The 144,179-nt window shown below is 38.4% G+C and overlaps 3 protein-coding genes across 6 annotated transcripts; all 3 read left to right on the top strand.

Moving 5' to 3' along the window:
• The first annotated feature begins 24,691 nt into the window (after window positions 1-24,691).
• On the top strand, window positions 24,692-84,765 carry ATP2B1 (ATPase plasma membrane Ca2+ transporting 1). 4 transcript variants are annotated; one of them, XM_054279178.1, is made up of 22 exons: window positions 24,692-24,795; window positions 50,651-51,062; window positions 55,836-56,033; window positions 56,860-57,114; window positions 57,195-57,320; window positions 57,688-57,831; window positions 60,148-60,186; window positions 60,532-60,693; window positions 62,036-62,250; window positions 63,434-63,676; window positions 66,018-66,259; window positions 68,932-69,169; window positions 70,056-70,235; window positions 70,324-70,411; window positions 70,709-70,815; window positions 72,323-72,514; window positions 72,716-72,929; window positions 73,061-73,272; window positions 75,139-75,246; window positions 77,083-77,265; window positions 77,569-77,722; window positions 81,854-81,962. In XM_054279178.1, the coding sequence occupies exons 2-22, from the start codon at window positions 50,858-50,860 to the stop codon at window positions 81,877-81,879; spliced, it is 3,531 nt and encodes a 1,176-aa protein (XP_054135153.1). In that variant the 5' UTR covers window positions 24,692-24,795; window positions 50,651-50,857; the 3' UTR covers window positions 81,880-81,962. The 4 variants fall into 4 exon arrangements, with proteins under 4 accessions (XP_054135153.1, XP_054135172.1, XP_054135183.1 ...); XM_054279197.1 differs by lacking the exon at window positions 24,692-24,795 and adding an exon at window positions 25,002-25,119 and having other exon boundaries at window positions 77,569-77,720; XM_054279208.1 differs by lacking the exon at window positions 24,692-24,795 and adding an exon at window positions 25,003-25,119 and having other exon boundaries at window positions 77,569-77,682; window positions 81,854-84,765.
• A 12,735-nt stretch (window positions 84,766-97,500) lies between these two features.
• Window positions 97,501-143,042, top strand: POC1B (POC1 centriolar protein B). Its single transcript, XM_054274207.1, has 12 exons — window positions 97,501-97,551; window positions 97,785-97,869; window positions 105,600-105,771; window positions 106,532-106,711; window positions 107,908-108,015; window positions 108,887-109,002; window positions 109,365-109,498; window positions 110,250-110,318; window positions 113,232-113,384; window positions 120,865-120,951; window positions 140,306-140,488; window positions 141,692-143,042. Exons 1-12 carry the CDS (start codon window positions 97,537-97,539, stop codon window positions 141,791-141,793), a joined length of 1,404 nt encoding a protein of 467 aa, XP_054130182.1. The 5' UTR covers window positions 97,501-97,536; the 3' UTR covers window positions 141,794-143,042.
• GALNT4 (polypeptide N-acetylgalactosaminyltransferase 4) lies at window positions 98,165-100,373 on the top strand. The gene has a single exon (XM_054274193.1). The coding sequence runs from the start codon at window positions 98,359-98,361 to the stop codon at window positions 100,108-100,110; it is 1,752 nt and encodes a 583-aa protein (XP_054130168.1). The 5' UTR covers window positions 98,165-98,358; the 3' UTR covers window positions 100,111-100,373.
• Window positions 143,043-144,179: the final 1,137 nt, after the last annotated feature.

Genomic DNA, 144,179 nt, shown 5'->3' with positions numbered 1-144,179 from the left:
AACCACAATTCCTCATTTATGTTTTCAGCTTTTTTTAGAAGACAGGAAAGGTGCGGTCAAAACTGATCAAACAGCATTTTGCAGAAAAGAGTTCACACATCTGCAAAATGAATTCTCAGTCAATGCATGTTTTCTCTATTCTTTCTAGCACAAGTGCTCAAGACTAAAAAAGCCATTAAAGCCTCTGAAGTCTTAGTAACTTGAATTTTTTTTGCTTATGATCATGCACTGTGGTCTTATTTTATACCCAGCTGCCTCTCCTCTCCTCCATGCTACCCTGCAGAGGCCACAAACTGTGCACTTTATGTCTGAGGGTAGACATCACAGAACTTATTGCAATCAAGAAATTATACTAATTTATATATGACTTACTGTGTACTCTTGTAGACAAAGCCATATTGAACATTCAGAGGTCACTCAAACTCACAATTCTTTGTCAGCTCAAGTCTCATTTCTTTCTTCATAGCCTTTATTATGATAGGTAAATCATGCCAGAAGAGAGGAGTGTTCCCCTTGGGCATTGAGCAATTACATAGCTTATGCCAGTCAAACATAGCTGCTATAAATATATTTTTCCTAATCTCTTGAATCTAGCACTGCTTCCTCACCACTCTTTTCTCTCAAGTCTAAACAAAATCGTGTGATCTCTTTCAGTAAAGCACACAGTAACTGAAATTCCCATTGCTATCATATGTCTTGGGATGTATTCCTAAGAGTAGGGAAACATGCAGACAATCAGATAATACATGAAAATGTGTCCTGTTATAAATTTTAAATTATTATCTTATGTGTTAGTTTTTATCAAATCTAGTTTTATTTTATTTGGCAATGTGAAGCAGTGTAAACTCAGATTAATCAACCAGTTTTGCATTGTTGAAGAGTAGTGGTCAAACTGGCTTTGTACATCAATTTCCATACCTACTTCTGTCAGGGTAGCAAAATTCTCATACACCTACAGAAATGTAGTTTAACTTACTGTTAAAAGTGACCAAAAACTTAGTCACCCAGCTGGTAAGAAACTAGAATTGTGTCTCTTATCAGGCTGATTCTGCCCTGTGATTGCACAGATCTGAATGTTGCTGTCTGATGTTTCAGGAAAGCATGAGAAGAAGAAAAGCTGAGCTGCTGAGTTTGCGTATTACATGCAGTCAGAGAGGATTCTCTCCCCACAAAGCATTCAAGTTAAGAAACAGATGCAAGATATCTCTCAGCAGTGTCAAACAAAATGGGGGAAAAAAGCTCAAACAAACAACTAATTAATGAACCTAGAGCTGAAAGGCTAGCATGCAAATAAACCAAGCAGATGGAATTGATGACAGACAAGCTAGATTTGTCTGCTCCGAATGATGCCCCAACTCTCACCCTACCCTTCCCTCTCCCCCTTTCAGACACATATCAAGTACCTTCAAAAAAATGGACACAAAGTGGAAGGGATGGTGGTTGTCTTCAGGGCATTAGCTATACCAGTTATTTTGTCCAGTGGAAAGACTGGCTCAACAACCCATTCCCTCTTTGTTCAGATGCCCAGATTTCTGTGACTCCTGTGCAAGATGGTTAATTTATTGCCATTTTTCCTAGTACAGAATACCCAGGCTTCACTTAGCCCTATTTCTCCTGCTTTTCTCAGATCTGCTGGCTCACACAATTGGCGTTCAAATGCTAGGCCTCTGTTAGCACTGTAAACAGATTTGATGCTAGTGATGGGTCCTAAGGTCCAGTCTGGAGCCCAGAGCAGGAGCAGTCCTGGGACAGCAAGGCATCCCTCCCTGCTGAGCTCAGCCCCAGGCAGCAGCAGGTACACACCTACCCCTGCCCTGAGCCTGCCAGCGGATGCAGCCTCAGAAACCATTTTACAACTCATTGCATCTTCGATTACTGCGTGTGGGCATAAAAGATACAATGGAAAAACTTACTCATGAGAAACTATCAAGTAATTTTTAACCTCCACGGCCAGTCATTGCTGTGATAAACAAAATGAGCTGGTAATAGTAACTCACCTTTACTCCTTGCTTTTGATATCAATATTCCATATAACTACTTTCATTTTGGAACAGTATTTATGACTTGCTTGTGATTCACTGCAAACCTGTGCCAGTTCACACCAGAATAGGTGTACTGACTTCAGGGATGATTTTTGCAGTTTGCATTTATGCTTAGATTTATTTTATTTAAATTACATTGATGCCGACCTATTCTTTGCAGCTAGATATAAGCAGATTATCGCGTGGACTCTGTTTACAAAACAAATATATTCACAGTGATAATCTAGGTCATCAATTTTAATCCAACTAATTTCTGGATAGAGCTTCTGATTGGACTACTTTCATGTCTATGAAATAGAAAAACAGTCTGTAAGAGCTGAACAGAAAATCCACTGTCTCCTTTGATAAATTATTCTAATAGTCCATCAAGTTTGCTTAACAGATATCTCTGTATCTTGGATGAGTTTTGCCCTCTTAGGGAAAGGTAGTGGATCCAGTCTAGTAGAGTGCAGAATGTGGATGATGTCAGGAGCAATTGGAATGCCTTCTGAAAGGAGGGTGTAGGAGGCTGTGGTTGAATAATCTGGGTGTTTCTCAGTTGTATAATCTGGGTGGTACTCAGTAACTTGAAACTGCAGCAGATTCAACCAGCTTCCTTTTAATAAGCGGATAACATCTGCCAGGATCCTCTGTATATAAGAAGTAGCTATATGTGATATGACACAGGGGTCCCTAGCTCTGCAGATGACAATAGGGTAAGCCAAAATTATTGTAGGCACAAGTGCAAGCAAGAAGAGCTCCAAGTGGGTGGCTATGGGAAGATATTAAATGGAGTTATACATGCCTATGCATTCTAACCTGCTTTTAGTGTTATATACCTTTGAAGTAGGTATTCATGAGCTCCACGCTCTCATCTCTGTGGCAGTCAGAACCACATAAATGTACACTGCCAAACTTCTTTGTTTGGCAGTGTACATTTATATGGTTCTGCAACATGTAAACTTTATCACCATGACACGTGCACCGCCATGCATGACACTTTGCAACATGCAAACTTTATCACCATGACATGTGCACTGCCTCTCGAATCGCTGAGTGCGGAGGTATCGTGAACTTTGTGTTCCCATGAACTCACAAGGTACTGATATCACTGAGAAGTGAAAAAGTGCTGATTTAATTGTCTCTCTTGTGATTTTATTAGAAGAAAAATGGAGAAGTAAAGTTGAGGTAGCTCTTCCCCTTTCCATTGCACCCCAAGTGAGATCTGCTTGCAGTCATGTTACAAGTGACTTTGGTTGTGCAGTTCCTGCATATCCATCCACAGGGAAGCAAAAGCCAACAGGAGCCAACTCAGTTGCTGCAACAGCCTCAAGGCAGGATCTGACCCTGATTTGGGAACCTAAACACACAAGCAGGACCTTGCTTGTCTTCACAATAGCTAAAAATGGTACCTCTAAACACCTTGAAATTGTTTCCTCTTAGCCTTCCTTCTGCCTTTCCCTAGGCCCTGATGCGAATACAAAGGCAAATTTATTAATTTATTGAAAACAGGAAAATCAAACCTAAGAACTATAGATACAAACAACTTTTTTCTTTCATTTAAACCACCAGAATATGTTTCACTGGAAAGCAAACACAATACAGACAACTAGAACAAGACTGCAGATTAAATCCATTTCAAATGTTGATGTCCTTAGTGATTGCACCCTAGTGCATTGATCACTCATAGCATGACATTTATGTAGATTATTTATTGGGCTATGATTTAATTAGAAGAATCTCTAAGGTGACTGAAGTCAGAAATCTGATATCAAGAACCCCGCTGCTTTGAAGCGTCATTAACAATACCAGAATATCTCCATATTGTTCAAAAGCCACTGACAAACTCCTATCACATATAAATAAGTTGCTATGAACTTCTGACTTCAACACTATCTGCAAAATTCCAACTTGTTTAATACCTAGAGGAAGCAGCACGCAGTGTAAACAAAGATGATGTTTGAATATCAATATTTAATGAAAATGTAAAACCTGCCAAGCCAAGTCTCAGATCAATGTATTTTTTTTCTCCCAGCTAAAAAGTAGTTGCTATTCAGATTCTGAGTCACAAGTCTCAGATCTCAACCTTGCTCATTTTGGCTTCATGAACAAACAGAAAAAAAATTGCTTTTACCTTCTCTTCCACTATCAGGATAGAGAAAAGAGGAATTAGAATAGGTAGTGCCTAGTGGCTTTAAACACAAATATATTGAAACTAATGTTTAGTACATAACTCATTTCAAAATGAATTCATTCTGGAGAAAGACACTGAAAAGCCAGATAACTGAAGAGATGGACATTCTGAAAGGGTAAAACCCCAGTAAGTGTAATAAATAATAAGTGTATTATTGAATTGAAGAACTGTAAAACTTCAAGTGACCCTTTGTGTCCCTACACCCAGCTTTGGTTTTTTCTTCATTTCTTTTATCTTTCTTCCTCTTTCAAATTTTACTTTCTTTAATGTTTCCTACCTCACTCAGCTAAGCATCTTTCTTTGCTTTCAAGCCATATCTAAAACTCAAACCTCACTGCAGCCTCACTGCCTTACCCAGTTTTTGTTCACACCTTCCTCTTCCTGAACTTCTTCCATCATCTGTACTGTCTAAAGCTTACCTTTGGAAGACCTGTATGTTTGGAACCATGCTTAGGGCTTTTTTTTTTATTCTTTATTTTTTGCAAAGCATGGGAGAACAAACCAATTTCTTAACCTTCTGGATGCTCGAGGCTTTTTGTGGAAACATTCTGCTACTCACAGCATCTTCCTGAGATAAGTTGCTGTGCCAGTAAAGGAGGAGGGGAAATCAACTGGTACATGTTTTTGCAGGTAAAATATTAATTCATCAGACCAGCTAGTGACCTTTTTTTCACACTTTTCCATTGCTTTCCAACATCTCTTTCAGGATGAGCAAATTGACAGCAGCTACCCTGTGGTCTCACAAAAATCTTTGCACAGCCTATAAAAGAGATATTATTTGCTCCTTCCATACCCTCATCTGTCTTCTACAACCATGTAAGGGAGAGCAAGATTGCATCTTTCTCATCTTCCTTCCTCCTACCCATATTAAGTATTTTTGAAACACAGCTGAGATAATACCTACACTATGTTGCCAGAAATTAAATGTTGCTTTAGTACCCCACAAAGCATGCTTAGAACTTTTCTGTTTTCAATCATTGCACTAAATCTAGTCAGAAAACAAAAGTACAAAGAATAAGTGAAACAATGGCACCAAATATGGTGGTGAGAACTTAGCAACAAGTTAAACTTGAAAAGAAAAAAAGGCAACTCTGTAATACTCTGAACTTGGCGGAGTAGCAATACAAAAGGTCGGTGACAAATAATTTCTGTGTAGACTAAATCTCCATTTTTAGCAATGTTATCCCAAACTTGAAAGAGAAATGCCAGTTGAAGTGAAATGAGAATTTCCCCAAGAATCTCTCTTAACAAGCTAGAAAAAATTCCAGTCAAGCCTTTAAAGTTTACATTCTGATAATATTATGACAAAATATAGTGTGAAAGATATACAAATAACATAAAGAAAACAAAAGCTTAAAATAAAATTATTAATATATTAATATTAAAAGATAATAAATAATCACTAAAAGTAGCATAAAAACCAGAGCAAACATAGCAAATCAGACAGCTAAGGTATTAACAAAATAGCCAAGGGCCTTCACCAAGCTTTGTGTCCTTATTATCCTGGGTTAAAATATATTTTTATGTCATGTAAGGCCCAGTAGAAGGCCCCATGCAGTTTTCCAGTTGCACTTTATAACATATTTTTATTTATCTCTGATTCTTAAAAATATTTTTTCTACTTTGCAGTACAAAGCATATTGAAAAAAACCCTGTGGTTTACAGTGCAAAGCACCATGTATGAGGATTTACAGATCAAAATATAATTTATGTCACAGAAGTTATGACTTTGACACAGGGAATACAAAGATTTTAATAGAGTTATTTATAATTTAAAAGTCTGCAAGTGTGTTCTGATACAACCTAAATCCACAAGACTATATGTATACAGTCTGGTTCATTATCTACCTTAAAGTTAGAAAGAACAGCTCATTTACTAATTTTTAATTGAAAAAAAATACATATAATCATTTTTATTCTGCTATAACAGAAGATTTGTGTTACATCATTGATGATGACTGGTGGCAATTCTCAAATAGTAGCCTCCTGCCTGGATAAAGATTATGATCAAGTTTTCTTCAGGGCCCACCACGTGACACCCCTTGCATCCCTTCCAAGCTTCCTGTGGTTCTCACCATCATCCCAGCTCTTAAGGAGTAGTTAAATGTATTACTACACTCTGTAAGCTGCAAAGGCTCTAAACCATGTCAAAACCTAAAGTCTTGACTGATTTGTCTCTTCAGTAAAGCTGGGAGCTGTAGTACAGAGCACAGAAGACCTTTAGCATTTTAAGCAATGTTGATTAGGTCTGCTCTAAGTAGATAACAGTGTTGAAAGTGCTGGCAGGTTTGTTTATCCCAAGGCTCTAAATGCTGCCAGCACCTGAGGACCAAAACAATTGTTAGCAGCACTGGGACCAGTTTGCAGCATTTCCTTGTGCTGAGCAGAGCTACATCTCTGGCACTGCTTGACCCGCTCCCTCAAGCAACACCTGCTACCACATTTGGAGGAGAGTTAATAGTGCCTGCAATCCTTTCATTTAGATTGGACTGTCTTCTCAGGTTTACTTGGGCTTTGAATGAAACACTGATCACTTATTTATATAAACACAAGGAAAACAACCAACCTATTCCAAATAATAGCAACATTCCATAATACTTTAAAAAAAATTTAAATCCTCTTGCCATTGCAAGAACAGAAGAAAACCACTTCTGGGAAACATAGGACAAAGAAAGTCTTATATCCTTTGTGAGAGAATTGATTAATTGAAAAAATGAAGCAGCCCATGTAGAAAGAGCTCTCCTTATCAGCCTGGGAGGAGAGTTCCAGCATGTGTTCAGGCACCCACCAGTGCTGCTGGATGTCCACCCTGGATATGGCCTCACTTAGATGAACACTGTGTTTCCACAGAATTACTTTTTTTCCTTATTTTTAATCAGAAGAGGCTACAAGAGCTGAATACCAAATACCTCAGGGGTTGATATTTCACCAGGAAGTAGAGGGTTGAAATCTCCTAAAAAAGGAAACCAGAGTCGTGCGCCCTATCTAACAGGTGAGAGGTTTAACCATCAGGTTAGCAGTTAAAGGAGACTCGTCATCACATTTGGGGTTTAGGGCAGGTTTTCTTCAGTCACGGTCTCTGAATATATGCAGTGGGTTAGATGATTTGGGAGTCAATTTCTAATTTATGTATTCTAGTGACCCTTTCAGTCTGTGAGTTTGTCAGTATCTCTGAGCACACTCAGGCCAGACCTACACCCACCTGCAGAATTCTGCTGGTTAGAGCAGGCAATATGGGTGGCAGGCAATGGCCATTTTGAATTTCCATGTTTTGGAATTAAGCACCTACATTTGCAGTCCATAAATAGCACTTCAGCATTGATCCACTTTCCAAACTCCACAGGAGCAAGGTTAACCCCTTGGAGAACATTCACGTCTTACAGAATGAAGCTAGACTCTGCTGGAGTAAACCTTAGGTACATGCAATGTAAATGGCCACTAGATCTTGGCCGGTAGTCACCAGTGGGGTCAAGTGAACAATCAGTGAAGACACACATTAAAATATGCTTTTCTGGATCTAGGCTCAGGCAACACAAAGAAAGGGATCTAGTTAAGATAATTATTGCATAAGATGCTCATTACTACAAGCCCCTTTCGAGTCTGTCATCCTACCTACTATTTAATATTTCATATAAGGTAACTGTCATGTAACAGTTTCTTTAATTGAAGGTTTCCAAGTTATGGTCTACACATTCTGCTTAAGCTGCTACCAGCGTCTTTAACAGCAGCAAACTGCTTATTGACAGTCAGCTTAAATCAACTGTGCAAAACCTACACTGCCAGTGGAGCCAAGAGCACAAACAAATAGAGGCTGAAAACCTTTCACATGGGTGACTGCTTTGGATCACAGGCAGGAGGGTATGTTCAATCTGACACTCCAAAATCCGTTTAAAAGGAGTTCTGACTGCAGATGCTGAAGATCATGGTATTTTTTATCCACTGTGCAGAGAAGATGGTCTACTCAAAGCAAGTCTTTTTAAGCATGATCACCAATGAGATTGCCACAAAACTTCAAAGCACAAAGAAATTAAAGCCATTTAATCAATGCATATATACCTAATTAGAACATATTTACATCAAACCAACCTGCATATTAAGACTATTTTTAAAAGGCATTGACTCTTACAGAAAAGGCCATTAGTAGACTAAAGGCATTTCAGACTGACAAGATGGATGAGTCCTGACCCTATCTATTTTGTCAGCCACGAAACCCTGTGCAGTATGGCTAACAAGGTTTTGGGCTGTCCTTACCTAACCTAAAAATTCCATTTAAAACTGGTTTAATTTTCTTTTCACCTCACTATTGGTCCTTTTCGATAATCTTAGCTCTTGTGTTCACTTCATTCCATCTGAAAGTTTTAAATAAGAGTATGTACTAAACCTCCAATCTGTTAATTCTGTCAAACTTTCATTTCAGAGTTCTGTCTCAATTTCTTCTTCAGGATACAAATTCTAAGTCTTTTCTTTCCCACCAGTACATGAATATGTCACAGATATTCAACTTTCAGTTGTACTGATCCAAAAGCAAGTGTTACTACATAGATGGACAAAATATTGCAGAAAAATACGTTGATCTTTAGAATAATTTTTTTATCAATATGACAAAGTAATCATTATTTCATTATTGTGTGTCCCATCTTACATCTCAAACTATTTTTTCCATAATTTAATTTTCAAAAGAACATTAAATTTGCTTTCCTATCATATGACTGAAGAAGACTATGTAGTCTTGGTCTATTAACCCTAACTTCCTAAAGGCTCTGTTTGTGCTGAAGTATTTACATATTTGAATTGTAAAAGGTTCCCTAATTTTCTGCAGGTCATTTCTTAAGGCCCTTAAGCTAGTAACATGCTTCTTCTTGGGAGTGGCTCATAAATAGCCGCAGAAGAGCAGGTCCTTGGCAGAGAAAATACCACAAGAACATAATTTGTATTGTTCTCCACCACAGCACCCAATAAAGTACCCAGTTGTAGACACTCTCATGTAACTGAGGAGATGCAGTTAGGGACTTCCGTTTTGAGACTTCCACCATCTGAGTGGAATCCAGTCTTTCCCAGTTAAGAACATAAACCAGCTATAACATTTCCTCCAAGAGCCAAAACCCAGATATCTCTATGTAAGAGACCCAGTTCCAACTACCACTATAAGCTTAAACACACATTTCTCAGAAAAACAAACAAGCAAACAGAAAATAATTATGGGCAATTGCCTTCTGCATGACCCTTACAAGCTCATAATTTTGCCTGCTCAAAGGAGAAAATAAACATAGCCAGAGGTTGCTATATAAGTAGCATGCCTACACACAGGCCATATATTCTAAGCCCATACATTCAAAAACCCTGAAGACCCAGCAGTCAGCAACAAGACAGGAACGTTTCCTCTTCCTTCAAACTGCTCTAGCACAAAATCTCTGTTTAAATAGGCTGAAAAAAAAAAAAAGAAAAGGTGTTTGTATTTACTATAGCTCCTTCTGTTCTAAGCCTTTCACTCTTTGTCAGACAGGACCCATCAGATGATCGCAAAGCCCTGCTGCACAAATCTGTTGACCAAGTTATCTTTACACTTCTACTTTATTCCATAGAAACTAACTCCTTCCTCTATGACTACAATGTTTCAGTTACCTACACAAACCACCTATACAGATAATTCCACTGAAATTTTACTTCACTGAAATAACGAAGCACCAGGGGAAAACAAGTACAACCATACTACCCTTACAGACAAAACAGAGTTGCAGACTGCAATCCAGTTGTGTACAACTTGCAATATTAGTGACACAAATCATCACAGATATATGCTTTTATATTTGTACTTGAAAATTAAATGCAGAAGAAAAAAAAAACAAAAACCAAGGGTGTACATGACTATTGGAGATATGAACATAAAACTGAGATCCCAAAGGGAATTTCATAAGCCCAATGATAGAAGAAGCAAAATATATGGTACAATGAGAGTTCTCACAAAGGACTGCTTATCCAATTTAACTGCTCTATTGTACCTTGTAGAGGAACTGTCAATCAACCTTTCCATAAAAAATGTAAGTAGGGTAAAAGAAGACATAGCTTCCTTGCAACAGTGAAGAATGTGCAGATACAAGCTGCTTGCTCTTTCCCAGGAAAATTGATCTTAAGATTGCTATGAAAGAGCCACAATGCAGAATTTGGGAAGTGGCAAGCAACCAAGAACACGTTGTAGCCCACTTTGCTTTGTAATCCCTCTGTCTAGATGAATAGAAATAACTAATATCAGAATAGACTTTAAAAAGCAGGTTGGGAAATGCAAAGTTATCCTATTAAAGAATTAGTGCTGCAGAACTCAGAATGCAGCATATTATCCTCCAGCTGAAAAGTACTATGGTTTTTCCTGCCATACTATCAATAAAAAAGTCCAATTTTATGAAGTTATTTGTGAAGTTATTTTTACCATGTTGTGGTGAGAAATATTTTTCATTGCTACTGAAATATTGTTTCCATGGAAATTTTCTCACTCAATGTCTCTTTTATTTGCCCTTACACAGAAGAACAATTCTATTAACATCTAGTTATATAGTTACAATCAGTTCAGAAATCTTACTGAATTCCTTAGTGGTTCTACAAATAAGGAAGAAGAGAAGGAAAAAAAAAGAGAGGAAGGGAGGAAAGGTGGAACAAAAGGGAGAAAGACGGGAGGAGGAGAAGAAGAAAGGAGAAAGGAGAAAGGAGAAAGGAGAAAGGAGAAGGGGAAGGAGGAAGGGCTGCTTTTAGACTGATTAAATTTCTACATCCTTCTTCAATCTCTACAAATGAAAAGAAAAAGAAAAAAAAAGCACAGGTGTAGCTACAACTAAACAGTCTTCTCTGTCTGTTGTAATGGTCTATTGCCGTGCCTGATGAATTCCCCAGCTGGAAATAAAAATGCAAGAAAATAGGTAGTAGCTTGAAGAAAACATTAAACCAAATAAGAAATAAGATCACAAGACCTAAAGAAATGCTGAAATTGAGAATGAGACCTGAATGATGGGAAAGTCACAGAACTTTCCTGTCACAGATAAGGCATATCTAGCAAAACTTTACATAAAACCTTGTACTCTTCCCTCCTTAATGCGGTTCTGTTTACTGAAACTATAAAATCCAGGTCAAGAAGTTCGTACAGGGTTCATATGGGGTGCTTGAAACTATGGGTTTTAAGTACCTGCTGTGCATTGATTGAAGTGCTGTAGAGAAAAGAATGATAGTAGCAGCATGGTTCAGCTGCCTCTGTACATGGTTAGGATTTGGTTTTCATGCTCCTTTCCAAAAGCTGGAAGAAGAAAACTCCTTATCACAGTCAGATCTGTACAGTAAGCATCCGAAACATGCATGGGCACCAGCCTACAAGGAGGGCTCAGTCTGTGACTTGCAAGCTGGGCAAGATTTGTGCCTGTTTGGTTGTGGTGGGTTGATCCCAGCTGGATAACATGTGCCCACCAAGTCACTCTATCATTCCCTTTCCTCAGCAAGGCAGGATGAGGAAAAAACAACAAAAAAAAAAATTAAAAAAAAATTAAAAAAAAAAAAAAACAAAAAAACCCCAGGAAAAACCTCACAAAACCTCACAGGTCAGAAAATGGCAGTTTATCACAGGATATTCTGAGTTGGAAGGGTCCCAAAAAGATAATTGAGTCCAGCTTTTAAGTAAATGGTCCATAGAGGGATCAAATCAACAACCTTAACATTTTTAGCACCATGCCCCAAACAACTGAGCTAATCTCAGGGTTGATGAAGTAAAGGCCATGAACAGAAGCAGGGGAAAAGAAAATATTTCTTCTCTACTTCCCATCAGCAGGAGATGTCCAGTCACTTTCTGGGAAGTATAAATGGATCCTCCAAAAGACCAAATCTCATAACAAATGCCTCCATCCCCTTTTCCTTAGCTTTCATTGCTGGGCAGATGCCACGTGTTATGGAATATCCCTTTAGACAGCTTGGTTCAGCTGCCCTGGCTGTGTCCCCTCCCAAGAACTGGCCCACCCTCAGCTGAGGTGAGGGGACAATGTTGGAGACACAGACTTGGTGCTGTGCCAGCACCGCCCAGCAGTACCCAAAACACCCAGGTGTCATCAACACCTTTCTAGCACCACCATGGCACCAGGGGAGCTACCATGAGGAAAACTAACTCCATGCCAGCCTGAGCCCATGGAACACTAAATCCCCTCGTACCTGCTGATCAGCCAGACTGAGTGCAACTGAAACACTGTAGGCAACACTGGGAGCACTTTTAATGCCTCAAAACACAGGAATGTTGCATAAAGAAAACAAATGTATCAGGCCAAGAATCCATAAGTACAGGTTAAAATTGCTACATTTCACTAGTTGTAAGTTCTTAACATTTCCTGCGTTAAAGTGTTTCAGTAGTTCAGATGTGCTTTCTGTATTTCTTTTTTCTCCTGAGTCCACCTATCACACAAGATATTTAATTTTAAAAGTCTAAAAGGGTCCTCAGCAAGATGCATTAGAACTTTGGCAATTCAGAAAAATTACCAAGCAAGTATGGATTTTGTTTTCCAAATTAGCAAGAAAATGAAACAAGAAGTTAAATGAACCAAAGACAATATATCGCAAGACAAATAACTTGGGATACACTATTTAAATCAAAAGTAGTATTTCACAGGTAAATAGTAACTATCCTAAACTGCATGGAATAAAAGTACAAAAAACTCATCAGTTACACTTCTTTTTTTCCTTTCTATTCTAAATATATGATGAAAAGTGACAGAGCCATTGTTTGTGTAGAAATTATGATATGTGCTGGTTAGCTAAGCATGTAACAAAGACGTTATGGTTCCCCAGCAAGCTGACAGAAATTTAGGTGTCTGAAAAATACATTGCAGAGTGTGGCTATGAGTTTTCATTTCAGTTTCTTCTTTCTTTTCTTTCCCCCATGATAACTGAACATATGGAGATTAATTTAAGTGTGGGAGTGACATTGCAGATGCCTAATTAATTACCCTTGAAAATAAAAAATGTTTCTGCCTTACCCATAGATGCAATTTGCCTAAAGTTGCACCTTAAATTATCAAAAATTGGATGTAATATGTAGTATTTGATGTAAAAATTGGGCAAAAGGCAGAAAAAGTAAGTTAAGAGCCCATCCTAGCCATTAGCAAACATTTGAAGTTGGAGTAGGTAGACTGTGCTGACATGTATGTGTTCTGGTTACTGCTTGTTGGCCACTGAAGAACTACAAAAGGAACAGGTACAAGTAAAATAGCTATGAATTTCTAAATAACCAAATGTTATGGTCAGATAGACATACAGGCAAGTTTTCTTCTCAGCTTTGGCAGAGGATGTTTTCAGGAGAGGTAAGGGCAAAATAGAGCTGAGGGTGGTTTGTTACCCTCATAGAGCACTGGTAGACATGGGATTTACACTTTCAAGATCTAGGTCTTTAGGCTTTGTCAGTGCTTGCCTTATTCTTTCCCTAGCATTTCTTTTCCCATAGCATAAACAATCTGGCAGATAATTTTTAGTTAAAGATTGTCTGAAAGCTCTTCAGTGCAATGTTACCTACACTATGTGTTTGTTGGGTTTTTTTCTGAAGAGGAGCTGATGGATGTTGTCATCGCACTGCACAAGTCCCCTCTCCTAAGGGGAATCCTCTAAAGATTTTTCAAGCTGCTAGGGTAGAAAAAGGTTTTTCATGGATAAAGCAGCTCTGACGACATACAAGGTGACAGTGTCTCTGAAAAACCCCAGAAATATGCAGTGGTCTCTGTCAGATGGGCTGTGCTGCTGATGTGACACAGCACTCCAAACCATTATACAAGTGGTGCTGATTACTGATTTGATGAGCAGACTACAGGCACTACAAACAGGACACTTGGATGACTATGTAAGTTAGTAGAGAGAGATTACAACACTGAGTGCTGAAAGAGCACATAACTTATAAAATAAGACAGGTAAAATTAAAGGAAGACAACGATCCATCATCAAAAATAGAAACTTGAATTATTGTCCTATAAAGATTCTAATCATTATCCTGCAGAGGCATACCCTCATATGTTTATACAGGCTATGAGAGACAACTTATATTTGATTCAATTCTTCAGAGACATGATTTTTTTTCTTATGTGTTTTTCATTTCCAAAGGGAAATGCCCAACAAATCAAGTGTTTTGAACCTTGCAAACCTGTCATCAAACATCCAAAGTTCAGGAGAACACTTAAGTGAGCATTAAATAAAAGGACAAGGGAGTGTGTTGGAAAAAGCAAATAGTTTCACCGAGAAATTGGCAGCAATTCAGTGGACTAAAAAAAAAAGACTGTATCACAGAAACCTTTTGTGGGTAAAGCAAATTGTTTAATTGCAAAGTTATACTATCATTGAATAGGGTGTAGCAATTATATCAAACTATATTAATAAAAGTACAACACCATTATTAACTTGTAAAATTAAATTTAATGAGTGAACAATACACGAAACAAAGTGTAACAAAAAATAACTAATATCTCTTTGTAGATTAGATTTTATCTTTAAAAATAAGGATTGTAAAGTTTATTAAGGACATTTGAATTTTGTAAATTAGAGAATGATCTTATATTAATGGTTGATACATATTTCCTTTCATTATATCTTCTCTTTGTCAAAGCAATATTAAGCCCATTGTTAGGATAAATATTAACTATGAAGAACAGCAAATATGAGAGGAGAAAATAATAAAATGTGGATATTTTTCCCCCAGCATTTATTTGGACTGTAAGAAGCTTGACTCTGCCATGCTCATTCTGGTGAATATTGCTTTATTTATTTACCACCTAAATCTGGCATTTAGAGAATTTGCTTTTTAAAAGTTCTTTCACTGAGAATCCAATAAAAGGCTCTTCCCCTTTTTAACCACACTAAAAGGTAAGAATATTTTCTTACCGATGTACACAAACATTATTTAAGCTAATCTCAATTCTCATAAAATTTTCATATGTCTTCCAGAATTTTCACAAATATCTCCTTTTACTCCTTTGTGCATTTAATTTTGACAAGATAAAGCTCCTCCTTCATCAGGGACACCTGATTATATTTTTTAATTTTTTTTTTTTTGCTTTGTAATCTGACTTATGCATAACAGATATCATAGTATAAGAATACTGTAGAATAATAAGATTAAAGCACCAAATACTAAAAGTTATTTCTCCTAAGACATTTAATATACAGCAAATATGACAACTTCTTAATTCTTAGTATTCTTTAATTTTTGGATTAATTAAACAGATCCTCCAGTCATCAGCCAAATGTACACAATTTAGAAATAACAATAGAAAAGCAAGCCAAAAGTAGAAAACAGATCGTCACTATCATGAAGGAAGATACATTATATAACCAGTGTGCAGAAGAAACTTCATGAGTCATGTTTAAAAACAAATCATCATCATCATCATCATCATCATCATCATTATAATACCCCAAAACTTGTGTCACTAAAGCCAAGTGGAAACATACCATACTATACAGATTATGGTATACAAATGAAATATTTGTCTTAAACACTAAGAAATTATTTTTAATATATAATTTAGATACATCTGCATGGATCACGCCTCTTATTTCACTGATGGTTCAAAATACAAACTAAAGTAATTGGAACACAGGTGAATGCATTTTATATGATTAATTATTTGTACTTTTTATTCGGTTAGTTTTTAATTCCTGCAGACTGATAAAGTTCCTCTAAAGGAAGCCCTGAAAAATAGGAGATGGCTGGATTGCACCAGTCCACTAATGAATATCTAAGATACAATGACTCAGGAACTGCTTGAGATCCATTACCTCTCTAATTTTCCCTTACTCTTAAAAATTAATAAATGTCTTTCTAAATCTTTATACTCCAATAGGTCAACATATTCAAAGTGCTAGCTGAGTAAGGGAGTGTGGAACAAGTACTTCATTATTTAATTTTCTTCCTTCCTCCCTCCCACCACTTCATTAAAGAGATGAGCACTCAGAAAAGTTCTTCATCCTTTCCACCCAGTGGGTCATAGGTAAAAAGTGGGGAAGATGAACAACAAAATAAGTTGGACTTGCCTGGTTTTTTCTATTTTTAAAAACACATGCTGATCCCTGTAACCCTGATGAAAATGCCATACATTATGAGGCTTCAGATCACCATGCTTCTTTGATGTATTTTGGGCCTGCAATGAAGTTGAAATATATTAAGAGAAAAACCCCAACAAACATTCCTTTTTCTTGTAAGGATGGTATATAAGTGCACTTCTTTAAATTTTCAAAGGAGTTTTGGAAATTACTTTTAAATCCTGCATATGGAAGACAATATCTATACTGAGAAAGATACAGAAACTCCCTGACACAACACAAGTAATATAATTTCGTGAGTTCCTTTAGGCAGTTTATGTCAAAAACCTGCAAAGGCATGCACAAGTTCAAGTAATCTACATACCTGTTCTGTCTGGAGCTTGCAACAGAATGTCAAGAAAAAAGCCCCATCTAATACAAGTATGAGATTTATATTATATAAATTTATTTTTCTCACATACCTGTATTTACTTTTGTCAATGATAAACCCAAAATTATTATAAGAATACATGCCAATGTGCAGAATGTATCGCAGGGGAAAACAGAAATGTTGCAGTAAACTAGTAAAAAACTACACTCCTACACCTCAAAACAAAAATTTTTGAGGGGAGGCAAAAAAATACATGATTTTTATTTATCTCAGTCAACAATGAGAAGCTCCACAGTCTAAAAGTACTGCAGTATGGGGTAAGAGTATTGTTATAGCTACATCTCTGAGTTTCCTGGCATTATGGGTTTAAGAGAGGTGCTTTATCTTAGCTTTACTTGCCTGCCAATTTAATGATTCATGGAGTTTTTTTATCTAATTTAGAAAAGAGGAATAGATCAGAGGAAAAGGGAAAAAAGCCAAACAAATCTTATCTGTACAACACTATTTTTTTTCTGGCTACAGAGGTCTTAATTAACTCTTGCTGATTTCATTTCTTATGCTTAACTTCCAAGGTTTACCATAAGAGTTCTGGTTCCTTTTTAAAACACAAAAAATAAACCATTAAACAAAAATAAACAAACAAACTCCCTCAACATTTTGTATTTCCCATTTAAAACCATCAGATCTCCTAACTTTTTTTCTAAAATGGTTATTTTTGCTCGTCTTCACAGCAAAACTCAAATGGATAGGGATATATGCATAGGGAAAGAAACAGTAATAAGGAAAGGAACAATTTTGGCTTAGGTAGCAAGGTGGATTTTCTAATATTGACAGAATTTATGGTCATTTTACTGTTGTCTTACAATTATTAAATTTTTGTTTTGCTAATTATAATACTGTCCTAGAGTTTTAGCTGGACAGCCCTTTAAATTAGAGTTTCCTTCTAAAGGAAGATCTCTATTTGTATATGTATGTTTTTATACTTATTTATACACACCACGCCTTTGAGAGGGATTCTTGAGCCTTTTCCAAGTGCTTGTATTTCCCTGTAATTTGACAGAGCATCATGAACTTCATCAGAACCACATAAAGCTGGGAGGAGGATAAACATGTAGTGCTTACAAAGATCAAAGTTTTTGACATTTTCAAAGCAGGTTGAGATAGTTCTGGTACTTTGACCCTGCAACTTGAACCTTATTCTTAAGAAACTCCATGAACCACATCTGTTAATGGACCCACGGTTGTTTTCTTCCTAGGGCCAGCTGGTCTTGCAGCATTTTTAAAGGCCACTATTTATGCTGTCAAGGACATTTCACAGAGAGCTGTGGGCCCTTTCTGCTGTCCTGGTGGACCATTCTGAGGGTATGGCTTCATAAAAAAGACACTGCCAGGGCTTGAGGGCTTGAACATGAAAGGCACTGAGAAGTGGTTGAACAGTGAATTAACATCAAGCTGAGTGTAGCACAATAAATGAACAAATTTAGGTTTTACTGTAGATCTAATATTGCATAGATCTAAAAGCCTTTTACATGTATTTATTTTAAAATACCTTCTAGTAATCCAAGATATTTTTACTAAAACAGACATCAGCTTTAGGAATTACTAAGCATGTGCAGCTCTCACTGAATCCAGTCAGAACTGAAGGTAACAAAATTGTCAATGTTTGGACTGCTGTCACAAACAAAATATTTTTCTGTCTTTTAATCCACTTCTCTTGTAAAACAAACTGCCTTTACTTCTGCCTAACACGTTGTAGCCTGAAGATAACCCACAGCAGTACTGTTACTAGAAGTACATATAACATGACATATTCAAGCTCTGCTGGCTCAAGACAAGGCTGCCATGTTGTCCAATTGGCAACAAGGAACTTAGAGGAAAACCCTATTGATCTTTTCTACTGGTACATAATAGAAATATCGTTTGTGTTACAAGAACTTAGCTAATTTTCCTAATTTTTATGAGTTGACAAGCAACATTTTTAATTATTTTTAAAACTTTGTTTCTACTTACCTAAATATATATCTTTTTATTATTACCTGACAATAAAACAACACTCAAGGCAAGACTTTCTTCTTTTGACTGCCTATAGTCTACATTTAAACATTGCAAATATACTTGATTTTATATATACGCAAATGTAAACATTTTTTAAAATACTTTTGCTATGATTTATACTACCATGGAGAGTGATTTCTTTTGAAGCTTTCATACCGGATATTTTATAGCCACACCTTTTCATAGATATCCCAATTTTGACCTTGATAATCTTCAGATCTGTATTTGTAATCTGCAAAAGATTATTCTTGAATAAGTCTTGCAAGGCTGAGCCCAGAGGTTTAAACTATTTAAAAATGCATGTGAAGTAGGTCATTAGTAATATTCTTCAAAAGCAATTTTAGGTAGGTGGGATAATTTCCTTAGTGTCTTGAAACCAGACAAAATGATTTAGAGCTGTATGTGATCAACAAAGTAAACAAATAATTTATTCGGCTATGTCCTGGTAGTCACTTATTATTTGAATGATAAATTCTTGACTAAGGTAGTATAAACAAGGTAGTGCATCTCTTCTGAAAGAAATGCAGAATGGGAACTGTTACCTCTAATGACTCTTAAATGCTTCAAACCCATCTTGAAAAATTGCCAGGGGGCAGAATTGCTAATGTTTGCTGAAGGAGCCTAAAACTTAACAGAACTATTTTCTTATCCAAAGGACTTGGAACTAGCATTGCTAAGAGACCTTTTTTTTTTTTTTCTTAAGAAAATTACCCAGCACTGATGAGATCAGGGAGGGTCTACTGTTATTCTTTGTAAGACAAATTTTTGTGAGTCAGGAGTGTGACTCAGACAGGTCAGTGATGTTGATCAGAGAGAGATAGTTTGGTTACTCCTTTTGCTTCTTATCTTGGGGAGAGGAAGAAAAAAATAAGTCCCTTGTCACTTGATCACAGGAAGGAGGAACACAACATTACAATTTACAAAAAAGATATTCAGTCAGGATGAACTGGAATAGGTCACAAAAAGGAGTGAAATCAATGAAGCCTCACAAACTATCATCAGCTGAAAAGAGGCTCTCAAAGATAAGGCCACAGCTTCATCAGAGAGTTAGAAGGTTTGAAAGCATCATATCTACAAATACCCACAGCATCATCAACCTAATGAAGTAACATTTTTATTTCAATCCAGAACTGTACATACCACAAACTCCCAAAAGGACTTTTGTAGTCTGGTAAATATAATGGGCACTCCTATAATTTTGAGTCTTGGGATGATGGATGAGCTGCAAGAGCAATGTGCGTCCATAACAAGGACAGGTACTGTGAGTTGATGCCCAAAAGCAGTTCCTGGGAAATAAAGACAGTAGCTTATTTTTAACAAACCCTTCTAGTAAACTGGACAAAACTGCTTCCAGTTTCTGCAAGGACAGCCTTGCTTGAAACTTTGGCCATCCTTTAGGAATTCAGGAATGAATTAGCCATGGGGGAGAAAGTATTAACTGCAAACTGGGGAAGTACTACATAGGAAAAGACACTTCTGTGGAGGTAGCTGGATGCTCACTGGATGCATTTTTAGTAGTTATTTTCTGAGTGATAGCATACATCCATTCACCTGTCATTTCTCACTTTCACATGGAGGCAGCTGTGGTCATACTATGTCATCACCATCCATACTTGGTTCTAATGATTTATGTCTTATCATGAAAGTCTTCACCAATGTTTCTTTTTTTTTTCCTGCTCTTCATAGATGTGTCATTTATTAATATCCCACCCAGCTCTATTTCCCCCTTCTCTCTCATGTCTGTTTGAATTCCTTTAATTGATCAAATTCTCCATCAATTACATTATTTATGCATTGTTGTTGTTTTGTTTGGTTGGTTTTTGGAGTTTTGTTGTGTTTTTTTTTTTTTGTGGTTTTATTTTGTTTGTTTGTTTGTTTGTTTGTTTTTTAATTTGCATGTAGACATCCTGCCCTTGCTCAGGAAATACCTTTCCACTCTTTCATCTGCTTTGGGACTGTAATGTTGCTGAGCTGCAGAGGTGCTTGAAAAGAACAGGTATTAACATATTAAGTCCAGTGTATCTTTTTCTGATATATTTAATATACAATATACCTGAAAACCGTTTTTTGTATTAACTCTTACTCCTCACATTTCTTTGTTCATTCTTTGAATCTTTCACCCTCCTGATCCTGCAGTATCACACTAAAACATAAAACTGAATGGGAAAAAAACCAAAAAACCAAAACCCAAACGATCCAACATTGCTGAGAAGAAAATTGAATAGAGAAAATAAAACCAACTATTTGAAATGATCATATGCATTCAGGAAGGGAAGCACATTATGCACAAATCCTGAGTTCCCGTGCAGTCAAGAGGAAGAATTTTGAGCTGATAAAAATGCAAATGTTTACAGATAGGCCTCTTTCCTAAGGGTGGGGTGGAGGATAGGCCTCTTTCCTAAGGGTGGGGTGGAGGATTTCAAGACGAAATGGAAATTGTGTTTTGACACAAGGTCATTGTTTGAGTGAATGACAGAGCGATTTGGTCATTGTGCCACCTAAAGATGAGTGAGTGGTCCATTGTTTGTCTATCAAGGTGGCTTTTTAGTGTTTAAGGCAACAGATGGATCTTTTAGCCAGCAGAATACTAGAACAATCACAAGATATAGCCTCCAGGGCCTGACAGGAACCAGCTCAGCCCATCAACCAGCAGCACGGAAAACAGGAATCTTCTCCGTGGTGGACTGAAGAGATTGGTCAACCAGTAGTACTGAACTAAGAATGTCAGCTGGGAGACCTGTACCTGGTACAGAAACATTTGGTTCTGCAAAACCCCTGGAAGCTTAAAACACTCATATCTCCTTGCTCACACAAATATTCCCCTAATTTCTCACGCTTTGTCTGTGCTCTCCACTTCCATCCAATCTAATGAACTGAGTTTGAACAGGACCTAGCACCAGCAAAACAGTCAAGAAAACAGTTTCAATAAAGTTAAGATCTATACACAAACTATGAAAAGCCTGTTTTTTCTCTTCTCAGATGAAGCCCATAATGGGATTTTACCAAAAGCCCCCCAGTTAATACAGGATGGCGAGGTGAACATTTAGATCTTGGTCACCTTAATAGTTTTTGACCAAATATTGTAATGATCCAAATACTCTAATTCTTACTCTTATGTTAAAAGTCTCATAGTAAGTAGATTAGATACAGGCACTCTATATTTGCTGTGACACATTTTCTGTGTCTATTAAAATGTTGGATGCTTGTGTTGTTAGCATGTTGGTCATAGAATGGGCTGAAGTACTGACACTGATTCATCACATCTGGCCTTTCCAAATGGTCTGCAAACCACTCTGAATTTTTCTGAAATGGTACTGCTTCTTCAAAAGTTAAATGAAAGATCTCCAGAAATATTCCTTTCTGCATCATGGTTTTGCTTGCTTTATACTGTTGGTGAGCTACATTATAGGGAATGTTTTCTGTTAGTCAATTATATGTCCTAACCTTTAGGAACAGAAGGAGAACCTCTTTTTCACAAAAAGAAAATAAAAATTAAAAAATCATGAAGCATGCAGAATACTGAGGATTAATTTGGAAATTTTTTTAAATCCTCAGGGAGAAGATTCTGAGGGGATATAAGAAATTTCTCCTTATTTTCAGGCAACGTGTTGCATGTTTTTACGCTATCCCTGTGTATCAATGAAGAGGAACATTAAATGACTATTGTGTGCCTTGAAAAATGTATCCACTTAGAGAATTCTATCATAAAAGATAATGGTGATATGTACCCCTCCCACCTTTGCTTCCTTCCTGTGAAGAAAATAGGACATTATTCCCATTTCATAGAAAAAGCACTGAAGCACAACCTACCCACCTTCCCTCAAGACAAGCGGAAGCAGGTACAGACATGTACCCAAACTGCAGTGCTTTATACACATCATCTCCTTCTTAGCTGTACCAAAGCTAATTTTATCTGCCCGAGAGCCAGGAGATATGACAGAACTGTGCAGAACACATCTGCCAGTCTTATAAAGCTGTATTGAGAAACGTAATTTCCAAGTGCCTGGGGAAGGAAGCCTCACTGAGCTACAGCCATAAGTGCAGAGGAGGGTGTTGAACTGGAAACAGAAAGCAAGAGAATTTGTTTTATGTATGTTCAGATAGTTTTACATTCTCCTTCTGGGAAGAGATGCAAGAAATCTCCTCAATAGAGCAGTCTGCAGGATTGCTTACCTCATTATTTTAATTTTTCAATTGACCTCTAGATATGGAGAGGTAAGGTAGTATTTTTAGCAACATTCAAAATGGGCAGGAGCCATTTACTGCTCACAGTCCCTTTTGATTGCTTCTCTTGAGCAAGGAGAAAAATGTAACAGACATTCAGGTAAAAGAGAAAGAGACAATGAACCTCAGTCAAGCCATAATAATAGTGTAGTTAGGATGATTTATTTATTTGCCAGTCCTTGTGGGCTGCTTTGTGCTGACTTCATCCTGTTGCTTTAACCCTCTAGGCTCTGCATCATCTCGGGTCTGCGACTGTAGAGCTGCATAAGCTTCTCCATTCATTTCCTTTGCAGCACTAGGATTTGAACGATAATGAAGGTGAAGCAGGGTATTTATGGCAGGCTCAAAGAACCTGACAGCCTGTGAAGCAGCTGGCCAGTCACTCGAGCGAGATGCCCAACAGAGGAGAGTGGAGGATGTCAAAACACAGCTCAAACCCTCACACAAATAGCTTATAGAATGACATAGTTTATGGATGGGTGTTTTTCGTTGGGGGGAGGGGGCGGTGGGAGGTCTACTGCATTGGAAGAGAACTGAAATCGGGGTTTTCATTTCCAGTGTAATCCCCAATCCTGTTATTCACTTCCAGCATCTCCCCGGACAGCTCACTCGGGCTCAAACCTTGATAACCCCATTTGTTTTCCTTTCTCCAATCAAAGAGCCTTCGGCTGGAGACTGGGAAGCGCCGAACACCTGCGGCCCCCACACGTTCCCCGTTCTCCCGAGGGAGCTGCCAGGGTTCCCCGAGAGGCGGACACGCCTGACGGGAGGCTGGATCCGGAGCTCCTCGATCCCCACCGTCGGCGGCACGCTGGTTCCTGCCCCTCCGGACCCGCCAGCGGCCCCGCGCAACAGGGACCGCCTGCCGCAGCGCGCCCGGCCGACACCGCGGAGCCTCGCCCAAGCTCCGCCGTGTTCCCCGCGCCAACGCGGCTGCCACCGGCTGCTCTCGGGAGGGGGAGGCCGTGGGGCGACACCGCCCCTGCCCCGGCGGGCACGGCACGGCACGGCACGGCGCCCCCGCGCCCCCTGGGGCAGGGGAGGACCGCGCCCCGGGCGCCCAGCGGTCCCTTAGGGCGCCTCCCCCGACGGCTCCGGCACCGGGCACGGCCCCCGCCCACCGGGGCAATAGATGCGCCCCGGCCCGGACGGTGGCCGCCCCTCCCTCGCGGGACCGCGGCCTCTCCCGCCGCCGGGGGATCCCCGCCCCATTGAGGCGGCCCGCGTCCCCGCTGGCTGGCGGCGGCCGCGACCCACGGGCGGAGGGACGCGACGCGACACCCGCCTGGCCCCGCCCCCGCCCCGCCCCGCGGGAGCCGCTCGTGGCAAAGTCACCGACCCCCGAAGCCCGCCGGGCTCCATCAAACGCGGCGGCCCCGCCCGCCGACGTCATGGAAACAAGCGCGTCAGCCTCCCGCCCGCCAGTGGCGGCGGCGGCGGCGGGCGGGCAGCGGTGCGGGGCTCCGCCTCCGCGGGCGCCGTGCCTACCGGGACCCCGCCTCCACCTCTCCCATTGAAGGCTCCGCACGTCGAGACCCCCCTTCCTGGGCCGAGAGAGGGGCCCCGTCACGTGGCCCGCACTCCGCAGGCGGCGAGGGAGGCGGCGGGGACCGGCGCCGGGAGAGGAGGGGGCGGCGGGCGCGGGCAAGTGAGTGACCGCGGCGGGCGGGCGGAGGCGGGAGGCGGGCGGATCGTTGCGCTCCGCCCCGCCCCGCCCTGCCCGGTGGCGCCCGGCTCCTGTAGCGGTTGCTCTGCGGCGCAGGGGCTCGGCGCCGCGTTCGGCGCTGCCCGGTGTGTGCGGGGGAAAGCAGGCGGGCGGGCCCCGGGGAGCGGCGGCGGCGGCGCCGGTGGGAGCGCCCGAGAGGAGGGCGAATCGCTGATTCCTGCCGGTGAGGCGACGGGGGCGGGGCGGGCTGTCCGCGCCCCCCTCCCTCCCTCCTTCCTTCTCCTCCCCCGGCTCTCCCCGAGCCGGTGCCCCCTCCCTCCCTCCTTCCCTCCCCAATTCGGTCGCCGCTTCACCCCCCCGCCCCCTCTCCCGCCCTCCTCGCGCGGCCGCAGGGCGGGGGCGGCGCGGCGGGGCCGGCCGGCCGTGGGCAGGGCGGGGAGCGCGGGGACCTTGTGCGCTCGGCGAGAGAACGAGCGGGCGGCGTCAGGTTTACGGGCGCCTCGTCCTGGCCCCCGACCGGCGGCTGTGTCGGCCCCACGGCGCAGAGGTAAGCGCGGCGTCGGCTCGGGGCGGCTCTCCTCCCGGCTGGCCGACCGGGGCGGGCAACAGCGCGGCGGCAGGTGCAGCGTCGGTCCGCTCCGGCCGCGGGGCTGCGAGCCGTCGCCGGGCTCGCTCGGGGGTCGGAGGGCCGGGTGCCGCGCTCCTGGGCTCTCGCCGGTTCTCCCCGCAGGTAACCGGAGCGTGTACCTGGCCGCCACCGTGCAGCCGGGGCACGGCGTGACCTTGAGGGCAGCGGATGCGGGGCTGAGCTGCCGCGGGAGCGCACCGCCGCGCCGTCGGGGACCCCGCGGCTGGACACGGCCGGCACGCCACGGCCCTGCAAGCTCCTGGCGGGCGGGCGCGCTCACGCCGTGGATTAAGGTGGTGCTCAGCCCCTGCCGCCCGCCGGGTTAAGTAGCCGGGATTAGCCCGCTGCGGCAGCACGACACCGACATCCCGGGCACTTCGCCGCCCCGCGGGGGCTGGGAGCCCGGCACCCGCGCAGCCTCGCCCGCCCGCCGCGCCCCCAGGGCTGTGTTTTTGGCCGCGGCTGAGTCGTACGCAGCTTTCCGTCGGAGCGGACGGGCTGGTTTGATTTATCGATGCCCAGCCGGGCTGCTCATCGACCGGCGCGCACGAGGAAGGGATGCGGCGCCGCTTCGGGTGCCGGGAGAGCGGAGCCCTCGCGGGCGTTTCGCCGCGGGTGACCCCGACCCCGCCGGGGCCGCTCCGCGGTGGGAAGCGCCTCTAACGGCGGTGTCATCCTCGTCCCGGCAGTGCGGGTAACCTTTGGCTGTTGCACCACGTGAGTTTGGGAGCGGGCTGGAGCCTCCGCCGGGGATGGCTGGCCGGTGGCGGGCGCGGGAGGCAGCGCTCGCAGTGGGGAGAGTGGGGTGCGTGTCCGCGCCGCCGTCTGCCCAGGCTTCCTGCCGAGCCCTTCGGTCAGTCGGTAAAGGCTGAAGTCGGAAGGACTTAGGATTTCGAGAGGAAGATCTCGTGAAAAGCGGTTTGTTGTCCCCGGGAGCGTTTCCTTTCGAGCGGCCGTGCGGGTGTTGTTCGCCAGGGGCAGGAAGGGGCTCAGCCTGAGCCCGAGGAAGCGTTTAGGAGCGGAGAGCTGTGGTTCAGTCTGTCCCCGGGCTCGCAGCCTCAGGGGCAGTGTATTAGTTCAGCTGTAACAGGCGGTTATGTAGTGCTGTGCAGGATCCGCAAAAATGTTTTTTACCTTTGACTTTTTAAACTGTAGGGGCTCGTGACGAGAACAGTAACAAAATTTCGGGAGCTTTTTTTTCTTGTCATTTTAAGATCCGCATTACAGAAATCCTTAAATACTTGTTATGTATGGCATTTGTGCATTTATAATTTAGTTGCTGAGGATTTCTTCTCAAGGTCTGTTCAGAAGGAGCTGGTGACACCTATGCTCTGTCTGAAACTGTCATTCTGAAAATGTTTGCTGGTATCTCACCTCACAGTGCTTGAGAGGTGACTGGCTAGGTGATTATTCAAATCATGTCCCTTCTTAGAAGTCAAGTTCCAAGCCCACAGTGCTGGTGAAATATCTTCATCATTAGTAGCTGGCAATCCTGACTTCCTGGGGAATGAAGTGGTGCCTTTGGAAAACTACCGCCTGTAGGAAAGCCTCTGCCTCCCTTAAACATTCTTGGCTCCTAATGAATTTGGGTTAAAATAATGTGTTTTGGTGCTTGGAAAGGTGTTGGTTGGATAACTTGCCAATTCCTTGGTTCATGATTCTGTGTGTTCAGAAGGTGGTAGCTGTAGCTATAGCCAGGACCATTTTTTTTTTCAGCTGTTTGTTGGTGCTTTTCAAGGATTTCTTCCAAACACCACAAATTGTGAATTCCAATAGAAGTAAACTTGTGTATCTTTAAACTGTTGGCTCTTCTGGCGGGAACAGCTTCCAGTGTACTAGGGCTTTAATACTTATGGCATAATGAATGGAAACTCTTGGTGTCAGTGGAAAAAGTGGTCACTGAATTCAGTGAGGAAAAAAAACTCCTACACTTCAATGTGAAATTTTGAGTCTGGAAGAGCATCATTGTGTGGTTCGGTTTATTGCTGCTCCTACTGATGATTATGGTGAGCGACCCAGGCTGAGTTAGCTGAAGGAAATGTGAATCCTGTGCTGTGTGCAGATACTTGCAGGTTTTCCGAATCAATGTTCCTATGTCAGTGCTGAATTGCAAAATTGTTACTCCTGTCCACTCATAGAAAAACGCATGGAAAGCCATGTGGATCACTCAAATGATACAAGCCAAAACTGATTTTAAAGGGAATTGTAGATGTACTATTTGTAAGTACACATACCGTTACTTATGTATATGTAGCAAATGTTTTTGGGAATTTAAAGCAGAAAACAAGACTTCTGTCACATTAGCATTGAGTAAACTGTATCGGTTTCCTACACGAAGTTGCATTACGTACAGATAAGGGTGCAAGGGAAGGATCCCCATTCCCCAGAGTATGTATGTAATACATATTCTGCTAATAACCTGGGGTTAATCCTGCAAATTGAAATCCACTGTACTCTAAAGGAAGAGTCTTGTTTAGAAAGTCACTCTTTTGTGGACCACAAAATATAGAGAACTTATGTCACCCGTTAAAATTACAAATATCTAAACTGTTTTGTAGAAAGCTTCAAAGGAAATTCAGGCTTGAAAGTGTCCTGTAGCAAAAGCACAAAGGTCTAGTAATTACTTCTATTCGCTTTAGTTTTAGCTGTTTGAATTTATTTGTAAAGAAGGATGTGATAAATGGGAGGTAATCATGAGGTGATACTAAGAAGGAAGATACATAGGCTGGATCTGCTAAAGCCACCGCAAAAACAGATGCTTTGGAAGAATTAGCTTCACCGAACATTTCAACATTTAAGATTTTAGAACTGGAAATTTACTATTAATTGGTAAGTTCAAAATGAATGTGGCAAAACAATCAATAACATGCCATAGCTGGAGAGTCTCCCTTGACATGAGGGTGGACACGATAACCTAAAGTATCTTCTAACTCGAATTTCTTCCATTAAGGTAGACTAAATATTAATGGCATTCTTTACCACTGAAATGTGACCTCACTAATGTCTTTCAGTGTTTGAACTCTTTATTTTTATATACGTTCTCTTCTGTTTTTAAAGAGAAAATAGTACTAGTGCAAGAAGGGATTCACATTTTATTTAAAGGTGAAGTCAGATGTCAGCCAAATTTAATGCAGAATAGCAAACAGCTATGATTAGTCCTGGGCATCTAAAAGTAAATATCTTCTGAGAAATAAGAAAGACTGCTTGAATCTATAAGAGATCTCTGTTATAGAAATACATGCTTACCTTATTACAAAAGGATCAATAAAATTGCAGTAATAGTCTTAAATTTGTATTCTCTAGTATTCTCTACTTGTCTTAAGTAATAATAAGAATAAGACTTGTTAAAAGTTGCAGTTCAGAAGATAAGGATCTTTCTCTATACAGTATTTTAATTAAAACTAGATAAAATCTAGGAGTTGCAGAATTGTGTCTAAAAAGCTCGGATTAGCTCTGCCTACTGGCTTTCTAGAGTGTGTGCAATGGTCTCAAGTAGGGTCTTTTGGCTTTTTTATTCAAACCTGTTAAATTTTCTCAGAAGACCTTTTTATTTCTTGCAAAGTGTAACAGGTCGAAGAACAACGGAGGCAGGAAAGATAAGGTGATACTGTTGCTGGCTTGAAAAAAAATAAACCTATGATACTTTGTGTAGAGGATGGGTATTTCTCACGAATATTAAGATTTATTAATTTATTCAAAGTAGCTTGCCTTTATAAAGACTGGATTCCTCCTCTTTTCAATACCTAATGTTAGTGTTCTCCTAACTTGAGTTCAGTTAGCTGAAAAGACCATGTTCATTAATTGAACAGCAGAGTGATAAAAAAGTAAGATTTTTTTTTTTTGTTCATGAAGCCTTCCAAACATATCTTAATGCATGTGAAAAATAAAAATGTGTTCAACAGTTTCACACAGAAGATGTAAGCAGTGATAATGAGCAGTATAGGAGGAGGATTTCCAGGAGGTGACATGTACAATGAAATCAACAGGCAAAACATCAGACTAACCCATCTTGAAACAGTTGCACTTACTCAGACAGAATGCCATTTCTAAACAGAAACTTGGTATTGTCCAGTTTGTCTTTTATTTTTAAATTATTAGGCTTTCAAATACTGTTAATTAAAATGAATTTCTAGTTTTCATGACAGATTTCACTTGATATGAGCAGTATCTTTGAAGGAGCTGTCTGTTCAAGCTATTGGTATTCAAGTAAACATTATGAAAATTATTTCTGCTGCCATTTATAAATCTTACTCTAACTGACAGATGACAGCAGGAGGTGTTATTAGTTTAATTTTGGTGAATTGCAAAGTAGGTATGAGGCTTTCTCCATTGGTATTTCAAAGGTCTTGTGGGAGAAGAAATCTAAGGAAAATGTAGGAGACATTTAAAAAAGAAATCAGAAATAGCTTTGAAAATAAATATAACTTATTTTTTCGTCCAGTAAGAGATAATATGTAATTGCTGTTACAAAGCAGACAAATAACATCTGCCCTGCCTTTGAAGGGTAATGGAATGAGAAGGAGAATATATTCCTCCTTTCTGGTGTTGGCAAGTGCACTGTGCATTTAAAGAGTGCATAGATCCATAGATCCAGCATGACATTTGATGGTCATCCTCCATAGTGCTGGCCATTAAGTCTGGCTGGTTTTGCCACTTAGAGCATGACCAGTCTCAGTACTAGGGGTAGGTAGCCCTGGCTTCTTGCTGGCTATAACCTGATGTTGCTTTGTAGATGAGAGTTAGGTAATTTTCTCCATGGCTTCCTATTTACAGTGGACTTCAGTGGTTTGCATGTCTTTTTTTTTTCTTCATATTGTGTTTGAGCTGGATGTTGCCTTCATTCCCAGTGAGCACAGGAAACACCATGTTCTTAAAACACACTTCTTGGAGCCTATCACTTGTAATCTGCTACCCTTACTTGTGCCCTTATATTCACAGAAAGATAAGGTAGCAGCAGGGAAAACAACACTATTGGTTTCTCACCACTTGGTGTACAGTGTCTGGTCCTGTAGAGAGGAGGCCCAGGATGTACCAAGCTCTGCACAGCTGATAGCAACAAACCCCAACTCAAGGCAGGAAAGATGATTCAGCCCACTCTGCTTTAAGCAGCTATCTGACTTCTGAGACCCACCCCTAGGGTTATAGTGGTGTTCTCTTTTCTTGCCTACATGGTCATTAAAAGTTAAACTTTCATATTAATTTTAAGACTTTGAATCAAAGATGAACTTAGTCACTTTTGCCTTACATACACCAGTGAAAGAAACCCAAGTGCTCTTCAGTGGTGTGTTACAGATGTGCCCTTATTTCTGCACTTGTTATTTGACCAGTGACTGGTGGCTTGTCTGCGTGGCTCTTTCAGGATTGCCCCTGTGTCTCTGCAAATACAAGGATGTGTTCTTGTGCTGTGTATTTTGGCTCCTGTCTAGATTTTAAATAAAACAACTGGTGACTCCATATGGGGATAGGAGGAAGAGTCACTAGCTGTGTTTGGTGGAGTTTTCCACTGTAGAAATAAAAAAACCATAGTGCTATGGTCTTTATTGAAATAAGGAACTTAGGCCCCTAGCAATAAAGAGGTCTTGTAGCTACAGCACACTTCTTAAAAGAATATCGTAGAGTGTTCTAAAAAGTTTAAGGTGATCACTGTGACTCTCCAAAAGGTTGGAAAATATTTGGTTTTGTATGGTAGGTGTTTCAAGAGATAGGAGTCTTTTAAGATTTATTAGTCACTTCTGTTAATATGTTGGATGCTTTTTTTATATTCCAAAGTTTTCTCAGACTTTTATGATGGCCTTCTGAAAGTGCTGGTTGATCAGTATAATCCAAGAGGCTGGGGACAGAGAGAGCTTAATTTGTAATTGTCTATTTGGCTTGTCACTGTGAGTGCAAAGTTTCTCTGGCTGGCTGAGGTGACCTTATGGCCACTTTCATTTCCATCTTAGCCTAACTGCAATAATTCCCCCCTCTTTTGTGCCATCTCTGCCACTTTGAGTCTACTCAAAGTGCACCACTAGATGGTTTGTCACAATCTTTGTGCACAAACTAGTCTCTCCAAGGTGAGAAGTGAGGCTCACATGAGGAAAGCAACACAAATCTTTGGATTGATGGTTGGGAATGTTCCTCCTTGTGCAGTAGTCATGTGAAACCATTCCCTGGAGAGTATTAACCTTTTCACATGGGAGAACTTGAACTTATTGTTTTGATGAGAGAGTCGTTTGAGTACCAGTTTTCAACTAATGGTGTTCCATAAACATATATTTGGGTTTAAACACAAGAACTATATGCCTAGGTGGTTTCTGATACTGCAGTGGAGTAAAAGAAATTTTGCTTGTGTTGAGCATCCAGACTTGCTTTCTGCTGTTTTTACATAGAGAAGACTGAGTAGATAGTAACAATAAATGGCTAGAAAAGGTGGCAGTTAGCCCTTAAACTATTAAGGGTGGTATTTTTGAGTCTCTTCTGGTTGTTTGGATCTAATAGATTAGGATCTTAATATGCATATTGAACAGGAGTTTTTTTGCTTCCATCTAGGTGCTACTGCTATCAGTATTGGTATTGCACTTTAAATGGCTTTATGTTGCTCGGATCTGCCAATTTTTCTTTACTTGGGAATGAAGCTGGTGCAGAACTTCATGAAGCCTATGGAACATAGTGCAAATCAATACTTAAATTAGAGCAGTGTCTACCAGCCTCACTCAGTTGAGGTTGTATGCAACATGAAATGATTTAAACTGGCTGTCAAGGTCTGTGCCAGATGGCTTCAAATATGCATAGTTGAGACTGACAGCTGGAGAGAGTAGGGAAGGTGCTTTACCACTGCTAGCACCACTGCTTTACTTCTGCTTTATTAATAACACAAATCATTACAGTTTGTGTTCACCTACTTCTGCTCTGCAATCCAAGTAGGTAATATTGACAGTGATTTTTCTTATTCTGCAAAGAGCTTGCTTTGCATAGTGAAACATCTTGACTTCTTCACAAAGTCTGCTTTCAGATGCATTTTGATAATAGGTAAATCTTCTTGTAGTGGCTGCACATCTAAGGATTTGTTTCTGAACTAGAGCTGTATTTCTCAAGTGAGTTAAAAGAGATTTGGAAATAAAGGACTAAATTCTCTGGGATTTGAGAAAGGCATGGTCTCTTTCTCTGGATTTGTGTGTATGTGTGTTGTTTACTGGTAGTGGAGGCACTTACAGTGGAGTTATCCTTCATGTAGAGTTATTCCTTCGGCAATGCATACCAGGTTATGGGAACCTTTTGAAAGAACTTTGGTGCAAACACACACATCCAAAATTAGATGCCAGCATATAAAGCAGTGAGTGAGTAATTTGTGTATGTGAGTGAGTAATTTGTGTATGGCTTTCTGTTTTTCTTATTGATCCTGGTGTTGCCGGGCACTGGACAGCAGCTCCTCAAACCATATTAGCAAAATGGTTTAGAAAAGTTGTCTTGGTTGTGAGAAGTCTGATACTCTAAAGCTGTGTTGTGCTACCTTCTAACACTGGAAATTGGTTTACCAGATGGAAAAATACAAGGGATGTATGCTTGAGGGGAGTACTTCATATTTTTTGGGAAGATAGTTAAACATTCTTGATAGATGAACCTCTCATTCCAAAACTGCAGCACTGAATTTGCATAAGCTCAAAGTTTTATATTAACCTTCTTCTGATAGTCAAATCTAAGGCTACAGAAATTGTTATGGAGAATAAGGTTGTATATATAACCCTGGGCAAAATGCTTTGAACTGGACAAAGTTAATGCATGTTACTTTGAGGCAGCCATTGTAAAACAGGCCAATTTCAAGCTCCTGATGGGGAGCTGCCCAAGGCCACTCCTGAGCATTACTGAGCTGACACAGTACAAACACATCTGACAGGCTTTCCTCTTCACTGTCACAGCTGGCAGTAGCTGAAAATGGTGACGTGGTTGTAGGGCTACTGCATGGCCTAGATTCCTGGAGCGAGAGTGAGCAGGAGAGCTGAGGCTTGCTGGCACCTGTACCTGCCATGGGGACGAGGATGCCTGTAGGAAAGGTCTTGGCCACCCTGCAGGACAGAGAGCCTGAGCCAGCGGCTGGGCTCTCCTGGGCGTGCAAGGACTGGCCCACGCTGGGCAGCAAGAGCGTGACCAGTGGGCTTTGCCTTCAGTCGTTCTTGTGAGGCCACGTCCAAAAACGGTGCCTTGTTTTGCACCTCTCCTGGCAGTCGATGAGGGCCTGTCCTGTGGTGTGTGGAGAGAATTAGAGTGAGGTGGCTTTGCTTGAGCTGGAAGGGGGAAGGCTAAAGAGGGACCCTGGTGATGGTCTGTAGTGGGGCCTTGCAGGAAGGGTGCAGCCAGGCCCGTCTTTTTCCCAGGATGACTGTGGGGGTGTGGAGAGGAGCTTCCATGATTGACTTGAGCTGGTGAGGCCTGTTCTGGCTGGAAAGGGCAGTCCCTGTCACCGTGTGACCTTCAGGAGTAACCGCTGGTGTTGCTGCTGTCCTGCTTGTCACCGGTTCTCATCTCGAGCTGTCCCCTGCCCTTGAGGTCAGGTGAGCGGCGTGCTGGCGCAGGGCTGTACCTTCTGGCAGTAGCACAGCCTTGGGTATTCCTGAACTAACTGTGAAGCCACATCCTTCCTCTTGCTGTGACATGGTAGTGCAGCTGCTTGATATGCGAGTTCAGCCAGCCGACTGTGCTTAACTTTGGCAGAGCAATCCTGGCCACTTACATAAGCGTCTTAAAAAACTGAAACCAGTCACTCTGGGCCGCTTCTGTTGCTGAAGCGACGCAAGCGCATCTACGATGAGATGCATGTGACTATTTTAGATCATGTCCCAGGTGGCTAAATATAATATTTTCATAGATATGTTTTAGTTTATCCATTGGCTGTTTACAAAAAGCACCTGAAGTGCCTACCTTAGAGGCAGGTGTTCCTGTTTGGGCAGGTGAATCTTGCATATGATTGAAGGAATGTGAAGTTTTAACCCACAAAATGCACACAGGCTTCAGAACTTGAGATAGACCCTTCAGGTGGTGAAAACAGGTGATGGGAAAGAGCACATTTTCAAGACTGACTTTTAAAAAAGCTCTTGCATCTGTTGCATGCTGTCTATTAGCGATTATTGAAGTACTAAATCATGGGGAGTGATTAATGCTAGAATCAGTAGTTGTTCAGCTGTGTACTAAATGTGAGGGTTTCAGGTTAAAAACTGAGATAACAAGCCTCTGTAGATCCTTAAAGGCAGCTGTAGTAATTCTAAAGTATAAAATTCTGTGGAATTTACTGTAGAAACTTCACCGAGAGGAAGGATGCTCATGTTTCAAGGGGCTTTTCAGCCCTTTCCCCCACACCCTACCTACTTTATATAAACGGATCATGTGTCTTAACGTGCTCATTAGAATCCTAATGTCAGCCTCTCAAATGTGAAGTGTGTTATAAACATAGTTAGTTGGGAGCTTAGCAAGGCTCTAGTTGCCGGATGAATTAGAATTTGTGGTCTATTTCCTGTGAGTATGGTGTCATATTTGCTTCACTCAAGCAGGTTCTGTGTAGTTCTGTGCCGTGTTTTGAGTTGGCACTGGCATTGGATTATCTGTGTGGTGAGTCTGGTTAATATAATATAACCATTCTGCCTGAAAAAAAAAAAAAGGCATTTTTATTATCTGTATACCACTCTGCGTACTTGCAGGAACTTCACTGTTGTCACAAGAGACTGCAATAACTTGGGGAAATAAGGGATGATCAGAGTGGTTGGTGTGCATCCTGACACTCTATCATCACCACGTTTGTGATGGAAGAAGCATGGCTTTCCTTGCTGTGGTTGCTCTGCATAAAACATATTGAGCAGCCTAGCTGGAGTCCTGGGAACCACCCAGGCACAGCACACAAATAGAGAACACTGCAGGAGCTCTGAGTTTCAACAGCAAAACTCTGAGGTGGCTTGGTTGCATGATAGGGGTAAAACTTTTTAGTCAGCTATAAAATATCGTGTAAGCTCTGTAAGATGGGAACCAGCTCTGCCCACACTGAATTACTAATTTTGTGAATCTGCCATGTGAAAACGAAGCTGAGAAGTGAATACCACTTTCTTGTAGATGGGGAGAAGAAACTAATTTGCTGAAGGGTGGTTATTCTATTTTTACAACCTGAAACAAGTGAAGGCTAAATTATGTAGCTACAGGCACATTCTTCTTTGGTAGGTAGTAATCAAAATCTAATGATTAAAGCTGTCAAAGCTTTTTAAAGTTCATGTGAAGTTTAAGATGATGGAAATTTATCTTTTCTTCAGGAGGAGGAGTGTTTTGCTGCTCTTCTAAAGGAAACTTTAAGACAAAGGCATTCATTGCACTTGTATGACTTTCTCATATACAGATTTCTAAATAGTGAAACTTAGAAATAGTCCCCCAAAAAATTATTTGTTGAATGCTTAAGAATTCATCAAATAATTGGAAAGAATTTTATATGAGCTTAGCCTTGTGCCTACAAGTTAAGAAATGTGAACTCTATTCAAGACAAAAAAAATCCAGTCGATTTTGTAGACTAAAAAACGTGGGTGTCTGTTTGTGGAGTTTTTGCCAGGAAGGTATGTTGTCTCATGTTGGCCTATGGTTTTGGGTTCACCTCCATGAGGTGATGGCAACAAGCTATCAATCTGTCTGCTCAAAGCCTATTTCTCTTTCCAAAACTGTTTCCACAGCCGCCACTGTGTCAACACCGTTCAGTCATAATTGTCAACTCCAAAGCAGGCTGATCAATGGAAATGCTAAATAAAGCAGCAGGGCTCTTGCCTCTGAGGCTATGTGAAACCAGATTTGCCAGGAGGTGTGCGCCTCTGAATATCAGCAGAAAGGCTCGCTGTTTGTTATCTCCTAGTCCAACACTGTTGTGTGCCTTCAGGGCTCCTTTGCTTGAGGTTGTCTTGAACTCTGAGTTTTTCACCTTGTCTTCCAAGTGAAGTTGTTTTCTAAGAAATGGACAACTAAAAGGGTTTAGTTTTTCAGAAACTGAGAGGCTGGAATCCATAGGACTAAAAACTTAAATTGCAGCTATGTGATGGTTTTAGTTGTTGAGGTTTTGGTTGGGTTTTTTTTTTTTTAATTTTTTAAAATGTATTTGAAGCATCAGACCTTATGGTACTTGTTAGTACTGTTAGAATTGCTCCTACTATTCATCAGATATGAGACTTTTAAGATGTGACAGCTGGTTGAGGATCAGAAACGAAATACCAACTCTACTGCCCATTGACATACATGTCTATGAAAAACCAAGGAAGTTCTTGGCATGCTTTAAACTAAGTGCATTAGATTTGCAGGCACAGCTCTTTTAGTGCTTTCTTACAAGGTATCTTTTTCACAGCTGATAAGTAAAATGATGTCTGTACTCCCTCTGCTGGCTCTGCAAAAGTAGCTTTCATGAGCTTAAATAGCTGAGTAGCACCTCTTACAAATATGCCTGCGTGTAATTCTGAGTTAAGAACAGTTTAATGAATAGAAGAGGGATTTTCCTGCAAAATGGGTCAACAAATAGTTCCTGAAAGCCAATCAGGTGTCTCAGATGCTATCTCCTGCTAAAATGGTAAACACTGGTGTTGTGTATACCTTTGTAATTGTAGTCTGATCTGTTTTTGTGTATCAACAATTGGATGGGGTTATCCATTAAAATACTTGTACATCTAGTTATACATCTAAGCTCTGCTCGTAAAGGTATTCTGTTCCATATGTATATGAAGAGCTATGATTAGAAGCCTCACATGGGGAAAGAAAACTTATCTACTTCCATAAATTCAAGTGCCATATACCTTTATTTGCTTATTCTGAGACTACTTGTTTTTTTCAATGTGAAGAGATGTTCAATATAAAAATTCTCAGCCAGAATGGAAAAAGTTTAGGCTTGAACAAAGTCTTGGTGTATAAATAGGTGTTATGAACATAATCAAAACAATTGCACTTGGAATTCAGTAGACATCTTTACATGCCAATGTAGCTCATTCCGTTATCTAGCTTTCTGGTATTATTATTCTATTATACTGCTGCTCTGGTTATTTTTAGTTTTTGGAATTCAGTGACAGTTTAACAGTTTCAGAGAACTAAAAGGGTAACCCACCCTAATATACTGGTCAGTAACCAGATAAGTGGAATAATAATCCAAACTGCCTTTTTACCATTTGCCAGTTCAAAACATCTCTGAACAAGAACGTTTGAGCCTTGTGACATGGAGTCTGGTTTCTGGTTGTGAAGTCTGAGGAGATTTTCTGGATTTTTGACCCTGCAAAGACCCTCCAGTCTTTGTCCAGACACTTTACTTTACTGTCAAATATTCCAGAGCAGTAAAAAATTGAGCAAACTCAATTAAGAATTCAGCGCGGCCACTGCAGTTCCTCCTGTTGAATTTCTCTTTGGTTGTACCTGTGGCTGTCTGCAGATGTCTTCAGGCATTGCTGTACTGAGAAGGGGCTTTTTGGCTGCAAAAAACCAGACAGTTGCCCAGGCCTTCATATTGAGGTTAGAACAAGTCATCTTCTCAAAACAAGTGAGTTCCTCTTACCAGATATGCTCTTCCTCCCCCTGCTATGGTGGATTAAGTTTCTGAAGTTTATCCCTGTGACTTGGTTTATGATCAGAATCCAGAGTGTTACTACCATGCTCAATATTTTTTTTTTAATGTTCAAAGTTCCATTTTAATAATCATGTAAATTGACAAGTAAACCAAAAATTGTGGACCTCCATAATATAGGCTATTAAATTTAGCTCAGCAATGTCTGCCTTCAACCCTGGTCTTGTCATACAAGAACAATGGAGGATTCTCTATGCATAGGAAAATGCATCAATTTTTTAGGAACCTAATAGTACATTTCAGAATCTCCAAATTAAAGAGTCAGAGAATCCTGATCTTAAAATATCTTAAAATAATAAAATAGCTTGGTTTAGGCTTCCTGTGGGCAATTTTGCCATGATGCAATTGTTTAAATACTTGAAAATATTTGCTCTGTGCAAATATGCTTGTGACAGCTGATGGCTTATTTTAATAATAATTGCTCAACAACAAGGTAAAGTTTTAGTAACTACCTACTTTTTCAGTTTTGAGAAAGCTGTCTTGAAAGCTGTTTAGCTTAATTATGTGCCTGAAGCATCACACGTCAAACTAGATTGTGACTTTGACTGACAGCCCTGTAACTGCCTAAAATTGTTCTTTTACACTTAGTTTGATTCTGGATTCTGACTGTATACTCTTTGATGACATTGCTGGCTTCCTTTATTAGATAACTGTTTAAACACCAACAAAATTAGCTATTCCATCAGGCCCCCAAACAAAACCCCAAACAAACCAACCTCTACCCGAATTTCATGCTGTATTGGTTAGAGCAGAAGATTTCAAAGGCAATGGATACATTTGCAAAAATTCGATTCCTTTGGCAGGGTTATGACACACTAAGTAGCAACTTGCTGTTAGTAACCTAGAGCAAGCTACTGGACACTGGTAACAAGTCTGAGTGCAACATACAAAACTGCTTATAAAGGTTCAGTATAATGCATGGCTTTTGTTTGAAAGTGAACTGGGAACATTTTTTATAAGCTGTGTTGCTGTGAATAGATATGAAGAGTCCATTGGTAGAAATTTTTGTCCTTCTTAGAGCATCCCTTTCCTTGAGAAAAGGAGGAAATGGAAAACAAATGTTGCAAAACCAAGCTAAAAAGTTAATATGTTAGAGACCATGGGCTGTGAATGTGCTTGTCATAGTGTACAGATTTGAATTTGTGTGTAACTTAAATGACCCAGATTCATAACAGCTTTGAAATTAGGTGTATGGTTGGTTTTCACTGTGTAGGACTTAGTCATTAACTTTCTCTTCATCTTCCTTACCAGTGTTTTCCTTACCTCAGGTCTGAAAGTATGAATAACAAGTCTGCTACTTGTTACTAGCGGATTACATACTTGCACCAGTTTTTTCTAACTCTTGTCTACATCAGGTAGGATTTTTTTTGAAAGGCTACTGAAATAATGCTTAATTGTAGAGGTTTTCGGATAGCTTCTTTCTATGTTTCCCTTGATAAACTAATGAAAATAAATCATCCTTAATGGAACTGAAAAGCAGGTTTTTGGACAACAGTCCTAGCACAGCTGCTTCCTAGTAGGCTGCTTTCTCTTCTCCAAATGCTACGTGTCCTTCAAGCTTAAGGGTCTATTGAAAGTGCTGAAAAACCAGCTGATGGCATCCTTTGAGGGAAACAGGGATACAGGAGTTTGCTTAGGAAAGTGGAGCAATAGAACCAGAGAAGGAATCTCCTAAAATTACCTTCAGAAAAACTGAGTCCCTAACTGTGAGAGTTTGGGTAACTTGTGCTATGTTTTACTTCATGGTGCCGTGTCATTTTTTATTTTTTTTTCATGATACTTTATCTTCTCAGTCACTTCTTTCCACTGGGGAAACATTTCACTGAGTATTACTAGCCTCAGGCTAGAGGAAGCTCTTGTGTTCCTTACTCTGCTCTACCTGCGTGTTGCATAAGATAAATTTGTGAGTTGCAGAGTTTAGATTAAAAATATAGTTGGCTTCTGACTTAACAAGGTCTGTGAGCCCCTACTCAGCTGTATAGTGAAATAATCTCATGCTGAGCTGAGGTGTGATACAATCAGATGTGCAATGGTGCTGGTCCTTTGAGGGAGTCTGTTGGAAGCCATGAGCTGAACATACAGATCTTGGTTATTTAAAGAGTTTGTGCCATCAGCAGTTATAACATGCACAATTTCAGCAGGATGCTCAGGGTTTGCCCCTTGAGAAGCTGATACTGCCTTTCCCAGTCCCTTTTCTTCAGAGATACTGTATGATTTTGGTATCACTAGAAACAACATGATTGTAACAGTGTACAACTTGAGCAATGTGCCACTGCAAAACAAAACACTTGCGGGGAGTAGCTTTCTGTAGAAGGAACAAAATAGGTCTGACCTTGCTGAAACAGAATGATGATCTGTAGTCTACATGGGTGGGTTGTCTCTTGGTCCTGAGGGTCAGCTGCAGCTGAGCTATGATCATTTAGCTGTGCTAAATGCATTAGGCTCTCAATCCAGATACCATCCTTTGGAAGGACAGGTATTAAGCTTGTTAAACTAGCAATTGCTGCTGAGGATTCAGAGCTACCTTATCAGAAGACTGACACCTGACTGTATATGCCTGAGGTGGTTATGCTGCAGGCATCTGAGTGCCTGCTGGTTTCCCACTTTAGTTCTGCCGGCCTTGTGCTTTGGTAGGGCAGGGGAGTGATGGAATCGGGGAGCTGATCCTCAGCACAGAGTAGGTTCAGCTGGTTGTGATGAAGTTCTTCAAGGCATGGCCTTTCTCCACCTAGGGGAGGTGTGCCAGAGCTAAATTAGACACCTAGCTCACCTCAGAATTTGAATGATTGCTGATTAGCCTGGAAGCAGAGCTGTGTGCAAAAAGTGCATTAGGATCCACTGATGCTAGTGAAGACTTAAGGCCTTTGGCTTATGGGAAGTGGGAGAAGGGATTTCCTTTGTTGTGTGGCATAGGACATATAAATATTATAATGGAGCATGGTTTTATTTGCACTTTTCCTGAGTTGCTTTCTTTTTTCTAATTAATTAACCAAGCACTGATGTCTTTGTAATCTCAGAAACCTAAGGAGTTATACACAATGAAGTACTTCACAACTGAAGACTTCAGAAATAAAGCTGTGATTATTAATTGCACATAGCCACTTTGTATAGCAATTTTATATAGTCTACCATGAGAAATTAATTAAATTTACTAAATCTGCTTGAGCCATTGTCTGACAGTCATGTCAATTTGCTGTTCAGTCCAAACAGTGATTGCCCTTCACTGAAAAGTTATGTACCATGCTATTTTTTTAGTGGCAAGCCAGTTGAATTGTGTCCTGGGTTTGCTCAACCCACTTTAACTTGAAATAACAGAGGGAAGAGAAACCTTCCCTTAAAGGGAGATTTAATGTTATCTTTAAGGTGGCAGCCATATAGTTCTGTGATAAAGATGCTTCTAGCATTAGCTGAATGTGTGTCTTGTCCCTTAAGCTGACATATTCACATTGCTTGTGTGACTTCTACAAATAAATCAGCCCCTCCTGGTGTGTTGTGGGAAAACTTGTTCAGAGAGTAGAAATGCTGCTATTTCAATTTTTTCACTGAGGTAGGGGAGATCTTTTTTGGATGACAGCTTTCTGCACCACCCAGCTACAAGTAGCCCACTCACAGGTATGGAACCATGAAATGCACGGCTACCACCACAGCTAGTGGGAGGGAAGGTGAAGGCTTGGGAAAGAGCACCATGGCGTGGTGCTTTCTTGCTCCTTGGATCCTGGAGGGGGGCAGATTTCATGGCTAGGAGAAAAAAATTATTTGTTTTTAAAGGTAATAGAAGTACATGGAGAAAGGAAGAAAAAAAAAAAGCATTAGTAAAGGAAGAAGTGCCAAAACCATTTGGAGTGCTGTATGTCCCATGAGAGAAGGACTTAGAGCAGGACCCAAAATGAAATACCTTCTCAGAGGCTGAGGTGCTGTAAAGAAGGGTAGGGAAGCACACAAGAAGTGTGTTCCAGGCCCGAGGTTGCCCGTGTGCCTGTTGCAACAGCAGAGCTCCCATACTCTGTTACTTCATTAATGCAGTTGGCAGAGCCCATGGCTTTTCCCAATGCAAAAGGATAAGGGTGGCAGGTGTAAGTTGCAGTGCTGTTAGTGTCAAATAATGAGAGCTGCTTCAGGACCTCTGTGAGTGGGAGTGTTACACCGTGTCACTGCAGCACAGCCATACCTTTGGTCACCTGAGGATGTGACAGACTTGCTGCTCTGTTAGTTACAAAGTGCTGCGATGGGAATCTCAGCTTTGTGCATTCTGTCTGCTAACACTGCTTGTATATTCCCTGTCTGTGTTAAAGAAACAAGCTCCTGAGAGAAGTATTTATTATCTTATATTGGATGGTGGAGATGGGATTGTCATGTGTGTACTGATCACAGAGCAGTTAATTTACCATCATTCTACACACAGTTGCCAATAGCTATATTGCAGTAATGCTTCAATGTGTGTAAAACTATCCCAGAGCAGCAACCAACCCTGCATAAATGAGAAACTTTGGAGTAGCTAGAAGTGTGTGACAATGCAGGGAGCATGACAACTTAGCCTTTAAGTGGGTGTCAGACATCAAAGAGATGGAAAAGTATTATCATGAGGAAAGACTAATTTTGAAACTGGATAGTCCCTGAAGGATAAAGCAATATGTAGGCTTAAAAAAATCATTAAATATGTCAGATAATACCATGAAGTGAAGCCTACTGAACATGCTTCTTACACTGTACCAGAAAGAGGAGGCCCAGTGGAATGGATCAGTGAGCTAAGCTCTCAAAACTTATCAAAGAGAGCTAAAGGAATGACCAGTATAATCATAATAAAGAATTTTGTGAGACATTTCACTCTTGTGTTTCTGCAAAGCCATACACTGGATTCTCAAATTCAAATATTGAGGTAAAAAAGCCCTTACAAACAAAAGAAAACACAAACCAAAAGGACCCCTGAACCTCTTTACAGAACCAGCAGGAGCAGCAAAGTTGTGAAGTATCTCTCAAAGTGCTGCTCAAGTGTGGACTAGTTATGATATTTGAATTTTAAAACCCTCTGTCTCCTTAGGAAGAGAAAATAGCAAACATAATTGCAGAGATTTTCTCAGAATGACTCTTTTAGCCAGATTATTTGGTGTATTTCTGGCAGGCAGGAATTAATGACCTTCAGGGGAAGCTAGCACAGCTTTCAAACTATAGGTTTCTGAAGAAATAAGGCTCTTAAGGGTTTGAGGATAAGGATAATGTGTAAGCGTATACTGTGGTATGATATTTCCAAAAGGCTTGCGAAAAATCTGAAGCTGAACGTTCTCAGACTGGCTTTTTACAGGCCAAAAGGGAAGCTTCTTAAACTTTAAACAGAAGAAGACAAGACGTACATCCAATTTAGCTTCATAGTGTGGGCTCACTGAGATGGGTGACCAGACCTAAGGTTTTTGTTTAATTTTTCTTACATTCCAGACACTTGGTTGGAATGGTGATTTTGAGGATCATGAATGGATCCTACCACATTAATATCACGATTTGTATATTACCTGTTTATGGCTCAATGAGCACATAGAGTATTTTGTAGTAGTCTTTGTACTTAGCAGTAAGCTAGTCCAAAGTAGCCAGAAAAGCCTTAAAACTTTGCATAAGTTACTTTTATTGCTCTAATAGAAAGGAATTGGTTATATGCATAGTGTCTTTATGAAAGTAATTTGGCTCAATCTCATAGGCATAAATATTTCCTAGTAGTTTTAAGACTAATTTTAAATCTCTTTTGAAGTTTTCTGGATACAGGAACAATCAGGTAAGAATGGACTTTTGCCTTTTGCTTGAAGGCTCATAAATCTAAAGAGCTTTTTGCATCTCTTTGATGTCATGAAGCATGACAGTCAAAAGCCTACTGCTCTGCCTAAGTGGATACTAGCATAAAAGAATACTTTCTGAAAGAAAAGATGGGGAGTGTTCAAATCAGGATGAAATGGTAAATATAAGTTCTGTGAAAAAGAGGTGAAAAAATTTTCTCAAGACAAGTCATACCTGTAGCTTGCTGACATTATTAGAAGTGACCAGCTGGATGTATTGCACTGAGCTCTAAATACAACAAGTAGCTGAAATCCAGGAATCCCAACTCCATCTCTGTGGGATGAAATTTGGTACCATCTCACTTCACCTTTACTTGAAACTTAGTTGCATATAGTGATATCATATGCCTCATTTAACACACATCTGTCAGGGTTTGTGACCTGAGCACATTTTGCGCTTTAGGAATGCCACTAAACTCTGTTGTAGTCTAATGATGCATAATTTTAGTGAGTTGGTTGCCATGTTACCACTCTATCTCTTTTGGGAAAAGTTCAGCTTTGTCTTGTCATTTTTGTCAATATGGTTTTGACAGATGTTGATGGGAAAAGTGTGGTAAGTTGTTCATGGACCTAGTAATGTGAATATTTATTAATGGATGACTTTACTACTTTTTTTTTTAAACCCACTTTTAGGTTTATATATTTAGCTATTAATATGTCAGATCTGTTAAAAGAACTTAGTTTACAGCATAATTATCCTAAACTGTGCAGGATTAAGAGACTTGAAATCCTCAGTCATCTTATTTTGAACTCAGTGGATCTGAAGGAAAGGAAAATATTGATGGGCTTTGGGCAAACTTTTTTTCTTGCATTTTAAACACCAGCAGGTCTGCCTTCAGTCATCAGCTGCCTTCATCCAAATTTTGACAGCTTCACTCACCTCAAGTTAGGTGAGGAAGCTGACACACACAGTAAATACATTTTAGGTGCTTGAACGCACTCAAAATGATTCTGGATGGGGCAGAGTCCCATCTAGAGGTTAAAACTTTTTTTCACTGGGATTACAGTCTTAAACTGGAGTAACCTTTCATTGCGAACAGTCCTCTTGTATGTAGCCTTTAGTTTATAGTGTCATCACAGAGCAGAAAGTAGATGAACCTAGGAAAAAGAAGTACAGAGAAGGAAGCTTCAGGGCCTGTGGGTGGAGAAGAGAGAAACTGCCTGAGTGTTGATCAGAGCTGTGGACTGCAGAAAAGTGGTTTAAAGTGGTTACAAACTTGACACTGTTGCATGTTTGTCTTAAGTGTTTGTCGTCTTGTGGATGGGCCAGCAATGTGATATGAAATAGGTGACTATGAAACCCTAGTACCTCAAACACACAGAACACTTGTTGCTTTCTTTCATGATGATCACATTGCTTTTGTCCTCTGGGATTTTCCGGTATGTCTCAAAGTGTGATGTTCCGTGAAAGTGGTCACAGATTTTCTGAAGCCCTTCTTGTCGCATCAGTCTGTCTATTTTTGGATCAGTAATATCTATTTGGTTACCTCGGAAAGCTAATGATTGGTTTAAACTCTTGAGAAAATAGTTTCCTACAGCACTTTCTGATCTTGTTTCTGAGTCACTGCAGCTGGAGCTGAGTTGTTTAGTGCGTGGGGAGAGGCCCTGGCTTGGACAAGGCAGGGCAATACAGGCCTGTGCAGATGGTGCATGGCAGAACAAAATGTCTGCTTGCTTGCTGGGCTCCTGGCAGAGGCTGTGGACCAAGCTGCTTTGTAAGAGAAGCTTATGTCCTTTGTGCCATAATAACTCACCTTCAAGACTTGTACAATTTTTCCTTTTTACTACCAAAACGAGGAAAATTTTGCAGAACCTGTGTGTGAACACTGCTGATTTGTATTACTACTAAACTGACTTCAGACTACTGAAATCCTAATTTGTTTGCTATAATTTCAATAAGAAATAAATTTAGGGTCTTAAAGGAAAGAAACCACCAATGGATGAAATGGTTTCTACAGGTGTCAATCACAGTAGGCAGCAGAAATCCCTTACATTAAGTGCCACAAATCACAGAATCACAGAATAATTTGAGTTGAAAAAGACCTTTAAATGTTATCTTGTCTAACCTCCCTGCAATGAGCAGGGACAATCCCGGTGTTTAGATCCAATGCAGAATCTAGGCCAGTTTTTATTTCAGATAGGTAAGTACATCTGCTTCCCAGGAGATTAGGCTTCAGAATTAAATCAGATTTCTCTTTGAAAACTAAGCAAAAGTCATGACCTTTGATGAGTTTACTGTTTATAGCACATAAGCTGTAAAATCTGAAACTTGTCATTGCAACACTGTTTGATATAGGCTGAAGATGGTATGCTAAAAAAATTGTGCCCTTTGCCTCTTAGTTCTTCAGTCTTCTTGTACATGTCTCTTCATAAACCAGGCTGTCTGAGATGTTTGCTCTGAAACAGTTAACTCCTGTTTGTTCAGTAATGACTTGTAAAAGGATACTGTTCTGTATTTATGTTTTACCTCGTTAGAATTCATTCATATTCCTTGTGAAACAGCTGGTGAGTTTCTGTGGCCTGTCAAGTAGGTGGGAGGATCTGTCTCTTACAGCAAGAAGTTTGACCCTTCAGAGCACAAAACCTCAGTCAATTTCAGTTTGATTTCCAGGTTACTTTCTCAGTTACACTTTGTAATAATATTCCATTATAATAACATTGCAGACAGCTTCCCTTCTTTCTTTCCCCCACCCCTGCAATGTTATGTGATGGCTTAAAGCTGTGGGTCACACCCAAATTTAAGTATACAAAAGCATATGATATGTTTTTAATATCTTTTAACCTGGCTTTGTAGGCAGGTTAAAAGGCATGACAACTGAAACATATGGGGATGGTTTTTATCACAACAGCTTCTTGATATGCAGATCTGTCTGGTATTCATTGTACTAATTAGATTAAACAAAGGCTTTCCTGAGATAATCACTTTGCAAGCCCTTTCCTATATTACAGGGCCCAGTTTTAGTGTGTTGCTGAAGGTCAAATGCTACCAGCTAATGCTCAATATCTGAATGCATACTGTTCAAGCAGATGTATAAATTAAATTGAATGACACAAGATTTATAATTGCTGGAGGTTTGACTCTTGAGGTATGCTTAAGTGTTTTAATATTAATTAAGAAAATTGTGTTTCCTTGTAGGTTAGTGAAGCAAGTATTAAATGTAAATGTAATCATAGGAAAAGCTTGGATAGGAGTCTAAGGCATGCTAGGTCCTGTGCATCTGGGCAATAGTAATTGTGCCACTACAGGAACACTTCAAAAAACATGTTGCAGCTTCTAATTTGGTCAGTGCAGAATGTTCTGGTAGCACTAAATAGATAAGTAATCTGTAATCTCTTCATGCTTTGGTGAGCATCTCTTCATGTAGACTTCTGTTTAGAGCTTTTCCTTTCTCCAGTCCAACTACAGAAGCTTATCATGATGAACTTCCAGCACTGGCAAAGTTGTCTAACCTTGGTTTAACGGGTTATGGGTTTGAATTAGTGTGTCTGGTAACAACACAGTCCTTTAGCAATAAATAGTGATTTGATTTGGGTAAGGAAGTTATTCCTCATAAGCAGCTACAATGATGTGTCAGTGAAGTTACTACAACCAAAGAGCAGCAAGGTCTTCTCAGAGGGATTTACATAAGTATCTGAATCCTACCTATGAGAGTATGTGCTGCTACTGAAATATGCCTCTGCAGTTCAAGTTTTTTAGTCTCAAGTTTTTCTCTGTCACACTTTTGTGTGACAGAGAATAACTTTTAAAGTTATTCCTAGTCTCAGTGATATAAAGGGATAAACCAAGTGTCAATAATAAAGTATTATTCAAAAGTTGATGGGTCCAATAAAAGGTAGACATCTTAATAATTTTGTATGCAGCTTGTTTAAGCTGGAAACTAACACAAAACTTTAACAGAATTAAACTTTAAATAGGCTGGAACTTCAGCATTGGGTATAAATGAGTTTTAGCTTGATAACTGTTTCCTGAATTTGAAGTTTGAGATCTTAACAGATTAGAAGTTTGAGGTGAGTTGCATTAAACTATAGTGCTTCAGAGCTCATGCTATTCAGTTATTTCAATGACTGATGCAATAACTGAGAACTGAAACACTGGTCAAAACAAACAAAATATTTATTAGTCAAGGAGATAAATACTATTAGATGATCTTTGTAGCTTTAAAATGCGCTTCCTTTTATGCTACAAAATTTCAGTCATAATAGTTTCATTATGCATCGCCACTGATGTTAAAAAAGTGGACTCTTGGAACTTGCTGTAACAGGAACTGATTGAATGTTGCAAGATTTTACATCAAAACTGCATTAAGGATATTTCGTAAAGAAAGTTTCTTTGCTGATTCTTACAGAAAAATCTGTGTTAGACGAAGTCTGTCCTGTACTCTTATGACAAGAAGGTATTGTTGAAGCTCCCTGTTGAAATGGCCGGTAAAAATGGACTACTGAAGCAGATACTGGTCTGATTTTGTGTAAAAATTGATAATGTTTAATCAATTTTTTATAATCTGGAGCAATACTGCACTTGTTCAGTATTCAGAATTTGAAGTCTTCATGCCGTCCCTTTCAATTTTCCACAGTTCTTTGCTAACAGGGATGTACCAAATAATTTGCATCACTACTAGAGCTGATCTGTAGAACTGCACTGTTTTTGTAGTTAATGAATGCTTATTGAATTTGCCTGTGAACCCTAGGGGTCTGTTGGTATGTTAGGATGGAATTTAGAGCATAGGAGGACCCCCTTCAGTATAAACTTATTAATGACTAATATAGATTATTATTTATTAGTAAAAATTGATATAGATGCATAGTTTGAACTGGACTGCAAAGCACACTGAGTTATGATTAAGTAGAGTTACTGCTCTTCACTTTAGTTGCATATGAAAGCAAGTTTGGCCCACTCTATGCATATATATGGAGAAAGTCCTAAAACTTTGATGACAAGTGAACAGTGACTAGAGCTATAGCTTTTTCTATCCTTTTCTCTTGGATTTGGGTGTATTTGGGCATCAAGAACAGGGCTCCTGCTAGAGGCTTGAACAGAGCTTTTCTTAATTAAAATTGAATCAAGTTTGATGTAATTGGTTGTGGGGCCTTCTGCTTGGTCTATTTTTGCTTAATTAGCAGCTGCAGCATCTTCACCATAGCTATACAAACTCATTTGCCTGATCTGCTTCTTGTTATACTGTCATAGCTTATGATCGGATGCCAGCTGATAAATCCTCCTAGGCTACCAGCTGGACAGCAACATCCAGCTTTTGGGCATTGGATAACAATGTGGCGTGTCTTTAACGAAAACTTTCATACATGGTTTGCATTAAATTCTTCACTTGCAGGATCACTTGTTCTCTAACAGAACTCATTAGAGTCTTAATCAAAACTATATCCTAGCATGCAGGTTAACACTATCATCATGGACTCTTCAACTGTTCCAACATTTTCTTGCAAGTAACAGAGAAAACAATGAAGATTTAAAATTATTTTAAAATTAAGATCTTTTTTGATGTTATAGAATGTTGGGAGTTTTATGCATGTGAATATTGATTGCTTTATGCTTTTTGTCACTCTCTGGAAAACAGCCATGGATAGTGGTTTTCTCAGAACCTCCTGTGACAGGAAGAGAAGAGCAGTTGCTGTAGAAGTTGTAGTTCTGCCAGAGATGGGTCTGTCACTTGTGGTCAGGTGGCATCAGTTCAGGGGTTTACAGTGTCAGTGGTTGCTCTTAGGGCAAACCAGGTACTGTGCCATGGTGCTTCTAATGGTAGATAGATTTAGTATAGCTGCAACTCAATATTTCCAGAGCAGAAATCTGAGTCTTTCCTGGAACCAAGACTGTAAACTTCTGGTAATTGGGTGCTTATACCTTTACTTCAGCATAGACTCAGCAGTTCAGCCAAACAGTCCTCTAATCTGGCAAGGAAGTAGCTATAGATCTTTTGTTTGCTGATGCTTTGCCTTTATTTTTTTGCCTTTGCTAGGCATATGACACCTCAGGGTCTTGTTGACCTGGAAGTGTCCAAGTTGTTGTTCATCTGAGCCTGGCAGTCATGTTTTGTGGGGGAATATGTTGTTACACATGCTCATTGCACTTCATTATGCCAATAAAGCTGATTTATGTGATCAGAAGTCTGCTTTTGGCACACAGCAAATCCTCACACAGGCATGAGGAGTTTGTGTGTGCATTGCACTGTTGTGTAGCTACATCTTGTGCAAGCTATGTCTGCTGAGTGGGAATTAGATATAGAATGCCTGTGCAAGTTCAGATCCTGTGGCTAGATGATAATTTCTCAACTACAATAAATACATTGATCATCAGACAGAAGAACTGCTCTCAGTCTGCTCATCCCTTCTGCAGAAAGGGGGTGTTGTGCAATTTTTCCCTCTCTTCAAAGAATTACGTGGAGATACTGTGCAAGGCTTAAGTTGTGATGAAGTGGGCTGGAGCAGGGCTAAAACTGTATGGACATAAAAATTTATTAAGAGCTAGGTCTGCGTGAAGATATAATCCTACTTAGAATACAAAAGTACTTCGTGTGTGGGCTAGCTTGTTGAAGTTTTTAATTGAGGTTTGCACAAATCAGTTAATGGGAACACAAAAAATCTTGCTCTTCCCAAACTCTGAGGTGAGGGCGTCATTGGAAAATGGGAATTTTTAACTTGAGCATGTTCTTTCCCCATGTGACATCACTTGTGGGTGCCACAAGCTCCATTTCCCTGGAAACAGATTTAATTTTAGGTATTTTTAAAGGTTGCTGCTTGATGATGAACCATATGGACATTTGAAGGAAAATGCCAGTGTTAAAGGCAACAGTTGTTACAAAGTTAATGATTTAAGGAAATCCAATAATGCAAGGTTGCTTTGGGGTGGGAAATACCCATTTTCTTCCTTGTCGCTCTTGTCCGCAGAATGCAAACTAAAAATATTATAGGAAATTAAAAAAGAAATTTGTTCTGTAACCTTAGTGCCAAGAGTAGGGACTGTCTTACAATGCATTTCAGTATAGCTGTTATGTAACTGAATGTGTATCTGTTCTCTCCCTAGACTGTACATGCCTTTTGGCTTTGGGGAACAGAACGCACCATGGGACAACCTCAAAGATATCTCTCCAGACGGGCTCTCTTGCTTGGGTGATGTGTCTGCTCTCCTGACTGTCTTCATACCCAAAGGATTTATTTTCCTTTTGGAACTACTTTGAGTTGAAATTTTGTTCCTTGCTGGAAACTGTCTACGCTAAAGACTGCATGCATCATGGGTGACATGGCAAACAACTCGGTTGCATATAGCAGCGTAAAAAACGCTGTAAAAGAATCTAATCATGGAGATTTTGGAGTTACTCTTGCAGAGCTCCGTTCTCTTATGGAACTTCGAGCTGCAGATGCACTGCATAAAATACAGGAATGCTATGGTGATGTACATGGCATCTGTACAAAGTTGAAAACTTCACCAAATGAAGGTAAGTAAATTCTAACACTTACTGAGGAAACTCCATTTAGGAAAAGGCTTAGTAAGCAAACTGCTTTCTTTAATAGAACAAAGTTTGTAAAAGCATTTTAGCTACCATAACAAAATATTGCTTCTTGTTCCTTTAAGACAGAAGTATTCCATGGTAAAATAAGTAAGCAAGAGTTTTTTTTCAGTTGGCCAAGCTGCATGTGAGATGTTATATTAATGAAGTTCCACTTGGAACAAAGTTTATTGATGTAGACATCCACATATGAAACAGCAATGCAACATAGCAGTGTTCAACTCACTGTGAAAGCACCAGTTTTCTGAATAGTTCATATGACCTATAGTTCCTAATTCAGATCATGATGTTGTAGAGCCTAGGGTTTTAATATTCTAATGCAGGGCTTATTAATGCTTCTGTGTGGCTACCTAGTTCTTGGATTTGCTAATGCAGCAATTTTTAAAACTGATTGTGTTTGTGATCTATTGGATTCTTAATAGCAGGATCTAGTTTTTAAATCTGCAGTATTTCCGTAGTATCAGAATTCTGTGGATTTCATTTGAACTGTCCAAAATAACTATCAATATAACTTGAAGCATTGATGTTTACTCTTAGTGGAAGGTTTGCCAAGTGATTACACAGTCTTATTCCCTAGAAATAAGCATCTCTGATGGAGTCTTTACCATGTTTGACTTAGTGGCATTCTGTAAAATGTGGCTACACCATGCTTTTGCTATCTAGAGTTATTACTCTGAGATAGACTGTACAAATGTGAAGAAATAAGTAAATAAATTTATTAAGTGTCCTTCTTGAGAACCTTCCAGAAGGCTTTCTTCCCATATCAATAAAAACTATTAAGTGTATTTGTGAAAGATGGAAGTCATACTGCATAAGGTACTGTATTATCTACATACTGTAGTACTTGCAGTAAACTGTACTTAAAATATGTCAAAACTTTAACTGAAACTTACTGTGAATTCCTGCTGTTGAGAATAATTGAAAATTACCAAAATCAGGATTTTGGCAACTTGTAGTGTCTCTGCATTTAAAGACTCACATAGATTTTAACCAATGTAGTGTCATGTTGGTAGCAGCAAAATACCTGCTGTCTTAATCCTGGAGAGCCGTTGCTTTCTGTTCTTCAGAAATGCTATGGAAAGATTTACCTCCTTGGACCAAGAGCAGCCTACTAATGCCGTAAGGTACCTCTGGGTACATCTGCATTTAGCATGTATTGGCTTGATCCACTTTTGAAGCCCGATTTCAGACTCCTGAAATCATCAGTAGATGAATTGGGTTCCTCTTACCAAACTGAAACTGTTCAGCCAGCTGACATGGCTGAACTGCCAGTGAATGGGAGTAGACCAATTTCAGGATGAAGAAGTTTGTAAAACACAAGGAGTACAAACTTCTGTTCCCTGGCAGTGTTAAAGTACAGTGCATGTGTGTGAAGCACTGTAGTGTATAAGCAGTGTAACACACCTCAGGAGCAACAGGCTCTCGTTACCCTGCTGACCTGCTGCATAGTATTGGAAGGCAGTTTCCTTTCTCTGTGAAAAGGGATATGGTTTTCTACAACTGGGAATTGAACTGAGAGTTGAATTCTGTTGCACAATGATCTGCAAGGCTAAAGGTCCATTATTACTGCAAGCTAGGTGGAAATACAATTTTACATAGCCACGAGGCACTAAGCACTAAATAAATACCTTGTGTACTGCAGTATTCACTTTGTCTCTTAATGTAACAAACATGCAGGTTATTAAACATGTCACATGTCAGCGAACTAAAACTCAAGGGTTGGATGCCCTTTCCTGCAGATTGATTGTGCTATACTGAGGGCTGTATCAAGGCCTTTCACTTTCAAAAGGATTTGACATTTAGATGTACACTGCCATCAGTGTACAGTCACTGACTTAATAAAAGGGTGCCATCCTTTTTCAAGTGTGAGAGAAGCTCATAAACACACCAAAGACTCAGCAGTTGAACATGTCAACAGGCTCAGAAAAGGTTAATTGAGTTAGAACAGCATCCAATAGAGGTGTCGTTTTGACTCTAAACCACAACATGAAATTTTAGAGAATCAGCCACCCTGCCAGGTAACCTGCTATAAACTTTCTGGAGGTAGGACTGGAGAGCTCTTGTAAAGGTAGCACTAGGTCTCTGCTTTTGTCAAATTCTGACCGTAGGTGTAGAAAGGGAGACAATACTAACAGAAAAAAGTCTAGGGAAGATCTTACAGAAAACTGTTACACATTACACTAATACTGGCTCTCTAAAACCTCCTGTGTGTACCTGCAAAGCCCTAGGACACTTTTTCCTAATCAGATGTTTTCTCTATGACATGACACTCTTACCACTATGTAATTGCCAGGGGCTTCACAGGAAAAGTACAGGTAGTTCTGACATGGTACACAGTGGATGAGTTCAGCTTGTTCTGTTTCTTGCTGTGAAGTTGTTGACAATGTAAGACAACATCTATTTTCAGGCAAAATTTGGATCAAACTTATCTGATTTGAAATGAGAAATTTGAACAATCCTTTACCAGTATTACTTAAAAAAAGGACACTGAGCAGACTTTACTGCTTACATATACGCAAATGTGCAAAATGAATGTTTGACGTATCTTTAGTAGCAAAAGTCTGTCTAATATTCTGTACAGATATAGCTATTTCTAATAAAATTTGAATATGAAGCATTAACTAGTCTCTTGGCTAATATTTTTCAAACTTAACCCCAAATAACATTAATTGCCCTTGTTAGGACACATAATTAAGAATACAATGGCAGTAGTTTTGATCTCAGGACTGTAGGTTGTGAAATTACCAGCTGTCTGGTAAATGTAGCAAGTTCAGTAATGATGCATGGTGTATTATAGTGTATACTAAAAATACAAATGCTTTTTATCTTTGCTAGGCTTATTTACTAATCTTCACTAAGTGGTTCTGATAGTAGCTTGACTTTATATAGCCTCATTTGGAAGCACTTTTCATTTTTCAAGGACCTTTGTTGTATACTTCTGATGTTCATCACTGTGGTACCCTGGAAAGGGAGGAAGAGGGTGATGTTGCTAATATTATGTAAATAAATTTCCAAACTGTGCCCATGTTAAAGGAATAGAGATGTAGTATCTTTTGCAAAATAGCAATATGGCCCAGCCTTTTGGAATGCCCACACTGTCCTGAGTTTCTGTAGATCCTGTAATGTATAGCTTGATTTTGAAAATAGTCTTGCAGTGCTCTTTGAGTTGGGAGTGAAAGTAAGCACCTTAAAGCTTGAGCTGCAAGAAATGTAATGTTATGGCTAATGAGTACAATTTCTCCTTTCTATTAAACCTTCAAAGACATGAATTCAGAGTGAATTGAAGACTGTTAAAATAAATATAATATATCATATACGCAGAGTATGTTTAATTAATTTCTCTTTGAAGAGATCTGCATATAGTTTGCTTTTCAGTTAAGTGGTTCCGTAGCAGTTGTTAGCATTCAGAATTGAGCTTTGCAGTTCAGTGACCTTTTCCAAAGTGTCTTGAAATATGTGATGATTCTCAGAAATGTCTGTTAGAGGTGTTAAAAACCCCCCCTTATTGTGAAAGCCAGCTGCAGTGGCTGCTGTTCTTATTTATTACCTAGCATGTTTGTAATGCATTTATCACTAAGCAGCTGGGTTAGCTACTAAAAAAATTCCTACTAAGAAAATAGTCTTTGAGCTGGCGCTAATCATAACCTTGGGGTCAATATGATTGAAGTACCCAGACCTTTGCTCTGAAGTTTGGCAATTTTTTTTTCAAAAATGAGCTAAATTTTGAATGGTGGGTTAGTCAGCTGGAAATTTTTAGAGGAGTAACCAGGAGATGCTCACAGAAGACCTTGAGTGCATGACCTTGCACTGAAAATACTTGGTATTCCTTTATTTTTAAGATCTTGGCAAGCTCTTGAAACATGCTGTAGCTTTCATGTAGGCCCCTCAGTCTTGTCTGCAAGTGTCCCTTAAGGATGGTACCAGAATTGAGACAGAGGAGGACTCAAATATGCCATGTAAGAAAGAAGATAGGTACAAAACTGAGGTGCTAGACCTGGCGTAGTGCTAAACGTGGGCTCTCTGTGTGAGAGGAGATAGAAAGTGAAGCTTCAGCAGAACAAATAACTACCACCATTCCAGGTGCAAGCACCATCATGAAAGTGATTGCATCTTTCCACATGGTGCCTGCAGACAGCTTCAACCATTTAAAATAGTATTTTATATAATAATTATTATGGAAATATAATAATAATAATAGTTACCTTTTTAATTATAATAAACATCTCATTATAAATGTTACGTTACTTTTAGGATCCTAGGATGTTGTGTCTGAATACAGAATCCCTACACTGGGAACCAGAGCTGCCTTCACGGGCTGTGGTCTTGCTAAAGCTTTATGGTGCTACTCAGTCTCAATAGTAGTAACTCTACTAATGAGCTTGTCTTGCAAACTTGTTTACTTTGAACAAAGGTATGTCTGTTATTATTACTCTGTTCCTATGTCATACTAAGTGACATATTAAGCAGGTAGACCATCAACTTAATTTTGGCAAGGTGAGAATTGTGAAATATAGCTGGCTTTCTATAGTGACTCTGATTTAATGGTATTACTTCCATAATTATGTTTGAGATGTGGCTTTTTTGGTTTTGTTACTGAAATGTGGAGTGGGACTTGATTCCATGAGTGGGAAACTTCAGTTACTTCTAATGTGAGGGTGAAATGTGTGTAAGTATCACTAACTTTGTCTTATTGTTAAATAGGTTTAAGTGGAAATCCAGCAGATATAGAAAGGAGAGAAGCAATTTTTGGGAAGAACTTTATACCTCCTAAAAAGCCAAAAACATTTCTTCAGTTAGTATGGGAAGCACTACAGGACGTTACACTAATTATATTAGAAATTGCAGCCGTAGTATCCTTGGGCCTTTCTTTTTACCAGCCTCCAGGAGGAAATGAATCATGTAAGTAAACTTCTTGAAAAGTAGGTATCTACTATTATTATACTACTGACTTTTCTGGTTCAACATGCCTGTACTGTAAATCTGATGGGAGACAGTAAGTCAGTGGAAAAGCAGCTTATTGTTCCTTATTGAGAGCACATTGCTAAAAGTCTAGCTTGCCTTAAAAGGGCAACATGAGATTTCCTTGGTCATGATCTGGTGTTATTCTGACCAAAGGTAAATTGCAAGCAGCACGAACAAGAAATAGTTTGAAATCCAGTCTCTGTGCAAGTGGGGTTTTTTTTAGCTTTGCCTCAAATATTTAAGCAGTTTATGATTTGCAGTCATGGGCTTTCTTTAGGGAGTCAGCAAGTCTAAAATTTTCTTTCATTTGTGATATGACACTGGTAACTTTATAATTTAAGAAATGAGGCTATATTTATACTTCTAAACAGAAAATAAAGGGATTGTGACTTCATTTAACTGAATTTTTGCTGTGATATCTGGTTTGTTTAGACAAATGTAAAGTTGGATATGTTGACAAAGCAGAATGTTGTTTACCAGTCTGGCATTCTTATGCCACCATTTAACAACATAAGGGCAGGAAGCTTTCTCTATATAGACTTCTCTTGTGTTCAGATAAGCAACGTGGTTTAACTTCCTCAAGTTGCTCTAGCTTTCGGGTTCTTTATCTTCTTTGTGTGTTACTCTTATGGAAATAAAGGTGAAATTGCAAAGAAGGCTAGCATGGAAAATATTTACCAGCTGTAAGTTTTTTGTTTGCCAAAAGTTTCATTGTTGAAATATCTTTGTGAACTTTCTTAAATCTAAAACCTGTTTTCTGCAGTATGTGGATCAGTAAATGTTGGTGAAGAAGAGGAGGAATCTGAAGCAGGTTGGATTGAAGGAGCAGCAATCCTCCTATCTGTAGTTTGTGTGGTATTAGTAACAGCTTTTAATGACTGGAGTAAAGAGAAACAGTTTCGGGGATTGCAGAGCCGTATTGAACAAGAACAGAAATTCACAGTCATCAGAGGTGGCCAAGTCATCCAAATACCAGTAGCTGACATAATTGTTGGAGATATTGCACAAGTGAAATATGGTAAACACATTTTTAAAGTTGAACTTTCTTTTATTTTTAAAAAAGGAACTGCAGTCAACAAACCCAGTGATCTCTCGTAGGTGACCTTTTACCGGCTGATGGTGTACTCATTCAAGGAAATGACCTCAAAATTGACGAAAGCTCGCTGACTGGGGAATCTGATCATGTTAAGAAATCTCTGGATAGAGATCCTATGCTGCTGTCAGGTGTGTAGCATTTGACAATTTTTGAATAAAGTAGGTTGTTGCTGCGGTAAGGTGGTTATTTAGAATTTTGCAGTTAGAACTAGCAAATTGGTTTTTTATCCAGGTTGTCTCCCTGAACTATCCCAAACCAGTCCACAAGGTACAGAAGTTTGTTGGAGTGATCAGACTTATAAAACTGACAAACATTTTGTGTTGCTGCTTATGGGTTTACTTTCCAGATATTTTTAGCAGCTAAAGCTTTAGGGGAGGACAGTGGTACATATACACAGCTCAGAGTTTTGTCAAAGTCAGGTTTGAAAGCTAATTTCCTCAAAGTACTTGTGTGCCCTGCTCACGTCTCAGTGGAAATCCTGATTCAATCTTTCAGGTACACATGTGATGGAAGGCTCTGGAAGAATGGTGGTTACTGCTGTAGGTGTGAACTCTCAGACTGGAATCATCTTTACTTTACTTGGGGCTGGAGGAGATGAAGAGGAGAAGGAGAAGGAAAAAGAAAAGAAGGAAAAGAAAAGTAGGCATAATAATCTTAAATGCCTTGGTGGGGGGAGTGGGGATGGTGGTGAACTTTTGAATATTACTGGATAAAAACATGTCATCCAAAGCCAGAAAGCTTTTAAAAAAATTCATACCTTCTGTAGGTTTCACAGAAAAAACAACTTGGGTCCAGTGACCTGAGAGTGCACCACTGCTACTAAATATTGTCACATGGAATTTAGTTAAACTTCAGATCCCATTGATCAGTCAGAGTTTGGGAAGTTTGCAATTGCTAACCAGCCATACATAACATGTATAAATAGTTAAACTCTCATCTTGTGTAACTTCAAGGTGCATTGATGTCTAATAGCAAATACGTGTTTATGGAAAACAAGTTATTATGAAGTTCAACTTCATAAGTATCTAGTCATACTTATAAGTGATCTTTTTATCAGAGGGATACAAGACAATAATGGAATATTCACACAGAAATGTGTTTAAGATACTCAGAGACTTTCCAACTCAATAGGCAATTGCTAAATGTGTGCTCTGTGCAGGAATTGAGATTGAAGGTTTTTTGTCTTGTCCTAACCCACAAATACTTTACAATTCTTACCCTACCCTTCTTGAAACTTGAAAAAAAAAACTAGTGAGTTCCTTTAAAAGTTAGAAAAATTATTACAAGAAGAATTGAAAGTTCTAAGTTAGCTTCAAGCTCAAGCATGACAGCAAAAAGTAAAAGCTGACCTGCAACACTTGCAGTCATTAGTGTGAAGCAGTTGCCATCCTGTGCTCTTCCCCTTACAGAGGAAGGAAAAGGAAACAAATAACAGTACCAGCTGCTACAGGAGATATGGAGTGGATTATAGCTTTTATTAATATTCTGCCAGTGTTTATTGTTCTAAAAGCAGAAGTCTCTTGACAAGCAGTGTTTTGGTGTATCCTGGGACCCAAACACTAGTGGGGTTTTTTTGTCTCCCAAGATAAATAGGTTCCTCCTTCCCTTAAGTTAGGTGCCTAATAAGATTCTCCTTGATAAAACTCAGGTTAAACTAAATTAACTTCTCTGTGAATGTTAAGGAGATTAAAGGGACTATATTTAGCTGGCTGTGTATGGCACAGTTCAGAGTGAAAGCAAATGTATGGACAAGCAGTTGCAAGTAATTCAAATGTAGAACTTCTCTCCTGAAAGAGGAAGAGAGGAACTAGGGGAGAAGTACAAAGTCAGGAAACAATGACGAGTTCTTAAGAAGTCTGAGGTGGCATCTTCCAGAGAAAGTGAACATGCCTTTTTTTTTTCCTGTTAAGCTGTTGTGAGAACGCAAGGAGAAACCTTATGTATAGAAATCAGAGTGTGTCTGCAATAATGGTGTAGTGGAGATATTAAATGTCATGCCAGACAGGCTGGTTGATAATTTGATTTTCTTCTACTTGAGTACTCTTGTAAATTTTGGTCTACATAACCTAAGGCCAAAGACTTGGTGAATTACCAGTAATTCTAAAAATGTTTGGGTTTTGTTCTAAATTGCTCAATTTTGTGCTTTCATTTCAGTTTATCACAAACAGTAATTATAACCCTTGCTTTCTCTACTTAGAAATAAAGCTTATCACTTTCTAAGCTCCCCCAAAACAACACATGATGTGTTAGTCTTCCAACCTTTAATATTTCACTTGTTAAATTCTTCCATTATTTCACTGTCCTTCTTTATGATCTCTTGTTGAGCCCCATTTCTGAACACAGGTAGGAGTGATATTTTATTATGAACTTGAACTATTCTCACCGTCATGTATGGTACATTGCCTGCAGATTTATGGTTATGTTTGTGTAAATAGTAATCCGGTGCTGTACCTCCACTAAGCTTTGCTATGGATTTATTAATATTTTATACCACAGTAGCTTCTGCAATGTTGTACAAAAGCACTGATTCTCAAAGTGAGACCCTGCAGTTTATTTACAGATGTAGTCAGATTCTGGTGACAAGTATTGGAAGAATACTGCAAGATGGAGGCCACCAGAATCACTGAATTGTCATAAATATCTTTCCTAGAAAAAGACATCAGGATGTCTTTTGTGAAGATTTCCTGACATCTTCCTCACAAGCCATAAGTGTCAGTATCAGTAATTTGTGCAAACTTAACCATGGTAGATGAACACTGCAGCAGTCTTGTATGTGAAAAGTAAAGTCCAAAAAGTGCCATGAGCTGTTTCTGTGAACTGACTTAGATGTTTTATTTTTTTTTTAATGCAGTTTCCTTTTTTAACAGAGTAATGTAGTTGTTATATAAAAACATAAATAAAATAATGAATTCTGCACAGCCAGCCTAAAACACAAGTTGTTTCCCTCTCTGACAGGTAAAAAGCAAGATGGAGCTGTTGAAAACCGTAACAAAGGTAAATGCAGGTTCTCTGATTCTTTCTTGCAAGTCTCTGTTTTCTAAGAGTATAGGTGAATACAGACTTCCCTATAAAAATGCATATTGAATACTTATATCCAAAGTGCTTATGGTAAGGATGGCATAAGTGAATCTGCCCAAAACAAATGTTTCGCTGAACCTGGTATTCTGTCAACTGTACACAATACACTTATTTAAACATTCATGTGTAGTATGGCCTCTCTGGATACAAGATAATCCTCAGTGCTAGTGTATTTAGTGGACCTGGGCATTAAGCTTTTTAGGTATCCTTGATTTGAGAGACTCACCAATGACTAAACTTTTTTTTCATCTTAACTTCTAGCTAAAGCTCAGGATGGTGCAGCCATGGAAATGCAGCCACTGAAAAGTGAGGATGGTGGAGATGGAGATGAGAAAGACAAGAAGAAAGCAAACTTGCCAAAGAAGGAAAAGTCAGTTCTCCAAGGCAAACTCACAAAGCTTGCAGTTCAGATTGGCAAAGCAGGTACAATGTCTCAGTACTCTCCTTATGTTGATGTCATGTTAAAAAAAGTTGGAACATGCATAGTTTGTGAGGAGATAAAATAATCAAACCACTCAAGGCTGACTACTTAAGTGCAAAATTCTAATGCATGTAGGTATGCTGCTGTGCCTGAGTATGCCTATGGCCTCTCAGGCTCTGTCACGTGGATGGCTTTTATTTTTCCTTAGTTTAAATAGAGTCAGGCTTTCAAGTGCCAGCTTCTAGGAGGGAAAATTCCAGCTTCATAACATTGGACAACTGTTATGAAAGATCTTTTTAGGTTAGATACAGCATTTAGCAATGTACCAAGAGAACTGTAAGTTGAGTGAAGCCTAGAAAATCTGCTACAGTCAACGAGATTCTCTAGTACTTTCAGGGGCTTAGAATATTCCACTTAACATATGCCTTGTTGATACATATATATGCCTTACTGACTTGCTACTTTTCTATCAGCTTATATTCAGCTGCCTTGTCAAAATCTTTGGTAGATTTTCTGCTTGAAAGTAGGCTAAAACAATAGTGACATTCAGTATAAAATTTAGGCTATGTTATCTAGTCTGTAGTGGTTTAATTAAAATATTTCAGTATATTCCATGTATAATTGTTGAAAGGTTTAGGCTCGAAGGAATTTCAAGACTTCTAGCTCAGCTCATGGCTTAAGAAGGGCTGACTTTATCATCTGGGTCATTAGACACTTACAGCTTGAAATGGAGCAATGAAACTTTTAGCTGTAGCACTCTGCAGTTGTGTATGGTGATATTAATATTTTAGTGAGATAAACAAATTCCATTATATGTGTACTGTAAACTACTGTCCTCATCAAAGATTTTTTTTTCATATCTTCAAGAGGTGTTGTGTTCCTTTATGTACCTTTTGACCCATTGTAGTTCCCCACACAGCCTTAATACTCATCTACTTCATGCATGGATTTGCCTGTCCTCCTGCTTTGAGACTGCACTGAAGCACTCTACTGAATCAGTCAGCTTAAAATTGGTGAAGGCCTCCTGAATTTTTTTCACTTCTTGTTCTGCTTACTCAATTGACTTTACATATTGGTCTGTCCTGTTACTAATTAGCTCCATGCTTTTCAATTAAATTGGAGAAAAGAAGATTTCTAGGTACTTCTAGGTGAAATGCATGAGGAAGTACTTGCATTGGAAGCGGGAACACCTCTGAGAACTGCCTCCATGTTTTGACTTGCCTGTTTGAAACCTTAGTTCTAATCCAGCTTGTATAAAGGCAGAAGTATTTGCATGCATCTACAGTCTGTATTGCCAAATATTTGAGATAATTTCTTAAAACTGTTTATTCTCTTTTTAACAAGGTTTGTTGATGTCTGCAATCACAGTCATTATCCTTGTGTTATATTTTGTAATTGATACCTTCTGGGTTCAGAAGAGACCTTGGCTTGCTGAATGTACCCCAATTTATATTCAATATTTTGTGAAGTTCTTCATTATTGGAGTTACAGTCTTGGTGGTGGCAGTACCAGAAGGTCTTCCACTTGCAGTCACTATATCTCTGGCTTACTCTGTTAAGGTAAGTAGGTAGAGGGCAAATAGATTTTTTTTTTTAAGGTAGGTGGGCATATTCATCAGCTGTTAAGTACAAACTGAGTTATGCTGCATCACAGATATATATATATATATATATATATATGTTAGACTGGGAAGAAGCTTTTCTTGTTTTCTAAACTGCATAAGAATTCTCCTGCAATACTTTTCTTCATCTCTGAATGAATACACACTGACAAGACCAGTAAGCATTGCCAGCCTGTTGTCACCAGCTAAAGATAAATGGATTCAGTATGTAGCATTGTAGCATTTGCTTATAATAAACAGATGTCTTAGAGTTTTCTGTAAATGTGAACTTCTGCCTAGCTGATGTGTTAAACAATTGCTATGAAAGCTTCTAGATTGACTTTTTTTTGAAGACTAAATAGTGTAAAGCATTTTGTTTTCTGCTTACTATACAGCATGTTTTTTAACTTAAGCTCTTTGTGTTCTTAATTTTCTTACTGCATCATCATGCTGAGACTGATTATTTATCTAAAATCGAATTGTAAAGATGATGGGTGCTTAGGCTGTGTTCTAAATTCATAACTTGCAGCACTTAGTAGTAGTGGCCTTATTGTATAATTTGAAATTCATCTGCTTAGCGGTGAAAACCCTTAAAGGCTGTCAAGGAAAGAATTTAAAGTGATATTTAATCTATGAAACTCATGTAGCCCTCACTATTTTAGTTGAAACATTAGGTTCCCACTTTGATTATAAGTCTGAATCCAGGATCTTTGAAATATATATTATCTGATCCTCAGATAGATCAAATAAGCTGTGTTAGACTTTTCTTGTAAGCAGAAACATTTTTTTAATCATTGTATCTGGTAAAGTTCAAACTTTACCTCTTCTCAATTTCTAAATATTGTTATAAACTGTTTTCTCCCAACAATCTGAATAGTATCAATAGTCAGTGTGACATGCAGGTACAGGAGATTAAGATTGTATTTATGTACTTTGTTCAAAATGAAGTTTACTGTGACATAATGGACTTGAGGGAATCTATACAAAAAGAGGCAGCTGCAAGTTCTTCCTCTGAAATATGCCAGATGACTTAATGACTGAGTGTTTTCTGAAAGTGCTGTGTAAGGCTGGATCCCATAAATGAGAATTTGTGAAGTCAAGTAATGGTCATGGATTGCTGTTAACTGCTTTTATTTCCTTAGAAAATGATGAAAGATAATAACTTGGTGAGACATCTGGATGCATGTGAAACTATGGGCAATGCCACAGCCATTTGCTCAGATAAAACGGGAACATTGACTATGAACAGAATGACAGTGGTCCAAGCCTACATCAATGAAAAACATTATAAAAAAATTCCAGAACCAGAGGCTATTCCAGAGAAAACTATGGCTTATCTTGTGACAGGAATTTCTGTTAATTGTGCTTATACTTCCAAAATACTGGTAAGTGGATTTCTTAATTCCAAGCAAGATAACTGAGTAATTCCCTCAAAAGATGCAAATTGTCTGATGGCCACAGGCAGTTTCGGTGTAAATGTGTGGCACAATGCAGGGTTATCTGTAAACTGCTCAACCATTCATTTGAAACTTAATGGAAAAAATAGCTTATTTCAGTTAGAACTGATTATTCAAAGATAACATCTTAAGATAATTTCCTTTCAAGTTCACAGTTGTTTGTTTTTATAAGTGGGGCTGTTTATGCCACTTGAAGAGCGTCGTGCCTGGATTTGAGCACTACTTGAAAATAAATATTAAACTATTAATATTTAAGAGTAGTACATTACATAAACTATAATGAAAAAATGTAACTACAGGTAAGGATTTTGATGGATTTTTATTCCAGCTACTGCTATATAAGTTCGTAAGCTTAGAAGTGTAACATATGCCAAAATCCTATTTGAAACTTGCAAAATGTTTTGAAATGAAAGACTAATTGGCTGTTACACATTTTACATAGTGGATTATTTTAACATTTTATATGCATTATTTTCTAAAACTCTAAACATAGCTTCCTTACTGTAGTTATTCCAACATGTTGTATACTTTACATTCTTCAGGCAGTAAAAATAATAAGTAAAATTTAGTAAATGCATTTCAAGATTTTGCAGAAGCCTCCCCTATGGATGCTTTGTACACAAATAGCAGTGAAAACTCTGTTCAAAAGCTACTTATCAACCAATAAAAATGGTATGTCTGCAAGAATTTCCACAATAGCAGTACTTGAGGCAGAACATAAAGTTTGACAGCACTGATTTCTCTAAAACAAGATGAAAATTCTATAATGAGTTACAGCACATGAGGAGTTTCACAGTGTTTTCTAAAGCTCTTTCTATACCAAGAACAAGGTAGCTATTTGTAAGCTGACCTAGTCCCTTATTACTACAATTTTAACTGAATTACATCCACTGCAGTAGAGTTAGGCTGCTTTGCAGAATCACAGAGGGCTGAAAGGGACCTCTTGAGAGAACCTCTGGTCCACTCCTCCTGATCAAAGTGAAGTCAGCTAGAGCACGTTGCTCAGGGCACTCACTCAGGGTTTAACAATCTCAAAGGATGGAGATGTTGCAACCTTTTGGGCAGCCTGATCAAGTATTTTATCACCTTTAGAGTAAAAGGTGTTTCCTTATCTTGAAATGGAGTTTAAAAATCTTCAGTTTGTATCCATTGCCTGTTCTTTCACTGGGCATCACTAGGAAGGTCTGGCTAGGCAGTCCTTAGTGTTGTTCCAGCCATGTGCCTTATTCAGGCATTCAATACACACCAAAAAGTTTCTCTCCCTGAGTGTTGTCTTCTCCTGACTGAACACCCTTTCAGCTCATCCTCATATATGTATTATCTCTGTATTATCTTTGTGTGCCATGCATGCACTTACTCCTGGATGTTGGTATCTCTCATACTGGGGCACCCAGAACTGGATGTCTTAAACTGCACATTAAAGTGAATGTTTTCAAAGTGTGAGTATTCAGTATAGCCAAATCCAAAATCTTGCAGCTCTGAACAATGAAAATGGACCACTGACATATGATTAATGTAGTTCAGCTCTAGCCACCTGAGATATGTCAGATGAAGTAAGTGCTTCTCCAAATTTTGCTTCAAAAATGCTGTGGTGTTATGCATATACAAAGTCAAATATTTTGAGATAAATACTTCTTTACTTATAGGACTAGCATGTGCAGAACCCACATTGCTGAGATAAGAAACTTTTTCTGGTATTAAAGGATTGGAAACTTGTTTCTGAACTCTTTCCAGTTAAATAGGCCATGGCCTGGAAAACAGAACTTGTAGTGAGACTTAAGAAGCTTAAAGACTTAGTTTGTTCAGAAGAAGGCTAACAGGTGATGTGGTCATAGTCTAAGTCATTGAAGAATTATTACAGGAGAGAATACTTTAATGTAGCAGAAATAATTCCATTTAGCTTGCTGAAGTCAGTATATGTGAACTTATCTGTACTTTTAAAATCCAAAACAATTGTTCAGGGTCTACACTCAATTGATCAGATAAATATTTAAAGTAATGGAAAATGTCCTTTAGAAAGGTCATGCTGGGATTGATACAAACTTAATGGGTGATTTCTGAAGAATTGAAAGACCCTAAATAGGTACAGAAGTTACTTTTAAAAAGCAGCATATGACTTTAGATTATGACTCATAGGAATTTATTAAGTAATTACTGAAAAAGAAAATCTCCCCATCCCAGAAGTAAGCTTGTCCTTCCTTGTGTTCTAAGTGCTGTGCTTCAGTGGTTTATAAGTTAACCTAATCAGTGATGGTTCTTGTTCTTGCAGCCTCCTGAAAAGGAAGGTGGCCTACCACGTCATGTTGGAAATAAAACTGAATGTGCCTTGCTGGGATTGCTCTTGGATTTAAAACGTGATTATCAGGATGTAAGAAATGAGATACCAGAAGAGGATTTGTACAAAGTGTACACCTTCAATTCTGTTAGAAAATCGATGAGTACCGTGTTGAAAAACTCTGATGGCAGTTTCCGGATATTCAGTAAAGGTGCCTCTGAGATAGTTCTTAAAAAGTAAGAACAACTATTACTGTGATTCAGCACTTAACTTTTGCTTTATGTTGTGATACCTGGAGAGACTGACATGCTAAACAACATAGTCCATGGAATACTTGTCTCTCCAGTCACAGATAAGGGCAGCAGTCCTGTACCCTTGTGACTACAGCTTCACAGCCTGTCTCCTCCTGTTCTCCTGTTGTTTGACTTTCTGCAGTAAGATGGGCCATTAGCACGTTCATTACTTTACTTCAAACACCCCAGCCCTACCCCTCAAAACAAAAGAAAAGAGAAAGAGATGGTGGTCATGCTTTAGTTAAACTATTTTTCTTTTAGGAGTGATTGATCAAAATGCTCACCTGCCTTATAGTAAAGTCCCAATAGTTGGTATGCCTAAATTCTAGGAAGAGCTTGTGCCTTTGAAAAGTGATTACTTTTAGCATATTATTGCTTAGACTTTACAACTTGCTGTTGATCATTGTAACAGGAGGTTGAACTTGAATGTTTGAGCAACTTGAGGGGTTTTAATGTGACAAAGCAATTGCTTCCTTATCCATCTGCCCACCTAGAAAGGATTTATTAGGATGAGATTAGACTTAGTGAGTGATTAGGTACCACTGGGACAAACCTTTGTAGGTGTGAAGTCAGCTGTGGTAACTCCTAACTAGGTGAGGAGAGATGTCACACGTGTATCTATCATGTTCTCTAGGAACAGCAATTGGTAGCCAGGCCTGTTTTGGTTCTGATGTCAAAGTGTTTCTAGTCTGAGTAGCATATAGACTATATTCATCAGTTACATTTACTTTTTTGCTGGTTAGAAGCTCCCCAAATCATTACCCAGGAAGGTACTAATATACTAAAGAAAAAATATGAGCTCTTCCTTCTCCTCAGCTTTTTGCTGAGAACAAAATGTTAATCTTTAAAGGACTCTTGTTCTTGATATGAAACTTTTTTTTGTGTAGCTTATCAAAACCTTATAAATGAATAGATGTGCCCATATTCACATTACTTCCACCTTCTGAAGTATTTTGTAACTTATAATATTGGACAACTGAACTGTAGAAGTTGCTAGAACTCAGTCATCCCAGACTCATGTGGTCCACTTGACTTAGTAACTGAAATAACAAAATAGATAATAAGAGCATTTGGCAAAGAACTAGAAAACCTAGACTGATTTGGATATTATAGGAATAGTGTTCAAATAGAAAACTACTTCAGAGTATGCACTGGATTGGACAAAGATTTAGCCATCATAATCTGCTTCCTATGCAGTACCTGTAATCTGGTTTGTCAGTTATGCTGCTCTTTCTTTATTTTAACATATGTAACTAGACTTGAATACTGAAACTTAAGCATGAACATTTATAAGGCACAACTGAGTCACTAGTAAGTGTAGAAGAAATGCAGAAGCTTTTGCATGTAGAGCATTTTTTTTTCTTTCTTTATCACTAAGTCAAATATTTGAAGTGAGTTCCAGTGCGGTTTTGCATGGAATGTATTTATGTGTATTTAGTCATATTGAAATGTTTGAATTTGTCACCAGCCTTATGATTACAGCTAACACTAGAAATCCTTAATGATTGCTGACATTTGAACCGATAAGTAAAATCAGAAAATTCACATAGACTTTGAATTTCAGTTATGATATGAATTTTGAAGCTCTAAGAGACTGCTTCATTTTAATTTTCTGTATGAGATGGAAACTTTTAGGGAATTCCCTAAATCTTTGGACTGTACACTTAACTGTAATACTTGTCATCTTTGCTGGTCTGCAAGGTCTGAACTTGATATTTAATGAAAGTATTGAATTCAATTTTTTTCCCAGTGCTGTAGTAGTACTAATTTGTAAAACTAATGGATAATAGTGTTAATTTATGGCAAAACTTTGTAAAGAGCACACAAGCAAGATTTAATTTCTTATTCAAATCATTAGTAATGTTGTATTCATGGCATCAATATTTTTAAAGTAAATATGCTGTCCATGAAAGCAATGGCATCTTTGGCATGAAGAAACATAATTAGGAGAGCAAGTATTGAAATGTTAGAGTGCATGGTGGTGAATCCAGTCTCCTATACAAACATTTAAATCAGTTTCAATATTTGCTTTTAATATTTCACATTGGCTCACATACCAGATGCTCTCTGAATTCTTTGCACTTAGACTGGGGGAGAAGGGGAAAGGCTGCAAACTTTTTTGTTAAGGGTAGCACTACCTAAGTTTGCTTATAGTGCTATAAATCTAATGCTTGCAACTGTTCAAGCAGCTTATGAGTGTTCTGAAAGTGTGTTTACTTCTGAGACTGTATTGCTGTTAACAAGGTGGGATTATTTTGCTGAGCATGAAACTGGATTGCCTCAACCAGTGCAGACACCAGTCTGTTTACATACAATGGAGAAATGGATACTGCTGGGAGGTAACTGATGTTTGTCTGTGAAATTCGTCGGGCATTACTTTCATCCTAGGATGATTGGCTCAGTTTAACTTTCTACAGAAAGTATGTTTTGCAGCTGAAGAAAGTGTATTTGGAGAAGATTACCTTAGAGAGATACCACTACTGGAATTTTGTGCCTGTGTGTTAGGGTCTAGCAAAAACACAGCTTATAGAAACTTATTGGACTTGACTGATAAGCTGAAGAGTGAGTTGAACTTCTGGTTAAAATTTGATAACTCTTTAAACCTTTCTTTCCAGGTGCTTCAAAATACTGAGTGCTAATGGAGAACCAAAGGTATTTAGACCTAGGGACCGCGATGATATTGTGAAAACTGTAATTGAGCCCATGGCCTCTGAAGGTCTCAGAACCATCTGCTTGGCATTCAGAGACTTCCCAGCAGGGGAGCCTGAGCCAGAGTGGGACAATGAAAATGATATCGTTACTGGTCTGACATGCATTGCTGTGGTTGGGATTGAAGATCCTGTGAGACCTGAGGTAGGGTCACCAGCTAAACTGCAGTGATTCTGTTACATGGGATTCATGTTTGTCATCATGCAGAGTACAAGGAACTGAACTGCTATTGTATGCCTTAAGCATAGTTAATAAATGAAAATCTAATTTCTTAAAGGGAAAGTTAATGGAGCTATAAAAGCAGATTAAAACTACTTAATGTCACTTATGCTGTGTTACTGAAGCTCTGTACAAACTAATAACTTAAGGTACTTACTGTGCAGGATCTCAGTAAATGAAACAACTTGTTATTTTTTTACCACTTGGAGTATTAGGACTTTTAGTTTGGAAAAGATTAGCCATTGTGCTTGTTACCAGTTTCTCATGGGAAATGATGGAGAGAAGTGAGCTTGTCACCTGAGAACTGAGGACAGGGAGTATGGTTTGTGGTTGAGGTGTAAGGTTTTGCAATAGTGAAAGCTTTTATGCCACATGCACATGAAAGTTGGGGCTGATCTGCACTATTGTCACTTAACAGTAAAAGTTACTGAATGAAGTAGTGGCATATAAGCTGTAGTTTATTTCACATAATCATAACTAAAATGGCAGTACTCAGAGCAGCCTAATATGTCATGAGGATTTTTGTGGTATTTTGAATACGGTAGTATTTGAAAAATTGCAGGAGGTAGGGGAGAGGGGAACAGATGTAGCAGTGGCACAAAGCCCCTTGCCAGAATTGCAACTTGTGCAGTTTTTAGGAAAACAATTGTGGTATACTACTTAATTTTTTTAAATGTTCTATAACTGAAGTCTTCATTTTAAAATAACAGTTATCCTTTACTGAGCCATAAACATTCCTTTTACTCACAAGTTTAGATTTATTTATCTAATGCACAGTCTCTAAGCCTGTGGGGTTTTTCCTTGCTTACAGGTACCTGATGCAATAAAAAAGTGTCAACGTGCAGGCATAACTGTGCGTATGGTCACTGGTGATAACATCAACACTGCTCGTGCTATTGCACTGAAATGTGGTATTCTGAATCCTGGTGAAGACTTCCTGTGTTTAGAGGGCAAAGACTTTAACAGGAGAATACGCAATGAAAAAGGGGAGGTAAGCATGCTGACTCTCTCAGCAAGTAAAACAACAGATACTCTAAGTTTCCTACCTGTGTAAAATATAACCAATGCTCTTTCTGCAGATTGAGCAAGAGCGAATAGATAAAATTTGGCCAAAACTTCGTGTTCTTGCAAGATCTTCTCCCACTGACAAACACACTCTAGTAAAAGGTAGGTAAAAATTCTCTGAGCTTCTAAGTAAAGTTGGATTATTTTTCCCTGTGCTTCTAGGAAAAAAAAAAATAGGACTGAACAATGGGAAATGCCTGTGAAGTTGTTTCCAACTAGTTTTTTTCTTTTCTGCTTGAGAGGTGGAGCAAATGAGAACTGTTTTTGGTGACTGTTGTGTTTGTTTGTTTGTTTTTTTGTTTTATGACTGAAAGACAAAAACTAGGTTTCTCTTTCAGGCTAAGTCTTTTCTGTGTTGTTAATTTAGAACTATAACACTTGTATGTCATTTTATTTTAGGTATAATTGACAGCACTGTCTTTGACCAGAGGCAAGTTGTAGCAGTAACTGGTGATGGTACCAATGATGGTCCAGCTTTGAAGAAGGCAGATGTTGGATTTGCTATGGTAGGATTTTTTTTTTACATCCTCAGTATTTTATCAATGACTTATCAAATCACTTCAGACTAAAGAACTTTGTTTCATGAGCAGGAAGACCATAATGAAAGAGACTGCCAGTTGATGTTCAAAATGGCGTTGGAGGACAAATCTTGTACATCTGAAGTACAGTTGAAGCAACAGCATTTTATGATAGTGTATGCACTTGTCTGGATGATTTTTTAGGTTACATGGCTTACTCAGTTACCCTTTCACGTGGCTGCCAAACAGTGTCTTGGCTTTTAAGTGCCTGTACTGTGTAGACACATGCTTTAAGTACGTGGGTTTCAGCTTTCTTTCAAGACAGAGTCAGACAGATTCCTCAAGCTTCCTTTTGCCACAGGATTCCTCCTCAATCTTAAATGTAAGAGGTACACTTTGGTCATGGCAGCTCACTGTAGTGTTAAAGCAGTTGAAAGGAAAGAAAAAATGAAGACCACACTCTCCTATACCACATGCAGAAAAAGAAGGACAGACTCAGATTCTACTCCTGAGAGAAAAAATAGGAAAGATATTTCACATCATTCTCAAGGAACTTTTTTCAAAAACATAACTTAAAATTTGACAGCTAGGTATGAAATGTTCTCTAGACTGTAACAGTCTTGTTGTAACAAGTATCTTTGTATAGCTGCTGTAGTTGCCACTGTCAGGGGCAGATTTATCTGTTTTGAGTGTTTCCTGCAGTTGCTGTCTGTGTTCATCAGTGTGAGGAACTATCTTCTCTAACTGCTTACCTAAATAGCACTTAAAATATACCATATGATATCTAAAGGTATCTTTTAAGGTGAACACATAGCTGTGCAGGTGACTCATTTCCTTGACAAAATAATATATCAAGAGTAGGGATCATTAAATTTGCTATTGAGTTAGTGGATTTGGAATGCCAAAAGAAAAATTAAGATTTTTTGAAGTAGGTGTCTTCAGGCATCATTACACAGAACACAGCTGTTTGGGTACTGTAGGAGACTAGAAGTGCTTAAAATTTAAGAATGCCATGTTACTTTGCAATGCATATGCAATGACATTGCATAGTCTAGTGTTCAATGCTAATGCCCTTCTGCAAAAGGCTTTTGGTAATGTTTATGATCCTGCTGTGTTACAAGCACATGCATTGCCTGCTGCTGGAATCCATACAACAAAATAATTAGGGTAGAGCTTGAACTGTAGCACTGCACCATCTGGTGGCCTTCAGCTTGAACAGGGTTCAGTAACATTTCTTTGGGAGAACTTAATGAGTCTTTACAGTCAACTCTCAAATTTATATTAAGGTCTTTATTTTAAGGAGAGCATTACTTTGTTTTCATTTTTCCAAGACTTTCAAGTAGAACTTGTTTCAATAGGCCTTTATATGCTGACGTTAAAGGAGTCCTTCAGAAGTTGTGCATCCAAGTGAATGCTGACCAAGGACATAATAGATTTTGTCATAAAATGTCAGTGCATCCTGTTATATTTCATAATGTTTTTCTTTTTCTTTCAGGGTATTGCTGGAACAGACGTAGCTAAAGAAGCTTCTGATATTATCCTTACAGACGACAACTTCACCAGTATTGTTAAAGCAGTTATGTGGGGACGAAATGTCTATGACAGCATCTCCAAATTTCTTCAGTTCCAACTTACTGTCAATGTAGTAGCAGTAATTGTTGCTTTCACAGGAGCATGCATAACACAAGTACGTACCAGTGGGGAATTGTTTCAGTTAATAAAGGTTGAAAGAGTCATGATTGATTAATTCTTGAGTTCAAACTTTCACTTAAACAGTAGTCCAAGGATCATAATGCTATTCAGAACATGCCGATATTGTATGATAGATGCCTTTAATAGCTGCAATTTCTGCACTTCTATTGGAGGGTTTATGTATCTATTTTTATAGGATTCTCCACTTAAAGCCGTGCAGATGCTGTGGGTAAATCTCATAATGGACACATTAGCTTCTCTTGCCCTGGCAACAGAGCCACCCACTGAAGCTCTTCTGCTGCGGAAGCCTTATGGTAGAAACAAACCTTTGATTTCTCGTACAATGATGAAGAACATTTTGGGTCATGCATTCTACCAACTTGTAGTGGTCTTCACACTCCTGTTTGCTGGTAAGAATACTGAGGCGTTACAAGGTTATACTGAATGTTGTAGAGAAGTGTTTCTTTAAAACTATTTTTTTTGCTGTAGTGTATATGTAAAGACACTAATCAAGCTGTTCATAAATGCCTTTTATATACAGGTGAGAAAATTTTTGACATCGATAGTGGAAGAAATGCACCTCTGCATGCTCCTCCTTCAGAGCATTATACTATAGTATTTAATACATTTGTGATGATGCAGCTTTTTAATGAAATTAATGCCCGAAAGATTCACGGTGAAAGAAATGTTTTTGAAGGCATCTTTAACAATGCTATCTTCTGTTCTATTGTGCTGGGGACATTTGTTGTGCAGGTAAGCAGATTCTTGGACAGTGGGGGGAAAATGCATTTAGTGCACTGTGTACTTGCTTACCATGGAAATGCCAATCAGCTAGTGCCAGAGATCTAATTTCTGCAACGTGGAAAACCTCCAGGGTCAAGCACACAATAATTAAGTTGTAAGTGCAGCTTGATGGCATTTTCAAACCTCTTTGAAGTTGGCAATACTGGAATTTTGTATTGTAGTTACCTTTCGAATTTTCAGCTTCTTCAGTTTTATTTTAGTATTTTAATCTCTTGGCAAAAGATGAAGTTGTGTGTCATCTGTTCATTCACCCCTTGCCCCTAAATCTTTCTTATAATATCTACTGGTGTATCTGAATGAGAGTCCATTTAAACAATTATAGAAAAACAACAATTTTTTATTTTCTTAATGAGATTAGGACGTGAATAAGCTTTAGAAATCTGAGTATCAGTTTTTATCTTTCTGGTGCAGGAACCAGTGATGCCTACTGGTATATATTGTAGAGGTGCTATTTTAAGTGAAAAAAACCTGATGTCTAGGGATCTTCTGTTCCAGCACATAGGGGAACTCATAAAAGCTAGTTAGTTAACTCAGTACATGTTAACAAAGGAAATTAAATGATCTTCAGTTGATTGGGTTCACATGCTGTTGTTATGAAACACCAATTTAAAACAATCTACAGTAAATAGTTACAAGAACTATTTTCACCCTCTAAATAGCTTTCACTTTCATTAGTCAGAAGAAATAACAAACAAATCAGTATACTACTTAATTTCAGAACCCATTTTCATTTTGGATTAAGTTATTTGGGACATATAACCTACATGTTAAGCTTCTCCTTAGACTTGATAATTCATGAAGTTGATGGAAGTTATATCAGTTCAAGCATTGGAAATGTATGCACTGCTGCTTCACATTAAGTCAGGGAACTTACTCTCTCAGGTTTAGATTTTTATAGATGACACTTCTTCAGGAACTGCTCTTATTTTTTGGGTTACGAATAAGCAGATTGACTGTTGTACAACCAAGCCAAACATTTAGAAATTACTCCTGACTGCCACTGTGTTTGTTCCTTTTATAAATTTGGCAGTCTGAATGCCTTCCCACTCCTGATTTATCTCAGTGTTTAATTTGGAGATAAAACAGAAGATACTCTTTGCTTTTTCAGCTGTCAGGTGTCCTACTTAATGGTCAATACTGTCTCCTTTTCATGCCTGCCCTGCTGCTTTGAATTGTTGATTCTCCAGGGCAGACTTCCATGCATATAATTCCTATGCAGAGGGATACCTTGCTCATTAGGGCCCATACAGCTTGTTGTAATAGCTAAGGCAGCAGGAGCTTATTTAATTTAGCTTTTGAGCTCTCTGCCCCCTTCCCCCAAGATTTACTACATGTGGTGATTTAAAGTCTGATATTTAACACTGATGTGATACATAGTAATATCCTGTAGAATTACTTCTGAGATATTTCATGTCATATGGATCTACGAATTCTATTAATACAAATTTATGGATCTTGGACTTGGTTCCAAGAGGGGTGTTCATAGCAAAAGTAATCACTGTATATTTGTAGCATCAAATGCATACTGTAATCGTGAAATGAAGGGAAAAAAATCAAGCAAAATTGAGGAGTCAGCAAGTTTTCATGAGTGTGACATTTGAAGAATGAATGGGTAGGTCTTGAAATACTGAAAAGTGGAAGAATATGGCATAGGTTTGGAAACTTGCTCAAACTGCTAAGACAATGAAAGAATATGCTTAATGAGATGGGAAATCTTGTGTTCTCTTGCAAAGCTGTCTGTTGTGATCTTAAAGCATTAGGGAATTTTCTAGCAACAGGTCACTGATACATGTTTAATTATGTTTTTCTCCACAGATAATTATTGTGCAGTTTGGTGGAAAGCCTTTCAGTTGCTCAGAACTCTCAATTGAACAGTGGCTGTGGTCCATTTTCCTGGGCATGGGCACACTACTTTGGGGCCAGGTAAACTAGGATTTTTCAAAATGCCAAATATCTACTTGCAACAGTATACTTTGAATGGAAAAAAACCCCACACTGTATTTAGCATTCAGATCTTTCAAGTGGACTATATGAATATATGAAGACTAACAGTAAATATTAATTACAATTGACTTGTTCAATAGATATAAAAAGTCTTTAGTTGAATATTCCTCAGAGTGGGTCAGTTGTTAGCATTTCATAACTAGATCCTGTGGCTGGTTTCTTCAGCAATTTTTAACTAGAAGCAACTGTAGTTACCTTTTAAATATGAAATTATATTAGCCAGATATGAGTACCAGAAAATGTGGTAAGAATACACGATGCAATGAACATGCTAATGTTAAAATATATTTAACTTGGTGCTTAAAAGTTTTCTTGAAAAATGAGAATTGCTAAATTTGACAGTTTTCTTGATTTAAAAACCTCCCGGAGTAGCAAGAAATACAGCAAAACTCAAACCAACTTTCTTTTAATCATTATTTGCATAATTGTGGGATAATTTAAGTCTTCCCACTTAGTAAGCCATTACATTATTTGGACTTTTATTTCCTTTCCCCTCCCCCCAGAGTGTCATTACTATTGCATGCACAACAGTGCTTGTAAGCAGCAAGCTTATTTACGTGAAACTTTAGAGCTACAGAGTTTTCTATTATTTAATGACATAGTTGTCTAAACTTTTCATACCACATGAAGAGTTTTCCATTACAGTTTCTTTCCTTCCACTAAGTAAAAGACACTTCATGTTTCACCATAAAATTGGTAGGATGAATTTTAGTTGTAAATACATACATAGACGTATGTTCTAAAAGTGACTAAGCTTTTTAACAAGGTTCTCTGGAAAATTAATTATTTAAAAAAAATCAAATAGTGTCACTCTGAGGTGACTCCTAGGAGAGAATCGAGATGGCTTGAAATACCTTTGACCCAAAGTATCTTCCAAGGGCAAAGCTTCCCTACTGCCATTCATGCTGCTCTAGCATCTCATTAAATTCAAAGAGCTTGAATTTTCTGAGAATAATAGAAACTGAAGTGTGAGCTGGGAGCATTCATAGTAGCAGTTTCAGCATAAAGGGCTGTTTATCTTGCTTTTGGTGCAGACTTTTTTCCTCTGCAGCTGCAAAAATGGTCTTCTAGGTTTGTAATGATCAAGGAAAGCAGTCTTAGAATTTATCTGAATCTGCTACATATAATATACCAAAAAATGACTCCCCTTAACCACATGTAGTTTTTGTTTAAGATATATAAATTGCTATACACCAAGTAGCAAAGTAACAGCTTGAGATACATAAAATTTCAGAAACATCACTTGCCTTGCAAATGGATTAATATCTCCCAGGTCACAAATGAATGAATGTCTCTTCTGTATTTCTGAATTAATTGTGGCTACTTTAAGTGATGGAGGTCCCACTTGAGGTGACAAGTCATGCTCATCAAACTGATGAAACTGTAAAAGCTCTAGATACAAGTACAATCTACCAGAATTAATAGCTTTTGTAGTTTCAGTACTGCTCCTTCCTGGCATTGTCAAGTAATGTTAATGCGGAATTCTTTGTCCCTGGCAAGGTTGTTTTGTACTCCAAGTTTAATTTCGCACCTTGGTTAAGGTAGTAAGTATATTCACAGCTTTGCAGCTATTCAGCTGGAGTGATTGTTTTACACTGATACACTCACTCTCTCTATGTAATTTAGTTTTTTTAACTTTGGAAATTGTACGCAGGATATCTGTTAAGCCTTAAGACTGGTATTACTCTTTTCTTTTTGTTGTTAAACAAAGAATATTCCTGATAATCCTGATTTATGTATTTCATCCACTGTTAGTTGATTTCAACAATTCCGACCAGCCGACTGAAATTCCTTAAAGAAGCTGGTCATGGAACACAAAAGGAAGAGATTCCTGAAGAAGAACTAGCAGAAGATGTAGAGGAGATTGATCATGCTGAGAGAGAATTGCGTCGTGGTCAGATCTTGTGGTTTAGGGGCCTAAACAGGATACAAACTCAGGTATGGTCTTGAAAAAGGTAGGATGCAATGGGTGTTACGAGGGAAATTTCTCCAGTTTTGACTAAGGTGGCTGTTCTAACTGGTATGACTGAGACTGTCAAAAGGGGGTTTGGATGGATGTGTAATCCCTCAGGGTCTTCTGTTTTCTTCAGCTTTAAATGCAACTCTTGCCTGTTTATCTGCTCTGTTTTTAAAAAGTGCCTTTTTTTCTTTACTTTTTGTGTGTTATAGATGGGATGGTCCTTTCTCTTGTTCTCTCTCTCTCTTGCTGAGCAAGCTGTCACAATCTCTGATTCCTTGCAGATGGATGTAGTGAATGCTTTCCAGAGTGGAAGTACCATTCAGGGGGCTCTAAGGCGGCAACCCTCCATCGCCAGCCAGCACCATGATGTAACAAATATTTCTACCCCTACACATGTAGTGTTTTCCTCTACTACTGCTTCTACTACTGTGGGGTGTGAGTGTGTGTTCCTAAAGTGCATGAAATTAACATTTCCTAATTCACGTACCTAACGTTTCTCATTTTCTCCTTAGTACTTAAAAATCATCGTTCAGGCTTTTATAGAGCTCTTCCACAAAGTGGAGTCCTCAAGACTTTTTTTTCTTAGAGGGCTGAGAACAGGTGGAACAGTTTCAACAAAAGACTTTAATGCGAAAGCTGTGAGCCTGCACATCCTGTGCCTTCATCCATTCGTGTACAGAGGGAGTTTTAAGATAAAAAGGGAAAACTGTTGTAAATTTTCGAGTATATGCCTCTTAGGGTGACTTGCGTTGAATAAGTGAATTAACTGTATAATCATGGACTCAGGTGAACAAAAATAGATCTCTTGCACTGTAGCACAAGCAATACTCAAGTAAGCAAGCTGATTTGGAAGCAAACAGTATGTTGAAGACATGAATGTAGTTAGAACATGGAGCACTAAATGCATTTTCTTTGTAGCCTGTAAGGAACTTTATGAATCTCTGCTTTCATTGGACCTTATTTACTGAATAACAACTTTTTCAACATCAGGATTCAGGCGGCGAAACAAGGCTTCTAAAATGCATACAAGTCAGAAGAAATGCGAGTTAGCTAATAGAAAAAGGAAAAAAAATTAAGCATTAAATGGCAAAACTTTCATTCGAATCTGAAGGGTTCTTTTTCCTCTCTAGGTTCTTCTGGGAGCAGTTCATAAGCCATCAGTGACAGCGAAGTGTCTCACTTCAATTCTACCATCTCTATCTTGTGCTCTAAGTGGCATTTCAGTTTCAGCCTTCCTCTCTGTAGAGGCTGGAGATTTATTTGTTCTTGGATGTAAGCCTAAACTCTGGAGCCAGAAGATGCATAGTAGTTGTAGTTGAATACTGATAGCCAATATCTTTCTTCAGAGTTTTCCATCTTAATACATGTTTAACTTTCTTCTCTAACTTCCTAGAGACGGGTTAAATAATTGGTTTTTTAAAATAACTCTGAGAGGGCTGCTTCTCCCCCTTCCCCTCCCTGCTTAAACTTTCAGATTACCAGATGGATGAAGACCCTTAATTTCAGGAGCTGTCTTAAGTGAAATGGTGAAATCTTCAGACTCTATTTATTTATTTATTTATTTTTATTATTTTTGGGCTCAGCCAGAATTCACGTGTGAGCTTGCACAAGCATTTACCTCTGTATTTGTTCTCCGGTGGTGAGACAGGTATTTCCCTACTTTGCAGTAGTACTGAGAAGCTCAGCTCACAAATTTGCATGCCTCAAGAACACCAAATGAAAAGTAGATTTAACACTTAAGGATGCACAGGATTGCATCTCCTAGTTAAAATGCTAATTAGTAACCTGTATCCCTAACTACACTCCAGAACATTAATTAGACATTCAGAATTCTCTAGAGAGCAATGTCATTCCATGCTGCTATTTGAGCAGAATCTACTGGGCACTGCAGCATCTCATTGCATCAAATGACCAATGCAGATACAGAGCTACCATAGCAGAGAGCTAGTTTTTTATCCTCACTATTACAGCCTTCTGCTGCACCCTCCACAAGAGCAGCTTTTGAGAACTAATATAGATTAATGGGAAGCAGATGTGTTATTGTCTCTTTTTTGGAGCTGCTTGTTGGAAAATAGTTCCTATGAAGTAAGGTTGCAACTCTTAAGCAGCCATCTGGTTAGGAGGATTTGGAGTGCCAACTGCATTCCTTGCTATTCTGGTATTAATATGAGGAAGGCCTGATGACAGTATGAATTACACTTAACAAATTGTCTTGTTTGCACCTCACTTACATGATTTATTTATAGTTATCCCTCTAGTTTAATTATCTTGAGTGGTTCAAAATAGAGCCTTCAAAACACTAGATTTTCCCTTTTAAAGTGCTGAAAGTTTGATTTCTGCCTTTGTGGCTGGACTCTGAGGGTCCTGGGCTTGCTGTAGTGTCTAGTCCACTTGTGTAGTATGCATTCTGCATGGGCACCGAGCCTTTATTGTGGGTATGCATATATTCTGTGATAATTACAGCTGTCCTCTTAAGCCAGAATTGTTTTTCATTGCTGCTGATGTTTTAAATTCTCATCTGTAAGCAATGAACAAACAGTCCCATGGGACATTCATATTTCATTTTGCCACATAAATGGCACAGTGGGATGCAACATGCCAAATAAAGTCATTGCAAGCTTTCAGTCTGGTATTGTCACTGCTAATTTTCTTGGTAAGTGCCAATCCAGTTTAGGCAGCTGGCTGGACTTATTTAAACCTTGTATAATGCGTCAACTCCTTGACAGTGTGCTCAATTCTTTTCATGCAATGAACAGTAAAGTACTAGCTGCTATTATAATCTTTTCTCCAGCACATTCACTCTCTTTTCTGTCCTCCCTTACTGGTAGTTATGTCCTCCCCCTTGACTGTGTGCCCCATCCCTGTTTCCCCTTATTTCCTGTGCCTTCTTCCCTTGCCTTCATGCTTAATTGGGCTCAGCATGTACCTGTAGTATAAAAATGGGGACATGATAATTTTGAAGTAAAATTCTTTGTGCAAGTGGTCTGAGGGAGCAGAGGTGGGGAAACTATGCTACTTCTAGAACACAGTTGAGACATGAGACTTTGTCATGTGCAGTGGTTCCATTTAACCAATTTGATTTTACACATTGCTTTTGGGGAGCCCTTCTCTGTTTACAGGGAACTTCCCAGGTGTATCTTAGCTGTTTTGAAGTTTCTGCTCTTGATCTGCTTGACCTTCCAGCTTCATTCCCTCACCTGGAAGTCACTTTATTTTTCCTGTTGAGGAACTCTGGAAGCACTAGTCATGTCATGATGTGTTTCTCAGCTTGAAACAAGTCATCTTGGATGCGCTAAGAAAAGCTTTAAATTTGACTTGCTGTTTGTAACAGCAAGTTCTTGTTTACTACAGAGCTGCTCTGCTGCTTACTATTTAACACTATTTCACACTGCTTTGTTGGAGACTTGCTCAGGGTTGGGATGTTGAGAATTGAATAAGGAGTCAACAGGAGGGGGAAACTGTCTTGGGAAAAGTGTTGGATGAACGAGTGAATGACTTCTGCCTCAGCGTACTTGCTTTATCAGTTCAAGAATGGATCCTCAATTTCTCTAGTTTATCAGGGAAACACGAGGCATGGGAGAAGGGGGGTGTGGGCAGCTGGTTTCATCATTCAAATAATAGTTAGGAAAGCTTAAATTCAAGTCAGCCTGGACATGCACAATTTGCAAAATAAAGGTGTACTTTCTTTTGTCTCTAATCTAACTATGAAAGGTTTATTTATAAAATCTGCTAGCTTGGCTTTCTGATTCAAAAAATATTAAAAAACTGAAAGACATGAAACAGTCCTCAGCCTGGGAACTGTGTCCATGAATTCAATGTAAATCGAAGACTCAGCAAAGGGGGATCATCCTGCTTTTCTCATACCTGCCACTACTTAAGTAGTCTCTTCAAAGTTACAACCTGTCCTGGCTACTAAACTGTACAACACAGTATTCAATTTCCTACTTCTGGTCTTAAGTTTCCAAAGCACTGTTCACTAAGGAGCTTTCTCTAGAGTGGTAAATGGCTATATACTCGAATATTTACAGCTGTTACAGCGGTATCCTTTTTTGCATGACTTTGTAAATGTTCGTTCATTGTGACATTGGCTTACACTTGCTTGGCTTTTTCATAGTCAGTTGACATCCTAATTCCTAGCATGAGAATCAGTGACCCTTTTATCCCCTAACTTATTTTCAGCCTCTCCCCTCCTTCCCTCCCTTCAGTCTCACCCAAATATTCAATAAAACACTCATTGAGATTTAATTTTTGAATAAGTAAATATTTGTTGGCCTCACTGCTGAAGAATGCTTAGCCCATGTTAAGTAATTAAACAACTCTAGTGCCATGTCTGAATTTTAGGGCCCTTCAGCTTTTTGCAGTACTTTGACAATTTTTATTCCTACTGTGTAGACTGGCAGTGCTCTACTGAAATGCTCTTCATTTTTTACAGTTTATTGCAAGTTCCACTGCATCATACAAATTTGATTCACTCATGTCTAGCTGTTTGTGGATTCAAACTCATAAGAACCATGCCATTATCTGTAAATATGCAGCATTTTAACAATACTTTTTCTTTGTTTACAGATCCGAGTGGTGAATGCATTTCGTAGCTCCTTGTACGAGGGGCTAGAGAAACCTGAGACACGAAGTTCAATTCACAATTTTATGACGCATCCTGAGTTTAGAATAGAAGACTCCGAGCCTCATATTCCCCTTATTGATGATACTGATGCTGAAGATGACGCTCCAACAAAACGCAACTCTAGTCCCCCTCCCTCTCCCAATAGAAATAACAATGCGGTTGACAGTGGAATTCACCTTACAACAGACAAGAACAAGTCTGCTACCTCTTCATCCCCAGGGAGCCCACTACATAGTTTGGAAACATCACTCTGATTGTAAGCTGAATGTTAACACACTAGCTGCATTGTAAAGAAATTGAAACTGGGTCTCTTCACACATTATGATGGACAAGATGATATTCTTGTCTTGGACTTCAACAGAAGAAACACTTGTACGAATGTAGATTTATTTTTTTAAAAAAAAGCTTTCTGCCAGACTGGAGGGTGCTTTTCTGGGGGTGGGAGTAATAATGAACTCTGACAGATAAACAGTAACTCAGCATAAGTGACCTGTGGATCATCTGTTGTACTAAGAATGGTCCTGAAGAGTGTGTTAGCAGAGCTTTAGTTTATCATGATCCTTTTCTGAGGGGAAAGCTGGGAAGGGCAAGGAGGCCCTGGATCATTGAATTGATACTTTAATTTCTGCTGTTGGCTGTTAATAATTTGGATTATTTATGTTTATAAATGATACAGATCTGTTTACAAGGTTTGTAGATACTTTTTTGTTCCTGTTCATAGATGGGAAGCTTCCTTATAAATGATGCAGAGAAGACGAAAAACAAAACAAAAAACCAAAAAAACTAGTCCTTCAAATACTGCTGTATTTTCAGGAAAAGGGTGTTTCTATTGAAACTGTACTAAATTTTGCCTGCAATTTACCTTGTTAAATATTGTAGATAAATTGCTACTACTAATAGCCAAATAGATAACACTAATGCTTTGTAAAAACATGAGCAGTGGTGTTCTAATGAAGTTATGGCCTCTGTCCTAATTAGTTTCTTAAATACATTTACTACTTAATGGTTTTGAAACAACTGTTTAATTTTTAAAAATTTTGAGAAACTTAATGAATAACTTTTGTTCAGAACTTAGTAGGATTGTTTAATGCAGGACATCAACACGTGATGGAACTTGCTTGAAATATTTCTGTTATCTCGGGCAAAATGGATTAAATCAAAATACATCAGAATCTTAGTCCTTTGTTTTTGTCTAATCATGTTAGTTTAGTGCTGTCTTGGTGAACTGTGAGTGGAACTGTGATTTTTTTCTAATCTATAGAATCCTTCATGCAGCATGAGGGCTGTTGGCATTTTGAAAGGTTGTTAGTGGGTAGCATACATGTTCTCCTTTTTGTTTTTGAAACTTGTTTGTAAACATGAATAAATCTGCCCTTTTGTTAAAATAAAATTGCAGCAATGGTTTCTTACAGATTTTTTTTTCTCAGCTCCTTCACTGGAAATAACAGAAGGTACTCTTTTGTGTTACTGGTTACCTTTAAACTGCAATTTCAAGATGGTAACAGCCCCACTCCAAATAGCTCTCTGGGTAAATGGAATCATGATGGCTGCCTCCAGAATGAATGTAAGTTAAGGTACTCAAAAGTCTTCACTGAGCCAAAAGGATACTCCTGGGGAATTAATAGGTCTGCCTGAAATTCCAAGACTTACTGTGAGTACTGTGTAATAAATGTATCTCTGACTGCTTAAGTGAGGGAGCCTGAGAACTGACATAAAGCACAGGTGAAATGCACCAGAACTGATCTGCTAGAGATTGACTGAAGAAGTTATGGTCTGCCTCTGCTGTATTGTTCACACAGCGAAGGATGATGAAACAGTACATGGTCTGGCACTTCCTCATGTTTTCTTGGTCCAATACTGCTTAAAAGAGCAACAGAAGACATGAGTTGTAAGATTTCTTTTTCCAGCTCTGTATTCTTAAAAATACCAAATGAATTTTTTTGTTAAATCATCTAGAATTATGGACATTTTTTAAAGTGGTCCCTTCAAAGGACTGCAAGAATTAAGTTGGCAATGAGGAAGGAGATAATATTGGAGCTAACTGCAGAAATGAGCAGGTTGGGAAGCTCAAGCACATCTTTCCCTTGTGGTGGGGTACATGCATGCTTGGGGTTGTCCTTTAGTGGATATTGTTCAACCTGTGGCACTGTATCCCACTGTCAACCACTCCTGAATTCCATCTTTTCTATTGTACTTCAGTAAATACACTGAATTCTAGGCAAGGGGGTTGAGGGTGGGGGGTTGCACTTGACACTTTGTATAGTGATTTCTCCCACATGTTTCTAGCACTTTTCTTACATCATAGTTCTTATCTAGAGCGCTTGGTTGGGGGGTCAGTTTTTATGTAAGCTATTTTCTCTTTACTACAAAAGTCAGATAAGCACTGGCTTAAAATAAAGGGAGTTTTCTTTACCTGTGAAGTACACTGCCATGTGGAAAACTATCTTCGTTTAACTTCGTTAATGAGTAATGATTTGACTTCATTTCAAAACAAACTTTAATTTTCCCCTCTTCTCTAGGTGTGATCATGACTGCATGTTAAATCTTTTTTGGAATAATATCTACACTTAATCCTTTTGTGGGGAGTGGGATGGTGAATGTAGGCTTTGTACATCGCTGGTCCCTCTTGATTCTGTTAACATCAATGTGCTGTTCTTGCAGGAAACATTCTTACAGAAATAAGGAAAAGTTGTTTAAGAGGGGGGTATGCTTTCTTTGTGATCTCAAGAAATCATAACATTGCCTAGATTATGAAATGGTTTTCACTAAGCTCATGAGGCCTTCATTGCCTTTCTGGTTGTAAGGTTTACTTGTCTTCTTGTAATTGAAATAAATAAAAGTGCTGTTCATCTCAGTCTGTATGGGGACTGAAATTCTTGAATGTCAGTACAGTACTGATTTAATCCTGAAATACATGCCAGTTATATAAAACAGCTCTTGCTACAATTTTGCACTCATTTGCTTTGAAGAGGTCATGGTATATAGTGTACATGTTAGAGTGATAGTGACTTGGAACATAAACTCAATTCTACACTGAGCGGCTTAAAATGTGGTTTGGAGTGGTTTAAAATGGGGTTTCCTGGGTGGGATGTCTGCTATAACTGTACATGTTAGGACACCTCATATTGGCTCTGAAGGAGGGCTGAAATCAGTAATATAAGAAGACTTATTTTTTTTCCGTATTGGCCTTAATAGGAAGAGGAAAATGCTGCATCATGGAGTAGTCTGGAAACAAATGCCTTAATGCTAAATAAGAATGTAAATGCAGAGGTCTATAGCAAGTACAAGCAGCCAAAATGTATGAAATAACATACTCAAAAGCTTTCTTAGAATAACAGCAAATTTTCCAATGTGTTTTGAAGTAAGCAAACAAATGTAATATTCATGGAAGTATAACTTGTGTATATTGAGTATTGGAAAGTGATTCCAAAGGCCTGATAAGTTGAGTTTCTACTACCAGCAGTTCTAGCCTCTGCAGAGCTGTAGAAAAATACAGATCATAGTTAGCATTACATAGATTAAAGTAGAATATCTTAATGTCTCTACTACTTTTCTAATGCAAATACTTGGTTTTGAAGAGTTGCTGGTTTTTTCCACCTGCACCCTCTCCCCAGCAGTGCATTTCTTCTGATCTTACAGATTTCAAGTCCTCGCTGAAGTACCTTAACTATGTTGGATGAGCCTGGCCAGCATAAAGGGTCCAGCTTCAATTTATCTCCAGATTGATTAGGCCTGCTTATTCAGGACCATGTCATGAGAAATTCTGGACCAGAATAAAGAGCCTTATAGCTGTTCCTGCCAATCTTCTCCCCTGAACTGTGTCCAGAAATACCTAGCCACCTTCCTCAGGAGGTTGCAGCATCCATCAAGGAGATATAACTTAGTTTTTAAACAGAAGCCTCCTACAGGTACTACTTGTCCTTTGTACTCCAAGATGAGTATTTGCCAAGAAAATGATGGGATGGGTTTAGACAACTGAGAAAAGACAGCATGTAAAAGGTAGCACACTAGATAGTGACCCTTTACTACTGTTATGTACACTTAATTTAGAGTTTTTTAACAAAATTTATATAATTAGCAGACTAACAGAAGTATTTCAGGGAGTTAACAGCTTTTGGAGGAAGTGTACATTCTGGAGTGCTGGAACATCATCTCACATTCTGGTGTAATGACAAGTGTCAGTCCAAACCTGAAGCAGCAGTTGCTCACTGAAATGGAAGTGTGCATTCTGGATCCCTTTGAGCCCTTGCACATGTAGCAGTATCTAACTATTCTGAGCATCTTCACTGGCTTTCCTAGGCTGCCTCTTTTGCAGGGCATGAAGCTGAACTATGCTGAAAGACTGTAAGTATGATCTTACAGAAAACTTTTCAATGTCTTCCTCCTTGGCAAAGGAGGCCTCCTTGGCTTGGTGTCACTCCATGGCAACTGCTCAGGCACAGAATGAATACTGGCTTTTCCTGTTTTAAAGCTCTCAGTCTCTTGTAGAGATATAGGGTGTGCTTTGTGTGAAAAGCCTCCCAAAGCTTTTGATTTAAGATATAATAAAAACCACAAAGCCAGTCTACAAATAAACCCTGGAAGATATGTTTGTTTTCTTCGACAATTTCAGTATTACAAATACAGGATTTAACTTTCTCAGTTTTCCACAAGTTGGTTGCTCTGATGGCTGCTGGGTACAAAGCATCTTCAGTTATGACCTAAGGTTGTTGCAAGATCTGAAGGTAAGCCTGTATTTGGCAGATATTTGTGGGGAAATACATAGCTTATTTTGAATGCTGTGCTGGCAGCTTCTGCATAGTGTTTTGTGCTATGTATTTTAGGAGAGAATCTGCAAAATGAACAATTTACAAAATTCAGATCCATGCAATAGGACCTGTAAAAGGATAGATAAGTGGCACCGAATGCTTGAAATAGGAAATTCTTCAAACTGATATTTTGGTAGAAACCAGGATTTTGCTTTGGACAACACTGCATTAGAGATGGGAAGATTTCTCTTTAATCACTTGCCATGTATTGGCCATTAATGTTCTGATCAGTGCATCAATTTAATTCATTGAGGACCATCATTCAAAAAGCATTCTAATAAACAAGTGTTTTTAAATAAAAAGAAAACTCTGGAGAAGGTACTTTTTTGTCATATTTAATTTCCCTAAAAGATGAGTCATTCTTAGCTTCTTTCCTTTTGCCAAATCAACTAGGCTCTGCTGAAATAAATCTAGCAGTATATAGACATAAATTACAACTTGGTAACTCCTTCCTGTCTTCCCCTTTCCAGTCTGCCAAGGATGATTATAGGGAATCAGTGAAGGACAGATGGGGTAGGATGTGCAGTTGTAGATTTGTCTCTTTTATCATATTTCTATCTTGCCTTTTGATCCTCTCTTCTGCTTTCTTCTTCAAGTTCTCACCCATTCTCAGTAAATTTTGGGAGTACTTTTTATATGGTAGCATCCTTTGGTGCTGTAGCCCAGAGCAACTCATAGCTCTTTCAACATGATCTATGGAAAGAACTGGCTTTGGAAAAATAAAGAATGAAAGAGAGACAGACAGCTTTTTTTTCCCAATTAGAAAAAAAGACAGTATGAGTTTCATGATAACATTTTTAAGCCCAAAAGAATTTGCCGGCCAAATATCACCAGAATGGCTTGGCTGGTTACTTAGCCCATAAAAGATTCAGAACACAGCTAAATTAATGCCCTTATAAGAAATTAGTTTCTGATTTTCCCAGTCAGTCAAAAGCGACAGCACGTGAAAATGCCTGAACACAAGAAAACACACAGAGAGGTTAGGGAGTCTTCATCCTTGGACACACTCAGAATTCAGCTAGACACAGCCCTGAGCAGCCTGCTGTAGCTGATGCTGCTTTTAGACAGAGGTTTGGAAAAGATAACCTGCAGAGGCCCTTGCCAAACTCAGTAATTCTCTGATCCTGAAATTCTTGAGCTGGAGGTGCAATTCTATTGGGTTTCTTCATTATCCTCATGGATATTATTTCCTTACATAGATGGAATTCAACAAAGACATCAGTCACTGGAACAATCAAACCTAAAGCAAAGCAAGGAAGCAACTGATTATTGTCTTTCTCTTATCTTAAACTGACCTGACCAAAAGGCTTGCTGATATTTGCCTGTTTTAATGCTTACTGTGGTAGCAGAGCTTGGATCACTTCTGCTCTAGTAAATCTTCTTGAATCATGACTGGCACTCTGTAGTTCATAGGAAAGCCCACAGATTTTAACATGACCTATAGAAAGCTGAAGACCTGTGGAAATCAGCTTCTCTTCAAGGAGAGGATTTCTCAATTTGTTATTTGCCTCTTTCAGGTGTAGAAAGAAAAAAAATAGCTGTTTCTAAGGGATGTTAAACTCCAGCTTATTTGAAGATTTGTGTGGTTTCAGTGCCTTGCTCACTACTTGGGACTTTCAAGAAAGAACCTGGTCCTTTTTTTCAAAGTTACTATTTTTTTTTCTGCTTTCAAGTGTTTAAGATCAGTTTTTGAAAAGGATTCTCTCGCAGGCATATAAAGTTAGTGAAATTTATATTATTCTAAAGGATTAAGACAAAGAGCACTGAAAAGTATGTTTTTAGTCATAGAAGGCTATAATTTACCTGGAATTGAGACGCTAATTTTTCTCCTTATCTTAGTTCATGGAGTGGTGGTGTTACAGGCTTTTATCTAATTGAGCTAAGTATAGGTGAAATTAAATGAAATGCCATATCAGTTCTGATCTCGCATATAAATGCTGCCTTCTTCTACCTAGAGTTGCAGAAATATTTTGCTACACTTTAAGAATCTAGTGTTGTATCAGAATTGGATTCCCTTTTTATTGGCTCTCACATAATTGTCTATAAAACTTTAATGCTAATGTAAGAAGACATTGTGGAACTACCATTCTGATCTTAAAAAATGTTGCAATATGAAAAAGTTTCAAAGAGTCCATGCATAACCTGCATAGTAAAACTGGCTGGCTGGCTGATCAAATGTCACAGTAATGAGATGATTCAACCCAAAACTTGACATTCTAACTTATGAAAAAATAGCTGAGTTTCTGCAAAACAGAAATGTGGTCTTTTTTTGTTAGAAATAACACATTCCTTTTGAAACTAAAACACATTTAAAACAAGTATGTTTAGAGGAGTGGGGGAGTGCCTACAACATTACCTTCCAATATGCTGTATAATGGCTCTCTACCTTAAAGGTGCAGAAATCTTTATAGTTTTCATCTGTGGAGTCAATATATTGAAGCATGTTTCATTTCAAAAGTCTTAATGATTCAATAAAAGATAACTCTACAGCAGGAGGTTAAAAGTATTCTGAACTGCCATTTTTAAGGAGCTTGGGATGATGCCCAGCCAATTCTGTAGTCATGTCAGTACTTGAATAGTTATTATGGCTTTAAATCTTACTGACTTCAGTCTTTTTCAAAAGGGCCATAAACACACCAAGTCTGAATATCAACTGAATGATCAAGTGTCAGCTTGATACTAATTAACACAATCAGCATTTTACATATTTGAATGAAGTGCTACAGGCTTTTTGATCACTGGATGAGGAGTGCGAGCTGATAAAATACCATTTGAGAAAATTATATTCCATTGGTTTTCTTTATTGCTGTTCCCAAAGGCAATCAGCACAACCAATAGACCCCTCAGTGTTTGTTTTCCAAGGTCATGCTTCATCTCTGACAATCATTGTCAAAAAGACTGAAATACTGGGACACACTCGTGCATGCTATCATATACCCAGTTTGGAACATTGCACTTGGAACCAATCCAAGTCCAACAGTTAAGCCATAGATAGCTATTTCCAAACTGACTATATCTGAGATATTGCCAAAAAAACCCAGAAGTGCTCCCGTGGCTTTCTTGCTTTGTTTTAGTCTTGCAAGTCTTGATGATTTTGCGGTAACTCAGAGAAATCAGGCCTCAGTGGAAACTTCATGGAAGAATTTATTTATGTACTAAGCACCCTAATAAAATTATAGAGCTCAAGTGGTATGCTTTGGTGTTATGAAATGAAAGGGCTTAGCCATTTCTAAGAAGGAAATGTGTTATTTTTCTGTTCATGCCTGTTGGTCTACCATCTCCAAGCTTTTGAACAAGCTTTGCCACCTGCCAAGGAGGATCTGGTGTTGAGGATTTCTTTTGCTCTCCCAGCAGGGAGTGTCAACAAGTTCAACTTATAAGTACCTGTACAGTCAGCCTTGTCAGCTATCAGCAAAACTGTAGCTTTTATAAGCAAACTGCTCCACCTCATTGCAGGGATGTGATTGGGTTAAACTGATCCTTTCACAGAGTGGAGATGCAGTATGTGATGCTGGCCCAGGTTACCACTCCTCTCTTCCTGCAGCGTTCCCTCTGTTTCATTTCAACAGCTCCTGTGACAGTGTGGTGAACCACACCGGAACCCTTTCTGGGCAAACTGCTGCTGCAGGCTGCTGGGCTGGGCTGGGGTTCTCTGCTCAGCAGCAACTCAGCACAGACCTGCTCCCCCCCAGGACTCCTGCTGCCCAGCTCAGCGAAATAACAACCAAGGCACTGTGCATGAAGGAAGTAGGAACTGAAAGGGGAGAGTGGAAGGAAACATATGAGCAACATATGCTTGAAAACTTTTGGGGAAGAAAAGCAGGGTAACAGGGTAGGAGTAAGAAGGGCAGAAAACATGAATGTACAAGTTGAAAAGCTTGTGTTTTAAAGCAGATTTATCCAGCCTGAGGCAGTAATGTCAGGAGCACCACAAATTAAGCCCTTTACTTATGCTAGAGTATTTCAGTCACTTTTTGATAAAAACAGTTAATGTTCTGTGATACAACAGAATGCTGTTAACTCCTCAGGAAGCTAAGGGTTTTTTCTGAAAACTTGTTCTAATGAGAAAATTATGGGCACTCTTCCTTGCTTCATTTTGTACTACTAAGCAGATGCCTTCTTCTGCTTCATCCCACTCTGATACTGCTACCACTCCATTTTTCTCTCTGCATCAGCCACACAAGTAACAGTCAAGAAAAAATCTACATGATAGCAGCAGGAAGCATCTGTGGCAGTTCGTCATGTTGTGGGTTTGCCAACTGTCGTGCTGGGAAGTTCTCTCTCCCCAAGCACCCAGTGCTGCAACAGAAAAAAAAAGGAAGCAAAAAAATGAAGAGTACAGATGGAAGGACTTCTTGTCCAGAACAAGTCCCTGCCCTACTCTGGTAAAGTAGTGATGAACGCAGATGTGATTGGTAATGTTGTCTCTCATATCTCCTCTGCAACTATCCTGAAATGAAGCAGCTGCCACTGCTGCCTGAGTCCTGTCCCACCGGATGGGTAGCTAACCTAAGAGAATCAGTCTCCTAGTTCTTCTGAACACACTAACAGAAGTCTGGTTCAGCCCTGGTAAAACAAACCAGCTCCTTAGACAGATGCCACAAAGCGGCAGCAGAGGAGAGAGCAGTGATATTTCTAAATCAGCACCCAAGTGGTCATTTCAAAGTGGTCACTTCTGGACCACTCATGAGATACAGAGTCAGGGATCCTTTTAGAGGATGCATGGAGGGTGTGGAGCTGGGAGACTTGCACTATGACATGGCAAAACAAATGCATAGAGCACAGCCCCTGCTAAGCACCTGGAGTCTCTGGTGGGTCAGACCTCACCCTTCAGAAAGCAATTAGCAGAAGAAATTAACATCAAGGATGTTGTAGCTGCGGTTGTTCAAGAACCATTAGGTTCCTTATTTTTCAGTAATTGTGGCATATTGTTTTTCCTCACCTGTTTTTGTAATTACAATGATTATAATTTGTCTTTGTACCTGGCAGTTGCAGACATTGGTTTCAAGCACTTATTTTAGCTTTACTGCTATTGGAAGACTGCTGTTGAAAACATGCACTCTAAAGAAACTAATTTTATGGAGGATTATAGAAAAATCAGAAACAGGATTAATGTCTAGATCACAATTCTTATTTCAGCACTCCAAGAAATTGCTAGTGTGCTTCCAGGGAATACTTACCCCTGAAAATTATATATAAATAAAATTCTGAGTTATAAGAGTTTTTTTTTTTAAAGGCCACTTGCTAAAATTACCTATAAACATGCTTAATATAGTTCCACTTGGACAATTACATTTTTTTCCTGAAAATTTAGGTGAGTTCTGATATCAAGAGCTCATTTTTCTAGTTAGATTTCTTATTCTAGATTCCTTGTTCATGTTTATTCTATTCCCTAGATCATTCTCCTTTAGGTGAAATGTTCCCTTCTAGTACATACCTAAAGAGATACTTTACCAAACCAGGCATCTCCATACAATTCCCCAGTTTTCATTGATTCACCTTTGCAGCTAACATCCATATTATAGCAGATGAATGATCCTGTTAGAAGATGTACTAAGTGAAGATGCCCTAAATCATTCTGTACAGCATCTTCTGAAGCATTAATAAATTTGTACTAACCTTTGCTATGTTGTATTAAATTCTTCTAAAATTGATCTAGCTCTCACAGACTCAGTAAGACACAGGAATAGCAATAGATTTTTAAGTAAACATTACTAAACAATTTGCTAAAGCAAATTTATTCCAATGCATTGAATTTTGCAACATGACAATTTCAGGTATTGTATGGCAAAGAGACACCAAACTACATATCTATTTAGGAAAAAACTGCTTGACTTATTTTTAGAAAAGCTGGATGAAAGTGCATTGAAATAAAAATCTATTTACCGACATACCCATGTTACTGGCAAAACAGCAACACAGGAAACCTTACTGGTATTGATCATCCATTAAAACATTTGGGGGGAAAAAAAGGAAGATGTTCTTTAAATTTGGAATTGCATATGGGTATTCAACCACATAGCAATGCTACTGATATAAAACACCATGATAAGATTATCCCAGAAAATTTCATAGTAAAACCTGTTCAATTATCCAAAACCAATTACTGTCTACAAATTTTCTGAGATTCAAATAATGCACATACATTATAGAGGGCAAGAGTTATAGTCTGGCATTTAAGGTAACACTAAGAGATTTAAATGCAGCTCAACACATGCTGCATATTAGTCTGTCAATGTTTTTATTGTGCTGTTTGGGTACAAAGGGAGGAACATTATGGGATTTAATCCCTATAGTCATTATGAAGATATGTATCTTATACGCAAAAGTATCTAAGGAAAAAACAAAAAATGACTTTTGGATAACACATATATAAATGTGTTTATACAAATTCTAATGTCTTTAGGTTCTTTGGCAGAGTAATTGTCACTCTCAACTTCTAATCCAGATGGTTATTTTTAAAGTGCTGGTCTTAAATTATGCAGTTTTCTTTCACACGTGTTTCCCTTCAGGCATCAGTAATAAGAGAGAAATTCTCTTATTCATCCTTCCATACAAATACAATCCCTACACTGAAAAAAGAAAAATCTCAAACATCTATCTGCATCAATAGACTACTCAGCATTTTCGTGGCTCTCCTCTGGACCTGCTACAACTGGTCCATGTCCTAGAGTTGGAGGCAGAACTCCAGGAGGGATCTCATGAGAGCAGAGCAGACGGGGAGAGTCACCCCTCTCAAACCAGTAGTCACGTTACCTTTGATGCAGCCCAGGATACATTTGGCTTTCTGGGCTGGAAGTGCACATTGCTGGGTGATGTCCAGCTTCTCATCCATTGGTATTCCACTGCTTTCAGTCCATTCATCCCTCAATGTATATTCATGATGTTTGTACATGCCAACTCCTCACGCCTGTCAAGGTCCTTTGGATGGCATCCCTTCCCCTGTGTCAATTGAACCACCCAGCTTGGTGTCACCCATGAACTTCCTGAAGGTGCACTCAATCCCACTACCTATGTCATTAATATATTAAATACTATAGGCCCCAAAACAGACCCCTGGGGAGATACCACTCAGCACTGGTAGCTCTGGCTGCAGTCATACAATTCCTTGCCATCTAATAGTCCATCCATCAAATCCACATCAATTTAGATGCAAAAGCATTGGAAGGGACAGTATTAAAGGCTTTACAGAAGTGACATCACTTTCCTTTGTCTCCTGATGCAGTGTCTCTGTCATAGGCAGCCATGAGATTAGCTGGGCATGACTTGCTCTTGGCAAAGCCATGTCGGCTGTCTCTAACCACCTGCATACAACCACCCCTCATAGGCTTTGACATGACTTCCAGCAGGACTTGCTCCATGATCTCATTGGGCACAAAGGTCAGGCTGACTGGTCAGCAGTTCCCAGGGTCTGGGTGTGATAATCCCTTCCCTCCAGTGCCTGAGATAGTTGCAGGTAGCCACTGTCACTCCAGTCACTGAATGGCAGTGACTTTTCAAACATGATGGAGACATGGCTCTGCCATTACAGCTGCCAATTCCCTCAGAACCCCAGGATGTTTCTTAGACTAAAAGTAACATCATAAGTATTCCAAATCATCCTTGTATTTCAAATCGTTATGTACCTACTTGATATTCTTTTCTTTTCCATTCTCTTACTGCCATTGGCAAAAAGACTTTAATGGGATTTTGATAAGAAAATTTCAACAGCAGCAAAAACCCAACACTACTCCACAAGTCATTTCACAGATTTAATATTTATTTTCATAACCATTTTGCTGGAGGAGAAAAAATGTAGGATCAGAGGATGGAAAGAAAGATCATAAGGTATAATGGTTCTACGGCAGCAAGATAGCCTGCAATTAAATCTTTGTGCCCTTGAACTACATTGTCTTCCTGCATGTAGGTGGATGAACACCCACGTGGTGGAATAACACCACGCTGGCAAAGCAGATCTCACACTCCCCTCTAGTGACAGAGCATGACCTCCTGAGGCCTCTCGGCAGCCTGGACTGCTCTGCTGCTAACACTGCTGCTCCCAACAGGAGCATACAGAACTACAGCTGGGGCTCTTAGTTTTGTTTTAAAGTAGGATTAACACTAAGTTAAAATACCTCATTTTACATTAAAGAAATTTTGGTGGGCTACTATATTGCTAGTATATTTGCCCCTTGTGCTCATGTGTTGTTTTACATCAATTATTATTATGAAACCATATGTAATTAGTGTAATTAATGTGTGCATTGCAGCATTCATGCACCGAGGTTATCGTGTCTGTCCACGTGTCCTTGAATTCTATACATCCTTTTACTAATTCTTTTCCTGCAGTGACCATGCAGTCAGCACAAGCTGGAATTACCATCTTAAAGTGTTCTTCTCTAGATACAGTTTTTGTTTGGACATATTCTACCTTAACACGGTGCCTGAGAAAAAAACAACTCCATAGCTGCTGAAACAGCAGCCTGCTGACACATGATGCTTGGAACACATTTTCTGAGGCACCATTTATCATTGTCATCACAGTGCACAACAACTTATTACAGTAAATTGCTCCTGCATATCACAACCTTAAAAAGACAATGCCAGCTCATAATTGTGTTATTAGGAGATTACAATAATCTTTAAATAATTTCAAAAATAAAATCTATACCTACTAATGAGGGAACATAATCATCATAAAAACTATTATCTGCCAGCTTTATAACTACAGTCACTCTAGCTAATTACATGTCTGCAGTAAAAGAATACTTTGCTTCCTACGTGCATTTGGAAATCCTCAAAGCACTCTCAGGTGAGGAGAAACAGCAAGAAATAGATTAACTTTGTGAGCCCCACAACTTGAGAAACACTCATCTATCCATTTGTAGAAAGAGAGATGCCACTCTCCTTCTCTCCAAAATCACAGCCCTTCCTTTGCTTTATGCCTATCACCTGGCAATTTATAGTCCAGGAGTTCTGTGGGCAGGTAGAGATTCCAGTTTATTGTAAGCATACCAAAATTAGTAAAATATACTGACCTGCTGGAAGCATAGCAGCTCTAAAAAAGGCAAAAGAAAAAGGATTCAGCAGGACTGGGAATTGTCATTCAGCTCAGTTTCCAAAAAAGTAACATGTTTCTGACCACTGGGTTTAAAGCAGCTTCCAGAAGAGATCCAAACCTGAAAACACAAAGTACAAGAAATACTGAAAGCACGCAGCACACAATTAAAGCAGCAGAGATGGTACTTTCTCCCATTCAGGAGATGAGAAGATGCAGAATAAATTAAGATCACACAAAGTTTAGTAGTAGCCCAGAGGGACAGAATCTAAATGTAGTCTCCCTGATGAGATACATCATTCACAGCTGAAAAAAACCTGGCAGAAAGAAGATACTTGGAAAAAGTTGAGAAAGGCTGGAAGACTTTAATAATGGTGAAGAGGTCAATTTCAGTTTAACTAGTTAACTTACTGTTCCTGCAGTGGGGTAGAGTGCAGAGCATTTAAGTCTTCTCATTACTAACTTTTTTAAATGCTACATTTTACTTTGTGATCTAAATAATAGGGACTGAAACAAATGGATGGGAGGGTGAGCTGTGTGGAAGGAAAAAAATCCAAAACCAAACAAAACTCCACCAATAAGCCAAACCAAAACCAAATAACGGCAAAAAAGCTGTAGCTTTTGCTAGGTCCAAGTTAAAGTTAATATGTCTTGTCCCACCACTTATATTTATGAAAAGTGTTCATATGGTGAAGTCAAAATGGCAAGTGATCAGCCTACATGACCTCACTGTAAGGACTGCTAGTAGATTTTAATGGAAACTTCTTTATATACTCGTGATAGTGATAGTCCTACTTTTTCACCGCTTCCAAAGTTATTATTTTAAATGTGCATTTCATGGTTAAACACAATTTATTTGGAACTGTCCTATAAGTCACAATTCTTATACATTGGCCTAATTACTGACCTGATTCTGTAAATCTAAAAGTTTAATGTCAGAACACCCAGTAACAGACTGGATTTAAAACAGAAGGGAAGGGTAATTGCAGGATGAGTTACTCCTTCAGGAACACTGGCCACTGGCGGATCGAGTGACAGCTTTGGCATCGCAGCCATTCCTTTGCTAATTGCTGCCAACCATGTCTTTACTAGCAGAGCTAGGGAGCCGTACTTTTCCGGCGGGGTTGGTTCCCTCACCTAGGTAATGAACATTCACAGCACTACTATCACCAACGGTGCAGCACTGCGCTTTTGTTAATTTTTGTTTGAGGTCGGTGTAGTTTGTTAGAGCACTAAAGGTCTGTTAAAGACCACTCTGTACGACACAGACGCGAGTGCCAGTTTGGAAATCTAGAAAGTCCGACCGAAATAAGAAACAACTAAAGAAGAAGAAGACAAGAGGCCAAACTACCTAAAGCAGCTTAAAACAAAATCCGTCCGAGGTTTTAAACACAGCTGCATGAATCTGTAAGTCACAAAATCGAGGTAACATGGGCCAGACCTTCCGCTAGCCGAGCGTTCCAACTATGTCTGCGGCTCCGCCGCACCGTGCCCCACACTGAGAGCTGTGAGAGCCCCCGCAACCCCTAGGCCGCCGTGTCCCGGCCCGGCCCGGCCCGGAGGGTTTAACCCTGCCCGCTCCCTCCGCGCGGAGCCGGGGCCGCCGGGGCCGCTGCGGCTTTAAGGGCGCCCCGCGCCCGCGGTGCGGCCCCGCCCCGCGCAGCGCGGGCGCGCATGGGCGGATGGGGCTCCGCGCTCTTGGCGCGGCGCATGAATCCGGGGCTCGGCAGGCCGCGCCCGGAGCGCGGGGCTCTCACGGACCGCTCCCCCCGCTCCGCCCATGGCCTCCCCGCTGGTAAGGGCTCGGCCTCGGCATCCCGGACGGCGGGCAGGCGAGCCGCGGGCGGCGGGTGTCACCCGGCGCCGAGACCTGCCCGGCCGCGGCTGCCGCCCCCGCCGGTGGAAACGCTCCGGACGCCGGGACTGCGGCTCCCGCCGCGCGCGGGGCGTTAGCGGCCCCTGAGGGGCGGGGGAGGGCGAGCGCGGCCGCCCCCGCCCGCAGGCTGACGCTGCGCACCCTCTCCCCAGGAGGACCCCGTCCTGATCCGGCGTTTCCGCGGCCACACGGCGGCGGTGACGGGCGTCGCCTTCGACGCGAACGCGGCGGAGCTGGGTGAGTGCTGGGCCGGGCGCCGTTTGCTTTCCGGGCGGGGCAGCCCGCTCCCTCCTCCCTCTTTCCCTCCCCGGAGCCGCCGGGCCGTTCCGGGCGCAGGTCCGGGCGCGGAGGCGGGGCGGGCTCCCGCGCCTTCGGGCGGGCTGAGCAGTCTCTTCCCCTTCCTTAAGCGACAACTTTTTGAGCAAACCACAAGGCTGGAGGAGGGATTTGTCCCGCCGAGAGAGAGGAGGAGGAGGAGGAAGTAAGTGAGGGGAGCGCCGAGGCCGGAGGGGCAGGGGCTGCTCCGTGCCTCCGCTGCCGCCCCTCTCCCCCGCGGTCCCCCTGGAATCTGCCGGGCCCACCACGGACGGCTGGCTGCAAACTCTGCCGGCGTCCCGAGCCCGAGGCTGGGAGTGCCTGCAGCCCCATCCTCCCTGGGGGCGTGGGGAGAGCCGGCAGGAGTTCACGGACCTTTCTCAGCCAAGGAGCTGCTTTCAACTATTTAAGATGAGGATTCGTCTGGCGAGAAGATGGACGTGGATCCGCAAAAGCTGCGTGTTCCTCGGCTTCTTAATGATCGCTTACTTTGTAGTCGAGCTGTCCGTTTCTTCCTTCGGTGCCTCCCTCGCCGGCAAGAGCATCACTAAAGGGAAATGGGAGAGGCGCTTTTCTGACGGAGCAGAAAAAGCTGTCGATTTGGCTCGTCCAGTTTATGACAAACCCCCACCCGATGCTTATGCTCCAGGAGAATGGGGTAAACCCTTTCGCCCCCAGCTGAGTCCTGAGGAGCAGAAGCAGGAAGAAGAGCTGATTGAGAAGTATGCAATAAATATTTATTTAAGTGATAAAATTTCTCTCCACCGGCACATTGAAGATAATCGGCTGAGTGGTTGTAAAACTAAATCTTACAACTACAGAAGACTGCCCACAACATCTGTTATAATTGCTTTCTACAATGAAGCCTGGTCAACACTGCTGCGGACAATACATAGTGTTCTTGAAACATCACCTTCAGTGCTTCTGAAAGAAATTATACTGGTGGATGACCTGAGTGATAAAATGTATTTGAAGGCTGAACTCGAAAAATACATAAGCAGTCTGAAAAGAGTTCGCTTGATAAGAACCAACAAACGAGAAGGATTGGTTCGTGCACGCTTGATTGGCGCTACCTTTGCTACAGGTGATGTTCTCACATTCCTGGATTGTCACTGTGAATGTGTTTCCGGCTGGCTGGAACCACTGCTCGAGAGGATTGCTGAGAATGAGACTGTTATTGTTTGTCCTGTCATTGACACCATTGACTGGAAAACATTTGAGTACTACATGCAAACGGCAGAGCCCATGATTGGGGGCTTTGACTGGCGGCTGACATTCCAGTGGCACTCAGTGCCTAAACACGAACGTCTCAGGCGCAAGTCGGAAACCGACCCCATCAGATCTCCAACTATGGCTGGTGGCTTGTTTGCTGTCAGCAAGAAGTATTTTGAGTACCTGGGAACCTATGATACAGGAATGGATGTTTGGGGAGGGGAGAACTTAGAATTATCATTTAGGGTTTGGCAGTGTGGAGGCATGTTGGAAATTCATCCGTGCTCCCACGTGGGCCATGTGTTTCCAAAGCGTGCACCCTATGCTAGACCAAATTTCCTTCAGAACACGGCACGTGCTGCTGAGGTGTGGATGGATGAGTTCAAAGATCACTTTTACAACAGAAATCCTTCAGCAAGGAAAGAAAACTATGGAGACATTTCTGAAAGAAAGATTCTTAGGGAGCGTTTGAAATGCAAGAGTTTTCACTGGTATTTAAAAAACATATTTGCTGAGTTGCATGTACCAGAAGATCGTCCTGGCTGGCACGGCGCTATCCGCAGCACAGGAATACCTTCAGAGTGCCTTGACTATGTCTTACAGGAGCATAATCCTACTGGCTCTCACCTGTCTCTCTTTGGCTGTCATGGTCAGGGAGGCAACCAATTTTTTGAATATACATCAAATCAGGAGATTAGATTTAACTCTGTAACTGAGCTATGTGCTGAAGTCCCTGAGCGTGAAGACTTCATAGGTATGAGGAGCTGCCCAAAAGATGGATCTCCTGTCCCAGAAATTATTATCTGGCACTTCAAAGAAGATGGGACTATTTATCATCCTCATTCGGGGAAGTGCCTTACTGCTTATCGCACAACTGAGGGGCACGCTGATGTGCAAATGAGAACTTGTAGTGCTGGAGATAAAAATCAGATTTGGAAATTTGAGAAATAATCACTACTGGTAGTATGAATTGGATAGACTGTGATCTTCAAGCTTTGAACAGAACGTGTGAACAGAGAGCAATGTTTGATTGAATACCTTGAAATGTTTTCACATCTGTCTGTAGTGGTGTAGAAACTGTCTACTATGATGAACTGTATGGAAAGCAAAAGTACATAGTGCGGTCCGGTTTCTAAAACATGGATTAGAACATCTAATGCCTTTATTTTTGTAAAATTTTGGTCCATTATTACTTTTCTCAGTCTTGATTATAAAACAGAGGCTTCTGAGGGGACTGAAGCGGGATTTTTTAAATCTTAAAATTATGCAATAATTCTGTGAGATAATGTTCTGTGTAAACAAAAAAATTTTACTTACAGAAGTAAAAGTTAAGGTTCTTGCAGTGGTACTCGCTGACTGTGTTACAGATACATTATAAAATATGTATCTAACACCCTAAGTAATGCTACAGTAGCATGTGATTGAACGGACATTGATGTGGAAAGTTGAATGCAAGCCTTGTAATGGTCTGCATTTTTCTGGGAATGCACATGCTGTTAAGGGTACTATATTATACAGAAGAATAGGAAGTTTATTTACTAGAAGGGCTTTGGCACTGCTTTGCAGTCTTGTACCTGTTGTAAAAGTCTTACCCCATGGGGCTTAGTCAGGAGCTCTCATGCATTTAGAGGAGAGCGTGGTAGCAGTGGAACCAAGGACATGCTGATACCAGAAATGGAAGAAATAGGGATGGCTACAAGTTAGAATTTTGTTTAAAGGCAGTGGAGAAGGAAAGGAATCACAAAATTGCCTTAGCTTCTGCTGTTTCTCAGCTATATATTTAATGTATACATTGCTTCTGTGTAAGCTTTTCAATGTTCAGCTCCACATCTTAGGGACACAAAAGTGATGTAATCTAGACCGTGTTTGGGTTTTTTTTTTTTGTTGGTTTCTTTTTCATTTCGTCTGTCAGCAGGCTAGAGAAAGGTAACAGAGGAACATTTGGGCTGTTTTATTTTGCTTTTTGTGTTTTGGCAACAGCTGGGTCAGCCCTAGGAAGAGTTTTGAAATAATCCAGCATAAGTTGCCTGTTTCTAGTCAAAACAGTACCACTGGGGACCTTGGGTAAGACTGGGAAGCTGAAGCTTCTGACATGAGGGGAGTTGAGAAGACAAAGGAGAACACTAAGATTTGTTGGTGATACAAATAATTACTTGTTTAGAATGTTTTGTTTTTTTCTGTTATGCTGAGTTTTTGAAGAATACTGATTCCAGAATAGTGTCTCTTAGTGTCCCTAATCTTTTTTGATAGTGATTATAGATGGTAGTCATGATAGATATATTGTGTACTTGAAAAAAATCTTGCGTTAGTATCTGTATTTTAGTTTCTTAAAATTTAAGTTGAACACTTTTCTTAGTGTGTTGGGCATTCCAGCTGTTTTTATTGCTCTCACTGAAGTGATAAATGTTCTTCAGTAGCCACAGTGTAGTAAGTCTTTACATGGGGCTGGTAGGTAGAAACTTAAGCTAGTGAGCATTAGTTATCTGGATACTTGAGGAATGTAGTGGATGTGCACTTACTACAGGTGTTAGCAGGTAGAAGGCTTGAAAAGGGACAAGTGAGACCTGATATAGTTGAGGTTTTGCCAAAAATAAAGTAAGAGTAAGTTATAACATATTCTTAAGTTGTAGTGACTTGAAAGCTTTGAGAGGTTTGGGTGGAAGCAGGTTAACGTAGAAGATGAGCAGAAGAAAATTTGGAACTTGGAATGCAGCATTGAGTCATGCTAAAAATGCTTGCCACTGTGTGGCGTGGATTCTTTTAAGACTTTAATTTATTTTTAGGCAGTTAATTGCAATTTGATTTTTTTTCCCATTTTTTATCTTCCTTTTTCCCCTAAATTGAGTTTTTGTTGTTGATGATTTTTTTGTTTGCTTGTTAAAAAAAATGAAAGGGAACTTTTTACTACATAAGGGAAGCATTCCTGAAAACTTGCATTCCACTTTGCAGCAGGAATTCTTTTGTGTACCTGCAAGTTATGAACCATTTATCAAATTTTAAAAGGCAGCCAGTCATTACATACTGGGGCAATAAATTATATAAAGTATGTGCTTTTGTGAAAACTGTAGGCTGCTTTTCTGTAGGCTGTTACATTCAATAGAAGTGACAGGGAAAACGCCTAGGTTCTCTTATGTGCAGATCATAAATAGTGTGTGCAATGCATGTTTCTTCAGATGAAAGTAATTAAATGATATGAATACAGACTATGCAAATTTTATACAGTTAATTTTTTAGCACTTGGCAGGAACTATTTTTTGTGTAAAGAAGTACCTTCAAGTTAAACCTGACATTCAAAGTGTTCCTTATCTATTTAAGCAATAATTATAAGTGAATCTGCCTCTGAGTTTGAAAAGTTATTCTCCCTATGTATCTGAACCCTTCCTCCTCCCCATGACCTCCCTTTCTATTTTTGGAGTTATTTAGAAACAAACTGGGGAGAACAAAAAACCTCCAAAATAAATTACCTGTCCCTAAAAAAAGAAGAAAAAAGTTTCCCCATGGGAATAAAAAACGTGAATAAAAAGAGGATGGACTAGAACGAGAGAGAAAGAAAGAAGGAAGAAACAAACAACACCTTACCATTTCAATACTCCTATCGAATTATTTTTCAGTATGTAGAGATTTCTGGAAAATCTGAAAATCTGAATACTTTTCTGTTCTGTTAGACTTTGAAAATTTGGTGAATGCTTGTACATATTTTAAACTACTGATTCTAAGTGACTTAAAAAAAATTGAATGTAAACTTTACACTGAATAAATGTGGAGGGCTTTGGGATTTCTTTTGAAAAAATAAAATCCAGAAAATTAAATGTTGGCTAGTGTGCTGATTCCTCTCAGTTCTTTTCCTCTTTTGTACATGCATACAGAATACAACAAAAACTACCAATAACTTGAATTTATAGGAGTTATTAAAAGTTCTTCATATTTTATCCAATGTGCTTAGAATTCCAGATTGGGTTTTTTGACAGAGGTTAAATTAATAATATTTTTTCTCCAAGTAGGAAATCTTGCAATTCATTGCAAAATGTGTTTGCATTGTGAGGTTGTACTGTATCATTGAGAGCTGCAGGGTTCCTGCAAAGTGTGGGGGTTTGTTGCCAGTGCTAGGGTTTGAATATTCACACACCCATCATTTGCACTATATTCCATCTGCCCTGTAATTCTTGCACTGAGTGATTAATTATATTGGAGATGCTTCCGTATTTTGAGAGATGTACATCGAGCTGTTAAAGCCTGTCTGAGTTTGTCTCTTTTGATCTTTGCACAACTTTCTTAGTCACCACTTTGTTATTGTGGAAAGTGAGAGTGAAATGGTAATTCTGTATTACAGCAACTTGTGTTAATATATTTGTGTGTGTATATATAAAAATGTATGCCATCAATAGTCACAGTTCATAAATTGAACTTTGTTTCATTGCAAATGCCATAAAATCTTTTTTATGGCATATGTAAACTTAGGTATCTGCTTACACACCTCTTTGCTGTAGATCTCTCAACTTGGCCTTTGGATAAGGCCAAGTCTTTATTTTTGGTGTTCAGTTCTGTAATGACTCATCAGCAGAAAAGCAAATTATCCAGTGATGTGTCTGCTATATGTAGGTGTGTACAGAAGCATTGATGTTTAAAGAGGAAAAGGCACTCAGGTTATAAACTGGAGTAAGTTGTATATTGGAGCCAGTTCATTGTGGATTTTCAGTTTTCTAAATTTTAGTTATATTTTGCAGTTGATCATAGCAAGGACAAATTGTCTTTCACCTCTAAACATGGTTCTGGTTATGTCATGTATTCTCTGAGGAGCACCAGGCCTATTTGTGCTGTGGCGCATCCTGAAAGATTTATTCTGGACTTTCTGTGCTTTTTTTTTTTTGTTTCTGATCCAATATTTAAGCATTGCATAGGTGGCAGGGAGTCCAGAGGAAAAATAAGGATAATGGTCACCGATATCCCGCAGGAAGGAGAACTTCAGATCACTGCTTGTGCCTCATTTACCTTGGGACAGCCCATCTATGAGACAGCAAGCTACAAGAAACCAAGCTCTGTCATCATGGTGCTGTCATCTTTCTAAGAATATTTCCCTCAGTTTTTAGAACTGAAAGCTGATACTGCACAGCATTCATGCAGTTCATAAGATTCCACAGGTATTTGGTAGTTCATCAATGATTTGTTTTAGAAGCCATCAGTCTTGTCTGTTTCACATTTCCAGCCCTATGCCTTCAAATTCTGTTTTAGCTTATGTTTCACTTTTTCCTTTTAATTTTACTCCATTGTAGATCACTTTTCAGAATCAAAGGGAAAACGGAATTCTTTCAAGTACAATTAGGAAAACCCTGCTGTAAAACAGGGTTTTGAAAAGTTGGAGTGAGGGGAAAATAACTTGTATTTCTTTGTCAAATATAGGCCTGTTGATATGGGCATAGGGATAGTCTGGTCACACATCTTTTAGCAGAAGCAAGTCTTTTAGGAATAAAAACAGCATCTTTGTAGCAAATTTATAAAGGGAATTTGTTAGTTAATATTTAATAGTCTACTATGCTAATATTTTGTTTGAGGCTTGCCTTGACATGTATTAATAAGGAAGCTCAATTTCTTTGTGCTGTGTTGGTGCTTGAAAGAAACTGGGAAGAGAAAAGCCATCTTCGTATACTGTTCCAGCTTCAGGAGGCCCCTGTTCTTCCTCTCCCTTCTTTTCTCTACTGGGGAATTGACAACTGAGGGATGGGAGTGTGTTTTTATTTATGTCTATATACTGACATTTAGCAGAGATGAAGATGGTGGGGATGTAAGAAAATCACATGTACCAGTTTAATTCAACTGCTTATTATCTTTGTTTCTTATAGTTTCCTGAAAATGATCAACCTCTCGTGAAAGTTAGGTTTGCCTTTTTGATTGTAGATAGTATAGTTCAACTGACAACTTTATGTTCTCTTTTGAGCTAGACAAATGTTAGTATTATAAAATTGGTACTTAAATAGGATTATAGAATTATCATACGTCAATATCGTCACTCAAATGTTAGAAGTCATGTCTTCAGTTTAAGTTGGCATTTTTTTTTGGAGTTGAACACTTGATGCTTGAAACAAATTCTATCTCAGAGATGAAAATGAGATTACTGAATAATTTGCCTATTGTTCTTAGGATTTGGTAAAACCAAATCTGGGTTCATACTCTTGTGCATGATGTTTGGCCTTGAATGTTTGCTCTGTGTCATCAAAGTACTTGTAAACCAGTTGGCTTAGTATGTGAGAGAGCTACCTGTTAAGAATTATCCTTTACTTCTCCCAGTCTTGTGCCATCCTTCTGAAAGCTTGGTGTTGCCATTACTTGCTACCAGGCTTCTGCTTAGGCTAAGTATCCCTTAAAGCCTAATAACTCCTCCCTCCTGCAATACCCATTAAGTTCTCTGGTGAATCCAAATCCATAGTGCCTTTCACTTCTTGCAGTTACCTGCTCTGTGGACAGCCTGCTCATACTGTGGAAGCTGAGGACACCATGCAGCGCCTACAGATTTTCAGGGCATGCGGAAGCGGTGACAAGTGTAGAGTTCTCTCCAGATGGGCGGGTGCTGGCTTCAGCTTCTCAGGATCACACGGTCAGGCTATGGATTCCTTGCATGTGAGTATAACTGAGCAGTGCTGGATATGTGTTTCATTATTGTGCAGTGTGAATATGCGAGGCTTTACTCAAAAAAGTTTCCTTTTCCTTCCCACATGCCTGGGCTTTGACAGAAACAGAGACTGGGGACCACAAGCAACACAGTTCTTTACTGTATTACTTTTTTCTTTTCTGTAGTTTCAAAAGAAAAATATAACAACTGAGAGGTCACAATTTCATGTGTGTAGAACTATGCTTTGTAATATTTCTCTGGCTTAAAGATGATATTTTAACAAGGATTGCATGGCTGCACTTCATTTTGGGGAGACAAGTGTTGAAGAGAACAATAGTTTTTTTGGGAAAAAGAATTATTGACTTGCTTTATCAGACTGTTCTTGAGTAGTAGTAATTATGAGTAATTCAGTATGATCTTAGACTGGTGTTACTTGAACTTTCAAGCGTTTTATAGATTACTGTATAAAAAATTCTCTTTCCAATACTAATGCTAATGAGACTAAAGGCCAATGATGCTACTTAATTTCACTGTTCTGTAAAATTGGTCATGTTAAATGCAACTTAAGGAATGTTATTCTAATAATATTTAAATAAGTAAAATATAATGGTGCCATTAAGATTTGGCCTCTGTATACTGCTTTTTCATTTGAGTAAGATTATAAAAATGCCAACATTGAATTTTATGGGGATTTAAGCTCTTTAATATAACTGTGATTTTTGACTTGGTATTTGGGGTTTTGTTTCCTTTTCTTTGCTCCCCCCTTAGTTATGGAGAATCATCAGTACTGAAAGGTCATACAGCCCCTGTTCGGAGTGTGAGCTTCTCCCATGATGGCTACTCTGTAGTTTCAGCATCCAATGATAAATTAATAAAAATATGGAGTGTTTGCTCTCAGCGCCTTTTGTTTACCCTATTCCAACACACTGGTTGGGTTTGCTGTGCCAAGTAAGTGTTGTTTTTATTCTCTTGGTAAAGTAGAATTCCTAACAAAGGGGATTTTGTATCCCAGGGTAGAAATAAGAGAAGAAACATCTGTGAATGACAATCAATGATCTCTCACCAGTAATTAAATTTTAATAAATGAATCTTATGTACACAAGTTTTGTGTAGACCTAGCTGAAGTATGAAAGCTTGCTCTATGTTAATATGTGAACATACTAAATCAGTTACTGTCTTCATTCTACTACATTAAAGGACAAATGGGGTCTTCTGTATTTATTTTTAGTCAGTGTGCTGTCTTTCTCCAGTTTTGTTTGGTTTTTTGTTGTATTATTTCCCAGCACTCATGTCTAGATTTATCTATGCGTTGTAGGGGTTTTCTCAAGTATTCTTGGAATCATAGTGGCATTAAAGAATGGTCATGAACCAGATGAGTTAAGCTTACATAATTGGAAAAGGTAAAAGAAATGGCCTTTGGACTGCAAGTTAGGATTCATACTCTTTAAAGACAGGACAGCTTCTCAAAAGCAAGAAAATATTGTTTGCTATCTTTCTAAAAAATTTTTCCTTTCCTCCATATTAATGGAAAATCTGCAGCTAAGAGGACTGATATAAGAAAAAGGAAAGTTGTAGGAAATCACATTTGAAAGTTCTTGAACAGTTTTTCAGTGTCATTGTGCAGTTGCTCAGTAAGTGAAATAATAATGCTTGAGGAAGTTCTAGACAAGTCAGTTTTCCTCTTTAAAACCCTGGTCTGCTAGTCTAGGAATAATTGTGAATTCTTTGCCCGCTATTTGTAAGTTTAGAAAGAACTCGGAGAGCATAAATATAGGTTAACATTGAGCACAAGATTCTACTGTGTCCTCTGTGTCTTTTTGCCTATAGTTTTCTTTACTAATCTCTTAGTCATCTGTAGTGACATCCTTAGGTTGCTGATACCTTCCCCTCAACCCCCTCTCTTCCTCTTGCTTATGGCTCTGTTTGTAATTGTAGTTCCTTATGAAATGGACCAGAGTGGAATAAGGAAGAAGCTTTTCAGTTTTATTAGTCCATGAGAAATACCAGAAGTTAAGTGTCCTTTAAAGGCTATGCATCCTTATTTCAAACAGGCTTCTTTGGTTCTGGTGTTTTGTTACTTATGTCTCTAATGCTAATATAGGCAGAATCAGTTTTTAAGTAATGTGTAGACTTGTGTGTTCCAGATTTTCACCTGATGGAAGAATAATAGCATCTTGTGGTGAGGACAAATCTATTAAACTCTGGGATACAAGAAATAAAATTTGCATTAATACCTTCTCAGATTATGAAGGGTAAGTTTTACTAGAAAAAAAGGAGAAATGTAATAGTTTAATTTTACTGGCATTAATTGCATGTTCTGTGCTATTAACATCTATATATGTTAAATCTGAAAACAGATCAGACTTCTACAACCTATGTCAACTAAAATAATTCATATAATGTTTTTCTAAAGAGGTTAACTGGCTGCACTTATACAGCTGCTTTCCAGCAATCAAGAGATAATCTAAACAGAAGTAAGATTATTCTTGGATTTTGGAATGTTTCCATGTTTTCCCTCAATTTTGGTGATGCTATTTGATATTGGATGCTTCAACAAGAAGAAAGCTTGAAGACTTTTCCACCTGTTGATGAAAACAGTATTTTGTTACTTTCAGTAACACTTGCAGTGATCTGCCTAATTTAAGTTTAAAAAATACTTGCTTTTACTTATATGCAGTTGTCTTAAACATCTTGGATCCAGAGTTTTAGTTAACAACTCAGTGGAATATTTAGCTTCTATATATGCTTTGCTGATTTCATGGCTGCCTTCATCCTTTTTCAAGTCCAAAGTGTTGTCAGTTCTTAGACAAAATTCTTTTATTTGTTATGAACTCTTTGCAGCACTATCTTCCAGGAACTTTGTACTCTAGCACAAACTCTGAAAGCTTGACTTGGATCAATTATACCGTGTTTTCAACAAAAGTGAGATGATTTGTCATGTACATCTTGTTTTCTTATGCTTATTTCAGTTCCTTGAAATGCCTTATTTGAGTTTCCATACATGTAGATTCCATACAAGTTTGTGGCAGCTTAGTGTTAATATCGTGGGCTTTATATGCATACACACACCTAAATATTTCAGTGGGAACACATTATAAATCTGTTTTCATTAATTATATTTAGATTTTCAACTTTTGTGGATTTCAACCCAAGTGGAACATGTATAGCTTCTGCAGGTTCCAATAACACAGTGAAACTATGGGATATTCGAACGAACAAGCTACTGCAGCATTTCAAAGGTAAAAACAATGTAGTTTGTTTTATTTTCTTTACAATGGGACTCTTTGCAGTTAAATGTGATTTATTAAGAGTATTATTGGGAAAAGTTGACAAACAAGTCATATTGACATGTTGTAAGTATCTTTTTGTAGTCTAGCAACACCAAGAATCTAGTCTGAATACTTTTTATTTCTTTGCTTCCCTTAAGTTTTAGACCTGAACTAAGCAAATACTCTGACAAGTCTTCTATGCCTCAGCACTTTTGTTGTTTTTTCCTTAAATGAAGTAGTTCTTTGGGAAGTAGAAAAGAGCAAAGAAATAAAGTGTACATATCTTCATAGTAGATATCTACAGCTTTTGAATATTGTCTTCTGTAAATCAGTTCACAGAGCAGGGGTTAATTGTATATCATTCCATCCTTCTGGTAACTACCTCATCACTGCTTCTTCTGACGGTACCCTTAAGATTCTGGACCTCTTAGGAGAAAGACTTATTTACACTCTTCATGGACACAAGGTATACACAATAACCCTCTTTAAATGGAGATCTTAATAGGCTGTTCAGTATCTTTACAGAGGGAAGTAACATTTATGCCATTGTGTCTTTTATCTTGCAACTTGCAGATGAAATTTAGTGGACAGCAAGGTGTTGTATTAACACACCTTGTCACAAGTGGTTAAGGAAATGCATCAGTTTTTACCTGTTAGCATGCTTTTTATGTATCACTATGAAACACTTGATGTTAAGTAAAAGCTCATGTTCTAAATTCATTAATAATTCACTTGATTTTCAAAATCATGTTATTTGGCACTTCAGTCCTATTGTTTATTGAAAAACAGTGTTTTCTAAGGAGGGGGAAGCTTACAGAGGATAACTTTTGTGAGGAATGGGAGGCATTTCCTCCTTTTCCTGTTAATGCCAAACAAACCCTATTTTTGATAATAAATCATTCAAACATATTGCCTTGAGTAATGTAATATATATTTTGTAATTTTTCATTGCAAAGATGAAGTATAAAATCTAAGGACACTGCCACTATTTTCCTAGTATAGATTGTTGCAGTTGTAATGTACCATCTTATGAAAATGTGCAATATTAACTTTTCAATCAAGTTTTGCAGAAATTTCACTACAGTAGAATTGTTCCTTATTTTATTAAAATTGAAAAATCTATTACATTAGGTAATGGCATTGGTGTTTTACTCTGCACTAAAATATCATGATTACAGTAATAGCCTAATTTTACTGTATGCTATTTTTTTTTCCAGGGACCTGTACTTTGTGTGGCTTTTTCAAAAGGTGGTGAAAGTTTTGCCTCAGGTGGAGTGGATGCTCAGGTTTGTGGTATTGTCTCCTTAAATGAAATGTCTTAGTTTGTTACAGTGGATGGGAGTTAAATATAGTATGTCACAATAACTTGCTAATTACTCACATACATTGTGGCTACTTGTGTGTTATATAGACTTTTCATTGGATGTTATGAGGAGAAGGCTAACCATGCCCATTTTACATATTTTGATAATATGGCTAAAAATATTTAGTGGTTTTTGACTAAGAATAATTAAAGTGTTGCAATTCAGTGTCAATGAAGTAGTTATATTGCAATTACTATTAAGTGGTACCTGCTTTGTTAGATTTCACTGCTTTTAAAGTCCTTACTCTGTAATTGTAGGTATTAAGTTGTATTACTGGGAAAACTTTGGCTAGAATTGGGGGAAAAAACCTCTTATGTTACCTTTACTAATTTACTTTGGTGAAACAGTAAAGTACTGGATTTTATAAAGGGAAGAAGAGTCATTTGGGCATTAAAAAAAAGTTAAACAGTAAGTCTTATAATTAATCTCTATCTTCTGTAATAAATTTCATAATTAAGAACACATACTATCTACCTTGGAATCATCTCTATCAGGTCTATAAAGTTTCCAAAAAGAAAGAAATTTTGTAGCGCAATATTTATATTTTCAGTCTGAAATGTTCCTTAGCTGTCTTTTACATGTTTCCTGTTACAACAAGCTAAAAGCTCAATGTAGATAAAAAAAGCTATGCTGTTAAAATTAAGATTTTTTTTGAGTTTACCATAATTCATGGCTATATTCTGTTTTGTGGAGTTTGAAATAAATTTCAGCTAGTAGCAGAGACGGTCTTGGAAGGTAAAAAAAAAATTGCTTTCTATCAGAATGTATTAAGTAAAGTGTGCTATCAGGACTTGAAGTTATTGGAAAAGTGAAAATGTTATCAAACATCCAATATTAATTTTACAAGCAGGGAAAAAACCCCACAAAAACCAACTGAGAATGGGGGAAAGATATTTATTTCTTGACTCACTAGTATGGTCTTTGATTTTCCATACTGAAGTTAAAATCTTATTTATAAGTCCCAAAATGCAACTTGGCCCAATGTAATTCTGAATTGTTGACCTTACCTTCCATGAATATTTTGAGTTTTATGACTGTTGGTACATTATACTTGAGAGGAGCAAAAGTGAATGTGTTCACATGACAGAAGATTAATCTGAGAAGCTCTGATGAAGGCAAAGACTTAGAGTATTAAGCCTAACACAGCCTCCCACACCCTGGTAATGCCTGTCTTACTTCAAAGTTCTTTGAACTTGGGCCCCCCTGAATGGCATGTGTGTTCAGTGCAGTCATGTCATTGCCTTTTTCCTGCCCTGATTTTCTGTTGTAAAGCTGGGGCATGAGAGCATGGAAAAAGTAGGTAAAAATCCATGTCTTCTAGTCCTCAGCAGTTTGATACAGTGGGTTCATTTGAATATATGAGAGGGAAGATCAGTTTCATCAGGAAACACTGATGAAATGTTGAATTAAAAAGTAGTCATAGCAGATCTAGTAACTTTCAATTACCTTAAAATGGGCCTTCCTGGTTTGTTGAAGCTTTTCCCTTTGTTTTATGAAAATTTTGGTGGGAGAGGAGTACTTTGCAGCTTTCACTTTTCGAAGTTTTAAAATGTGCTAAGCACTGTTGGGTAACTACCAAGGTGTATATCTTTATCTGTAGTAAGCATAAGAACTTTATTCTGTGTCCATTTTCTTTTGGTTATACACATATACTTCTTAAACATCCCATTTTGCTGACCTGTCCACAGCCTTCTTCCAGGTGTGCCAGGAGGAGTTCTCAATTCACTGTGATTATTGGTTTACTATAATTGTAGGGTGTATTTGTTGGGAAAGCTCTGCTGGCAATGTCATGCTTATGAGCGGAGGTTGGCCACAGAAGTATCATCTTCTACCCCTGATGCAGTACCCAAAATATATGGTCTGTTCACAGCATGCACTGGAGGCAGCTGATACACTCTTAAGTTTATGCAAGACTGCTTCCTTCATACATATACTATTTCAAGATGTTTTCAATCAACAGATCCTTCCATACCTTTCCATCAAAGAAGGAAAACCGGTATCTCTGCTTCTTGTATTAAGTTTCTGGTTGGTGCAGAACCAGCTGACAGTTCAGACGCAGGTTAAATATTTGAAACAAACACTGGATACTTTTGTTTCTTTCTATTTGCTTCTTTCCTCAAACAAAGAGGATCTCAAAGTGTAGTGTTCTGTCATGTTCCTCACATTTTTGGCAGTATGTGCACATTGCAATTTATTTCATTAACCTGTTGCCATGGAAAACATAAGACCTTTTATGTGAAAGAGCAAAGTTATACCTATTGGTTTGAAAAGTTGTAGCCTATGTGGAATATTCATAAGACTGGATAGAATACCTTTGGACTACCTCTGTGTCCCATGACCTTCTGCATTTGGTCATATATGTGTGACTTCAGATATGGTTTCTACCTAGAACATAATGAGACAAAGTTCAGAAAAGAGATTCCTGTTGCCAAAACACTGGAAACCAGGTGTTTTAGAGTTCTGTGGAACTCTCTCATTTCTCTTGCTCCTTCAAACTTTCTTGTTAGACCTGCAAGCCTTTATAGGGGGCAGAAATTCAACAGTATATGATCCCTTAATCTGGCAGAAAAATAACTTGGGACAGCTCAGTGGGACAGTTTGTGATTATAGATGTGTTTTAGGAGTTACTTTTTGAATAGATTGAACCACATCTTTTAGATTTGAAGTAAAGATACTCTGGGGAAGTGCCTGTATTGCAGTAGAGATTGGACTAAGACATCACTGCAGTATTGTTATGATGCAGTTATCTGCTAGTAATAGCAGACTTTACTGAATAGTTAGGTTTTGAGCGCTGAATAGCCTTCAAGTAGTTACTGATAGGAAGATTTCTTATAGGTGTTACTATGGAAAACCAACTTTGATACTTTGGATTATGAAGAAGTTCTCAAACACAATTTTAGAAGAACACATATTGATGATCCTCCTCATCTTCTTGATGTTTACCCAAGGTCATGTCATTTCCATGATGAAACAATTACGTCAGTTGAGGTGAGTGCAATAAATTGTCTAATATAGGAAACAAGAAGCTTCTGTTAACACTGTCTGACATTTATAGTTAAATATGTTTTATGTATATCAGGGAGCTTTTTATTGTTATGTGTAATACTTTTGAAGCAATCATAATTTATGGATCCTCATTAGGGTTACTAGGCAAGCTGATGCTGGCAGGTTTAAGCTGAAATTACTTTCATGCTTCTTCTGTGCCTATATTCTACATCTCATTCAACCAAAACATACCTGATAATCTGGTTTCTGAAACAACTCTGCAAGTGTTGCAGTAGGTATCTTGAGCTTTACAATACTTATCAAAATATATCATTGTAAGGAGGACAATGTGGTGATATTACTGAAAGTCAAATACTTGCTTGTCACAAACTGTCCCTCTTTCCAAGAACTTTAGGTGCTGTGAGAAGGTCTTGATATCTACCTAAAAGACTTTCTAGGCTAGCAGTGTGTTTTACAGCACTATGATGTCTGATTTCCTGATATTTCATTCTTGAACAGTAGTTACTGTCAAACTATCTACTGGCATCCACTGAAAGTGTTGGAAATTAGGGAATAAAAGTGCAATGCCAAATGTTCTGTGTCAGTATTAGGAAAAATCTTGTGTTTGTCAAATAGTCTGAAAGTTGTGCCCAATAGGTAAACAGTGCTATGCCTTCAATGAGGCCATTGTTTAGGCTTTATTTGTCACAGTCCCTGATAGAGCTGGCTGGCTTCTGCATGGTGTTTACCTATATTTTCTTCTCTTTTTTGATAGTCTCCAGGTTCCTCTAGTGTTGAAAAACTTACCTGAGATAAATCTAGAACAGCAATCAGAACTTTCTGGTTGCTGTAATATGCTATCAGAGTACTATAGAAATTCACCATTGCCTGGTTGCCTACATAGAAAATGTAGATACTGCTGCCATGGCATTTGTTTCCTGCTCAGAGTTTTAAAACAGACATTTGGGGATATTGAGCTTTTTTTTGGGTGGGTGGCTGTGTTTGCAGTATGAGTATGTGCAAATGAGTGGTATAAGGATTGAGAACATTTGCTGGAGGAAGAGAACTCTGACAAATAAGATTTCTTCTGTGCCTGGTTCTATTGCCAAGTTGGATGTGTAGCTTTCTAATGCTTAGCATTTTGGTCAGAACAGGATGACTGCATCCTGTTCTGACCAAAAGCTTCATTAATGAACAAACTTCATAAACAAACTTCCGTGCTGGACTTTCATATTTATAGTAAGGTAAATGAATGAAGTTCATTCAGTTTACTGGTACCAGCCTTTAGTATAGCTGGTCAGTGCCAGAACAAACTCAATCTAAGCATTTGCCAGCAGATTCAAGCCAGTCTTGCTGGAGCAACATTTTGCTACAAGACCATTCAAATTGCACTCAGTTACAACATGTACTAAACAAACACAATGGCTTATAGCTACAGGGGTCCATTGTCTTCTTTTCAGGTCAACATTTCCAGACCTCTCTGCTGTTTACATGTCTGGTAAAGATGTGAATATACTCTAAATGAATTTTTCAATTTTTTTTTCTTGTCCTGGGTAATTAAGAAGCTCTGGAAAAGCATTAATAAGTTCAGGCTGAAGTTAAACTAAGGGTAGGAAGCCTCATTATCAGTCCTGAAAAGGCTCATCAAGGAAATTCAGTAGCTGAATTTCAAGAAATTATTTATTAGTTAGCTTTGACAGAGTTAACTTAGCTTTATGTATGCATTTATTAATGGCTGCAGCATTTGTAGCAGCTGATAGGCTCCTGGGCTGCTCCATAGTAGTGAAAGAGCTCTATGGCTTTGTTAGAGCAAAGTTTTGGACTCTGTGTTATATTTTCTGGCCTGATTTCAGGATTTTAATGAGAGTCGCTGTATTTAGTTTTCTATTAACATTATATTGTTACTAGAATATCTTTCTCTCAGGTAAATATCAAGTATGTTATATTCTTTGAGACAAAACAGTGTCTGGCAGTTTCAACAAAACTCATTATTGTAATATAATATATTTTCATATTGTAAATTAAATAATAGAGTGATAGTGATTAGAATCACTTTTGCAGCTAATTTTTAGAATTAATGTAATGGTATAATAATTGAGATGGTGTTAAGGTGAAATTATCACATTTTCTCACTCCATTTGTCTTTTCTTGTTTTTATGGCTCCTCCTATCTGTCTCAACAAAAATTGTGGGATTTTTGTTGTGATCAGGAAGAGTAGACCCCACCAACTGGACAAAACCATGATTTATACAGACTAAACTGGTATCAGGTTACTACCAGAAGTAACATGCTTTCATTAGCATGCACTAATTCTTAGGTAGCACTGTGCTTGAAATTTTTCAGTGCTTCATCTTCCTAACTATTTCCTCTTCTAACTGAGAAAAACAGAATGTCTAGGCCCACTGCGCTGTAATCTGGAAAAAAAAAGAAAAAGGAAAAAAAAAAGTACAAAAAAGAAAAGGACAAAAAAAGTATTTTTGTCCTTCTTCTGTTAAAATATTTTTTTACATGACAACCTCTTTCTAAGCCAGAGGCAATACAGAGAATTCTAGCATTAGGCTGTTCCACTGCAATCCTACCCTCATCTTTCAATGTTTCTAATACATGTTTCTAATATATAAGGGAAAGGAGGAATGGAATCACAGGCATGTCAGAGGGAGCTTCTGGAGATGATCTGTTCTTCCTACTAGTGGTACATCAGTTCAGCTGTGTCTGGCTAGGGGGTCTTGAAGAGGTTTGGAGATTCCCCTATCTCTCTGTGTGATCTATTCCACTAGAGCATAGCAGTTGTAATGACAATTTTTTCCTATTATCTCATCTACACCTCAGATCATATGTAGAACTGCTTCCTTTCTTCCTTATTTTCTTCCTTTCTCGTCATATTTCTAAGTGAACAGAGTAAGATAATTCATCTTAACTAAACAGAAGTAACAAGTAAGAGACCTGGTAACATAAACAAGAGTTACAGGCAGGCTGAGGAGGCAGTTTGGAGATGGGATTTATCAAAGTATCAATGACTGCTTAAGGTTTGCTACAAGCCACTACAGTGTCATCTAAATGCTTGAGATGTGGTGTAATACATTACCTTGAGTTATGCTCAGCTGGTTTAGTCACCTCTACAACAGGACTGAAGAGGGATTGCCTTAGGATAAAATTAAAGGTATTAGAACACAAACAGATATGCAGGCAGAACTCAAGAGGAAAGTAATTTTCCCCCTATTTTTAAAAATTCCTAACATTTCACACCTTTCCTTTTTTCTTTTTTTTTTTTTTTTTTACTGCTTTTGGTTAGCGATTGCTTCTCTATTCCTGCTTGTCTCAGTGTGACAAAGTCCCTGTAATTCCAGAGCTATATTCTGGAGGAATAGTATACACAAAAATGGAGCTGGCTTATAATTTATTCAGCTGGGATCAGAGGCACAGTTGCAACGTTTTCACACGTCACCTGTTAGAAATGCTGTTTTGAATAAAGCAGCTGGCGCAAGGGCATTAGGAATTGCAGGTATCATCTGATGTTTTGCCTTCAGGATAGTAACATAAAGATGAAGCTTGAGTGTATTTTGCTTTTCTGATTACTTTTTCTTATTCACTGTTCAAAGCTAAACATTGAACCAGTAAAATTTCTGATACCTTCCCTATTTTATTTTCTCTCTACCTACCTACCTACCTATTTTTGAGGCATAATTAACTTTCACAAGAAAATCATTAATTTTGTCTTCTCAGCCCATCAGTAGCCTGAATTTTAAAGCAGTGTTGAATTTCATGTTCTTGAGTTGTAAAACTTTATAATTGTCCCCCAACTGCACTCATCAATATGATTCTTGAATATTCAAGTAAGTAGAGTTTTAATGCTTATCATAATTTCAGTTTTTCAGACAACTTGGAATTGTAAATAAATTATTTGTTCTTTAAAGGCACCTATTTTTTTCTGTTGGTCACAGAGATAATCTTAGGTGATTACCAGCTCAAATACAGGTGTCTAGCAGTATGTCTAAATTTAGCTGAGATAAATCCCAGTTGTTGTCTCTGTTTAACATAAAGACCTTGTGGAGTTATTTGAAAATAGTAGTTTAATCAGTTATGCAATTTTAGTGAAGTATACTAAAAACTACATTCCACTTGGTGAGAATTGTATTTCTGAATATGCCATGATTGTATGTAATTGACCTTTCATGTGCTAAAGACTTATTTAAATTAATTTCTTTCAAAACAGCTTTGAAGTTTGAACACATTAAGGTGCATAGAGTTTATCTCTTGTGCACAAAGAGCTTTTATTGATTTAATTTAATCTTAAAATTTGCAGCGTATTTTCAGTTGTAAATATTTTCTCAGATGAAGGAAATTCAAATATACACTAGATGGCAGTAGAAAAAAGATTATATGGCTTGCTTGAGGGCCCCAGTCTAGAACCAAGAACAGTGTTTAGTCAAATTGAAACCTAATTTTCTCTTAATGTGTTTGGAGAGACTATTTCACAAATCACTTTCCTAAGAAATACTTTGAGAGTAATTTAAAACTTCCTCTTTGAATTTTTCTAATTCATGAGAGATTCTGTAGAAACCTTCCATTCAAATATATTTTATTGTATTATGGATCAAAATGTGATAACTGCATAATCATGTTAAAATATGATATTGAAAATATGTATGTATCAGTTTACCAGGTAATTAAAGCAAGGCTTTGAAAAGAGTGTTTTTGAAAACCTGTAATATGTGACAATACTCCCTACCTTGCATTTTAGTGCTCTGGTTTTTCTGTCTTATTTCTTAAAGTTAGGTCTTTAAAAAAAGACTTACCTTGAAGATTTCCCCCGGTAAGATTATTTTACAGCTAACCACATCACCTTGTCAGGAAATGTCAAGTAATTTGAAACTTTCACTTTTAGCTTCATTCCATTGCCTCATTCAGTTTTAGTGCAATATTAAACACTAATATTTGTATGAAGGACTTAGATACAGCCTTTATATTTTTGTGCATTTTTAAACACCTTTTAGATGCTATTTCTGACTAGTTGCTTAATAATTTTATATTAATTATTTCAGTATGGCTTATGACAGTTCCTCCACCTCTAGTCACTGTTTACAGTGGTCTTCATCCTCCCCTTACCACTGCTAAAACAATAAGCAGATGCATAATCAGAGGAACTTTGATTCTTGCTTCAGGATGTGACACTTCTATAAAAAGTGCATTTTTTAAAACTTAATAATACCATGTATTTATTTACCAACCAGTATCAAGAATGTAACTCATTCTGCAGTATCTCCATGTATGCAACAAAGAGATACTGTCTCAAAGAAGGTGTTTCAAGAGCTATTAGTGATAATACTGCAGTGGTTTCTCCACATTAGAGTACTGATAGGTAGTAGACATCTACTGTCCCCCTTCTGCAGAATCCTGCAAATGCATTGTCCTCTCTTCAGTGCCCAAATGATGCATATCAGAAAATGACTTTTATCTTACCTGTCCCTAGTATGATTGGCACTTGGATAATGCAGTAATTATATTTATTGTAGGGCTGACAATGTCAGAAGCAAAGGACCCTGACTATCCTGGGCATTGAACAAATGGAAACTCTGTGGACAGTTGGCTGTGTAATCTCAATAGACATGATATGTACAGAGGCAAAACAGTAAAATTTGTACTTCCTCTCCTGCTCACCTTAACACTGAAAAAGTGATAAGCAATACTGTATGCAGAGGAGGTTTTGATTAATCATGTTTCTGCAGAGAAGATTCTGAAGGAGAAGTCCAGTTAAAATGGTAGAATTTTCAGCTAAATAGAGGTTATTACATAGACCGTGTTACCTGGCTTTGGTTCTCCTCTTTCCCTTTCTTTCCTCCAATTCTATTTGACAAAATTGAAAGAAAACAAGGCTTGATTCTACTATCTACAAATGAGAGAGAATTTAAAGTGTTGAGCTGTGATGACCATGTAGCTGCATGGGTTTTCTTGATTGTCCCTGAGTCCCTGCTTATTCTTGACTGATGCACCTGTAATCAGAAGACAGGAAAAAAAGATCACAGATGAAGAATGGCTTGTTGAAACTGAATAAAAGAAAGAGCTAAGCACTGCTACTCAGAGAAGTGAACAAGATTAAAAGCAGTGTTAAGATCTCACCTTAAGAAAGGTCTGTCATCTCTGATTTGTAGGTGCTGCAAAGTGTAAGAATCATTTTCACTTTGAATAATCAGGTAATACCTGTTTTTAAATGTTTCTTTACCTTCTAGCTTGTTAGTAAACTTTGTCCATCTTCTTCAACTTGTATTTACTGAGGGAGATCTTACTTCTATTAATTTTAACCTAAATTTCTGCATTTAAGTTATGTAAATCTAAATAAACTGAATGAAAAGTCTTCAGGCAGTATAAAGTGTTGCTGCCCTCCTTCCCTGACTATTAATTCCAGATATGAGATTGAATTCTAGCTACTTAACAAACATGTCTCTGACCTAAAGGTCTTTATACCAATGTATGGACGTCAGGGATTTTTCCTTTTGTAAATAGTACTGAAACAGTTACTGAGAGAGCAGCTCTGGCTGAGCCAGAGTTTTGGCAGTCTTCAGGTGAAATAGTAGGATCTTCCTCTTGAGAAGTCAAAGTAAAATGACCCTTGTAGCTAAGAAACTTTCAGTGACCAAACTTAATCCTGTCACTAGGCAAGTGTGAGCTTTGGGGATTCTGGGATTTTTTTTCTGCTTTCAATAAGGTGGTTGGGATTAATACTGTCTCTGGATTACTGATGGTACTACATCAGACTTCTTGGTGATTTGAAAGTCATCTAGTCTTTCTGTAAATTTTGCTAGTTCATAAAATATTAAGAATAGTACTTCCATGCATCATTCTGAGAAGGCAAACATCTTAGGCTGTGATACACCTAGGTAATATAGTGGTAGGGATAACATGCGCACAGATTTTTTATAGGGATGTTATTCTGATCTCTTAGGTGAAACCATAAGATAAAAGCAGCTTTCTCTAATTTCGTATTCTCTTGTACTTTCCTAATGCTTCACGTTCAGGAAAGGACATTAGCAAAATATTGCTAAAGTTATAGATTAACTCCTATGGCCAAAAATAAGCAAGTAGTAACTGATATTAAGAGCAAAATTGCAGATACTGTAATGACATTTCTGTCATCTATCATTCTTTCTGATCAATCAGCCTCTTAATTTGTCCCCGTATAAAGCACTTTTTCCTGTGGTTTCAGGAGCAACATCTTTTGTCTTTGATCTGTTACCTTATCACAGATTTCAGTGTTACCTACTACCTGTTTTCCACAGAAGTGCTTTCAAAGTTATTTTGGCAATCAGAGTTGGTACAGAAGAAGTAAGCATATCAACGGTCTGTTAGTAATGGATGACTTAAGGAACTTGAATAGGGATTGGGAACCAATTGATCTACGCTGCTAAGTGTGTTCTCACTTTTTATTTCAGTCTTATTTCCTTTTCTCTGTTGGTGCTGAAATAATGATATAATTTATTTTCAACAGGTTGACCCTACCTTTGATGTGCCTGATATGCAAACACCTGACCCAGTTATCTTCGATATTAGAACATCTTCATATATGAGTACTCCTGTAAGTTACTTTAAAAAAAAAAAAGGAAGAGGGAAAGGTATAGCTAACACGTTCTGGAAATGTGCTTTTACTGTCCATATGAATGAAATTAATTTTTTTAGCAGTTGTCGAGTGCTCAGAGCTCAATATCCTAAATTCTCAACTTAAACTTTGTCACAGTTCCCAAGTCTAACCAGAAGATGGTGTAATAGCAAAGCTTTCTTTTTATACCTACAGTTTTACCACTATACTAAGCACAAGTTCTGTTTATAAGCCCATGCTAAGTACATCTAAATATTCCTGTTAAAATTTGTGGCTTATTCTCAAACACTTTTTGTTATCTTCAAATAATGGTAGTACTAAAGAATCATTGTCTCACCAATACAATTCTAAACCTGATGTTTTATTATTTCTCCTTTTAAGGCATTTAATAGTTCCCTAGAAGGAAAAAAAAAGGTAATACATTTTAAGACAGAATGATGGGATTAGAGTCTTCTAGTGTTAGCTTTACATATGACATTGGTATGGCGTGTGGGAGGAGAGGAAGGCAATGTTTTAGCGGCAGTTTCGTGGGAGGAGAAATATGCTCTCCTGGTATGAAATCTAAAAGACATGCTGTTCTAGATTTAGGTTAAAATGAGAATTTTTCTTTTAGCTCTGAATCTGTTCCTGTGAATGCAAAATTGTGTCTTGAGCAATTTTAGTTACCATAAAAAGTTTGTGTGGTTGAAGGGTTAATACTTATGAAAAGACAGCAGGTGTGGTTGCTGCTGTTCTATTTTGTCCTGTATGCTTTATGAAAGCTATGTTGTGAAGGTAATTCTTTAAGATCTTTTTTGAACATCATGATGCCCAGGTTGATGAGAAACCTTTACTTCAAAGCAAATAATCATATAAGAACTTATATTTGAGAGGTGATATGTATTTTAAGGTTTATCAGTTGCCATGTTTTCATAATGGAAATATGGTTCTTTGTAGACTTACAGGCATCTGTTTAGTAGGCTTCACAGACAGTGCATTGTGGTGGATGTAATTTATTGACTGCCTATCACTTTTAAGTACTGTGTGTTCATTACTTACTCTGCTCATCACAGAGTTCAAATGTATGGCTGCACTGTAATTCTTTATTCCATACCTAAAAATCACTTAGTGTCCCTTAATTCTTTTCCTGTGAAAGCACCTTATAAAATTTTATGCCCAGAACTCAAAGGAGTACATTGACCCAAGAAGTACAGCATTTTTCTGACTGCTGTCTTTCTGGCTTTACAATCTTCAATATAAAAATGCTGGTTCAGAATTTATGCTTTTTGGCTGTGTCAGCAATCACAATTTTTTTTTTCCCAGCACCTCAGTCTACCAGTTATCATTGGTTCTCACTGCTATTGTATTCCAGCATTCCCCATCTGCCTCTTTTTCCATCTAGAAACATTTCTATAACCTTGTTACTCAGATTGTAGCATTGAGGGCAACTGTCCTTATCAACACAGGTTAACCCTAACCCTGTCACACAAATTCAGGAATCATTTGCATGTTTTCTTTGCCACTAATACCCTTCCTCTGCCACAGTCAATAACATTCTTCAACTTTGCTAACCAATCTGGTCCTCCCTGCTTTCTAATGTCAGCTCATCCTTTAGTATCATCTTCCTGTCCATTGTCTGTCTGCCACATTACCAGCTTCTGTCATTTGTGGAATTATCATCTGTTTCTTAATCAGGCCAGCCACCTAGACTCTTTGTGTCTTGTTTCTAGAGGGTTCTGGATCTCAGTGACTTGGACCTTTTATCTGAAACTTTCCCAGTTTCCCTAATGAATGGAGGCTGTCTAATAGAGGCTTGATGTGTCCTTCATAAGAAACAAGGAGAAAAGAGCAGACACTGCCTTTATTTCTATCACACCTTCACTGACTGGTTTCCTTGTGATACAGTTTGTTCTCAATTGAATGATACTACATTTGTGTATTATTTGTATTTTTTTTCTTAGTCCTTTTTCAAGTTGAGATCGCCATCCTCTAGTCCTAGTCTAATTCATCATCCTATCTCATACATATCCCTGATTCCAGCCCCAATGGTTTGCTCTTTTTCTACTGGTTGTCAAAGACATTATCACTGTGCAATTTTTTCCCCTGCAAACATTTTGAGACCCGTATTAAATCTGTTTATGGCTTTTTGGCACTGCTTCTACTGAAAGAATGCTGTTTAAATAACAAAAATCTTTGATCAGATTGTCAGGTTAATTTAAGCATGTCCTATCTATACCTACTTATTCTTTTAAGGCTCTGCCTTAAGGAGTTCTTCTGCCCTTCTGACATGTGCAGAGAGAAAAATGCAGTCTGCATTTAGGTATCTTTATGCCTTCTTTTTCAATGCATTTATCACTCATGTAACACAGCAGGATCTTAAGGGTTATTTACAAAACATATTGGCAAGTTCCTAGACCACTGGAAGTAGTTAATAAACATATTTACTTCAATTTTTCTGCTGAAGGAGAGAGATACTTGAGACAGTGATCCACAAAAATGCGAGTCTTTAAATACAGCCTTTCTCTGGGGTGAGTAACAACTGAAACTTCTGTAGGATTTCTGGTGAGTTTCTTAAAGCTCCCTGAAACCCCTTCAGGAAGATTGAAAGTCTATGCAAAATCTTGTAATGTTTTGTTGAATAACTACCAAAATTCCTGACAGTGAGTGGTCAAAAACTTCTGTAGGTCTCAGTCTAGTCCAGGAGAAAGGACAATAGAAGAAAGTGCTCTTCTTATTGAGAATCTTTTCTTCAACTTGAATTGTCCATTCTTCTACTGCTTTATGGGAAATGCATTATTACTGCCCCTAAGATGATTTGTGACAAAGCAAAAGGGTTTTTCCTTTCCCTTCCTTCTTTGAAGATTTGTTAATGAAAGTGATAGAGTATCACTTGAGAGGGATGTCTGGAGTAATTTCATCTAACCTTCCCCTTAACTCAAGGCCAGCTTGGATCAGGTTCTTATAAGCCTTGTCCATTTCATTTGTTCATAATGTGTAAGGATAGAGGTTCGACCACCTTTCTGGGCAGCTTGCTCTAATGTTTGGTTGATGAAAATATTTTTTTTAATAATATGTAACTAGAATATGCTATGTTCCAACATATTTATTGCCTTGAATTCACAGTGGTCCTCTAATACGTGTGTGTCTGTCTTCTTTCTATCTACCTGTTAGATATCTGAGATGGCAGCAAGATCTCCCTGTACCTTTTCTTCCAGAGAGCAAACCTGGTTCTCTGCCTTTCCTCGATATCATGTTCCAGCCCCTTTGTTATCTTGTTCACTCTCAACTTGATTTGCTTCAGGATGTCAGTGTATCTGGGACCAAGAAGCTCAAAAGAGGACACACTACTCTAGAGAATTAGGGTGCTGCAAAGTATCACCATCATCTATTCTTGACAACAGTCTGCCTAGAGAAGATTTTAAAAACAAACATTTAAAAATATAACATTCTTGATTCTTTATTGTGAATTTAAAATAAATATTTAGATATTTTCTTAGCAGTTCATTTATTTTGAGCTGTAGCTGTCTAAGAAAATACTAGTATTATCTCTTCCTCCTACTTCTCCTCTTTTCAAGGAATTTTAATTTCTTGCTTCATCAAAAGCAACAATCCATCACAGCTTCCACACTTAAAATGCCTGCTTTTTTGTTTTGTTGTTTTTTAATTTAGTTCTTTTAATTTTTTAATTTAGTTATTTTCTTGCTTCAGAGGTTAAGCTAAGATAGGCAAATATGAATGTTCTTACAGGGTTTTTACTAAAAACACATTATTAAACTGCCTGAATTGTAAACACCTTATCTTTTCAGCTTCTTTTCTAGCTTGATATTAAAGCCAGTTGTTTTGAACGTGGTGAATGAAAAATCTTTTTTCTTCTGAGGTTCGTACTGATGCAACTTTTTTTGTAAACTCAGTGAAGGGAGTATGATCCTGGTGTCAGTGGAAAAATTTCACTGAAATCTTCAGTATGGAGTTGCTTTCTTTTGGACTACAATTACATAGCCATTAAGAATTCCTGTGTATTATTATGGTTAGGAAATAGCTTTGGATTTGATGATTCATTTACTCAGTTCTCATGTGTATTATTGAAAGCACTGTAAAAATTAGCTGTGAATGCCTAACAAACTGGTACTTCTGTAATGTCCTGACTTTTTCAATGATAAGAGTCCTCATATGTTGCAGTTACCAGAAATTAGGTGTGTTCTAGCCTTTTGCACTCTGAAAATATTCACTAAATTGGGGTCAAATATGGGGGCTGGGGATGGTGCATCTTTCTCCTTTCTATTTCATTGAAGACTCTGAAAGCATTAATGCCTCTCTCCCACTCACCCAGTGTCAAGCAACTTAACATTGCCTTTGTTTTCTGAAGTATTGAAAAGGAAAAATTGGAAGTTTTGTTTCTCTTTGGGACTACTTCTTTCTGTTTCATCCTTCAATTTTAGTTTTAGTCGTGAGAGAGGTTGAGTCTTTTCAATTCTGCAAGGCACTACACTGGTAACCTCCGGTCCCTGATAAGCTGTTGGAAACAAGGGAAAGTTGGTGGTATCTCTGTAGTTTTTACTGACAGAAGCAGGAAATCACTGTAGAGGCTCTCTAATGTTTCATCCCCTGACCTTGCTCATGTAAACAGGATTTGGAGGAAGCAAAGCAATGTACTGTAATCTGGAAGTCAGAATGTCTGCACTAGCTGGGAGATGTTTGCTGTTCTTTCTCTTCCGGTGCCATTTAACACTAAAAACAAGACATTCTTATTGTTCATTTACAGTACAACTCCTGCAAAGTTAAGACTGGGTTAATTACTGAATAAGGAAAGATAAGGATTGTTTCTGTTTGGAGCAAAAAGAACATACTAAGTTTTAAAATAGAAAGTTTATCTGTACTGCATTTGTAGTATGTGTCTTGAGGCAAAAAGTAGAAGTATCTGTGCTCTCAATTTGTTCTGTACACATCGCTTTTGCAGTTTGTGTTTCAGTGTTTAGGTATTTTTGATACACTCTGCCTTTGTTTTGAATTTAAAAAAAGCCCCAAAAAACCAACCAAGCTCCACAATCAAAAAACACCCCATGTATTTGGAAAGGCAGCAATTATGAATGAAAAATTTGCATGTATTTTTCTATTTCTGCATACATTAAGGCTTAGTCAGCTCTTCTTCCTCATAAAAATTTGCTTTGAAAAGTTCTTGCAGTAACGTCTCTTCCTTGTTCCTTAACATAACTCCAGAATCCAGTAGGAGAGGATGGCAATAGAAATTGTATGTTAAAAACTGATTTTTAAAACACTTCATATTTTCCTTACCATGCAACTTCAGATTTACTCTGATTTGCATCCTTTCCTAGTTTCAGCCTTACAAGGAATTAAATACCAACTGTCTTCAGTGAGGCCAAGGGGAGGGTAAAAGGAAGAAAAGGAAGTAATGGCAATTTTATACATAGATCATCTCCTCTGGGGCCTAAGTCCAATTCAGAAGGGAACAGCTGGTAGAACAAAACTTATATGTCACTTCATTGTGCAGAGTAGTTACCTTTGCTGTTTTTTATAGATCATTTGAAAGCACAATAGCTTTCTGTAATTCAATGATATCAGCTTTCCTAAATGTCCTCAGACAAAAACTCTGATCATTACATGGTATGCATACATTTTTCTCTACCAAAGAAAAGTTCCAGCAGTATTCCCTTTGAAAGACGGGAATCACTGCCCCACTTGTGTTCCTTGTCCAAAACTCAGTTTCCAATTAGACTGAGCTCTGCACTGGGGAGTGATCCCATGGGTAAAAGGGCTTTGATAAGAATTGACAGTTCCCAGCCTCTTCCATCACCTTGCCTTCTTTGTTCCCAGACAGGGAAATAAGAAAGGCTACTTCCTGAATAGCTATGAACTTTTTTTTTCATTTACTGCCATTCTTCTGATTACCAGTAAATGCTTATTTGAATTGAACTCCCTGAACTCTCAAAGACAAACAGAATTAAATTAGAAAATAGTGTGAAGAGATACTGTGTCTCCAAAGTTTTGAGGTAAAGCCATCTGCACCTTTTTCGTAGATACGCAAACCAAAAAACTCTCAAACAGGCTCTGAATGGGTCATGCTAAATCTTACACAAACACAGAATAAATACTGTAAATGGAGGAAGTCTGAAGTGCTCAGTGCAGCAGAATAAAAATAAGAATTGTGCTTTTGTGTCTTTGCAAATGAATCTCCCTCTCTGTCCAATCTTGCTTTTAGACAGGCAATTTTTTGTGTCATCTTGGCTTTATAGTACACTTTAGACAGACCTTTCTACTCTCTGCATGCTAGGCAGGTAGAATGTGTGGGGCTGGTGCAAGAGGATAGGCTGCCTTCTCCCCGAAACTCTGCAGTTAAACATGTTCATCTGCTCTCAGAGAAGGAATGTCTCCCATTCCCCCCAAAGGCTACTCCTAATCCATCTGGAGTAAGCATGAAACAGTACAGACAGCTTTTTCTGTTGCCTGCTAAGAGCCTTCTAAAGAAGGTATGGTGTATATGAATAAAATGACTCATCACAAGTGCAGAAAAGATGAAATGTTTTGCATATTGAACAGGGAATTTCTAAACTTGCATTTTTAGCTGCTGTAGATGTCTAGGCATGTTTAGAAAGATTTGTGTACATAATCTTAAAATTAGTATGCTTTGATACCACTAACATCAAATAGAACTTAAGGATCAAATGCTTGCATGTGAACCCAATGCATGCAATAAAAGAGGAATATGATCCAAATGCTCGTTGCATTTTGTGGTGATGCTATTCTAACACAGCATGTAACTGCTGGATTACAAGGAGAGAACAGGAAATATGTTGTGCCTTTACATAATTAAGTAATAATACATATCCTGATGTTCCTTAATGGTCTTGCTTATATTCTCTGAGTGAACTGGAGCTGGAGAGAAAGTCAGGTTTTTATCGGAGTTCTGAATTTGGGCACTAGAGTGTGCAAGAATATAATATTTCTTATGCTATTTTTAGCCTGCTTTCCTAAGGAAATGTACTTTATGAGATTGTGCTGTTTATTTGTCTGTCACTGTTCTGTCTCTCTAATGATTTCATAATCAAATAATTGGTGGATTGTTTTTTTAATGAAGTTTAGAAATAAGCAGTTAGAATAAGGAAACATATTAGTGCTATCTCTTAAGAAAAAGTCAGTGTATGTGATATTGGAATAGGCATGGAGTAGCTACTGGTGACCCACCCTGTAACAGTGTCTCAACACATATGGAGGGAGCTTGAGTTCCTATAGAACAGGAAGCCTAGGAGAGGGACCTAACAGGAAAAAATTGTACACATGCACACATACACAAATATTTTGTAAGAAGACAGGCCTTCTAAAACTGGCAAAATTTTACTTTGTGTAGGGCCTTGCTCAGGGCAACTGTGTTTCAGGAATGTTTTTCAAGTTGATCCATGTGTGTAAATTGTTCCTTTAGCACATTAGCACATTTCTGGGAACTGGAGGGATGGAAGTTCCAGGTATTATTTCTCTCTCAGTTTCCTGAGATACTGTACATGTACGTTCTGACCTTGTCTGCTCGAGCAGTGTTTTCCTCTGCTTTGACTGGAAATCTAAGCTGTATTCACAGTTCTCACAGCTGATTCTGCGGCATGCAGAAAATGCCCGACAGCTATCAGCCCACACATCCAATAACAACTGGTTCCTTCCTCTTCCTGGGGAAGAGTAACATCCTCTGAGAAGAAGTGTCCCCTGAGGAATGCAGGAACAGCAGCAAGCCTTTCACACAGGAAATTACTACTATAGCACTTGTGGAAAAGTGTTTCTGTCACTTGGATTGTCAGTCTGTAATGAGCTTCCTGCTGACCTAGATGATGATTTACTACTGATCTAAATGCCATTTGTGAGTCATTTAGCTTAATGGAAGTTAATGAAGTTATCATTCACTGGTTCTGTTACCCTATAAGCACCTAGTTTAACTTTTTTAATGCAGTAGTACAAATAAAGTTTTCAACTTCTTAGTGTTCACAGGACTTTAATAATTCTGAGATTGCACATTTTGTGGGACTAAAAAGCAAGGGAATGCAAAGTTCACCTAATGATGTGTGTCTCTTAGAGGAGGCTGCAAGATTTTCTTTTTAAGTTGTGTAGTAAAGCTGAGCTACAGATCAAGTATGTCAGAAAACAAGATTGTAAAGCTAAATACTGCCCTTGAATTATTCTTTGTTCTGAAATACAACTGAAGTCTAAGTTTAGCACAGCATGCTTGCAACTTTGGTATAGAAACTTGACTGAAATTAATATATATTATATTATGACTGAACTTGACTGAAATTTATATATATTATAAATTCATATATATACTTGAATGAAATGTATATATATATAAATCCCATATGTTATTCAAAGTTGTTAAAGCAAGTTTGTTATAAAAGCAAACACTTTAATACTGCTTCAAAATTTTTTTTTTTCCCTAAACGACTGCTTAAACAAGTGCTAGCAAATTCTATTTATCACTTAGATTAGGATGATATCTAAACCCAGAGGATGCTTTCTGACTAAAAGCTTGTTTGAGTGTTTTCCAAATCTGTTAGTTGTTCCAATACAGTACATCTCTCCTTGAAGCCATGCTGCATTACTGTCGAGTTTGCAATAAGAGATGTAGTTACTTGCTTAATGTGAGATAATGGAGACACTGAGTCACATCCAAAGATTACATAGTTACTTAAAACAAGACTGAAAAAACAAGACTTTTCAAATAAAATTCAGCAACTAAGGAAGAAAGATTTTCTTCAGCAGATAGGTGTTTGATGTAGAAAAACATCTTGGCTTGTATCTTCCACCAAAACAGTGTGGGGGTTAGAAATTAGGTAGAACAATGCTAAAGGATGATTTCACAGTCATTTCAACTTAATGGCTGTTTTTATCTGGTTAATTTCATCCACGCCAATTCCCCGATCTGTTCAGCTGTCCAAACACTAATAGGAGCACGAAGGAAATAATGAAAAAAAAATGATTTAGAGATGAAGGAGTAAATCAGAGCTGGCTGTAACCTAACTGTATTGACTGATGTCTGTGGAGCCATGTATCCAGTGTGATTGTGCTGTAATACAAACAGGTGTGTTACATGCATGCAACAGCTGAATATCTTTCTTAAGTTGTAATGGAAAAAAATGGGAGGAAAGGAGGTGGTAGTAATGGTTTCCTTTTGTTCAGGAAGTACATATGTTGGATTCATTTTTTTTTTTCAGCCTGAAAGGATTCAGATTTTTTTCTGTCTGCATGGCTGTAATGTAAACAGCAGGTAACTGAGACTGAATGGAGACAGCTCCATCCTTTTTGCTTGAATTTGAAGCATTGTAACGTAAAAGCTCTGAGAGTATATGAAATCAGAGGAAAGCGAGTGAGAAACAGTCTATGGTTAGTGATTCTGGAAGAGGAACACTGGATTCTGTTGGTTTTTGCAATAAAAAATATTTGGGGAAAAAATGAGTAGCTGTGTGGGTGACACCATCAGCATTACTGCTCTGAAGAGTTGTTTGCTTGGGTTTGGCCTTATTCTTTTTTTCTCTGTATCCCCTGGCATATGATACTCTGGTTGTAGCAGTTTGGGTTGTTTGAAGGAGGGAGGTGGGGAGGGGAGAGATGCTGTCCTCTGGCATGTTCTTACTGCATAGATATTTCCTGTACACCAAAGTGTGAGTTCCACTCTGCATGTTAGATCCTGAAGTGAAGGCATTGCAATGCAACTCTGAGTTAAATACTATAGTATTTTTATTGTAAAGGAAGACTCCTTACTTGTAACAGGGATTTAAAAGAATTGCTTTATCCTTAAGCTGTTCTTAGATTAACCAGTATCAAATGCTCCTCACTGAAAAGGTTACTCTTCCTTCCTTATGTCTCTTGGGAAAGGAATTCAATGTCCACGCTTCCAATTTTTGCTAGTGTAGTGAAATAGTACAATACTAGTTGCTTAGCAGTTTCAGTTAGTTACATGTAAGATACAGTAATTCTTCACTCAGTAACCTTATCATAAAGGTTTATCATTTTGTCCAGTTACATGTCATTGTAGATATTTTCAACACCTCTGCTTTCTGTAGTTTATTACTCCGTAGTGTATTCTTCTCTGATGCCTTGCATGTGTACATAAAGTTGCATTTTGACAGTTGAAGGAAGTCAGAATGCCAAGTCACCCTGACTGTTTTAGTAGCTTACAGGATGCCTTTTTGTCACCTGTAAGCTTGATTTTCCAGATAGCTGGTTATGTTTTGTGTGGGACTAAAACAAGAGCGGATTTCAATGGAGTCACTAAAACTAGCATAATTCTGCAGTGTCTTTCTGATTTAACAGTTTCTGAAGAAACACTAGCAAGATAATTGAGTTCATGATGCATTACAACCTAAAATGCATTAATAAAATTGTAGAATGCATATTATAGATATAAAAGAAAGGATGGTTCTGTCAGTAATAGTTTGACTAAATATTTCATTAGATAGGTCTTCAGTTTGAAAAACCATTTCTTTTCTGTCCCCTCAAACTGTACTGATGTTAAGCCTTAAATATTTGCTCTATATGCCCTAGGTCAACTTTTTAGTTGATTTTTTGGCTTTTTCCTGACACAGTTCTCATGCTGACTGTGACCTGTGACCTGTGACCACACAATTCTCCTGTTTATCCTTTGTGATTACTGATGGAATTTCAGCTTCCCCACACCCCTGCTATTTTCTCCATAATATTGCAGGATATATTAAAAATCCCAATCATTATCTGACTTGTGAAGTTATTCCCAAACCAATAGTCTTTTTTGCTGTGGTTGGAGTAGAAAGTATTTTGCCAGAAATACAATTACAACATTTATTATCTTCTGAAATGGAAGATAAAAAGATGCCATTAAACACATAAAAAATAGGCATAATTCTTTAACATCTCTAGCTAATAAGAATGCTGTTGCTGGGGCTTCTTTTGTTTCTGATACTTTTGAAGTGCAAATAATACTTGAGTTACAGAAATTATTTTTCAAGAGTGAAACAGGCCACTCCAAAGTTAACATTTCTTGGATATTTGTTTGTAATTTTCAAATTTCTCAGTTTCTGTTGTTCCCTAATTTGATTCTATCACAGTAAATTGTAGAACTCAACTGACTTAAATGCAAAGTTGTTCTGGTGCTACCAAAACATTTTTTTACAATCCCTCCTCTGAATAAAGCAGGACTGAGTATTATTTTTACCTTAACAAATGGGACAGCTTATCCAAACCTTCTGAATATTTACTAATGCTGAGCGCTGAAATAGCTCAGGATGGACTTTTGCTACTTTCTCCAGGTATTTTGTGAAATCTAATAAAAGCGTATAAATTTGACTTTTCAATCAAAATTTTGAAGCTTCATTTTATCCTCATTGGGAGTATTTTTGTGGCACTCTTGTTAAAATGTTTGAAGCTCTTTTGAAACCTTCACCATCCACTATAGGTGTAGCATTTCATGAACAAAAACCTTGTTAAAATGCTAAAGAACCATGTTTCTTCTATTACATAGTAAAATATATTTTTATGGCTGTAGTCAGAGGATTTCAGTTCTAAGCTATGAAATATTGGACTTCTTTTTTTCTTTTGCAGATAGTAGTGTCTGTCTCTTTGGCAAAGTGTTCAAGCAGTTGTGCTGGCCCTGTTGGATTTAACTTTGGACTCTGCTATGTTGGATTGCTAACTTAATTTCAAATGCTTTTAACTCTTTGTTGTTTTCCTGTAGTAATTTGTATTAGAGGAGATTTGACACTTACTTCTATGGAGTAAACAAACTCCGTGTATTGTCAATAGCCACTTGGTCAAGTGATATAACCACCTCTGGTTACTGCTGCTCTGAAAGGAAATCAAAGCTGCCAGATCTCAGCTAGGAAGAGATTTCTCTGTGAGATTATTGTGTGGACATCCTGCCCCCATAGCGTCTTCTAACAGGAGGCAATTTAGGTTCGTCTGTGCAACAAAGTTTTGCAAGTTATGATGATACGAGGTAGCAAAATAAGAAAATTTGTACCAGAGCACAGACACTTATCCTGACAAAAACCATTGATACAGATGCAGCTCTGCTGGCAGAAAGGAGTTTCTTTTAGCTTTGCATATAACTTTGAAGGAAGTTGTGTGTAGATATGTACATAGGTGTATATTTATGTAGGGGCTGGCAAACAGCCCCCGAGTGCTCCTGCACCAGGGGCCCTGCTGTGCCAGGGCATGGAGGGAGGCTCTGCAGCACAGGCAGCTCTGCCCTGTGCCAGCCTCCTGCTCCTGAGGAGCACCAGACCCCTGGCTGGAGCCCAGGGACTGCAGCCCTTCTCAGCTTTCTGCAGGGCTGAGGAGAACATTATTCACAGCCTTCAGTTCTTGTTTTGGCAGAGCCTGTCTGTTCTGGATTTTTTGTCTATATAGTAATTTTTTGTTCATTCTTATTGAGAAGTGGGGTTTAAGACAGAAGTGGAACTTTAGTTCTTCTCCTTTACATACAGTGTAAGTTGCTCAAGATTGGTTTTGCCCCAACAGGTTAAGTATGAAAGCCTTATTTAGGAGAAATCAATTGCATGTTTTAAAGTAAATTCTTTTATTTTTTTCTCAGGAGTAAACATGCCTTCGAGAACAAGAAATGCCTCTGGGTTTGTTGATCAACCTATTTTCATTGTAAATTCATGTTGAATATGGATATACTAGGTGACTTTGAATGAGATAGAGGAAGTGCTGTCCTTTATATATAATTTAAGACTGTACAACAAAGTCACTGGTACCAGGTATCGTTTCTTTGTAAAGTTCAGTTGGACTTTTCTAGCTAGGTATTGGTCTAAAGGCTTTCATTCAGTTTTTTTAGCTAGGGGAAAGAGGACAGAAAGGAGTCTCGAGCAGGCAAGCCAGAAGAATGGCTGTCATTTCTCTGAATAGGTATGTTCCTGATGAAGATGCTCTACACTCACTCACACCCTGCCTCCTTCCTCCCATGTGCTTGATGCCCTCTGCCAACCCCCACAATCTGCTATTTGAAGTACAGGGAGTTTGCCCACATGCTAGGAAAGTCCTAGGGTTTTTATACCTTGGTTTTTATTCATTAACATTTGTAATATCAAAAATAGCAGAATATTCTATTTATAGTGGTAGAAAGGAGACCTTGTCCACATGGAGTTATTAATTTACTATCGTTACTTCCTTCTAGTAAGCGTTTCATTATATTTCCAGTTTCTGTTGCAAGTATTCCTCCTGCCCTCCTTTAGCTTTTCTCTCCCTTGAATAGATAAGAAGTTCAAGCGGAGTTTGTAATACAATTTTTATAGGACTCTCTGCAGGTAAAAAGAAACCATCATGGCAACTTTTTTTCAATTTCAGCCATAAGACATCCCCTTGAGTATGCACGTAAGCAGTCCAAAGTAATTTGCCTAAATTAAACTTGACTACTTTATTTCATAATTGTAAATAGTAGGAAATGCTTCTATAGTGTCATGTTATTTCTCCTTAGTTTTGCGAAGCTTCTTGCTGAAGCTGAAGGTATACTGGAGGTAATTGATTACCATTCTTTGCCTTTCTTCTGCAGGGTACATTTTTATATTTTGGTGCTTATGGTACAAGTGTTTTTATAACTTATGAAAATGTTTGAGTATAGTCTTCCTGAACTGTTACATTAGAATTGACTTCCTGACAGGGGATTCTCACCTTTGGAAATTGAACCTCCAATGATTTCTGCCTGGTTTGTTTTGGATGTTTATGATATGCTTTGAGGTTTTTTATTTGGTCGTTTTGTTGGGGGCTTTTTTTGTTTGTTGGTTGTTTTGTGAGGTTTTTTGTTCAGTCGGTTTTTAATTATCAATTCTTAACTTTTCACCAGCATTGTTTGTTTTTGGGGGGAAATACTTAGCTTTTTTAAAAGTTTAAACTCATACAGACTGTGCAGGATACTATTAATATTAGAAATTAATATCAATGAGCAAATTAGAAAAAATCACCTGGTTTTAACTAAAGTTTGTTACTGATGATCCGAGAGTTTAGAAAGAAGTATTTCAGGAATATTATTCATTTCTAACTGGATGCACTCAAATATTCATAGACTTCTAAGAGGTTTTTATTAGAGAAATATAAATAATTTTTTAATGGTTTTTTTTGGAGAAAACGGATTATTACATGTTCATTTTGGATGGAATATATGGAATATGGATATGTTCAATGGATGGAATACAGAGAAAATATTTTTGTTCTTTACTAGGTTCTGTATATGTGGAATTATAAAATACTGAGTGCATTGGGTGTACTGTTTTACAGGATTTTCCCCTGTAGCAGAAGAGAAGCACTCCAGAAGCAGCACTCTGGGAAAAAGATGACATAAGAAAACTATGTAGTCAGTTTCTCAATATGTGTGTGAAAGGTTGCTTGTAAAATGTGATGTAATTTCTTTGCCTAGAACTTTCAGGATATCTTGAGATGTGCCTATGGTCAGGGGAGTTTATTATTTCATGCTATCACAGGAACACTAAATTCAGTGTAGCTGTCATCCTGATAGAAATAAATAAATCTGATTAATCAGACCATAGCTGCAAGTGCATCAGGATTTCAGTTAATTTTCTACAGATAATTAGATAAAAAACTCCACCAAAGTAAGCTAAGAGTTTTCATTGCTTTGTGCTGGCCTGGCTTCTATAAACTCAGTTAGCTTCAGGCTGAATTTGCTGTTTTCAAGACTTGAAGTGTTATGCTCTTCCATCTAAGGTGGAAGTGCCTGTTTTGCTAAAGAGTAGAGTCTGATAGTTTGGCCTGTTTTATTGGCTGTGAGTTTGTAACCTGGTACCACTGCTCATGATCAGCCTCTAAACTGAGGGGTGTGCTACCTTCAGGAGTCCTTCCAGGTGTTTCCATGTCAGACTAGATGTGATGCACTTCTGTTAAGTGCACTTTAAATTTTTTATTTCAGCTTGGGCATTTTTTTTAAAAACTGGAGAAGACTGATGTGTAAGATGACATGAAAGACTTTGATTGAAGTGTGAGAGTCTGCATTACAAGTTCTGAAAGCAGACTGCTCAAGCTACAAGTGCTTAGTAGAACTTTGCTCTGGATGCGCCACATAGTTTATCTGTATTTTACTGCTTGAATGCAAAACTTCATTAAAATTTGCAAATAAACGATTCCAGAGATACCTTATCAGATGACATGGGGCAGCAAGCCACAGTGGGCACATGGCAAGTTGTTGCTGTGCGTGCAAGAGGAGAGGAAATGAGGAGTGCTGTCATCAGCTGAAACTACAGGGAAGTTTTCTTCAGTAGGAGCTGATAAAACAGATTGTGATTTAACATACTCAGTCTTCGACTAATAGATCAGAGAGCTGTTTTATATGGATCACTCATGGACTGAAAATCATAATTTCAAAGCAGAAGAAGTGATCTGTGAGTAATTATATCCTACAAAAACCCAACCCCCTCAAAAAACAAAAACAAAAACAACAAAAAACACAAAAAACCCAACCAAACAAAAAAAAAGAAAAAAAAAACCCAACCAAAAAAAAACCCCAAAAAAACCCCCCAAAAACAACAACAAAAAAAAAAAAACAACCAAGCAAAAACACCCCAACTCTTGAATGGTTAAATTTAGCATTTCCGCAGTGAACCATTTTTATATGAGGGTAGGTTCACAAGAGGAGAAAAAAAGTAGTGATAATGGTAGTACTGTTTCTCCCGAAAATTTCCCATGATTTCAAATAACCAAAAGACACAGGAATTCAATATCTGGTAAAGTGGGACACTACTCTGTTATGCCTTTGCTCTTTGATCTGTTTGAGCTTAATACTCTACTAATGACTAATTATTTATAGTTGTTTTAATCACAGTATCAGAAATATTTTACTATTAGTAGGCAAATGTACCATGTGTTCAAAATTTAAAGGTTTAATTTTAAAAAGCAGACCATGCCAATTTTTGTGATTCATTAGGGAGATTACTAATATCACTTTTTTATAAGCCCATCTTAATTATAAGATTCTAAGACATGCTTTTAGAAACTCTAGTCTGTAGTTTCCAAATTTGGAGCTCATAGAGGATGGAAGCCTGTTGATAGGCAATTGTGTGAGAGAGACTTGTATTTTTTCTTTTTTTCTTATTTCCCTTGAGGGATTTTTTTTTTTTATTTCTATAAATAAAACTGCTCAGGCATCCTTATATATGGATGCATTTTACTCAGATTCTATTCTTAACAGTTATGAAGCAAAGGGAGGCTGGGATGCAGTGTTTGTGTCTATGTGCTGTGTGAATGTTTCATGGGAAAACATTTGGGAACAGGCAGAGGTGATAAGGTTATGTGTAAGGATTTTTCACAAATTGATCAAGTACCACCCACAGAGTTTTGGCTATTTTGCTTGACAGAAAACAAAGATGTGCAATTATGGTTTGCTGTTTGTGACATCATTTTATAAGCTAAATTTAATTTTCTGCTGAACATCCGCTGGTAATGTCATGGTAATAACTTCCTATTGATTAATTGAATCTGTTCCTTCTCCTCCTTATTTGTAACTTGCATGAAGTTGCCCAAATGTGAGTTTATGTTATTACTAATGGTCTGTGAATGGAAATACTGTACACATTTTAATTTTCTTCTTTGCTTTGCTCAGAAGTAACAATTTAAAATTGATTGCCTTATTAAAATTTATTCTCTCAAAATAAGCTATAGCTTTGATGACTCTCAGAATAGTTTGGGGTTTTTTTAATAAGAGACATTTTTACTACATTGCTGGTGACATACAGAATTGTTGTTTATGACTTGGTAGCATTTCAAGTACTTTAGAAAGGGGCTAATTTGAAGGAAAGACAACATTTAATTCTTGAAACTTTTAATTTGAAATAGACTGAGTAGAAAGACTTTCTTTAAAAGGAACTTAAAGTGAAATGGGCTGAATAGAAGTGCTGGGAATGAACTAACTGGTATCCAAAAGTAAAGGCAATCTTTGAGACTAGTGTCACTCCTTTACAGCAAGGTTTTGGCATTTCAGTGTTGTGTTAGATTTCAGCCATTTTGGACCTTTGCTGAGCTGGAGGAGATTGTAAAGTTAGATATTAGGAAAGGTTAAAATATAAAACAGATAACCTTAAAAGTATAGCAGCATACTTGATGTCTGATAGTATTTAAAAATGTCTCTACAAATTTCCAGACTATGATAACAATAACCATTTTGGACACAAGTTAGATAAGTTGAAAATTTGAAATGGTCTTTTTTTCATTTCTCTTACAAATTTTGAAAGCTGAGTTATTTGCTTATCTTGTTTGAGTTTTGACAAACATCAAGGTCTTTGTCTTATTTCTGTAAATGCTTTTATGTTGTATTGTACTTCCAAATCTTTGAACATCTCAATTTGCGGCTTAACCCAGTAAATTATGTAAATTATAAGAGGACTTTTCCATTACTCTGACTTGCAATGCTGGTGGCAGTTTACTGAGATACAAAACATTCTTTCAGATCTATTTGTCTGATATATTGAAGTTTGGATCAATTTTGCTGTAGGAAGTAAGTGGTGAGACTTTTAGTAGCTTAGCATTTGCTGTGTTTACTGAATTGATAGCTTTCCTCCTTGGGTTGAAATAATCCCTCTTGCTTCAGACTTTACCTGACAATGCTAGGATGACAGAAATCAGTGGAAGTGATGTCAGTGAATGCCATGGTACTATCAAACCTTGAGATGGCTTCACTCTGGCTTCGTGGCATTGTCAGTTAAGGCCTGAAGTACATGCCTGGGTATGTGCCCCTGTCTCTCCTAACCATGCTCTGCACTTCATGGGTTCTTGCCTGGGGCTTGAGACCTGTCCTGCAGAATGTAACTGCACAATGGAACTTTTAACCCAGAGAGGATTGTAAGACTTTCTTTTTTGCTCTCTGACCTCACCACAGTCTCTGCTTTCAGCTGTTTCCCACCACACAGGACTGTGCAGAATGGCACTGAGGACACAGGAATATTATTGTGGATAATGCAGCAGTATAAGTTCACAATAATATCGATATAATTTAGTATTACTTAAAATTAAAATAGTTGAAGTCTGATAGTATTTTAAAAAGTCTGTCATTGTTGCAGTACTTAATCCAGCACTCTCTGATCGTATGTGGTTCAAAGGCAAGGTCAACTACATGTAAATCATTCTTGACAGAAACTCATCAACATACCTAGGTGATCCTGTAAAAGTCTGCTAATAATTCTGCCTAGCAATTTACATTCTACAAGATTATTTTAGAGACTTAGGAGATCTTTTTAAAATATTTGACAATTATTTTCATACCCTCTATTTTGAAAATCTGTTCAGCCTTGCAACATAAATATATTTTGGGCACATTGTAAATATTGTGTATTTTAAATACATCACGTGAGACTAAAATTTCCCCTTTGCAAAGCTAATAGATATTTTCATGGGCTGTCAATAAATTCCAAAGAAATAGTTTAATTGGAACTATTTTAAAGGTTTATTTTGCAAATGTAGATATATAAAATGTAATCAGAAATAGTAAAACTTGACTACTCAATATATTTTAGTGTGTAAGTAAACTAAAGTTGTCTGAAGATATAACAAGTTTTTAAAGAAATCTCAATAAGTCATTAATTATTCAGGTAAACTTGTTGTGAAGGACTTTCTAATGAATTAGTGATGGTTTAACCTTTCATGACTCAAAAATACCATTAAGAACTTCAGGGCACAGACAAAACCAAATTGGTTGGGAAGATCATGCTCTCTCACTTAGCCTGAAGCAAAGTTTACACATCAAAGTTTTTTCTCTCAACATTGCATTGTGTGGATCTTCTTTGTTGTTTCCTTCTCCCGTTTTCTGAAGGAATCAATTTTTCAAAAAGTACCATCACTGAACAAACAGCTGAAAACTACTTTTTTAAAAAGCTGAAATAAGAGGTTAGTTCATACTAAACAAAGGTTTCATACTATGAAGTTGGAAGAAGCACTTGTGGTTGTCTAGTAACATACGGATTTTTCATCTGTATGACTACTCTGAGTGAATTTCTTCATCAACCAGGGCTGTCTTTTTGAAGAAAATGCCCCTCATTAATTGTATTTATTCAAGCCCTAGTGGTACAGCACATAGCTCTTCAATCATATGTACCTGAAACATGTACCTAAAGACTGCTAAGATTTCCCTTATTGCCTCATTCATCACAGCTGGAATTCTCTCTTAGGTCAGAACAAATTGAAGTGTTACGAATTGAACCTGGTACAAAAAGCAAATCTGAGAGTCCTCGTGTGTATGCATATATATATGTATATATGTGTGTGTGTGTGTAGATTTTTTTTAAAATTAAAAGCCTGACTTTTGGCTATCCTGTCTATCTTATGATGTGGTTCCACTTAAATAAAGACAAAGGCAGCTGAATCTTCAAATTATGTTTCTGTATTCAAGAGTGATGGCAGAAGTGAAGAACTGCTGAGTCCCTGTGATTCTCCCTCAGCAAAAAGTTCAAAAAGGAAGGCAGAGAGTGAGAGTGGGTCAGCTGAGCTTAGTGTGGAGCAGCCCAGAGGCATCCCCTCCTCCGTGGACTGGGCTTTGGACCACATTGTGGGCCAGCTGGAGATGTTAACTGTAGTAAGTATGCAATAACAGGTGACACTTGCAGTGCAAAATGACAGTGCTATCAAAGGCAGCAGTAGCCTGGAGTCATGTTCATAAATCAGAACTTTAAAGACTATGGGGTTATTTTGAATAGCTATATAGTCAAGTGACTGTTTTGGTGTTTTCCTTTCAGAAGATATTGATTGCATGTATTGTGTTTGCCAAAGTGAAAGCTTCCTGGTACGCAACCATGAAGATTGCTGCTGTATTTTTAACTCTGGCTGAAGAGAATCACTGTTTTTCAGTAATGAGATCTGGGTAGTTTTGTCAGAAGCCAGTTATTTAGCAGACATTCCAGCTGGAACAATCATGCACTAGCAAGGGATGAACAAAGTAAATTGGCAATGTACGATTAAATCCCTTTCCCAACTTAGTGTGTGAGGTGTTGGCTTAGGTAGGAGTCCAAGCAGTGCAGTAAGTCCTTGTGCCAATGAAACTGCACAAATACTCAGTCTCAGTCAGTGACTCTGAGTCGCTTGTTTGCAAATGCTCAATACATTTTTTTAGTCCAGATTTAGCTTATATCTTCAGATACTTCTTTGTAGTCTGTAATATATTGACATTAAATCACTTCAAAATGGAGCAGCTAAGGGGTTTTTTTTCTGCATTCTTTTGCAATATATATGTTAAGTAGGAGCAAACAGTTTTTGAGAAGTATGGAGTCAAGTCATGAGTTGGAAATTATTTGTGTAGTAAGTTGTAAAAGAAACTGCCAGCCTGGGTCCAAAAACCTACTTCTTCCACTGAAGATAATATTGTGGAGAATAAGTGCCTTTTAATAGTATATTTTTTTCTCACTTCCTTTTCTTGGGGATGCCTTAAAAGTTTCTTTTAGTTTTTTGAAAGATATCATTTGTGGTCACAAGTATGGCTGTTTTTCTGTTGGAATATGGATGCAGCTTTCACATAGTATTTCAGAGTACTTTACATTATACATGTATGAATTTCTCTTTCTCGGTGAAAATGCTTTGTGAAAACAAAAAGCCTTCAGACAATCTCCATGGAGGCAAAGCCTTAATTTTTAAATACAGTTGTAAATAGTGGAATAGCTAAGGAGAAGCCATCTTATAGTATTTTTTTCCTGTTGACTTAAAATTACTTTTCTTATGTTGCACACTTTTATAATACTGTGTGAATAATATAAACCCAATTGAAATTATTCTCTTCTTCATGCAGACCATTTCAGTCCTGGAAGAACGTCTTACTTGTACAGAAGATAAATTGAAAGAATGCATAAAAGATCAGCAAAAAATGTTGCTTAAGGGAAAACAGAACTAATAAAATACGAAAATGAACTATGTTGATGAGTATGTTTCATAAAATCACAAGGAATGTTTCTTCACTGGATTTTGCTATAAGCAGAAACATCAAATCAAAGTAATAAAAATGGAAGAAATTAAAAAAAAAATTCAAACATTGGTAGCAAGCAGATATTCTGTTTATCTGTTTAATGAAGTGTAACCCAATCCAAACTACAACTTTCCAAATAATTTCCATTGAACATTCCAGAACTCTTACTTCAACCTAACAAGATATTTGTATATAACTAAGCCACTAACTATGTATCTTTAGATGAATAGCAGTTATTATGCAGGTTACCACTGTGCAGATTTTTAAACGCAGTCAATGATGTTTTTAAAAATAATGTTCTTTGTGCTAAGACAACATTACTGAAACACCTAAATTGAGTAAGACATAATATAAAAATGCCAGAGGTGTTCTTTGTCCCTTATATATTCCCAAGTGTTTTACCAAAAAATAGTGTGCTATTCTTTATCTTCTCAACATTTTAGTAATGATTGCAAGAAGATGTTTTGTGAAAACTTTTAGTTACAAATGCAGGAATTAAGTCACTTTAACTTTGAAGCTGTATTTGCATCTATGTGAATCCAGCTGCAAAACATGAGTTTTGATGCACTTGAACACTTCTGCTTATCGTATCCCCATCAAAATTCACTTTTCATATTTATAAAAACAAAAATGAGCTTTATACTTCTGAAGAATATATTTTAACCAAACACAAAAGTTTGCAAAATTTAGGTCATAAATACAAAAGATTCTTATCCCATAAGAATGTCCACGTGTGCTCAAGCTTTGCATGCTGTGAATGTACCTGATCAAGTAATGCATTGTGAATGCTGGCCTAAGTCAGGAAAAACTTTGCAGTGTATGATGATTTGAGTTTTATTTTTAATAAAAATGCAATTCTTAGAAAGATGATTTTGGGTCTTATTTAATGGAAAATATTTATTTTCTTTATGTCTGTCTATTTTTTAAAATGTCAGTTGCAGAACACGTGTTGTAAATCCACAGTCAAAACTAGATAATTGTGCGTTTCTGTAACTTTACATGTCTGTTGAAAAATAGGACACTTGGAATGGGGAAGCACTTTAATCCAATTCTCACCTGACTGTATATAGATAAAGCCCATTTCTCAGGCTGAACCTCATTAACATCAGCAGAGTTCGACTTTAGTACACAAGCTCACTGTGTAAATATGACTGCAGCTCAGGCCACAGAAATGTGCAGTCAATTTTTCTTGTATAACTTATTTTCTCTTTCAGCAACCATCTTCAGATCGCCAGACATCACCTCACTTCCCTTGTTAACCCTGATTTTTACCAATAGGTACTCAATATTTGCAGCTCAGTCTTGAGTTCTCCTGGTTATGGCAAAGAAGCAATCTCTTATAAAATTTTTGGATGTAACTGTTTCTAGGCAGTATCCTGGCCACAGATTTTTGTCAGAGAATGGTCATATGTATTCCAGCCTGACCTTTGATTATGCAATTGTTTATACTACTACATAACACAAAGTTATATAAATGCTGTCTTTTGGATCAAATGTACTTCACTTTATGAATTTGCAAATACTCTTGTGGTTTTTACTTTTTCTTGTCTCCATTAGAAGACACAAAACCACGTAGCTATTAAAATTTTTGCTTATTTCCTGTTTTCTCTTGGTGGACTATATATATATATATATATGTCTCAAATCTGCAGATTTTTCTTTTAAGTTTTTTTCAGGATTATTTAATCAATAAGATTTGGATATTTATTTTACTTTCATATTTTTAAATAAAATCTCTACTGCATTTTTCCCTTCTGCCTTAGCTCCTGTCACTAATCCCTCTACCTTTTCAGTACCTATTATCTGGAGCATTTACTACTTAATCCAGTTTATTCCTCTGTTGTTTGTGCATCTGGTGAGCCAACATAACATTCCCAAGTTAAGACATGTTATTGTCATTCTGTTGGGTGGTCTGCTGATACTGAAACTCAACATGAGGACACTTGGGAGGATGTCTGATCATGGTTGGTTGAAAACAAGATGGATGTATTTTCCTCAAGCTGTGATGGCTTTCCTAAAACACAGCCACAACCATCTAACATGTTTCTTTTCAAAAAGCATTGATGTGGGCTAGTTCTCTTATTCTCTTCATCCATATAACTTCTAATAAAGTTTTGGAACAGAAATACTTCCTTTAAAAGTACCTGCCAAGGCTGTTAAACTCTCAGAAGCGTTTACTCTAGGTTTTGTACTCTGTCAAGTAACTGGTGATTTGACTAATTTGAATTACAAAACTAGAGGAAAATGACTGCTGTTTAGTCTTAGTTGTGCTTTTGCACTATGTGAAAAAAATAATTGCATGGATCTTATAATT

This window comes from Melozone crissalis, unplaced genomic scaffold (genome assembly GCF_028551555.1).
Source record: "Melozone crissalis strain CALT ecotype California unplaced genomic scaffold, PUWL_Pcris_2 ptg000004l_1, whole genome shotgun sequence".
NCBI classification, from domain to species: Eukaryota; Metazoa; Chordata; class Aves; order Passeriformes; family Passerellidae; genus Melozone; species Melozone crissalis.
This window is presented reverse-complemented; position numbering and strand designations above follow the sequence as displayed.

Bases quoted from the DNA above. Each gene is read 5' to 3' on its own strand.
- GALNT4 (XM_054274193.1), top strand. From the start codon at position 98,359: ATGAGGATTCGTCTGGCGAGAAGATGGACGTGGATCCGCAAAAGCTGC.
- ATP2B1 (XM_054279208.1), top strand. From the start codon at position 50,858: ATGGGTGACATGGCAAACAACTCGGTTGCATATAGCAGCGTAAAAAAC. The intron at 60,694-62,035 runs GTACAATGTCTC...CTTTTTAACAAG, and splicing joins AGTTCAGATTGGCAAAGCAG to GTTTGTTGATGTCTGCAATC. The intron at 75,247-77,082 runs GTAAACTAGGAT...ATCCACTGTTAG, and splicing joins GCACACTACTTTGGGGCCAG to TTGATTTCAACAATTCCGAC.
- POC1B (XM_054274207.1), top strand. The intron at 106,712-107,907 runs GTAAGTGTTGTT...TGTGTGTTCCAG, and splicing joins GGTTGGGTTTGCTGTGCCAA to ATTTTCACCTGATGGAAGAA. The intron at 140,489-141,691 runs GTAAGTATGCAA...TTCTTCATGCAG, and splicing joins AGCTGGAGATGTTAACTGTA to ACCATTTCAGTCCTGGAAGA.